Below are 144179 nucleotides of genomic sequence, written 5' to 3' on the forward strand. Positions count from 1 at the left end.
TTTAATGGTTAATCTGTTTAAAAACTATAGAAGCTTAATTGTGACATACGAAAGTCCTTATTTAGGGTAGATTTCTAATTTGATTGCTGTCTGCCCTGCTGTGTAAATAGTCTCTTGGGTGTGGAATTTTAAGAGTATGCGTTCTCCTTTACATTTCACTGTATAACAATTCCTCTTTATCCAGTCTCTCCATCCTCGAAGCAAGCCAAGAGCAGACAATAGATACATACTAATGGAGCTGTGTACTTACCATCTGTAAGAGCAGCTGCTCTCCTGCATCTGTACAATATGTTGGAACTGAGAGCTTCACTAATCTGCATAATAAGGAGAAGGCTTATCCCACTCTAGCTAATAATCACGAGCAATCGATGCACTTCATTCCCTCACTGTAGAACACAACAAAGTTTCAATATGTTTACCATATTCTCCAGATATACAGAGGTCAGGTGAGTGGATTGTTCATTCTTCCAGGAGCTAAAAATCATTTTCACCGTCTCTTTTGTAATACAAACAAAAAACATAGTTTTACAGTTGTATTTTATAATTTAAACCCAAAAGACAAAGTTCCAACAAACAGATTATAATATCACCTCTTACAATCAGAGATGCTTTTTTGACTATCCAAAATAGTGAAAGTGTCAGTACTTTAAAAAGTGCTTCCTTTGCAGTCAAAATGTCAAATTTCAGTTGTCATGTGATTTAAAAAAAATTTTTTTTTTTTTTTTTTGCCCATTGGCTACAGTTTTAAACAAAAGACAATACTGGTCAATTTCTTGTAGTGTTAATTCATCACACAAAACACTTGTAGAACATTGTACAAATGCCCCTTTTCTAGCTATCATGCATAAGTGGGCCTTAATATATACAGCCATTTTTAAACTGAAGGTTCTGTCAATGAGCATGACTCCCATGTAGGCAGAACTAACAATATATTACACTGAGGAGCAACAGAATGAGATGGAAAATAGGCAGACAGTAGAGTGATGAGCAGCATTTATTTTCATTTCATTTATGATACCAGGATGATATGTATTTCTCATTTCTACCAATATTCTGTAGGCAGCAATAGTGGTAGTTGCAAAAACAATGAGGACAATTCTATAAAAAAGTGAAGTTGAAGTGGCAAAATATCTATATTCTTGCTACAAAAAGCACTTAAAATAAAAGCTATTCACAATCCCTTCAGAATCAGTTGCACTTGTATATGCTTTCTCGAATTAATGACAATTTAGCTTAGAGAACACATAACAAAAATATGATTTTAAAGCAAAATTGAAGGAGATGACATTTACAATGTTGAATTAGCATACAGTCATTGTATACATAGCTTATATCTATCTTATTTCTAGCTTTAGCAATATTTACATAATGCAGCACTGATCAGTGGAATGCAAGGAAATAGGTCATTAATGCAGGATAATGGGGACCAAGTATTGTAGGATAAATTGTTTCCAAAAGTAAATAAAGTAGCTTGCTCAGCAATAGTTTCTACTTTTAATCATTATTTTGCCAGCTTAAACCCTCACCTTCTAGTGTGGGATGGAAGTAACTTTATTAAGGAGAGGAATTCCTTCCAGCTAAAATCAATATTTCTGAATGGATACAGCAGTGCAAGACTAAGGTCCTGACAACTCTGGGAAATTACATTAGTCAGTGTTTCAGAAAAGTCTTATGCTGTGTCAAGGAAAATAGAAATAGACCTCCTCTTCCCACCCGTCTCGCTGACCTGCCCATACAGCGGTGCAATTAAATAGAGAGCAATGCACCAGATGAGATTTCTGAACCATTTCTACTTCTTCATGTTAAAGCTTTATGCTCCTGCATGTCAGAAACAATATACTCTATTTAAAATAATTACTAAAGAGATTCTGGGACCAGACTACCTGACCTCATTGGATACCTCAAGGAAGAGTACACCTAAGGCAGGGAAATGTCTGGTACTGGCAAAAAGTATCTGCCTGGATTTTCATTCAACATTCTTTCTCACAATATAAAAATTTCTAACCTGCTATATGACAAAGGAGAGAGAGAATGTGAAAAGTATAGGGAATGGGGACAAAAAGTGAAGCTTTCCATCCTCTTATCCACTTGTCTCACTGCTGTATATCTGGCGAATATGATAAACATTGAAACTTTGTGTTCTAAAGTGAGGGAATGAAGTGCATCAATTGCTTGTGATTCCTTCTGCTTTCCATCCTCTTATTCACCTCACTCATTTTGTTGCCACTTGTCTTCTATAAGCAATGGTTTTCAAGCTTGTCCATACTGGCACCTGTTCAAACTCCAACCTTCTCCTGGGAAGCTCCACTGTCCTGTTTCAGCAAAATAGGACAGGAACTGGCTCTGACCCTCTGACACCCATTGAAAATCCCACGCTGTTAGATGTCAAACTGAGAACCCTTCAACTGTATTATAAATTACAATTAGTTCAGGGAACATGTACTGTAGTATTTTGGTGCTACTTAGTATAGATAATAAATCATAAAATAATAACAAGAAGAATTGTTTCTGAACTCTGTGGACTGTCTCTTGCAGTCTTTCATAGTCTCAACTTACTTTAAATAAATGGCAAATGTTTTCTTCTGCAAATGGGTTAGCAGGACACATGTATGGGGTTCTTTTCATTAACAATGTAAAGAAACATAAGAACTAAGAAAGAGAGAGTGGGTGAACTCAAAGCAGGTGGGACATGTACTTCTAACAGTACTTAAACAAGTGGTTGAATATAAAATTACTGTGATTAGTTGAAATACAGTCTGTTTGAGGGAAAACGTTGAGGTTTCAATATTTACTTCATTGAACTGGGAAAGAGAACTTTTTTTTTTTTTTATGAGAACACATGAATGAGACCCCAGAATAGGCTGTAGTTTGGTAATGGCACTCACCTAGGCTAGACACAGACATTCAAAAAGCCTGAGCCTGAATTGGTTCAATCTTTGCAGGTTAGTCTAACTTGCCTAGGTTAAATCGATTTACAAGTGCACAGACATTTTCTCTGGACTTAGGAAATGCAGGCACATGCCTGCAGTGGCTCAGGGTAGAAGCTTGTGGGTGACAGAGCAGCCCTCCTTTCCCTTCCACAGTTCTGAGCTGAGGTGGGCATGGCTAGGTCCCAGCAGGATGCTCTGATAAGGAAGGATGTAAACCCCCACCCTGCCTGCACGGTCCCAGACTTTTCCCTGCTCACGGGGCAGGAGTGTTGCTAGCCCCCAGCTAGCACTCTGAGGCAAAGGGGGTTGTGCAGTGCATGCATCTATTGATGATACTGAGCTTTTCCATCTCCCTCTCCCTGCTTCTTCATACTGTCTGCAAACCTGACAGGTGAGGGAGCCAGCAGGGAGCTGATAACACAGCGTTTAGCAGCCCATCAAGAAAACAAAAGCCTCTTTCATTAGTTTAAGCTGTTCTTAAACAGCTTTTTCCTAGGAAGGAAAGGAGAGACATTACCAGCTGACCTGTTGATTAGCTCCAAAAAGCCCTAAGTGGACACTGTTCTGTCTGCCTCTGTCCTGTCCCAGTGAAATTGGAGACGCATACACAGACACTTCTCAGCATTAGCTAGCATACTACATGCCTAGGGTCTGTGCTATGGGAGGGGAGGGGGATCCCTGCTTGAGCAGCAAGTGGCAAGGGAGGGGTAAGGCAGGGGGAAGCCAGGCAGACCCTGCTGTGCCTGCAGTCTCCGCCAGAGCTCTGGCTAGGGAGCAGAGGGGTGGGGCCAGCCCTGCTCTCTGAAGCAGAGAGCATAGCCCAGCCCAGCCCAGGGCTGCAAAGCATCTAGGATGCTGGGGGTATCTGATTTAACTTCAACCAGGAAGGGGTCTGGGACATAAACAGGTTTGATTCAAATCAGTTAAGTCTGATACTACATTCAGCCAGGTTCATCTTAAATTAGTTTCAGCCATTTTGTAGCTGGTTTATGTGTACTACACTTACGTTCTGTTATAAGTTTAAACCAGTTTCTGATCACTTAAACTGGTTTATGTGTAATGTCTGTCCCTAGCCCTAGTATGCGAAGACTCAGCTTTACTGGTTCTAGAAAGCACATCTATCTCCTGCTGTCCAAGAATTATGCAAAACCTACATGTGTAAAGTCCTAGATATACAAAAGAACTGGCAGAGCTTTTTAATTCCAATTACATTTTTGTTTAGTAAAACAGGAGGCTTCTAGTATACTGGGATAAGTCCCAGATCAGCAAAGGGCAGAAAAATAGAATGAAGTAATGTTGTCTAAGAAAATATTAGGAGAGTAATTTTGATACATCATTGCCTCCCACCACAATACTTGTTGCAGACAGTCAATGGGTACATCTACATGTTCATTAATATGCCCTAGTTACTCTGCTTTAAGTTTAGTACTTGGTTAACAAAGTACTAATTCAATGCGTAGTAACTCATGTTACTGTGCAGTAGCTCCGGTGCATTTTTTTTTTTAGTGATGCTTACTACATAGTAGCATAATAACACTGCACAGTAGCATATTAGCACGGTTTTTGACCGGCACACTACTGCGCAGTATTATTAGGCTACTGCACAGTAAGTGTCTTGCGTAAATGTGCCCAGTAAGTGGCAGCTTAAGACCCCAGTGAGATCATGGTTGAGTTTCCAAGTGGCTGTTTCAGGAAGTTCAATAAATTGGCAAATAAACTGGGCAACCATTGTGCTTCCAATCTTATTCTGCCTAGCATAGCACTAAGCTATTGTTTTTCCAGAAGCTTCTGCAAATTATAGTACCTTAAGCGCCAATGAAATGAAAGCTCTTGTTGGAGTTCTTGTTTGATAATTTCTTTTCCTTGAACTGGATCTAGACAGAAGGGGCAATGAGTACCTAGAGCTTATGTCTATTACTGGAGTATATTTTAATAGATCAGCAATCAAGCAGGAAATTATTGATAAGCCGTGCAATCATTACAAAAAGCATGATGTCTATGGTAGTCCATGACATTGACACCTCCAGTGACAAGGCTTATATACTTTGGAATAAGTAAAACTACAAGCTACTACTGCAATTCCAATAGTATTTTGACTGCACAGTGTAAAAGCCATATAATGGTTGTGGTGTAGATATTAGGGGTGTATGAAGCAGGCCTTATTTGACTTGGATTTGGATTTGGCCTGAATCAGGGACAGTGATTCAATTAGTTGATTCAGATCTCTGTCCCTGATTTGATTCAGCCGAATCTGAAGTTTCGATGCTGATTCAGAGAATCGGTGATTCGGACAAAGGCACAGCTTTAAAAGGTTTTTTTATACATACCTCAAGGTACTAGCGCAGCTTGTGAATGCTGGGGTGCATGGACTGTTCCATGTGCTTGATGGCAAATCTGGAAGTGGAATGGAAGTACTTCCGGTCCACTTCTAGGTACACCAGGGAGCACGCTGGGTGCTCCTCCTGGGCCATCCTAGCTCAGTGATTGGCCATGGGGGTTCCCTGGGTGCCCTCCCCAGACTCAGGAGGCACCAGTCACTGAGCCAGGCGGTATGCGGGGGGCTCCCCTACACACTCCTCAGTGGACTCGGAAGTGGACCAGAAGTGCTTCTGGTCCACTTCCAGGTCTACTGCCCAGCATGTGGGGGAGCCCCCCACACTCCTGTGAGACACTCCATGTGCCCCAGCATCACAGAATTCACGAGCCACCTGCTACCTAGAGGTATGTAGAAAAAACATGTAAAGCTGTGTCTATGTCCAAATCTCTGAATCTTTTGGAATCTTTCCAAATCTATTCAGAGGGTTCCAATTCAATTTGGAGAGATTATAGGGTCCTCTGATTCGATTCCATGGCTGAATCTCTGAATCGGGCCAAATTGCCTCCAAATTGAATCAGGGACCGAAGCTTCACACAGCCCTAGTAGATGTTCCATATGAAGCAAACTGGGATACTATCCAATGTACCTTAGCAATAAAACTGACAAAATTGCCTAACTCAATTAGAGGTCTAAGCTCCACTGAAATCAGTGGGACTTAGATTCTGAAGTCATTTGGGTACCTTAGAAAATTTTACTAGTCAGCTATAGATTGAACATTGGTCTACATATTTCTGATGTGGGCATGATATCTCTCAGCTTGCTTTTAAATCATGCTCATCACTTCATGGTTTTATAAAGTTGCAAAATCATTATGTTTTAGAAAAGCTCATGACAAGGATCATAATAATCGGACACAATAGCAATCCTTTCCTTGGCTGTCTAGTAAATGATGAAACCCTGATCATGTCATTATATAGAACAGTAATTCTCAGACAGGGTGCACAACCTGGGATTCCCTGAGGTCATTTTAAGGGTGCCATGGAATGCCACACAATATTAGCACTGTTAGGTGTGTGCAACGGGGCAGTAAGCCTGCCTTGCCACAAAACCCCAAAGGAACAAAAGAGAAAGAGCAACTTACCAGAGCAAGCCCAGGCAGGGAGAGGAGGTGTGGCAAACCTGGGCAGGGAAGGAACCGTGCAGAAGACACAAAGGGTAATTAGCCCAGTCAGCTCTGGAAGGCAGTGAATGAGATGCTGCCGTGGCGAATGCAGCTGATTGGCACTGGGAATTAAAAGGACACTGGCCATGCAGTCAGCGTCGGTCTGGAAAGTAATCTTGCATGAAGAGGACCCTGGAGGAACGCGGAAGAGTCCTGAAGATTCACTTACCTGGGGAGACAGGGAGATGAGGCAGCTTGTCCCAGTTAGTGTGTCTGATTCCGGTGGGTGCGGGCAGCTGTTCCAGGGACCTGGAAGAGAGAAGAGATGGAGGTGTGCATTTATGTGAGTTTGGGGCATTGTCCTCAGATGACCCAAACCTGAAGGATAAGGGCTGGGGTGAACTGTGGGACAGTCAGCTTGGGATGCAGGTGGGGAAGAATGGGGCAAGTGACCAGGAGCAAGGAGTGAGGCACCTAGAGCATGGTCAAGACAACCCAAGGGCTGAAGCTCCCATAGCAGAGAATGGATGCAAGTAAACTCATAAGATCTGGTGTGGAGAGGGCAGGGGATGGGGATGGTGGAGCCCTGCGAAGAGAAGCCAACCTTCAAAGTCGCAAAGCTAACATCAGCCTTGTCTCATAGGACTATATTCATCTTTAGTTCCTCCCTTTTTACATCAGTCTCGTGGCAGGCAAGTTCAAGCAGACTATCCACTCCAATGTGAGAGATGACAGCTTGCTTTGAGAGGACACCGCTAATCTTCTACAGTGTACAAATACATGCACATGATTTACAAGATTTCAAATAGGAATCCATAGTACCAAAAACATTCTGACTTCCTGTGGTATTTCTGAATTCTTTGCAGCAGGAGAATTGCTCTATTATTTTTCTGTAGTCAAGAACTGTGTGAAAGCTAAGAATTGTCTTTTACTGAGAACTACCTTGGGTCTAATGAGTAGTGAGTGCCTTGAGTGTCACAAGGTTGAGAATTACTGATGTAGATGCATGCAAGAATTAAAGAATTTAAATATGTTAAAAAAGAACTTTCAAGTAAGGAACTGCCTGACAAAGGAGTGGCAATGAACTTAATAAGTTGATAGGAAGATACATATTCTCAGTGTCAGTAAGTTTAATGTACTAGCTATATCTGCAAAATGCTTTTCTTTTCCAGTGTGCATCCCTTCTGTCTGTGTGCAAGTATTGGCTTAGGTTAAACAGGCTTCCTTTCAGAGACTTAGACATCTTTATGCTATATCTGTTAAATCAGAGACATAGAGATGTATTTCATTATTATCCTTTGCCAACTCTTGTGAATTTATTATGAACCTCATAAAATGTGGCATCTTCTTAAAGCCCCAATGCTAGAATCATGTTATTAGCTGAAAGTATTCAAAAAAAAATTTCTAGGTTTCATGGGAGCTTTTTGAAAATGTGAACCTTAAATGTTCCAAAGGACCAAAACCTTTTTATTTTTGAAGCTCATAATTTTTAAGGCAATATAATTCATTTTGTGCACCTGAATCCTAAAGTTTCAGTCAAATTGGGTTGGAAATACGGTACAGGTGACAATGCAATCCACTGTATCATGCAATAGAGAAGTTTTGTGTGTATGTGTACACACTCAGAGAAAAGGAAAGAAATAAAATAGAACCATATAGCACAAAAGCGAGTGTGTGTGAAGAAGAGGTGTAACTTCAAGTTCTAGGTTCCAAAGGACAGGAATGCCTTTTGAGTATTATTCCCCTTGTTCCTGATTTTTGTCAGGGACGATGCCCTTTTCAGAATAGATTTTTGGGCAACAACTAAATTATGTTATTAATGTATATTGAAGAATTTGCAATGTAGTTTTTTTTCTGTCCTGATACCATTTAACACATTGTTGCCTGTCATTCAATTGCTATTCATACTGCAAATAAACTCTAGTGATTTTTTTCCCCCCATTTCACAATGTTTTCACTTTGGAGGTGTAGAGAGTAGAGGGAAACTTGGGAGAAAACACAAATAATCCAGAAGGTTTTAAATATAGCATCAGGTATGCCTGTTCCTCCTCTTCATTAAAGCCACCCAGGCTTTGGTTTTTTTTGGACTTTTCCCATTGGAGCTAACGTTTCCTTTCTAAATGTCATTTAAGCAATGACATCCCCAGGTGCCCACCCTCTTTTTGTCAATTGACAAATGTGCAGCAGATGGTGCAAATGGCCTAGCATGTATTTTCAGGATCAATGTAAGGAGAAAAAACCATATACACACCCCTGTACCTTGCTGCTGACTCTTTACTGTTGCACCTGGTGGCACTAATGGATGCTTAATGAGACTGACATTATCTGAAACATGAAAATAATGTAGATTGAAATTCAGAGGAAATTGAAACAAGGTGTATAACCCATTACTTGCCTTACTGGTGTGTTCTGTGTCACATCAGGGCCCGCCTTCCTTTTTAGCAGAAACTGAGTGAAAATTGGATGTTTTAGTCCATATTATTCTTGTATTTTTAGCTAGACCCAGTGACTAAGATGTGAATTTAAGATATTATCAGATTCTCTAGAAAGGCATTTAGTTGAGCACAGATATTGTCATTCCCAGTGGCTGCACATATGGCACCTGGGAGCCATTTACTCTTTGTTGGTTCTTTTGAGTTTGTCCACTGGCAGAGGAGACCAGAAAAGGTAGACCTGACCTTTATTCCTGCATACTGTAGCACCATTTTTTTTCAGGGTGCAGCACTACAGATGCACTTTTTCATATAAACATTTTCCTTATGGAACATTTGGTTACAGTCATTAGAAATGCTATCATCTGGAAGTACTTGGGTTCTAATCAGGGGTGCATCTGTCAGGGTAAAATTTCAATTGGCTCTGGTACAGCCAAGTTTTCCTCTCAGGTGAGACAATATTTAGAGTTTGATGCCTAGGAACTAGCTACTAGTAGTGTATTGAAACACATCCTTCTTCAGTAGACATCAGGATGCTCAAGAGCTGTTTTTTCATTTATGATTATTGTTATATCACTGTATCCAGTTGGTAGGTCAGATTGACACTTTGTTCATTTTTTAATTTCCATTTCTATTTTTGCTTCATAGATTTTTAAGGCAGAAACATACCACTGGATGTGGGGTTGGCAATGTTTTCTGGCAGTAGGGCAGAATGATCTAGCTGTGCGGAGTGACAAGAGGGCATTAGGACCCACTGCTACTCCTTGCTGCTCTGCTCAGCTGCAGCCTGATACAGTGAAAACCCTCCTTCACTGGAGTCTGTGTTGCTGACTGTGGTGTGGCATGAACAGAGTTCCCCTCTCCTGGAGCCCCAGGCAGCTGACTATGGCATGGCACCAAGAGGGGCCCCCACCACCTGAAGGTAGTAGCGTAACTAGGGCAGAAGGATTAGGGCAGCCACCCTGAGTGTTGACACGGGGCCCTGGGATGGAAAAAAACAGCTGCCTGGTGGGCCATTAAGTATGCATATTTCAGTTGCTTTTCTGTATGTGACATTGGAAAATTGAAAATTAATCAATCTAAAACAGCATGCATTTTTATAAAGAACTTTTCATGTATTGATAAGTCTGGAGAAATGAGTGTTGGGTCTGGAGTCTGAAAGTTCTAATCCTGTTTCTTTCTTGGTGTGTGTGTGTGTGTGTGTGTGTGTGTGTGTGTGTGTGTGTGTGTGTGTGTGTGTGTAAATAAGGTAGGTTTAAACTATTTGGCTCATGAACTAATAGCAGTATTTACTGAGGTTTGTTTTGTAGCCAGCACTGAACCCTGCGCTGTTGTAATTACATTGCTAGTTAGTTTAAAGCTAGCTTAACTTAGGAAAGGTGCACAAGCTGCAGTTGCACCTTTGACTGCAGTTTAGAGGCTCTGTCTGTGACTTCAGGCACTCTGCTGTTCTTTCTTTCAGGTACAGATGTTCAAAAAGCCTGAGGAGGAATCGATCTAACCTACACAGATTTCTGTAAGTGGCAAAGGTTAGATTGGTAGTAAACAGAACACACATTCACTCTTGGGATGAGGGAGGAGGTTGCACACAGGCTGCCTACAATGGCCAAGGCCAGCAGGTTGGGGGCATTCCTGTATGCTTCCCAGCAGGATCCATGGGCTTCCCAGGCTGCCGGAAACTGCCAAGCACAGCCGAGTAGCTGGGGCACCCCTGATTAGCTGCCGCGCACAGGTGAGCACTCCCACAACTCTCTGCCCCTTGCCCCCACACCCTTCCTCACCCTAGTACTCCAGGACCCTGTAGCGGCAGGCCAAAAAAGCCTTGCAACACTCTAGGTTCCCTGGGACCTGTGTGTAGTGGCTAAACTGCAGAGGTCACAGGGTTGCCTCCATGCAGGCACAATCCTGATGTTCTGCCCCCTCACCACCCCAGCCCACCAGAGGCAAGCTACCTACACCAGTACCTGCTTGGGGGAGGGGCCCATGCTGGCATCCAGGTGGTAGGGTGTCCGGCTCTTGCCACTGAGATGTGGTGTTCTGGAGCCAGGCTTGGGGTCCGTGGGACTGTGCTTGTGTGTGGAAGCATGGGGTTCCCTGGCTGGGTGTGTGGCCAGCAGGGGCGATGTGTAGGGGGTGCATGCAGGTGCACGTGCACCCCCTGAGCATGGTGGTGCACCCCCTACAAAAAAAGTGCCACTGACACCACTGGCAGTGTCTGTGGGTGGTCCGTGATCCCTGCTGGCCACTGCCGCCAGTGGCTGCAGGTGGTTGCCGACCTTTGGTTGGTGCTCGCCACCACCACCTCGTTGCCAACAGTGCTGGTGGTGTCTGTGGGAGGTCCCCCACTTACCGCTGCTACACTCCCACCACTCCTGCTACTGCCACCATGCTCCCACTGCCACTGTGCCACCCCAGCCACTGGGGGCATGAGTCATTCATGGTGGCCAGGGTCAGGCTCTATGGGGCTGCATCTGAGCTTGGGAATTCTCCTGGGCTCAGTGTCAGGGGTGTATGTACATCGTGGGGTGCTTCATGACTGGGTCCAGGGGCACAGCCTAGGAACACAGGTGCTCAGGTCCTGGGTCTTTTGCAGAGGACATAGAGCCTCCCTTCTCCCTCCCCCCTGCCTACTACTTGCCTGTGGCTGACATGGTCAGAGGTAAGAGGTGGGACTAGGGAGAGTGTCTGTGCTGGCTCCACTCTGGGAGAGCTCAGGGGTGGGGCTCAGTCAGAGCTTGGGGGCAGGGAGCTCAGCTAGAGCAACCAAGTGCAGACTGAGTGCTGGTGCACCTCCCTGCAAGTGAGGGCGGGGGGGGGAGGTTAAGAGGGCTGCAAAGGAGCCTGGGATGCTGGACAACAGTGATGTGACTTGAATTAATAGGGGATCTGATACAGAACTTTGATTCACTGGGCTAACCTAAATCCATTAGATTTGCGGGCACATCAAACCAGGTCTACACATAGGCTAGATTCTGCCATTATTAGACCGGTCTGTGTGTGCCAAACTGTATGGTTACAGGTTTAGATCAATTTCCCATCCCTTAGACCAGTTTGTGCAGTGTCTGCACCTAGTCTCAGTTTCTCCAGCTGTGAAATAAGAATGATAATCCTTCTACCTCATAGAAATATTGTAAGGACTAATTAATAGCTGTACAGTGCTCTGAATTTATAAAGTACTCTTATATACCAAGTGGTATGTTTAATACTGGCTTGTACAAATACTTCTGTTATCATGGAAACTTTTATTCTTTTGCACAAGTGGCACATTTCCTGTAAGTGCACATGAGAACTACTATGAAATTATGGATGGTGACAGTAAAAGAAAATACAATGTTCTAATAAAGAAAATGCAATCCCTTATTAAAAAAGAGAAACCCCCACAGTGGATACTTGAGATTAATCTATCTGGATTTAGCTTTAATTTCTACAATAGTCCATATTGTACATAGATTTTAATTTTGCTTTTCAGTACAAATTGGAGACTAGCACAAGAGCTGTAACTGATTATACTCATACCTATATTTGAATACAGTACAAAGCTGTTTTCCAAACTATAGGAGTTTCAATGTTCAAACCTTTAGTTTCCTACATAAGCATCCATACACCAGATTGGGCAGTCAATGGGAATGAGTTGTACTTCACAAAAACATGGAAGTGAAGTTTAGGGATAAGCTACCTATCCCCTGCCTATTACAGATCCAGGCAGAAAAATAGATCCAGATATGAGCCACAGATGGATGGCTCCCAACCTTATAGGCATCTCCAGTACAAAGCCTATTTAGTTGGGCTTTGTATAGAAGAAAGGATTTGGTCTTTCAATACTCTTTTAAAATGTAATGGATCAACCAAGAACAATCACATACCAATTACACATGATATGTTTAGCATTAGGCATGTAGCAACTGGTAAATCTCTTTGGATATTTAGCACAATCTGACTGGAAAATAATAGCTTTGAATTATGGCTGTTTTCTTGAACCTTTAAAGCCATTTAGTTTGTCATTTATTAGTGTATTATGGTAGCTTGTTCCTGTTTGGAAAAAGTGCAACAGGTGAACATATTTTAGCTTTACAATGAGTAGTGTGTGGTTATTCTCAGGAGGATCCAGCTTGAATGCAAGTCACTGGCTTGAAGCCAGCAAGAACTGTACTTAATAGACAAGGCAGAATTCTTGGTCTAAGAAATGTAAAACCAACAAAAAATGAGAGATCTCTTTGCCCTTAACTTAGGAAAAAGCACTCTCCCCTTAGCCCTGCAAAAGTGGGTCAAGATTTAAATATGCCTGCAGATGGGAATTAATATGTTACATATTAAAATGTATTAGGGCCCACCATCTATAAACATAATGTCACAACCCAAGGGTGTGATTTTTGTTTTGTGTGCGCTTTCGCACCACTGAATTATTTTCCCGCCAATTTGTAGCTTTCTTTGCAGTGTGCATTTCTTCTTTGCAGCTAAGAAATGCACGTTGCAAGGAGTTCCCGCCATTTGTATTCTAATTTGAGCCCCATTATTGGCTTGCGTTAAATTATTCATGCGTGGCGGTTAGTGATTGGCTTGCTAGCCATATAAAAGGCTTGAGTGGTTTCCGCCCAAGTTGGAGGACTCCACGAACACCAGGAGGAGGAGACTTCACGTCTTGTGAAGATCTCTAAGCGCTGTGGAGCCTATTGGACCCAGCGTATTCAAAGAAGGCAACAGGAGTCTGATCAGCTTCTAGCCTCTCCCTATCACCGAGCGCAATCCTCGACGTATCCCTCTTCCCTGAGCGCAAAAAGGATCCACGGAGCCTCGACAACTCCGTGGGAGTGATCCGAGTACTGTCGGAGTCCTCAAACGAGGATTTAAGCGGAGCTTTGCCTGAGAAACTGTCCAGCCTACACCGCGACCACCTTCGGTGTAAGTAAACAATCTTGAATCAACCATTACGCGTCCGTGCCTAATTCTAGCATGTCACCTGCTTTCTCCGACCCAGCGTGCCCGGGCTGCTGGCCACAGCCTGCGTGGCGCAAAAAAGGGCCCGGATCGCTCCTGGCCCGCGCACATAATAGGTCAAATTCTGTTCCTGTTTACATCACTTCAACCCCACTGATATAAATGAGGCTTCCATTACTGTAGCATGAGAGCAAAAGCAATTCATATGCTTCAGTTTAACTGAAAACAGATTTTGCTCCAATAAACCTATTAAATATACTTTGTTCTCATTCTACTACTGTATGCTGATAAAAGGTGTTGTCACACAGCAGGTGGCTATATTGAGGTGAACTGTAATTAGCTCATATCAAAGGAGAGGCCTAGATAATGAGCTCTATAATTAGTGAATCGCATCAACTCTGTGAGTATCTATCAGAAAGTAGTTGATCACCTACGAGGTCCTTGGTGGTGAATTCAGTCAATACACTATTCATGACTCTAGCAAGTGCTTACACTGTTAAACCAATAGGAATGTTGTGGACGATTTCCCATTGCTACCACAACAGAACAGCTAGAATCCACGAACCTTTTTGTCACCAAGGAACAAAGTACTGATTTGCAGAAGAGGCTGAGCCTGGAAAAGGGTTACTGACAGTGGTTCATAATAGTCCTATCTAGTTATGACTGCAGTTTCTTCAGAGGGTGTAACATGGGTGTCTTTTTGCTTCTTTATTATCACTGGGTTTAATTTTGTATAGCATATATTTATGAATAAAAAATAGAACAACTTTTCATCTACCTTTAAAAGCTATGCTGAAAGTATTTCATTGTGGTTTTCAAAGTAGCTATAAAACATAGGAAGGGCTTAGGGGGAAAGGACTGTTCTCCCACAGTAAATCAAAAGTGAACAGACAAAGGTCGAAATACCAAAAGCCACAAGAACATTAACACTTAGGATATAAAGATTTCCTAAGAAACTAATGCTTGCTCTTTCTCTAGATAAAGTAGGCACCTTATCTTTGTGAGTTTACAAAATGGAGCCAAACTATACAAGTAACCACTTTAGCTAAACCAAGGCCTGGATCTTTTAGCTGTCTACAGTCATTAAAGCTCTCAGAAAGTCTCCCAGGAGCCAATATGCTTGCTTAAGTATATGCTGTAAAAGGTCCCTGAGATTTACAAGGAACTGCTCCATGCTAAACTAGGCACCATCTGATAAACAAGCAATTTTAGCTTCAGGCTAAATGATGCTCTTTGAGGCTTTGATTTACAATGCTGCAGATGATATATTTGTAGTTTTAGGAGAGATTCTGTTGTGGACCTGCTGTGATTACTCATCCATGAACCAAAGTTAGGGCTCAGATCTTCAACTAGGAGGTCAGAAAATTGCCAGTAGAGCATGAAATGTTTGATAAGGTTTATTTAAATGCTAAATATATAAAAAACTTAAATTAAGCAAACAGTTGTGAACAATTCTTAAGCTTTCTAGGGACCAAGTTTTTCTGTTAGCTTGATTTGAGATGTATTTTAAGTAAAAAAAGATATGAAAATAAGCCCTAAATTGACTTTATAGGCTAATTTGACTTTCATTGGTTTAGATTTTGAAAACCTGCGCATGCTTAGGTTGTTATTACTGACATCTGAAAACGGGAACTACTAACTTATAGAATTACTCAGATCTTATAATACCACTCCCCAAAAATCTGACAATCAGCTTGGAAGTAAAAAAAGCAAATTAGACTGCATGCACTGAAGAAACTTCGACTAGAAACTCTGACAGCCTTAAAACAATATTAATACAGAGTCCAGTGCTCCAGGATTGCTTTGCTTTTTAAAATTCTTTTATGCAGTTCAAGACCTGGAGGCAAAATCCTGCACAATGGTGATAGCCTCCTGCAAGGTGGCGAGTGATCCTATTATAAAAGTCAAGGATTTTCTATATATATATATATATATATATATATATATATATTTGTGGCTTCCTTATTAGCAGCACATGATTAATGGATTACATCATGTGATTAAAACTTATGCCTACCAATCTTTTTTTTTCCAGATCATGCCTTATTTATAGTAGTATGATTAGATATGCAAATTTTTTGACCAGGAAAAATCAATATGCCTCAATTTCTGGTTTCAAATACAGCTCTTTGGATCCTTTTATTTCTCTTTGAAACACATGCCAGCCAAGCAAGCTGACTTTTTCATTGCTAGAGCTGTTTGGGAAATGTCTTTACCATGGAGCATGCAGAAAGAAACTTAATCTTTTCATTTGTATCCAAATTTCAAGCAGTTTTTCAGGCTTTGCTGAACACTCGAAAGAAATCGTTATCTATTTATTTTGTAGTTTAAAAATGTTTTTGGCTTTTGAAAACTCAGTTTTTTCAATGAAATCTCCAACAACTTTTGAAAAGATTGAAGTTTTCATACAAAAATCTTAAAATTCCTTGACAATGTTTTAATCTATTTTTTACCTTGTTACGTTTAAATAGTTAGCTTATTAAAGACTCCATTCTTTACAGTGTTTTCCCCCTTTAACTCCTATGGGCTTTTGTCAGGCTGGTCAATTGAGGTTTACCCAGGGTTTAACCAACTTCAGGGTTCAGCTTATGAATTCAGCATATCCATTTTCATGGCAGGTAAATATTTTAGAGGAATGAGCATATAACTGGCAATAAGCTTATTCTGTGTTCTAAATCTGACTTTATAGTGAATCACAATATACTAGGCAGGTCTCTTAATCCCTGTTCTTCAACTACCTTCTGAAAAATGGGAACGAGAAGTATTTAGCTCATTGGTTATTGTATTAATGACATATTTTCAGTGTGCTGACAATTGGCCAGAAACTTTGTTGGAGCGTTCAATGGAATGATGCTAATTTATACCAGCCAATGTTTGCAAAGTGTTAATTATTGTTATAGCAGCCATGCTGATAGCAACTACAGTGTTTTACAGCCTTAACTACAATTATAAACCTCTCTTTTTGCATATGTTGTGTACCTCATATTCTACAGGATCAAATTAATATAATTATGCTTTCCTTGGACTGTCTGTGCAGCTAATTCCTAGCATGTGAAATTAAGACCAACTTATATGTCTAAATGCCACATTCTGGGCATCAGCTCTTAAAGCAATATACTAAGCTAGAATTTACCACATAGTTATTAAATGCAATCTATATATATATATATATATATATATAAAAAATAAATATATATATACACACAATTAAGTTGTTGCTGCGCTCTTTTATAGATATTATAATTCATTTGATCATATATACAGTATTAGCCTGATAATGCAAACCTCTCATGGGAGAATTACATTTCAAGAAGCTCTCTATTAACGTTCTAAGAGCTGCAGCATAATGATTTTTAATGGAATCAAATAAGACATTGTATACTAGCACCAATTCTGAGGCATTCCCAGTGTCAAGGACCCAAAAGATCTATTCCTTTTTTGCTGCTCTTGTGTAATTCCTGTTAATGTGAACAAATACTTTGGCTGAGAAGGGTGTCTATATATGCCTAATATGGTAACAGGTTTTAATTAACAATGTCTTGCATCACTTAAAAGGAACTTGCCCTTTGAAAAACCCTTTGAACTTGCCCTTTGAAGAAATGCATTAGAGTAACATATACATTCTGGGAGGGTTATTCACTGCTGGTTCTTGTTTTTGTCTCAAGCCATGACATGAAATAATACAATATGTTTAAATGATAGCAATGCCAGGCTCAAGTTTGCCAAAGGTGGATGGGCATACAATGTATTTACATTTTTTTTTGTGAAAAAAAACCGGAACACTCTTTTAACGGAGTTCCCCTTCCCCTGTATCCACAAAAGTACTTATTTTGGCAAATAGGTGGTGGAAAGTGTCTGAAAATGGATATCCGCTACCCCATCTGCAGATGACAGTAAGAAAAAAAAATCTATTTAAGAGAACTCAGCATGAGAACCTTCAAAACATGAATATCTTTCATATGCCACTTAAAACCAGTTTCAGGATGGTAAATTATTGCGTTTGCTTAGTACCTATTTCTGATTCCAGTATAACTTTTTACTGCAGTTTACATAGTGAAATTCTGGACAGAGATGTTGTTTTTAAAGTAACCGAGACCTGACCTTTGCAGAAGAAAGGAGATTTTTTTTCTCCAAAATCTTACATGCCTGTGCTCCTAGTCTGAGTGCTAAATGGTCCAAGAAGGGTGGTGCGAGGGTCTTTGTTAAGGGCTGGTTGCTCGGCTAGAGCTTTTAAAAGTGCTTAGAAGCCAGAATCAGAAGCCTTGTAATTCTGGTTTTGTCATATTTGGACCACAACAAAGCCTTAGCTAAGCTGCTGTGACACCATCCACTCTTTGATGTAGATGCAGAAACAATAATACATTTGTGCTATGGTATAGTTAAATGCAAACGCCTCATCTTGAATAAAACTCTTAGCCAACAAGAACTTTTGTCCCAGATCTCCCTCAGGGCTGTTCCTGCACTGATGTCAATGGAAAGATCTGCAGGCAGGTATGAGGTAATGCCATTTCTACACATTTAGGTCTGCCCAGGGTCTTTAGCAGAAGCCCAGAGTCCTGAGCCATTTCTTTTCTGCCACATGGGAGGTAGGAGGAATGTGATGAAGGGATCCAAGCTGTTGGAGATAGGGAGGTATACTTCATTACCATGCCACATAGAGCTCTGTGCCTTCTCCTCAGAGCCTATGGATCCTTTTTAACCCACTCAAGTGATGCTGTCATTTAAACCTCAAATCGTTGCACTTAAAGGCCAGGTACAGACATTACACTTTTACTGGTATAGATTCATAGATGTTAGGGTTGGAAGGGACCTCAACAGATCATCTTTCCTAGGCAGAAAAGAGTGCTGAGGTCAGATGACCCCAGCCAGATGCCTATCCAGCCTTCTCTTAAAGACCCCCAAGGTAGGGGAGAGCACCACCTCCCTTGGAAGCCTAATCCAAATTCTGGCCACCCTTACTGTGAAGAAGTTTTTCCTGATGTCCAGCCTAAATCTACTGTCTCAGTTTGTGACCATTGTTCCTTGTTACCCCAAGAGGCGCCCTGGTGAACAAAGCATCTCGGGTTCCTTGCTGCGGCCCCCTAATGAATTTGTAGGTGGTCACAAGATCACCTCTCAGCCTTCTCTTGTGGAGGCTGAAGAGATCCAGGTCCCTTAGTCTCTCCTCTTAGGGCTTGGCTTGCAAACCCTTAACCATATGAGTGGGCCTCCTCTGGACCCTCTCAAGGTTCTCCACATCCTTCTTTAAAGTATGGTGCCCAAAACTGGACACGGTACTCCAACTGCGGTCTGACCAATGCCACAGAGAGAGGAAGGATCACCTCCTTGGATCTATTTTTCATGCATCTGCTGATGCATGATAAAGTGTGGTTAGCTTTGCTGATATTTTGTCACAGTGACGACTTATGTTCATCTTGGAGTCCAGTATGACTCTGAGATCTTTTTCCACTTCTGTGCTGCTGAGAGGATTATTTCCCAGCCAGTAGGTGTGCTGGATATTTTTGTGCCCTAGGTGCAGCACTCTGCACTTGTCCTTGTTGAACTGCATCGTATTGTGTTCTGCTCATGTTTTCAACCTGTCTAGGTCCGCCTGCAATTGTTCCCTACCCTCTGGTGTGTTCACTTCACCCCACAATTTAGTATCATCTGCAAACTTTGACAAAGTACACTTCACGCCCAGATCCAAGTCACTGATGAAGACACTGAAGAGTACAGGTCCAAGAACTGAACCCTGCGGTACCCCACTACCCACATCCTTCCAGGTCAATACTGACCTGTCCACTACCACTCTCTCTAGGTGTGACTGCTAAGCCAATTTCCCACCCACTGGACTGTGTAATCATCTAAATCACAGCCTCTTCATTTATTTATGAGAATGAGATGAGATACTGTATCAAAGGCATTCCTAAAATCCAAGTAAATGACATCTACCTCTACTCCTGCATCTAAGTGTTTTGTGGCCTGGTCATAAAAAGAAACCAGATTAGTCAGGCATGATCTACCTGCTATAAATCCATGCTGGTTGCCCTGCTGCATTATTTTTCCTGCTGGATTCTCACCAATATGATTCTTAATAATTTTTTCAAAGACTTTTCCAAGGATAGAGGTGAGACTGACTGGCCTATAATTACTCAGATCCTCCTTCCTCCCCTTCTTGAAAATAGGGACCACACTGGCCCTTTCCAATCCTCTGGGACCTGACCCAAGTGCCATGAGTGCTCAAACAGCTGTGTCCCTGGTTCTGCTATGACACCAGCCAATTCCTTCAGTACTCTTTAAGTCAGCTCATCTGGGCCTGCTGACTTAAACACATCTAGTCCATCCAAGTGACTCTGTACCAAGTCAGCATCAGCAGTTGGTAGGCTGGTGTCCCTCTGATGTCCATCTAAGAATGCATTAGGAGAATTGTACATGTGATTAGAAACTGTTCTATACCCATAACAGAATAGAAATTTGGCATACCTAGATTGGCTTAAAAATGGCAAAACCTGGTCTAAAATTTACTTCCCATGCCACCAAAGGGTGAATGTGTAGTCTGTTCATATACTACACCACTTACAAAAAACCCTCATGTAACTTAGATTAATTCTACCTCAGGCTTTTTGCTTGGCTAAGTACAGATGAAAAGTACTTTCCATCTGTACAATATCAGATGGAAAGTGGCCCCCCCTCCCAACATCAGCTTGGCAGTTTCATCATAATGGAAAAATCTCTTCCAGATCCCAAAGTCTGGTGATCAGCCTAACCCCTAGCACCTGATTAGATAAAGGTCAGCAAAGGCAGGTCTGGAACATGGCCAATCTGGCAGCTCACCAGCTGAAAGCTAAAGAGCTCCAAATGATCACTCCCAACAGTAAAAGCAAATAGAAGCCAAACTACCTCTTGACCTGCTCTAGCATGAGAAAGCCAATCAGCTGGCTTATTATGGCTCTGCTGTCCAAAGGCAAGGAAAGAAGGCAAGTCAGGTTTTGTTACCTGATTGCTGTCACAACCCAGTTAATCAGTGCCCATGCCACTAGCAAGAGATACCATTCAAGTAGTCAACTAAGGGTTAAAAGAAATCCTTGCCAGAAACTCCTGAAACAAAATCCTGGTGGAGAGCTGTATATAATTTATGCCCACGTCACAACCAAGAAATGAAACTTAAGACTGGTCAGGGTGAAAGGGGATAGCCCTGCCATAAATCCCTGCAACTGGTCAAGAAACAAGCGTAAGCCCCTCATTATAACCTCATACGTAACAGGCAAAAAAACCTAACCCACTACCTTGTAACCTGATAGCAACCTGAAAGCACAAAAAACTGCTGCTTGCCAGAAAATTAAAGATTCCACATAATGGTTCATCATTGGCTATCTCCGTCAGAAACCTTTGTCTATAAATAGTTTAGCAGTTTCCGCCTAAGGCGGAGAACCCCGGAGAAATCTCTGAGGAGAGACCTGAGTCCATCACCAGAGTAACTTGGCAGTCTGATCAGCTGTCAATGACTCCCCGTCATCGTAAATCTTGACGTATCAAAGCCCTGCAGGCATGATAGCACGTTTTCGGCGCTACGTCCATCATTGCTTGGCTGTAACCCGTACGTTTGACTATAACCGAAGCAACTGTAACAGGAACAAAGGCTCAGCCTGCGTCACACGTCACTATCTGGGCGACGTAAGTAAACAATCTCCTGTAACCAACACACATTTCTGTGCCTGGTTAATTTCACCCCATCCATTAATCACCCACCTGTTGAGGCAAAAGTTTACTGCTCCGGTGGGATTCAGAAAGTAGCTGCCAGCTGGCTGCTCTGATTCTCGACAATTGCCACATGGAAGAGTCAGTCTCCTGACTCAGAGAAAGGACAAGAAAGAAGCAGTACCATCATCCATCCACAGATCTGGCAGAGAGAGGAAATCAACAGTATCTTGTTTGTTCCCTTGTCACCTTCCATCACATCTTAAGAGTGGTGTCCCCATTGCCTCTGCCTCCCCACAAAGTTACATCCTCGCTAGTCAAGTGAAAATGAATTGTTTTACACAGCACACATGTTGGAAACTTAATAAAGCCAATTTAAAAAAAGAAAACGAGCAGAAGAGAGTTGAGCATATACAAACAAGCATGACAGGATAGGGCAGGAGGAGCAAATAAGGTACAAAGACCTGAACAGAAAGCAGGAAACAGGGATGTCTTCAGGATAATCCTCTTACAAAAAGGGCCACCTGCTGCACTACAACCCCTCATCAAGCTAGCGTGATATACGTTGAAGGAAGAAGAACACTTACCCAGGCAAACAGGGTTTATAAGCCACAGAGAACTTCCTTCCCAAAGATGTGGAGTTAGTCGACCAATACAGGCTCTCACAAGATGTCATCATGTGTCATTTTATATAGAATATTTTTTAATTGAAAACTGCTGATTTTTCGATGCTCCAGGACAGTACTTCTCAATAAGGGTGCTTGGAGATCATTTCAAGGGTGCCACAGGAAATGTGAGAAGATAGGCAGATAAGGGCAAGCTCAGGGTTTTGCTGCTTCACTGTTCTCCTGTTCCCACTGCCTGGGCTTTCTGCAAGAAGATAAGCACTGTCATAATTAATTTTTTAAATGGGGTGCCTCTCAATTCATAAACATTATGAAGGGATACCTTAAATCTAAAAAGGTTGAAAACCACTGCTATAGGAGCATAGCATGCTTGTGTGTGACTTTAAGTTTCTGTTTCTGTTTAGATTTTCCAGCTCCTGTTATGTCTGTATACTAAGCAATGGATCCCTGGATGCTCTGAGTAAAAGCTTTTATTTTTATCCTTGGTGAACAGGAAGGCTTAAAACATATGTATTAGCATTGTAAAAGAGTATGTGCAGCTGTTACACTTAGTGCCTAACTTTACATATGTTTGGGGAGTTTAGATCAGGCAAAAAATGGGCAGCCCAAGCTAACTTAGTTCACTTAAGGAGGTGCATTACGTAGATAGGACTAGCCCATGCCCAATCTAACACAAGGAGCACAACCCTGGGGCTGGGAAAGCCCAGTTGCTCACCCAAGTCCCAGGGTTGTGTTTTTTCTCCCTTGATTCCCTACCCTGACTGGGCTATCTTTAGCCCTCTGATACCCCACCCCCTGGATAGACAATGCCTTCCCTCTGTGGATCCACCAACCCCACCCATGGACACACTAGCCTCCCCCTGATTTTGCCTACCCCTCCCCCCCACCCCTACTTAGATAGCGTGGCTGGTGCAACTCCCAGCACCAGTGCACATGTGCACAAGCGGGGATCTGATCTATGATCACACAACTCTGAGTAAGCCATGGGATTGCAGATCGAGTTCTGCAAATGTGTGCATATGCCTAAAAAAATTCACATTTGTGTCAGTGATGGAGAGCTTCAGCTGTTTAATTAATATCTTTCCTTGCCTCAGACTACTCACAACCATCCAAAAGCACTCCCTCCTCCCCAAGAGGCCTAGTCTATTATTTTAATTATTTGTACAAACCTTTTTCTATATTGGTCCTCTGCACCTAAAAGTGTGGCCTACTCACACTGACTGGTCCTGGCTCTGTGCTCTTTCCTCAGAGTTAACTAGAGGAATCCTCTTTCTTTTCTGCTCTGACTCAGCTTTTCCTGGCATGTTCCTGAACCCATGGAGCCTTAACCCTAAATTCCTGTGCTATCTTGCCCCTGGTATCCAGCTGTAGCAGGCCAGTTCACAAGACTGCTGAATTTGAAGCCTCATGAATATGATTATACCTCAAATCTGAATTTTCCCAAATTCTGAATGCTAGGACCCTTTCACATCCTATGGAAGGCCCCTCATCTTGCAAAATAAAAATAAATTGGTAAATCTCCATTCCAATTGCAGGAGATAGAATCTAGGCAGCTCACGAGAAATGTGAAAATATGCAAAATAAACAGATTGTTTCTGACAGTAACAACCCTGCAAATGTATAAAGCATCATCAAATTGCAACATACAAGTATTAAGCTTTGAGAACAGCAAAATTCACACTGACACATTCTCAGAGTTTGAATTCATTATCTCACATACTCAGCTGGTAGATTGCGGTGTAGCATCTTCTCAAAGGTGGCCTCAAAAGATATGTTCTTTTATTAGTGCAATTTCATTTGGCTCAAGTTCTCCAAATTCTTTGTGTAGAGGACTACATGCAAGAAACTTGATCTACACATGCCTTTTCCCTTATGGCTTAATAGCCAGACTGGTAACTTTGCTCAGTGGAAATACCTATTTCTATATCTTTCAAAACTCAAAACTTTTTTTTAGAGACCAGATATCTTGAGCAAGTGCCAGCAGATATTATCTCATTTACAAAAAAACCCCAAAACTTAAAACCAATGAAATTAATAGATTTGAAAGACATAGCTCTTACACAGTGCCCATAATAAGCACGCTATTCTTGCCAAGAACAAGAAAATGTGTATTTTTTCACAGCACAAATATCTTAACTGTAGGCAATCTAAACATGTTTACTAGATAATAACAAGTTTTTTTTTTTTATCAGAACACATACTTATCAAATGATACTAGACTTTTGTTAAGGTTGCTTAATTGCTGTGTCTTGTGAATAACTATTGCTTACATATTTTTTTAGGTAAAGTATTGTCAATTTATTGTAAAAGGGTATATACATACTAATAATATATATATTAATTTTTGAAATGTGGTGCCTCTCACTTCACAAACATTATGAAGGGGGTACCTTGAGTCTAAAAAGGTTGAAAACCACTGCTGCAGGAGTGGTTTTCAAATATGAGAGAGAGAGAGAGAGAGAGAGAGAGAGAGAGAGAGAGAGAGTGAGAGCAAGCTTTCTGGAAAAGAAACATAAAAATATGTAAGCCCATACATATTTGTGTATTTTATATATATATAATACACACACATGGGCTTACATATTTTTATGTTTTTTTTCCAAAAGGAGTTAGTGTTATGTTATTGTTATTGTTTGAGATTTCTGTTGAACTTCTGTTGAATAGTGTTATTGTTTGAGATTTCTGTTGAAATAATATTTGTTTAAGATCAGTTAAGGATGCATTGTTGTGGTGAAATATGTACTTGATAAATGGTATTTGTGTATTATAGAAACAATGTAAGATTTATGATGTACTTAAATGTTCATTTCCTTGCTTTTAAGTACTCAGGTTTTGTAAATGAGAAGATAGTTTATAATAGCATACTTAACAAACTTAAGTGTTTTTTTAAAAGATCTTCATTTAGCATATTCTTTGGCTTTTATTTTTTATGTATATTTACATATTTTTCTTCTTTCATACAAGTACATTAAAATGTAGTTTTCAATAAATATGATGGTGACAGATTATTGAAGCAAATAAATATTCAGTGCAGCCAAAGTGAATAAATGGATGGAAACCAATACTAATACCCTAATATCACTGTATCTTTACAATTGCTGTGAAAATAATTAGTCAAGAGAAAGTACTGTCTACAATTATTGCATCAGTCATAGCTTTGTGAGGATATTGGAATGCATCATCTGGTAGATTGCACTGAGTGCAAGCAATAGGCTTTGGCCTGGTCATTGAAACAATCAATGACAGAATCCTCCCAGAATACCATATTTACTTGCATACCACACACATCTTTCCCCCTTAAATCAATTCTCCAAAATTGGGGTGCCTATTAAGCAGGGGAGATGTTTTTTCTTTACTGGAATAGAAATAGGGTGGAATAGAGTAAGCAAACACTGATTTAGGACTGAAAAAATGTCTGCCACCTCTCCCTGGGGCTGCAAACAGCAGGAAGTTCAGCTTACAAATACTAGTGAGACAGCCATTTTTTGGCTGAAGAGTTACTGAGCTGTTACTGAGAGTGAGCAAGCTGCTGCATGCAGTCTGTAGTATGCTGATGAATCATATGGCATAGAAATGAGCTCCTGAATTTACATAAAGATATAAAGCATTGATTCTCAAACAGGGTACTGTAAGATCATTTGAAGGGTGCTACAAGTTGCGAGGAGATAAGCCAAGTGTGAGGAGCTAAGCAGATAAGCACAGATTTGTCCCTCCCTGGTCAGGGTTGCCAACTGTAAATTTAGGGAAGATCAGTAAAAATGTAGGCTAAAACCTCCTGTCCATAAAGTCCATAAAAGAAAACGTGACCCATCCATAAAAACTCTAAGCCATTGGAACTGATTGAAGAAGCTCTGAAAACTCATCAGACAGAACTTAGATTCAGTGTTGAAGGATAGGCACAGCACAGCACCACCACCTGGTTCTGAGCAGGAGCATAGAACCCTGAAGGAATCTTTCTCTCAGTGCTTTGTAGACCCCTCCCCACCAACCATGTGCTTTTCCTGGTACATCCAGTCAGCTGCTTATAATACGGCTTGGTTGAAGGTAGGTTTCTTTGGAAGTTCATGCTGGGACATGGGAAACAGGGCCTGAGTGGGGAGGGGTGAAAGTGGATGCATGGTACAGGATGCAGTCAGTGGTATCAGAATGTGGGGGAGGATGGGTGTGTAGGTGACCCCTGGCAGAAGCAGTACAGTGTAAAACTTACTACTGCAGTCAAACAGGGCTTGACTGCAACCCACAAACATTTTTTTCTTACTAGAAGCTTTTTATTGAATGTCGCTGGTAGGTGTCATAAGGCTTGAGTCCTTTCTTGCCTGGCACTCTACCTCCTTGCGATGTCAGGGTGAAATCTTAAGAATGGTAGTACCTGTGTGTCCTGTGAGTTGTTTTCATTTTCCTGCCATGTTTTGATGGTCTTGCTGGGAGACAATACCAGCAGGTGCCTCATGAGATCTTGCTCCGTTGGCTTTTTCATGGGGGTCCTTTACCCCACCCTTACCATATCCAGGGCCTGAATGGATGTTGTTGTCCTGGAGTTCTCTCTTTACAGGTGATCACCTGTGCCTCCCAGTCAGGGAGAGAGATGCTCTTCAGCCATCGGCTCTTCCTTAGCTGTTCTCTATCTCAGCCTAACATCTTCATGACTAATCTCATCACAGCATAGCATCAACAGTGTTCTTTAAACACTAACTTTGGAACTTTCAGTTAATTTTCCTGTGTGCAGCCTCTGCTGGGATACACTAGAGGATAATGAGTTCTTATCCCAAACTGAACTCTAGGGCTAGCCAGTGTCTTGCTGTGCCCTTCAATTTTGATAGGACCTGCACTTGGGCCCACATTTCCTTTTTGGCTGCTGATCCTCAGCCTTGATGCCATCTGGGGCTTCATGCCCCGCCTTGACTTTATGGCCTTGACCCTTTGAAGGAATTGCTCCCTGCTAGCCAGCTCACTTCCTGACCCGGGTCCACTGGGGTTTCACTGTCTGGGCTTGCGTTGCCTCCCAGCTGTTGTCCCCACTCCTCCCTGAGAGGTACCTCCAAGTTCCAATGTTGCCAGCTCTGGCTGTGCTCTGGGCTCCTCCATGGCTCCCCACTGGGCTTCTCTGACTTCACGTCTGGGTCATTCTTTGCCAGGGCACAGAGCATTCAGATCTATGGGTGAGCTGCACATGACGTCCTGGCCTGGCCCTTCTCCAAAGGGTCTGTTCCCCACCGTCAGCAGCCCACTCTGGCTGCATGCCAGCTGGCTGCTCTCACCCCACTCTTCTGGGGTGTATATCCGGCCCTGCCCCTCTGGCAAGCCACACCAAGCCTCCACTCCCTGGGTCTCTTTTTCTTGTGGTATTTTCTTACCACTTCATAGCTGTTCTCTCCCTGAGGCACACTGTATCGCTCTCCTTCCAGCCCACTCTCCTCCAAGGCTCCACCCCCTCCTCTGCCCAATCCACAAGCTCAGGCTGCTATGGAACTGCTGTGCTGGAGCCTGTTGTGCCCTTGACTTTACTTCTGCTGGGTGAGGGGAAAATGGGGAAAACCCCCATTTACTTCTCTTCCCCCTTCACATTGAACAACCCAACCTTTTTTACTTTTTACTATGATGAACGTTAAAACCCTAAAATTTAACTCAGCCATTCTAACTGGGTCCTTACAGCAGGGCAGGACATGGTAGAAGAGTTACATTTACATTATGTAAAACATGTATCAATAAAAACATGTGCCAGGAAAAAAATTGGGTTGTCAGTAAAAAGTTTGCAGACCAGTAGGGGAAAAAAAACATTTCTGGGTTGGCAACCCTGACTTAGATATTCCTCTTCTCCCACTGCCTGGCCCTTCTGCAAGCAGGTAAGCACTGTAATTAACAAGTAGTGTTTGAAATGGGGTGCTGCTCAATTTACAAAAGTTATTGAGGGGTGCACTGAGCCTAAAAAGGCTGAGAACTAGGGCTGTGAGAAACAGCACCATTTTGTTTTGACTTCTGTTTCACCATTTCAATGGGACAGTGTTTCATTTCAAGTTTCATTTTGTTTCAAAGCACTGTTCCATTTCATTTCGTCAAAACTGTTTTGCTGTTTCGACATTTCGCCCATAGGCTATAATGAGGAAGCACAAAACTGCCTATAATTTTGTCATTTTTTGGCATATTTGGATGAAAACAGTAGGGATGTTAGCCCCTTCTGAGGGCATGAAGTCTGCCAAGTTTCAAGGAGATAAGTGCAGGGGTTTCTGGGAAACTGTACCTCAAGCTGCTGACAAGCGAAACTCATGATGTGACTGTATGTGTGTTAAGGCATGCCCTCACTGGCGCCTCTACACGACATGGTAGTGTGCCCCAATGAGGTCTCCTCCTCCCCTAAGCCTCATTCCGGTCCACCACTTTAAATAACAGATAAAATAATAACTTAGTGAGCAGTAGCACAGGCAGCATCTCAGGCAGCCAGACTGTGACTGAGCCTTTCTTTCCTCCCCTGCAGGAGCTTCTTCTCCAGCATGCATGTTAAGGCGTGCCCTCATTGTGTCCCTTCCTCCTCCCCCTCCCTCCCCTTACTTTCTGTTTCCCTGCAGGCAAGCCGAGCTCAGCTTTGAAACGCAAAATGTTTCAAAACTTTTGAAACATTTTGACTGCCCTCATTTCGTTCAGAGGCTGTTTTGAAGCCCTTCATTTCATTTAGATTTCACTGTTTCAAGCTGAAAATGAGTTGTAACAGTGTCAAAACAAAACAGCCGGATAAATTTCACACAGCCCTATTGAGAACCACTAATTTACAGTAAAGAACTGACAGTCTTACTACTGTTGCAAGGATCTGCAACCTAGCCTTGTTGCTGTCCTGTCATGCCAGGAAAACCTGATTCCTCACCCACACTGTCTCCTGGAATGCCACATTTCCTGGACACTTCTGTCTTCCATAAACAAGATGCATGTTTTATCTGGGAGGTGTGTGGTATGCAAGAAAAAATGATGCTTATCTTTTGGATTCTTCTCTACTTCATTACCTTCATAGATAGAGATAAGTGTAGAATCCTTCAAATAACTGCAATTTAAAAAAATATATATTTGTCCATTCCTTGTCCTGAAAAACTGTCATGCACACTTGAATGTCAACATTTTAAAGTCTTTTAATTAGAAAAGCATTTACTGAAGATGTTCTGAATAAAATAAATGTTTCCGACTCCCAGTTTAGTTCCTTTGTCCTGAATAAAGGAGATGGGAGTAGTACAAAATGCCTCTAACTGTTCCCAACGCAGCTTGAGGAGAACTTCCCTGCTGCAGGCATGCAGACACAGATGGTACACATGTTCTGTTCTTACTATGGTCTCAGGGCAATATAACGAAAAAGAAAAACTTCCAGTTGTCTTTCACTTTCCCAGGTCAGCAGCTACTGTAGCAGCTATTGTGAATCCAGGCCAGTGAGCTCAAAGACAGTTAAAAAATGAGAGGTGATTAAAAACACTGCTAGCTATCAGGTTGGATTATTTGTAAGAGAGACTTCAGAAGAATAGCAAACTCCTTCTGTTACCTAAAGGCAAGCACATAAAGGAAAATGAAGTTGCTAAACTGGTAATTGTCCCTGACAACATAATAGTCTGGGTTTGTGGGTCTCTCTCATTCTCTCTCACAAGTCTTACCAAAGCAAATTAAACAGTTGTTAGCTGTGTGAGACTAAGATATCCTTTCCCTGAACACAGGACAACTGCTACCATTAACCTTGCAATCTAAGCATAGGTCTCTATCTCTTTTTTTTCTCAACAAACCAGCCAGCTATCCCCATCTTCAGTTGTGAAAGGAGGAAACATAAGAGACTTATGCAGTTATTCCTTTTCCTTTCAGTTCCAGTTCTAAGACCCAGTATGGCAAGCTCTGCCCAGGCTTAGATAAAGCTTCAGTAATCTCAATATAAAAAAATGTGTTTATATCTAGTTATTAAACAGTCATTTGATCTCTTTGCCCTGGGTGGCTGGATTAGGGCTGAAATAAGAAAAGCAGTTCAGACAAAATAAAATCTCCCTTTTATCCCCCATACTCTCCTTCACAACAATGCCAGCAATTAATGAACACAAGCCGAACAACAACTTTTGAGGGATTTGAAACAGTTTAGTCAATTTTTAATATGTGTTAATTTTAGTAAGCCTCTGCACTTCGTAGTTATAACCAGGACAGGGAGTGCCAAAATATTGCAGGAAAATTTACTTTTAAGAAACTTCTGATGAGAGGGGTCAGTGCTGGGATGCACAAAATGCAGATGTGTTTCCAAATCACTTATTCCTAGTGCAGCAGGTATTTTATAGTTTGAGTTATGATTGCTTTGTTTAAACAATAAAAACACAGCTAAAAATGTTTTATATTTGCCCCATTCAGTCTTCAGAAGCAGACACCTCTGTTGTCTTAGATCCTTTCTAAGCCAAAGGCAGGATCAGCACCAATATTATTTCTTATTGTGTGAAATAATGTAGTCATATGTACTCATTATTATGTAGTCACACAAAGATACTACCTTAAATGGGACATATTGTTTGGCTCATTGTTTTATTATTAATTAGCAACATCTCTACTTTTGATAGTTATATTAAAGAATGCTTTTCTAATTTTGTGAGCTAATCTTTAATCTTCTCCATCGTATAGTCAGAAAATAAATTAGTGTTTCAAAAAAGAGAGAGACCAAGAGAACAAGCTTCAGATACCCAACCTTGCCAGTTTTTGTGGAGAAAGGAGCAGGGATTGATTATACTTTTGTGTCCTTTGAAATTCAGTGGAATCTAGCAGATTTTTTCTTTTAGCATATTCAAGGGGTTCATATTTTGTTCACAGTAATGGGGCAATTTTCATGTGTAAATATAATAGAACTATTTTCCAGTGAAATGTTTGTTGGAAATCTTTTATCCATGAACTCCTATGGATTTTACTATGGATTAATAATAGGCAGATGGACCTTCCATAGCTCACTGAGGGGAGGGAGGCTCCTGGAACGAGAGCCAGCCTAGGGAAAACCAAACAGCTAGAAAAAAGCTTTAGGACACCAACAAAAATCAAGACGGCACAACTGTTTTCATGCTTTCTTTGACCACTTGGATTGTAATAATTGTTTTTTTGAACCAGTCATTGAGAGCAGGTGGACCTCATTGCCCTAATTATAAAAGCTGAGGTAGTGATTAAGGTAAGGCTATAAGTGCATGTGTGTAGGTACACACACTTCTTTTAAAGGGTTTTCCTTTATTAGACCTTGATCTCTACAGAGCCCAGTCCTGAAAACTTGTTTCAGGTAAAACTTTTTTAGGGTTTTTGACCTGCTCTGTGTAAGCATTTCCACTCTATCAGTAGATAGAGTACCTAACAAAAAGCTTTTCTTTCTGGTAGTGGTGAAAAGGGTTTTTTTTGTATGTTTGTTTGTTTGGGGGGTTCATCTGTTATGGTTCAAGCAAATCTCTTGGAAGCAACTGTAGTAGTAGAAGGTACCAGGTCTCTTTTCTTGATACTTTTCCTATTTTCCGTTGTGAACAGAAGACCTAGTAATGCAGCCTTTAACACTGGCTGATAGTACTAAATACTGTGTTCTAAGTGGATTAGTATATTAAATTCAAGCTTTGCTACAAAGGGTGTGAAAGGGTATTGAAACAATTCAGAACTTCTACTACACTTGGCTATGGGTACAATTAAGTAGCTTTTACTATATTGCATCTTTTGGGGTTGGTGTTACAGCATAGGCAAGCAAGATATCTTACACAGTATATTTTGTATGAGACTTTAAAATTCAGTAAACAAAATGCACAAAATGAGTCTCAGAATCAGTGATTGCAGCTTATTTAAGCAGTGATTATTATGAAAGATGCACGTTTCCAATCTCAAGGCCACATAGAAAGGCTGGATTCTCACTTCATTAACACCTGTTTTCTATCAGTCTAACTTCATTGACCTCTTTGGATTTACTGGTGAGACTAAAATAAAAATCTATTGTGAAGCCTCTTTTATGTTGCACGCATACCTCGGATCCAACAATCAATGGCCGGCCACTGTGATGTAGCTGCACTAGTGCCAACTCAGGGTAGACCAAGGAAGATGGAACTTGCATTGGTGGAACTTAGTATGGTCTCAGTAGTAGTTGAGCTCCACTGGCATATACTGCTGAACACCTGGGGTCTTGTAGCGAAGTCAACTCATTGGTACCTTATTTACTCAAATCCAAGTTGAGGTTTTTTTCCCATTTAAGATGGGGGAGGGAGGGCTTGGGGGTAGAACTGTAGTTGCTGCTCTGCTTTCCCCCACCCCCATTTTCACCATTTCCCCTCTAGGTTCACTCTGCCAGAGTTCTGGTTCTAGTCCAGCCCTCAATACAGAACAGGTGGTTGCTACTGCTACAGCCCCAGCCTGGCCAGGTAGTAACAGTGGCAGTGCCAGCAGCTCCTGGGGCCAGAGAAACCATGCGCCCCCTGCCACAGGCTGGCATGGAGCCAGAACCCTCCCAGAGCTGGAGGATAAGTAGCAGGGAGGTGGGCAGAGACTGGGGGGAGCAGGTTCCAGGGGATGACTAGTTTTCTTTAAATCAGGAGAAACTCTGAATGTAGATACAGCTTAAATCTTGTTATGGTCTGTGTAATAGAATACCTCATAAAAGGCAACTCCAAGTGTTTCCTATATAGGTAAAAAGCATTTCTATTCTGATCTCGTGTGGCTTGTCTATTTTGAATGTTAAGCCATTTTAATATTTCTGTTTTTTCTCAATTTGGAAAAGATTCAGAGAGCTTCAATGATTTGGGGAATCCCCACCTGCTGCAGCAGGCAGCTGGAGCTGGACTCAGAGCAGGTAAGTAGGAGGCAGGGGAGAGGAGGGGGAGGAGATCATGGGAGGGTCCCCCTGCCCCCCCCCCAGCTCCTGGGCCAGAGCTGGGGTGGGCAGGGAAGCCATGGGGGGGGCCTGGGGGAGCAGGAGTGGTTAGGGGGCTCATGGCAGAGCCTCTCACACGGAGTGGGGCAGTGGGGATTGGCCCCCTGCTGGGTAGCAGCCAGTGAGTGGGGCTTTTTTCCCCCCCAAAGTGCCGGGAGCTGGGGCAGCCATTGCCAGAGCTGGGAGAGCTGGTGGGGGATGGGGCCTGTGTGATTCAGAGATTCAGCAGCAACTGAATCTCCAAATCAGATTCGGCCAAATCGATTCGGGACAGTGATTCGAATCACCAAATCGAAGCACTGTCCCCCAAATCAGCTGAATCTGAATCCAAAGCAAATGCTAGCCACTTCACACAGGCCTAGTATTCATTTACAAAAAATAAAAGCCATCTAAAAGCACAATTTGCTGAAACAACTTGGCTTCTTTCATTCTCATTTTAAGAACAAATTGTTCTTGTGATCAGTGGGGAGAAAGATGGTAGGGCAAAAGTTAGAGGGAAAGAAACAAGAAATGAAGGAGGGAAAAACTGGACTGAAATGGTAAATGAAGCAGCTGAGGGGCCATGGCAAGAAATGAGGAAATAAGTAAAGAGATTCTCAGAAAACAATTTCCATGAAGCCAAACCCAAAGAAAAAGATAAAAGAAACAGAATGCAAATTAGTAAAATAGCACTAATAAATGGGGATCGGAAAACTGGGATCTGGGAAAGTGATTAACACTGAGTGTATGAAGTCAGTGGGAGCTGCTTGCGTCTGTCTGAAGATGGGTTATAATACCAAGGATGTGAAGAATGTGTAAAATACCAAAAGGTTAACAAAGTTCAGAGAAATTTTTATCTTTTCTCTTTATAAGTATATACATCAAAAGGAATTGATCTATATTTTGTAGTATGTTTAAAAGAGCTCTGACTTCTCCCAAACTGGTCATAATAAGATCCAGGTTTGAGAAATTGTGTTTCAAGTTTGCTGTTGCTGGAGGGAACTGAAGTTCTGCTGTGTAATTTAACAGCTACAAAATGGGGTTTCTAAACCTTTCCTGTGTATCCTTACCATGTATGGCACTGGAGCCAGTACTGTGGTATCACTCCTCATAAGTCAAAATGTACTTCTGTCTGTTGTAATAGTGAACAACCAAGAATAAGTGTGTGACTTGCCTATTGAAGGGGAATGGCTTTATGCAGGGCTGAAAGTGGCCCTCTGCTTTAACTTTTTGGTTTTGCTTTGCTTCTATTTTAGACAGCTATGTACAGATATTCAGGGAGGTTAGATCAAGTTAAAAATGGTGACTATCTAACAAGTCAGGATGGGGAAGGGCTTGGAAGGATCAATTGAACAAGAGGCTCTGGTAGTGGGATAAGGGAGTCCACAGGGGAGGTTTGGGGAGAAGGCAGGGTCCACAGGATGGATCAGAGGGATCAGGGAGGCCTAACAGGGTCTATGGCAGGGTGGGAAGGTTTGCCAGGATCAGGGGGGCTTGCAGGGTCTGAAGGGGGGGCTTGGAGGGATGGGAGGGCTCTTTCCCCCACCTGCCCCAGACCAGGAGCTATTATTTAGCCTCCTGACCCCCTCTCACCCCCTGGTAAACAACTCCCACCCCAGCAAGCCACTCCCTCCATCCCTCCCACTCCAACTTACTTTCTCAGCTCCCAGCATCAGGGAATGCCTGTGAAACCAACACTGGGAGCGCTTGAGGGATGGGGAGTTTGCCAAGCTTGGGGTTGGGGGCTAGCTGGTCTGCACGGGTGGGGGCGGGTCAGTGGGGGGGAAATAACCTTGTGTTAGGGGGCAGGTAGGAAAAGTATAGCCTCAGGGCTGGGGCCAGCCTTGGGGCTGTGCTGGAAACTGTACAGAAGTTCAGTTAGATCAGGTCCAGCAAGACCAGTCTAAGTTAGACTACCTCAGAGGCAGGGTTAACTTGGATCAGGTCAGCCATTTTTAGAACAATCTAACTGTCCTAAACTTTGCTACAGTTCACATTTAGATCAACCTAGCTAAGGATCTAAGGGTGCAAACAGAAGTACAGCTCCCAGATGTTCTGCAAAGCATTCTGAGTTAGTGTTACCCTAGACCAAACAGAAGTTCACTGTTGGTTCCAGGGGGGTGGGGAATCTAGCTGTGGGCTGGGAGGTGCCCATTGCAAGGGCCATGGCTTGCCAGTGCTTGCTGTTTTCAGAATGTGAGGGAGGGAAGGCAGTGGAGGGAGATCATTCTTGGGTCTCCCCAACTGGTGCTGAAGGGTGGGGTGGGTGAATTGAAGTCCCCTCACCTCAAGGGGGCTCCAGTACATCCCCACCATCCGGGATTGGGGCTGACAACCCCCCAGATTGAACTCCCTCTACTGCCTTTTCCCCCCTTCTGTTCTGAAAACAGCGACAGGCTGGGAGTTTTGCACACATTACAAAAGATGCTACATTTTGAAATGTCTTTATCTGATACCTCATGCAATGAGAGGTAAGATTTTTCACCCAATCAACCATTTTTTAAGCTGTCTGCAGCTGTGCACTTGTGTTTGATCACAGCTGTAGACTGCTTTCTATGGCCAGATCAGAAAAAAATTGTTACTTCTTCTGCCTGCACCTTAAGTGCAAGGTCCGTAACTGGTCAAAGTAAGTTATCTGTGACCTTGTCTAACAAAATCTAACCTCCCTGAATGTCTATATGCAATTGAAGAGTAGAATTACTTGATTACTGATGTATCAAAAATACAGATGAGTTAATAAGATATTAACTGAGAAATAAAATCCTCTTAAATCAAAGTATTAACACTTAATGAACCTGTGTGTGTGTGTGTGTGTGTGTGTGTAATGCAAGAGTTCTGAAAAAGCTCCGTGGCACTTATTTTCAGGAAGAATACCGTAAAAAGTATATTATTGTGTTGATTTTGATTATTTTTCAGCTTGTTTTTAATCAGTAGCTACTTGATTCTGGCAGTAGCTAGTTGACTTGAAAAGAGGAAAAGAAGCTGAATTTTCTGAAAGAATAAGGGAAAAAAAATTGTAAAGACTCTTCAGGGTGTAATTGTAATTAGGCAGCACTTGATTTCCAGATCACTCAGTCTGAAGCCAGTAGAGGGAATTATGCAGCTGATCTGCTCTGACCAGCTCTTTTTGGCCGTTGGGAAAAGTGCATAAGAAAAATGTTCTAGGAAGCTTTAATGAGAGCAAGATTTAGGATCAAATGCTAGACTCCTTATTCTATCAGGAAGTGTTAGAAGCACAGGTTCAAGCCCTTAATCAGAATTTGCACTCTAGGTCCCACAAGGAATCTAGCAGATCTAGGAAATAACTAGGCCTCATAAGATTCAAGTTAATTTAAAAAACAAAACAAAACAACCCCTTCCCCCCAGTATTGGTGTCACCAACTAGGGTATAGCAAAGACGGCCATCTTGAGTATTAATTTAGGGCTTAATTCTGCAGCCCGCACTCATGAATATGATATCATTAATTATTTGTCTAAGTGATTTATAGATGGATATGAGGCTGAGGCCCAAGCTCCAAAATGCTTACAATTTACAATAAATGGAATTATTCACTTTTGGCCCCTAATCAGGTTAAGAGAACTGACCATCATCTATCCTATTGCAGGTACTTTTATTTAAAATAGTTTCAGTTCTCTGTAAAAATAACATTAGAAGAACTATAGTTTTGACAGAATGAGGATGGACTAATCGGGCATTTTTACATGTGCTCCTGATGTGGCTCTGGGTGCTCTTAATTAGTGAGCCATGCTAATTAAAAGTGCCTGTGTGTCATGTGTATCAGAAAGACAGCATGTCCCCATGCTGAGAAAGTGGCGGAGTGGTGGTTGAGCTAAAGCCCACTGAACGTGTTTTATTTCAAAGCGCACTGCCATCATTCTCTCAGCGGGAGATGCGCTGAGCCTCTGATACGTGTGATGTGAAAGGCTGCCAGAATAAATGTATGTGCTCCAGCAGACTCGATTAATCAAGTCTGCTTTGATGCACTGGATTTCTAGCACATGGCTCCCTGCATGTATGTAAGTGCTCATAGACATTTATTTTTATTTTGGAGTAAAATTCTTTCAGAGTAAATGTGCTTAAGTTTAGGGATGATGCCATAGGCTGACAGGGATGGATCTAGGGGAGGTGTAGTGGTGCAGCTGCTTTGATTCCTCATCCATCCAAAGTTTAAAACCAACTGACAGTGGCAGCAACATTTCTATTCAGACAGCAAAGATAAGAGTTCCTTGACTTCATAGGTCATTGTAACCTACCTGATTCCTTCTAAACTCCTCATTCCATAAGTGTTAATAACCTTCTTGCCTCTGACGTTGCACTAACCAAGCTGTTCTTGTTTCTGCAATTCTGCTCTTAGCTGCTCCTTTTAATATAGCTCCTATTTCCACAGCCCTGCAGACTGTTTTTAACTCTAGCTAAAAAATCAACTTGGGTATGGAAACATTAACTCAGGGGAACATCAGTTTGCATGTGGAAATAACTTTGTGAAGCATTGTTTTATGGAAGCATTCTTATATGAATCTGAAAGAAATGTACATTTAATTCTAGTGACAGCAGGACTAGAGAAACAATGTCTTTTGATTATTTTTGCGTAGCTTGGTGTGGTTTTTATACCTGATATATGCTGTAATAAATGAATGCATGTTCCAATGCATGTTTGAATTTTATTTAAATTCAAATATAACAATAAGTTATATTTGTTTTTTATTTTCCCTTAAATGGAATAATATAGCCCTAGGTTCCTACTACATTAGTAAACCTTCTAGTTTCTTTTTACCTGAAGAAAAATGTGTGTTGTACTTATATGTAGTGATGCACCTCATTATCTTCACCCTGCTTTTCAAAATCCTAAATCCTCCTACGTGTGCTGATACATTTTTATCAAGGAAATATTTAAGCTAATGGAACTTAAAATATGTGACTAACAAATAAACAGCGATCAAGACTTAAGCCATAGGACTGTGCGAAGCTTCGGGTGCTGATTCGGTTCAGAGGAGATTCGGCCCGATTCAACAGCTGAATCTCTGAATCCAAATCAAACTGGGAGACCAATAAAAAGGTCCAAATCAATTCATGGACTCTGAATCTATTCGGAAAAAGATTCAGAGATTCAACAATTTTTAGGCAGTCCCTGCTCGCTGCCGCAGGGAGCTGGACCTGGACTTTGTGCCGGTAAGTAGAAAGCAGGGGGGGCAGGCTGAAAGAGGGGGAAGGGGACCATGGGGGGACCCCCACCAGGCCCTATCCCCTGCCTGCTCCCCCAGCCCCCCTGAGTGCCCTCTGGCCCCAACATCTCTGCTTTTTTTTTTTTTAAAGAGCCCCTCACTAGCCAGCTGCTGCAGTGGCCACTGGGCCTTCTAGGGGCTTATGGCAGAGCCCTGCCAGCATGCAGCACAGGGCAGTGGGGATTGCCCTTCAGCCTGGCAGCAGCTAGTGAGTGCAGGGCTGGGATGCTGGGGCCAGGTGGGCCATTGACGGGGCTGGGAGAGCAGGTGAGGGATTGGGCCTGTTTGATTCAGAGATTTGGCAGTGGCCGAATCTCCAAATCAATTTCGGCCGGATCAATTCAGGACAGTGATTCGAATCACCGAATGGAATTGCTGTCCCCCAAATCGGCTGAATCCAAATCCAAAGTGAAAACTAGCCACTTTGCGCAGACTGTCTTCACTATGTTACGCGTGAAAACACTTTTTTTCTGTGATCAAAGACGTATTACCAGTGTTTGAAAACTGCAAGCCATTTACATGTCTGTCAGTTCAACATTGTTGAACTGTAATGTAGACATCTCAATTTCCTATTTCTATTAATGAATTGATTAGTTCAAACAAAATGTATGTTACAATCTTTCAAATAACTTTAAAATTAGGAATGTGCAGTAATGAACCGACAGGGCCTCTTGCATGGGTTGCTTTGTTAGAGAATAATGGGCAGAGTTTGTTTTGCTGTTATAAAAGAATGGCTACAAATAGTTCTTGACAGGTAAATTCAGTGTTGCTCTGCTTGTCTCCACTGAGTTTCTGTAAAAAAGAATTGGTCTATCTGACTGATCTTACTATGATTCTCTCTTCTCCCTGCCCCCCTCCCCCCAATCAATATAATAAAGTAATTCTTTCATACCAGTCCTTTCTGCTCTCAGAAGAGCTTAGCAAAGTCAGAAAATGTGTGTTCTTCAATTATTTCAGGTTTGTTTGCATTCAATCCTTTCACAGGGACACATGTAAATGTGCTTTTTAATAAGGGTATCTCCCTATGAAATAAGCTAAATAAATTTTACATTTAAGGTAAGAACTAGTTATGGAGAAAATTGTTTCATTCTGTTGCATTCTGACATCTCTTTCTATGCAAAACCTGCTTCAGCCCTACAGTGGGGTAAGAGGTTACTGCTATAGGATGCATAATTCATCTTTTGGCTTTCTATCTTCTCTTCTGTTTCTGGAATACTACGTAGATTAGACAAAATTATTCTTTGCTCCTATTAATACTGTTTGCTTGCAAGGAAGAAAACCTAACATGCAACATACCATATTTAGAGTAAAATTCTATTCTTGGCTCTGCATGACAGATCTTGACTCTACTAATATCCTAGAGTCCTATACACTGAATAATAGAGCTGAGATCCGCTCTGTGAAGCTTAGAGCAAAATTTTTCTCTCATACTGTAATGATGCATCAAAAAAGAGGGGGAAAAAACAGAATAGATATAGGCTTAGACAATTTGTTGTAGGTTGCTGGTAAGATCATGTTTAATAAACTTAACTTTAATAAATTTATTAGCTGTTAGCAGTGATCAGTTTGTTACATATATTAAATACTGTTTTCCAAACCAAAAGCCATTTTTCCTGGCTGATGATGAGGGTGCTGCTCATTCATACTGATGTGTGGCCATTCAGGCTTATGGATCAGACTGAGGTTACTGTTTTCTGTGTGTCAAAGTAGAAAAGAATTTCATACCTTTCTGAGTAACTCAGCTGCAAGTAAAGACTAATGCAGCTTGAGACAGCCAATTAAAGCATGTCTTTGCAAAATAGACATTTTGCTTCTAAGGAGTGTATGTGTCTGATTTGGAAAGTTTTTCTCTTATGGATCTGGTGTATTTTGGTAATTTGATTTGGCTATTGTGATATGGCTTGCAAAAGATTTAACTATAGCTTAAAAATAAATACTAAGTCAGTGGCAGAAGTGAGATTTGCTGACTGTTTCAGCATTGCAGTAAAGCAAGCAAAAACCTCTTCAGTCAGTGCATAGGATCCGATCTAAAGTACATTGAACTCTATGGATGTCTTCCTTGTGACTACATTGATGTTTACATTGCAACTTTAACAAGAGAAGTGGAGGATTGTCATTAGAGATCCTAACATTTTATAGTTTAGAGACCTTGTGTATTTGAATTGGTGTTCCTCTCAAGTCATTCCTTACCCCTCCTAATGTGATGGACACTAGTATGGAAAACCATGCCATGGTTGAATCACTGAGTTGCGCACAGGTTTTCTTGATACAGTGTGGTAAACTTTGCTTTGCAAAGCATTCACAAATGATCCCTACTTTTTTCAAAACTTGTAGTATTCCAACATCACAAGTAAGCAAAGAGCATCCTAAAGCTGATCACTAGTGCATTCTGTTCCAAATTAGATGGACTAATTCCATTAACCAAATCATGTGTAAATTATCTGTGTAAATGCTTGAATTCTAAATGATTTGGGGTGCCAATGGGTGTACGCTTCATTTTTTATTGGTGGTTTTTGTTGTTTTTTTTTTGGTTTGTTAGGAATTTTTAAAAAGGAACTTTATGGATTAGTCTGAAAACAAAAAAAAATTAGAAGTTGTGCGGGTGGAGGAGAACCTTGTTTCATATTACACAAAATTAATGTTGTAAAAATAAGACTTATCTGCCATCTGTGACTGATTAAGGGGTTAGCGCTAAATTGTATGCAAGTTCACGTACATGCATGAGCACGTGTACATTTAAAAAAAAATCCACCCTTCATTTTAATAAACCTGTGAAATATAACAGGAAAGGTGTCTTTATCTCAGTGGTGGGAGGACAGAATAAAAATCGTGACTAGGCAATAAATAGGAGTGATTCTGCAAATAGCTATAAAATGGACAGAGGCTGAATGATTGTATGGGCTAAGTACAGACAATCAAAAAGATTGAATTGATTCAATCTTTGCAGGTTAGTCTAAGCTGCATAGATTGAGACAAAAAGCAAGTGAGCAGACACTCACTTTTGATTCCAGAAATACAGTCTCATGCTTTTAGTGGCCCAGGTCAGAAACTGGAGGTGGGGCATTTGAGCATGCCTCCTTGTTCAACTAGAGTAGACAGCCTGGGCCAAGGCTAGCCACTCACCCTAAAAGGGAGGTGGGGGGGGGGAGGGTTTGTAGGGGAGATGCAAAGTATCCTGGGATGCTAGGGGACTGAGAGTTGACTTGAATCTGGACGGGATCTGGGACAGAAGTTAACCTAAATCAGTTAAGTCTGTTATTACATCCATCCAGGTTTATCTTAAACCAGTTTCAGCTAATTTTGAAAGTGGTTTATGTGCAGTGAACTGAACTGTTACAAATCTGAACTAGTTTCTGATCACTTGTATCGGTTTATTATGTAACTTCTGTCCCTACCCATGGAGGGGTACTGGCTGCAGCTTCCATGACCTGAGGGTTCAAAGATGCTTGGTGTTCTGGGGACAGTGAAAGAGAATTAATATCTCTTACTCGGAGACCCCAGGACTATGACACTGACTCTAGAGCTACATAATACATTTAAGTAAGTGTCATAGATTGGGGTATTCAGCCTGCGGTACAGGTGATACAAATAGCATGGACAGTCTTTTTTATGTGGCACATGACCCACTGGGGAGGGAGAAGAGCAGCAGTTGGGCCAGGGAAGAGGATTGGAATGACACTTGGGAACGGTGCAGAGCTAATTTGTGGTACAACTGCCAAAAATTTGGGCCTCACTGTCATGGACAACAAACCAAGCTAGGCCTTCTTTTCTAAACACCTGTTGTTTACCAGTACTATTGCAATGAGAGAACACGGTTGCAAACTTCTTTTGCATTATGACTGCCATTTCGGCTGACACGAAGATTAGTCTCAGAAATTCATATGTTTGTGTCCAGCGTGGTTTTGTCCATAATGGGTGAATCTACATGTGAAAGTAATGCAACACAAACTCTGAAGCAGTTCATGCTGGACTAAACTGCTCCCAGGTGTAGAGTCTGAATGTGCACCTGAAACAGCAGTAATTTGAGCTGGGGTAGAGAAGGCCCCCAGCTGGTTGGGCTGACTGAGTGCAATTGCAACATGGTTACCATCTACATGTGTGGGGGTTTTTTTTTGTTTGTTTGTTTGTTTTCTTAGTGCAGTAAAGTACTCTGCCCAAAAATAATACTATCCCTGACAGTACTATCCTACAGTGGAGTTAATTAGTTTACTGAGCCCTAAGACTGGTGCACATGTAGACAGATGCTTTATTGTGGGGCTAATTGGTCTACTCTGCAGTAAAGCACACACATAGATGCACCCAGTAACAGTAAAAAATGGAGTGGCTGAAAGTAAAGTATCTGGAAACAAATCAAATGTGTTGATGCATATTGCAACTATTTGTCTTGGCCCTAGGGTGCTAAAGCCTGGGTAACTTGTGCAGTATTTCATCAGGCTAGGATTGCTTTTGCATGGTTACTATCTTGCATTCTTGTTTCAATATGACAACATAGAACATAGCTGGTGCTGTGCCATATGGTAAATATATGTTGCAATAATAATGGTCTTTGCACTGGTTTCTCACAGTACCCAACTAGTTCATATAACATTTATTCCATGTTGCTGTTGCCAGGCAAAGTTTTGAAGCTATGGAGTTGTCAGGTTCCCACTAATTTTTTTTCCTTACTCATTTTGTGCTCAGGATTCCATGAGTTGAACAGCAGATATCCCATTAAACTGTAGCAGATAACTCAAACCAAATCTCTGTGGTAAATCTGCTTTTCAGCACCTGGTGCATTTCCTCTAATGAAGCCTTTTTCTCTCCATGATATGAATCCATTAGACACTGAGAAGCTTGAGCATGTAAAATATTTTGTTTATCTGGTGCTTCTCAAAGGTACTGTCTGTCATCATAGATGTCTGTAGTAAATATAGCAACAGTATTGCTGAAAGAGGGCATAATGTTATAGCCGATTAGATTTATGGCCAGCATAAATGGCAAAGCTTCTAATAACCATAATTCCACACTTCAATCATAATACCAGTATTAAAGTCTGGTTTTTCCAAGTATTTTGTGTTTCCAAAAATATCTTAATTGTGGCTTCTGTTTCTGCTTGCAGTACTGTATCTATAGTTTGAAAGAAAAATGAGCCCATTAAGTAAAGAGAAAATATATAAAGGGGTGGGGGTGGTGGGAAGAAAGACAGACAAGTTGCTGGCTTTATATGTACCAAATAGGAAGTCAGAAGTTATTCTGATAGACCCATAAGAAGTGTATGGAGGAAGTCATATCGGCTCCAGGATGGGATGGAGAGAGCGAGTCCATATGTTTGTGAGCATACATGGCTGTAAGTGTTTACATTTAAAAGGTCTCTGAATGTCTGCCTCTTAGATAATGAACCAAAGCTGCAGTGCACAGTTGACTGCTAAAATGGTAGAAAGGGAAGGTAATAGCAGCACTCATTAAAATGATTACATTTAAGAACATATAACCTTTTAGAAGCCCTTTAAGGAGCTATCCTTCTGGAGCAGTGCATTGGTGTTTGGTTATGGGCCATCCAGCAATGAAACTCAAATCTCTGGTGTGTATCAGATGCTGGATATTAACAGAGACTTAATAGATTACCAACCTGAGTAAATAATTGTGTGTGTTTTTTAAGGTGTGTGGCATGTGAAGCTCTGTAGCCTGTGAAGCTGCACAGATAGCTTTTAAATCCTTTAGTATTGCAGTAGGATTTGTTATAACTTCTGTAAGCTTACTAAAAGGCTGCATAGTTTCCATGGATGGCAGTTTGCTTATGCCTACAAAACTTCCAACTAAACCTTGTATAAAATAGCTATTGGTCAACTGTAGAGGCATTGTCATCTTAAATTCAAATGGTTTCACTGTATATGGATTTTTTGGCATTGGCATTTTTAATTCAGAATTCAGTAAAATCCATTCAGAGAATTTTTTAATATTTGCCATAGAAACCTAACCTGAGCAGATTTTAAGTTTCAGGGCCCTTGTCATTACTGCAAGCACTCCTATAGAATTAGATTATAATGAGGTTAACTAGATAAGCATGCCATTCATGAGCTGTAATGTGCCTGTTCACATGAACACTGAGTTTTGACTAGAGGGTGGTAAATTTCAAATTATTAATGCTGATCTGGTGTTGATCAGTTGAGAACTCTAAAGACTGAATACTTATCTGAATCTCTTATGGAGTGTCAACTATCTGTTTTTTCAATTTTTCTTTCCTACAACGTGTGTTCCAAGTGGAGACCCTTTGCCCTTTCTCAGCTCTGGTTGTAAATCTGTCTTTATTCCAGAACAGATGCTTTTACCCCCAGCTTGTAATTAGGCCCTAGATCTCTTTCACGTGATAGCCTCACAGTGTATGTTACCTCTCCATAGTCTTTCCTGGACTCATGACCGCTACTCATCCCAAAGCAAACTGTGACTTTACATTTATCAAAAGATTGTGGTGTAGGGCTTAACAGACCCTGTTCTGGCGAGTATTCTGTGTTGTAATACTTCATTACTGTTTGATGTGAAGGCCACAAACGGGGTAAGAAGTCAATATAGCTGGACCTAACTTGCATTGTTTCTAAATAAAAAACTAGAAATCTGTCAGGGTCCATGATGGGACCATTAAAATGCAGTAGTTCAGAGTTGGGTTTGCATTTCTGAAAAAAGAGGAGTATCCAATGGAAGACTCTGAAAGTTCCTGAGTAGATAAGCAAGGTGTCTAGAAGGAACATGGTAGAGAAGGTTAGTGGTCACTTTAAAGAATTTGAGGGGGTTTAAGGTTTAGACAAAGAGGATTAAGAGTCAAGACAGCATGCTTCCATTATTAACTCAGAACGTCCTGTGACATACCAGGTGAATCATTTAGCCTTACTCTGCCTCACCACCTTCTCTTAAAATAGGAATGTTATCCGTGTACCAGAGGGGTAGTACGAGGCTGATTGACATAAATATATAATCTCGATTCTGAAAATGTAAATGTATTATTTCTGCTCCAGATTCCTAACTGTATTCTTCTATTATTCTGGCATAAAATAACACTACTTCCTTAAATTAAGATACTTATAAAACTTTCAGACTGTCTCAATGGCATCACTATGTCCAATGCTGTAGCATAGATTCAGTCCAAATGGGGACCATTATGATCACTGAGACTGACCCCTTACATATCACAGGCCATTGAATTTCACTCAGTAATTCGTGCACAGAGCCCAATCATTTGATTGAACGAGGGCATATCTTCTAGAAAGACTTCCAATCCTTGTTTAAAAATTAGTCTGAACCTTTTTTTGTTTCAACTTCTAGCCATTGAATTTCATTAAGCTTTTATTTTTTTTGATGGATTAGAAAGCTGTCTTCTAATAGATGTCTGCTTAAAAAATATCAGATATACTCTTAACTTTCTCTTTAATAAACAAATTAGACTGAGCTTTTTAAAACCTCTTGTTCAAAATCATGTTTCCCAGAATATAATAATTCTTGCAGCTCTTCTCTAAATCCTGTTTTCTTTATCAATATGGAACATGGTATTGATGCTGATGTCTTTGAATAAAATGCCACCTACACAGGTAATATCCTCCCCCCTCCTGATCAGTATTCCTTCTTTACACCCCTTTTCACCACAACCTCATGTTGGAAGCTCATGTTCAAATAGTAATCTCCCAGTGCTCCTCAAGATACTCTCCACCTTTTTGTTTTCTAGTGATAAGTCCCAGGTCCGTGTGTATACAAGATGTTGACTCTGCAGAAGCTTGTTACTACTGCTAGTAGGGGGTTGCATGGGAAGTCAGCAGCTTCCCTGAGCCCCCCTTCCCAGCAGTAGCGCTGCATGGCACAAAGTGTGACGTGACACTACTGCACAGTAGTAACAAGATACTGTGCAGTCAGCATCACCTAAAAGTCATTTGCACTGTAGTATTGCCAGTAACTTTGGTTTTTGCAGTCATTTAGGCTAGGGACAGACATTACACACAGACCTGTTTAAGTGATCAGAAATTGGTTTAAACCGGTAATAGAACAGGTACACATAATGTTCAGTTTACATAAACCAGTTTGAAAATGGCTGAAATCAGTTTGGGAGAAACATGGCTGAATGAGTTCCATCAGAAATTCAACAATCACCACCCCTCCATCCAACTTTCTCTAGAATACTCTAGCACCAGCATCTCCTTTTTAGACATGATGATCAGTATCCAGAATGATAAAATACAGACCACGTTATACAAGAAACTCACAGACCAACATACATATCTGCACAGAACCAGCAATCGCCCCAAACACACCAAAAAAGCTGTGATATACAGCCAAGCCCTCAGATACCACCACATTTGTACTGAAAAGAACACCCAGTATTGCTACCTCACCAATCTTAAAAAGGCTCTCACCCAACAAGGACACTCCTCCAGAGAGAGAGATCACATGTTTGAAAGAGCCACCCGGATACCACTTGAAGAACTGCTGCAGTACAGACCCCCCCGCCCCCAATCACACACGGCTGGTTATGTCATATCACCCCTCCCTTGAACCTGTACGAAAAATCCTCAAACAACTGCAACCCATCCTAGCCTTCAAACAAGCACCAAACCTCGCCAGCCTCATCACCAGAAGCAAACTTCCTCAAGCCCAGAACACACCAAAAGGATCCAGACCGTGCCATGACAAGAAATGCAAAACCTGCCAACACATCTCCACCACCCCCACTATTACTACACCCCACAGCAGAGCCATCAGCATCCCAGGATCTTACAGCTGCACCTCCAGAAATGTAATATATCTCATCCAATGCACCAAATGCCCTGATGGAAAATACGTAGGAGAGACCAAACAACAACTGCGCACCAGAATGAACGCACACCGGAAATCTATCAAAGACAGAAATACCCAATTACCGGTGGGGGCACATTTCTCATGGGAGGGCCACTCTCTCTCCAATCTCTCAGTCTTGATCCTCAAGGGAAACTTACACAACACCTCCCAGGGACGAGGAGGCTATGAACTCCATTTCATCAACTTTCTGGATACTAGATATCATGGACTAAATATAGACATTGGATTTGTGACGCATTATAATCTGCCTGACCACTGACTTCCCCAGCCCAGCCTCTGGCTTCTTTACTTTTCATTCCATCCAGGAAGAGCACACACCAACTGCTGAAACTTCCTTAGCCTGACGAAGGGTTTTTGAACCCGAAAGCTTGCTTAGTAACTATTCTCCAACTATTTGGGTTGGTCTAATAAAAGATATCAAATTCACCCAAGGAACCTTGTCTGTATCAGACTTAACTGATTTGGGTTAAACCAGTTTATGCAATGTCTGTCCCAGACCTTTGCTGGTTTAAATCAAATCGGACTCCCCCAGCATCCTGGCATGCTCTCTGGGCTGGGTGGAGCTCTCTGCTCCACAGCAGAGCTGGCCCTTCCCCTCTGCTCCCTGGCCAGAGCTCTGGCAGAGACTTGTACGCACAGCAGGGTCTGCTGACTTCCCCTCCCACCACCATCTCAGAACTCGCTGCTTAAGCAGGGATCCCTTCCTCCTCTCTGCCACAGCGCTGACCATAGCCAGCATGTGGTATGTTAGCTAATGCTGTGTGAGGCTCTGGCAGAGACTGAAGATGGTGCCCCTGTCCTACTCCCCACTCACTGCTCAAGCAGGAAATCGCCCCCTCCATCTCCCATAGCCTGGGCCCCAGTCCCATGGAGCCTAGGCATGTGGTATGCTAGCTAATGTCAAGAGATCTGTTCATGTCTCTCTCTCTTTCCAATTTAAGTAGGACAGGTAGACAAAACAGTGACTGCCTAGGGCTGTTTGGAACTAATCAACAGGTCAGCCAGCAAGCTGTTTAAGAAGTTTGAAGTAATGGAGAGAGGCCATTGTTTTGCTAATTGGGTGTTAAAGACTGTGATCATTATCAGCCCCCAGCTGGCTTGCTTGTCTGCCTGTCAATTTGCTATAGACAGTATGATGAAGCAGGGAGGGAGATTGAAAAGCTCTGTATCATCAACAGATGCGTGCATTGCACCCCTGCCACCCCCCATGCTTGCCTCAGAATGCTAGTCTGGGGCTGGGGCTGGCAACACTCCCACCCCCTGAGCAGTCAGCGGGGCAAAGCCTGGGACCATGCAGGCAGACCTCCCTAATGAGAGTCCTGCCAGGGCCTGGCCATGCCCCCCTCAGCTCAGCTCCCAGCAGAAGGGAAGGGAGGGATGCTCTAGTGCCTGCCCCCCACCCAGCTTCTAGCCTAAGCCACTGCAGGCATGTGCCTGAATTTCCTTGTGCAGCCTCATAAGGCTGGGGTGGGGAAAGGGAGTTTCTCCCCTCCCCCCCCCCGAGTTGCCCTGGCCTTGCAGTGTGCCACAACCCAGCGGTTGGTGGTGGTGGTGGGGGGGGGATTGTGGAGAAAGGGGGTATTCCTGGCTGGGCTGTGGACACCACTGCTTGGCTGGGTTGGGGGGAGGGGCTGCAGGGGAAGGGCTCTGGGGTCTGTGTCCCTGCAGCAGTCCCAGCTAGGGCAGCACTGCACTACAGCTGCTGGCTGCAGCTGCCAAGAGCCTGGGGAGGGTAGACTTCCTCATCTTCCCCCCAGCCCCCTCACCCCCCCCCCCTGCCCCCGGAGACCCCAGCAAGCAAGCTGGGGGAGGAGCCTTGCAGTGGGGGGGCTCTGCTCCCATCCTTCTCTTCTCCCCTTCCCCCAGCTGCTGCTGACAGTTGTAAGCTGGCAGGGAGATGAGGCTGGGGAGAGGGGCTGTTCCAGCAGCCTCCTGGGATGCATGCAGGAGTGCCTCCAGCAGCTAGTGCAGGCAGGTTGTGAACCTCCACCACTGAAAAGTGAATGTTTGTTTGGTTGGCTCCCAATCTAATTTACAGTACTTTGAGTAAAGTGCATTAAAGTAGAGCACTTCTGCCAGGGCCTTTTTGAATGTCTGTGCTTAACTCATGTTATCAGATCTATTTGTTAGGCAGTTTAATCCATTTAATATGTGCTGCATTAAAGTTGTGTAGAACTATATTATTTCAAAATAGAATGTCTTGTGGTACTGAATCAAGTGCATTACAGAAGTCTATTATCAACAAATCTTGTAATATCATCAAAGGATATTATGTGTGTGGTGAGACCTGTTTTTATGAAATGAGGATGATTAGCATTAACTATATTTCCATGTATGTATTGATTAAAACAACTATATGTGACACCTATTTTGGCAGGCTAAGTCTATTACCCAGGGGTTTTTTTTCCATTTACCTTTCTTAAATATTGCTACAATATTGAATTCCCGTCAGTTTCCTGAAGGGTGAGGGCTATAGTGAGGTGGGGGAGTATGTGAGGGGAAGAGAGATACCATTAAGCATGGATAGGAAGGGTGCTGAAAGCTGGGGGGGGGATGATTTTGCCCTGATTCAGGGGCTTATAAGAAGTTCTGGGCAGCTGCTTCCATGCCATGGTCTGCCTGCCCCTGTTGGAGGGTGAGAGTAGGGGTATAGTCACTGCCAGAGCAGTAGCCCACTGATTCCACAACCCCCTTTACAAAATCCTGATTTTGCCTATATTGGGAAGGATTTTTAGAAACCAGTCAGCTGAGCAGGGAGCTACCAGAATGAGCAGAAGTGAAATGCCGAGGAGAGGAGTAGGGAAGGAAAGGTACTCCAGTGCTTAAACAGCTCTCCCTACTGCATGTGACTGACTGGGCAAGAGAAAAGCATCCCCCCCATTTGAGATCTTTGCTTGTAAACCATCTCTTGGAGTTAGGCAGGTAAGCCAAGCCAGTTTCTTGGATAGCTCTTATTCTTTCTCTTTCCCTCACCCTAGCTGTTCAATACCTCTGTCAAGCTCCTTCATTTCTTTTCCCTGTGCCTCCCTACACAGCAACCTTTCTGTAGAGAGTGGTTTGCCTACAGCTTTGCTAGGTTGGTAGGTAACAGGTGTAACCCAGTTGTACTGGAGTGTGTACTCCCCTCCAATAGAAGGGGATGGTCAGCAAGGGTGCACGTGCTGGAGATGGAAACTGCAGCTTGCTCACAGTATCCCGTCCTTCAGTGTCTCTATAGAGAAAAACCAGGACACAGTAGCTTAACTATATACATGGTTTATTCAGGTGCAGAATAAAAGCACAAGGGTTAGAATAACTGGGTAGGTGATAAATATTTACATATAATGTATTCAAGTCAGCAAATAACAGAACAGGTAAGTATAGCATTCCCCAAGACCCACAGGAGAAACTTCAGTCACGGATCCTCAGAGGGTAAGTCTGTCCCAACAATCGATGAGCAAGCACCCCAAAATATAAAGCACAACAAACAGTCAATAAACACTCCACAATATGAGATGCAGCAAGCAATTAATAAACACTCCAAAATATATGGCAATCCTGAATACCCACCTCCTTTACAGGAGTCTCTCTTTATCCTAAACCCCCTCTGATGGGGCTATCCACTGCATCCCTCCCTGGTGGGGAAACCCCTAGCCCAAGAACTCATGCTTCCTGGTGAGTAGGGGGTCCAACATAGGGGGCCCAGTGTTTCATCCCCAGCTAGGCAAATGGTTCCTGCCAGAGCTCTGTGTCAGTCCCCTCATGGGATGCGTGGTTCATTCACACTCCTGGAAGGCTCAGCCTTCTCAGCAGGTTGCGAATCTGGGCTGCTTCATGCGTGCCCAGGGTCAAGGCTCCAGTGGACCCTTGCACCCAGCAGCAGGGAGTAGAGCCTGAACCACCCCCTACAAGGGCCCTTGGCCCTTCAATGATTCACCATGCAGCGATGTCTGCACCGATGCTGGCCTCATGCCAGGGTTGGAGACACGAGCCACCTCAAGCAGCTCCCATGGTCCTGGTCCCTCTCGGACCCTCCGTGAAGCGACGCCTGCACCAGCTCGCCGACCTCTCTTGCAGTGAGGGGTTGGGGACAGCCACCTGCCGCACCCACCTGACAGCAGAGTCTTTGGGCTCTTTAGGGCAACTGGAAGCACCCCCTGGGTAACTCTTCCCCAGCTCATCTTCAGCCCCAGCTGCTGCTTTCTTCTCTGTCCCTCATTGTGCTGTGCACACAGCTCCTTATATACCCTTTCAGGGCTCCACCCCAAGATTGAAGACTGGCCAATCAGGAGGAGGTGGAACTCAGTCTTCAGTTAGGTCCCCTCCTTGCCTTACCCTGATGTAGGGGCAGGGTGGACTCTCACCTGCTGGTCTCTGACTGGTGGGTTTGCCCCACCAATTGCTTGGCAATTCTCTAAGCCCGAGGAACCAGGCTAAGTTAGGCAAGCCCGCCACGCGGGTGTTAGGCATGCTTTTAGCATGCCTATGCCACTGGGTGCTCTTGGCAAGCTAGCACTCTGCCTCAGATTTTTGAGAATCCTGCTTTGGGGACTGCAGATCTTCAGCTTGAGTTTAGGCTACAAGCAGCTCATTAGCTACAGGCACAGTAGCAGCTTTCAAATTTTGACTAGTAAAAATGTATACACCTCTAGGATCAAGCACCAGTTGAGTGATTTGCTCTGTAAATCTCCATGATACTTAAGTGGTGCATGTAGACCCTTAAAGAGGCAGAAGCATTAGTACCTTTAACATTTTGGGCCAGTGTGTCTTAGTAGGTGATAGGAGCTTTTAACCTTTTGCTACATTGGGCTCTTAGTGTCCAGTGTGGCTTTCACAGATGCATATTTTTTACCTTTTAGTTCCATTCTGTATATTTATTTTTGCATTTCTTCTGTTCAACTACATGTCAGTTACATGGAAATCACTAGCATATAATTTATGCCATGTGTTCACTAGATTTAGTACTTTGTAAAGGAAATAATCCTCAGTATGAACAAAAATTCAGGACTACATGCAGTAATAGACATACTTGAGAGATTCCTGATGCACTATAAAGCTTTTTAACCTTTAAGAAATACTCTTCTCAGTTTGTTTGCCTCATGGCTTCTGAATAACAGTCTTCTTTAGTTGATTGCTTTTTAAGAATTTTTGCTGTGACATCCAAATGACATTCTACTGCACATATTTGTAATCTTGAGATATGAAATGTGTTTCTATAAGAAAATAAAATTGGGCTTTTTGAAATCTATAACCCTTAAGAGAAAATTAGAAAGAAAGAAATTGAGTCATAGTCTGCATAGGTACTACCTGTAGCTGTACATCAAATGGAAAATAGCACAATTATTCCTTTGTCATTTCATGTGTGGAACACTGATTTAAGTCATGGTGGGGAGGGAGGGGAAGATTCTGAGAATAATGCCTGAATTTGCACCCCAGGGTCAAATCCATGCCTGGTGTAACTTGAGTCAAGTTACACGACTGGATTTGAGCAAACAGTTCTCTGACCTCATTCAGACAAAATTCCCTTCAGTCACATCTACTAGAATCTTTTGCTGACATAGCAACTTTGGTTATGTGTGTAACTTTGGACATATATTTATGCTAGCAAAGCTACTAGTGTATCCCAGAATAAATGAGCTTTTGTTTGTATGGCTGAGTTTACTTGCAGAACTGGGTATAAGCTACCCCAGGAAAAGCACTCTGCCATTTATAAACCAGCAGGAAGTAGGGCAGGATACAACCTCAGAGACTATCTAGTACAGCGTGTCATGATCTTGTAGGTAACAACCTACTTCATCAGATGCTATGAGCCCTACCTTGACTAACGCAGCTAACTGCCTCTCTTGTTATACACTGACAGATTTTAAGTATAGTGAGTGGCTTTGAAATTGGACTTTGAGGTAGATGCCCAGCTCTAGCTCTAGTAGCTTTAAGGTAAGCTGTTAGGAGCTGAAGATTGACCTTTCAAATGGTTTAAAATTACTGCTAGAAGCAAACCCATTATAAAAACATAATTTGCACCTTTCTGGGCAAAACTTAGTGTTAGACTAGATGAAGGTTTTTGCAGCTACAAAATACTATATTTATTTCTAAAATGCTTTTTATGTTAAGGACCAAAAAAAGGAATTGTTCTCATTCCTAGTATCTACTTTCTCCTATTGGGTATTTTTCCCGATCCTTCCCATTGGGTCAGTTACTAGTCTGTACATCTGTAACTTCCATGCAAAGATTTGAAAACATCCATGCCTTAACAGGGCTACTGTTTTCCCAATCTGTTACTTCCAGTAGCTCACCCAAAGGCTCTTAGAATGTGTCAAGGGCCATACGGCAGCACAGAGAACAAAATGTATTCTCTATCGTCTGATTGCTCTTCTTGAGGCACGACTGGGCTCTTTACGTCCATGATTATTAATTACTGTCAGACCAACATTTTCAATGATTAATTGACCTCTGAGTTAAAACAATAAAGTCTATTTAATAAGCACAACACAAAATGAAAAGGAATGCTGTTTTTGTGGTGTTGTCTATATTTTTGAGTGATCTTCTCCACTGATATGACCTAGCTAAACCTAGTGGGAAAGCACCTTACGCACACTAGCAATTTTGGCAGCTATAAAACCAAAACAACTTGGCTTCCTTGTTGCTGAGCATGTTGTTTAGGCCAATTAACTACTACTTTAAAGAGGTCTCCACTCCAGTCACAACAGGCACCTTGCTTCCACTACTAATTAAAGCCTGAACCTACTGGCCTTTTTTTTTTTTTTTTTTTTTTAACTTAAGAAGCCAGTTTCACTAGTGCTGGTGTAAGGAAATATAAATTATTGCCTTGATAACTGGGTTCCCTGCACCCTAGGGAAGAAGGATAGAATCTGGCTCTTGAAGGGGAATGAATTGTTGTCACTTCCCATCTTCATGGTGGGGGGGGAAGAGAGTTGTTGTGTTTTTTTTGGTTTGTTTTTTTTTTGTGGGGGGGTTGTGGGGTGTTTTTGTTTGTTTGTTTTCCAAACAAGGTATTTTGGGTTGGATCACCTGAACTGACATGGTCCTCAAATCCTATGTCCGTCTTCAAGTTCCTGGGCCCCATTCACTTGTTGAACATTGTTAGACTTCTCTCCCTTGAGTAAGGGAGGTTGGCCTTCTTGGAGGTACTTGGGCATGGAAGTTCACCATAAGGTGTTACTGACATTTTTAAAGCTATGACACCTACATTTTGACTGGTTGGCATTTTCCAAGCTGCTGAAGCAATGGCAATGAGCTGCCAGTAACACAAAGCTGAACTATCAAAGCTCCCGAAATGAGATTTAAAAAATTATTTATTTATGTATTTATTTATTTTTAAACCAAACAGGGACCCAGCTGTTTTTAGTGGTGGGACTTGATCTCTTGGACTTCCTCAGAGCATGTTTAATATCTGGTGGTCTCCCTTCAGCTCTCCTGAAACAGGAGCTCATAGGTGGCACTAGAGCCCACAATAGCCACCCCACTTCTCTTTGTAGTCAGCATGTCACTCCTTTCTAATTTACAGAGGTCCTCACTTAACTGTCTTCCAAAAACCCATTCCTTACACACCAAGCCAGGGGTGGGCAATTATTCTGGAGAGAGGGCCACTTAATGAGTTTTGGCAAGCCATCAAGGGCCATATAACAGGTAGCCGGGGCAGATGTATATTATTTTTTCTATAGTTTTTAGGGGCCCTGCAGGACAGATAGAATGGCCTGGCAGGCTGCATCCAGCCTGCAGACCACATTTTGCCCACCCCTGCACCAAACTGTTTGTTCGTTCATTTGTTTCCCCCATGCCCTATATACTGTATGCAGAATCTGGGCACTGAACACTGGACTTAAAATTCACTGGATAGTGACTTGCTTATGAATGGGGTAGTGCAATGCTGAGCAAATTGCTGTGTAAGTAGTTCTAAAGTTCTTCCCCTATCCTTATCCCTGCCTTGGCCCCTCTTTTCCCATCCTCCTCCAAAAGAGTTCATTTTTCAATTTTTTTCTTTTCTTTCTACTATCAGAAAGCTTGTGTTGCTTGAGGGATTATGACCTCCTTTACCTCTGCCACAAGCACACAGCTTAAATGCCTATCACATATGTAATATTTTTATTTTTTCATAGGAATCTTTCTAACTCCATCCTGATTTTTCTTCTCCCCACCCTCTGCCCCTGTACCAGAACCATGTTCCAGGGATAGCCATGATGCCCCTTCAGTGGCCTTGTAGTTTCTGCCTCACTTACTCCCCAGGGTACTGTTCCTTTTCTTCTCACCAGCCATGCCTCAATGGAATTATTTTTCTGTTGAAGAGAGGCTGCCCCACAGTCCCGAAGTGAGCCCTAGCCTGCCTTGGCCAGTGAGTCCTTCCTATACTCAACTGACCCCAGTCCTGTCTTTCAATGTCCTACGCAGGGCCCCAGGACATCAGTCACCTTAAGGTCTATTTGTGTATTCTTCTTTTCCTACAGTCATGCCCATGCCTCGCAGGTGTTATTCTAGATCAGGGTTGGGCAATTTGGCTGAAGGACCACTTAATGAGTTTTGGTGAACTGTTGAGGACTGCAAAGGTAGCTCTGCCCCTTAACAGGTGCCCTTAACTTCTGACCTTTGCCAGTGGAAGCCCCTCGCCATTCCCCTGGAAGTACTCCTTTTGGGAGGGGAGGGATTGCCATCTTGAAACCAGAAAGAAACCAAGTCCTATACTAAAGTCAAACATCTACTATAACATATCTTGATTTTAATTAAAAAATTATTCTTGCCAAGATTTGTATTTGCATAGTCTATATAGAGATGCTTGCATAATAGCTCAAAAATAGTCTTATTCTTGTATTGTGTGTTGGACGGCGTGTGGGAGAGTTGTGAGGGGTGTAGCAGTGTATGTGGTGCGGTGTAGGGTATGTTGCAGGGTGTCAGTACATATGGGGGGGTTGTAGGGGACAGGGTGTAGGTGTGTGGAGCTTGTGAGGTATTAGGGAGACCCCCCCACCCCACCTCACAGGCACTGTTGACTGGTGGCATGAAGCTCCAGCAGCACATGGAGGCAAGAAGTGGAGCCAGGCTGGCCTGCCTGTATTGCTGGACCACCTCTACTGCTGCCAGCAGTGGGGGCTGTGCACTAAGGGGGGAAAGTGTGTGTGGGGGTCCCCCCACCTTCCCTCACAGCCCACACCCTGTCCACCCAAGCTCCGCACTTCCACCACCCCCTTGGGTGCAGGCTCAAGCTCGGGCTCCGCACACCCACCAGACCCAGCCTCGTACTCAGTCCCAGCTGCAGGTCCCTTCCTCCCCCCAACACAGACCCCTACCACTTTCCTACCTGCTTCCCAGAGCAAATGCTGCAGCACAGGTGGGAGGAGGAGCCACTGGAGGCTGGGAAGGTTGAGTAGATCCCCTAGTGGCTGCAGCAGTGGCAGTAGCCGCCCCACCCAGAAGCTGTGCATGCTGGCTGGGTTAGGCCCTTCCATGCAGAAGGGTGGGAGCAAGGCATGCAAGCTGGGTGGGGCACAATTAATTGGTGAGCACCTGCAGGGCAGATGAAATTGTCTGGTGGGCTGGATCTGGCCTACAAGCAGTATTTTGCTTGCCCCTAGTCTAGATCCATCAGCCTGTACAGGATCTAGCCCTCTTGGCTTTAGTCCATTGTTTACTCTTCCTATAGACTACCAGCCTACACCCACTTCTTCTGGTCCAGCTTCTGAGTCTCATTCTTGTCTGACCCCGGGCCCATCTCACTTTACTTGGGCCTTTGGCTGGATCCTGTCCCTTCCTCTGTTGGGGATCAGGTCCTGACCCTCTCACCTGAAGCCTGCTCCTGACAGGGCTGAAATTCTGGAATGCCTCCCAGATACCTCTGTATAGTGGGTGGGAAGGGGGTATATGATTGGGAGGGCAGTGATATTTCCTGTGCCCTGCCCCTCATTCCTGCCCCTCCAGCCCTGCTGGTGCCCCTCACTTAGCCAATCACATTGCCCGCCACTCCCAACCCCAAGCAGACCCAAGCTGCTAGTGCCTAGGAAAGAAGAGGAAGAGCACTAACCTAGACATTTGCTCGCATTTTAAAAACTCACCTGGACATGAGGACAGGGGGCCAAAAAAAGAGAACATGTCTAGGAAAACCCAGACATATGGTAACGCTACCCCTGTGTGTCCTCCTGTCTTCCCCTCCAGCCACTACCCAGTCCTCTTCTACTTAATCAGAACATAAGTGCAAACCTGCAGGCTATGTAACAAAAACAAAACAAACAACCCCCCTCCCCCCGATTCACTGAGTCACTAACTTCCTCACGGCTATAAGTCATGTTTAGCTCTATACCTGCAGCACCTGGGACAGACTGGGTGCCTGTCAGCACCTTTCTGCAGCCATCCTGCCCAGGAGGTCTTCTCCCTGCTGGGCCAGAGTGCTTGGTTTGGCTTAGGCACTGGGTTTATATGCCTTGAAGCCCTACCCTTCTTCCTGTCAGGTGGCTCCCCAGCCACACACACAAGCCAGCCTCAGCTCCTCCCACTGCAGACCCACTCAGCCATCTTGGACTGCTGCCTTCTCTTAAAGTAACAGGAGCCCTCTGGCTTCCTGTTACAACCCTCTTCAGCCTCTTTTTAACTCTTCCACTTTCTCTTCTTTCTTAAAATACCTTTTTTGTATGAGAAAAATAGAAGATACAGAATATTTATCCACAGCATATTCTGATTTTTCCCTGTCCCATTTCTTCTGCCCCTTTCTCAGTCTCTTCAAACTGGAATGTAAATCTAGTAATTCTTAAGGGCATGGCCACACAAACAAGTCCCTTTATATGCAGGTCACTTTAGCACATCAGCTGCTCTGGGGCAGTCGTCTATGTACATGTCCTTATCCCATGGCAAGTGAGGAGTAAACTAACACAGATTAGCTTTCATTGAGTACAAGGCAAAAGTGTTTATATGGGCACTTACTGCAGGGCAGTTAATGCACTCTTAATCTCTGTCCTTTTTTTTACCTCTAAATTGTTTGTGAGCCTCAGTCTACTCCCAAATCTAACTTCAAAATCCAGGAAGGTTGAAACAGGGCAAAACTAGTTTCCTTGTTCCTGGTTCAAAAATTGTTGCTTCTTTTCATGATGTTACTTCCGTTAAAGGAAAATTTCTGTTAAATTTCAGTAATTTAATCTTGGCTAATATTTACTTGTTTCTATCTTAAGTACAAACTGCTCATTGCTGTATGATATTCAAGAGTGAAGAGATTAGCTTATAGAAAAGTTGGCCTTTTTGTTTCATTGGTGAAAGAAACTATTATCTATAGAAAACAGCTTATGAGCCAGTTTATAAACCATTTTTGTTGGGGTTTTGATATTACCATAAAGTCTAGTAGGGGTGTCTGAAACAGGCTGCATTCAATTTGGATTTGGCCTGAATCGGGGACAGTGGTTTGATTAGTTGATTCAGATCACTGTCCCAACTCGATTTGGCCGAATCCAAGTCTGAAGATTTCAATGCTGATTCAGAGAATCAGCAATTCAGCCATAGACACAGCGTTAAATGTTTTTCTACATACCTCAAGGTACCAAGCATGGCTCATGAACACTGCGATGGTGGGGCAGATGGAGCATCCCACGGCAGCGCAGTGGGGGGGCCCACGTGCTTAGTGGTGAACCCGTAAGTGGACTGGTAGTAACTCCAGTCCATGTCCAGGTCTGCTCCCGAGTGCACGGAGGACTCCCTCCCCTGCACCTCCCCAGCTCGGTGATTGGCCACTGTGGGCCCCCTGCGCACTCCCCAGCGGACCTGAAAGTGGACCAGAAATGCTTCTGGTCCACTTCTGGGTCTGCGGCTAAGCACGCTGGGGACTTCCCCCGTGTTCCTGTTGGATGCTTCATCCGCTCCACCATCTCATCATTCATGAGCCACCCTGGTACCTTGAGGTACATAGAAAAAACATGTAAAGCTGTGTCTATGTGTGAGCTGTGTCCAAATCATCAAATCTCTCTGAATCGATTCGGAGAGTACTGATTTTGATTTGGAGAGATTAAAGAGTCTCTTGATTCAATTCAGATCCAGAGATTCAGTTGCCAAATTGGGCCAAATCTCCGCCGAATCGAGATTGGCGACCGGAGCTTCGAACAGCCCTACTGTCTAGCCATAAACTGGAAATGTATTGTGCTTAAGTGACATACAATTGCAGAACAAATCCATCTTAGATATTTTGAATATAGTTAGAGATGAATTGAGGCAAATTCAGTACAGACTTAAAGACTCTGGTCTGTTCCCATAAAAGGCCTTAAATGGAACCCCAAATGTGATCCCTTTGCAACTTTTGTGGGTAAAATCCTCACCATATAAAAGAGTTTTACCATAGACTTCAGTGGAATCTGGATTTCCTGCAGCATCTTTAATTATGGTATAAAGATCACAACTAATATGTACAACCATCCTTCTTGACAAAAAGTCTGAAGCATACAGTTCTCAGTCTACCGAAGCCACATGGCTTGTCTATAATACAAAACAAATAGTAGCCCATTGCAGTAACTGTGCAGTAACAAGCTTTAGTCTAATAAGCCAAATCAAGTTCCATTCACATCAGTAGAACACTGGGGTCACCTTGGGCTACACTGCATGGTTCTGCCACAGAGCTGTGAGTGTGGTTGTGTTCTGGCAGCAGAAACTCTTTCTGTCTGCAGATTAACACTTCTTGGAGTGAAAGAAGGTTTCTACTGCTGTCTGGAAAACAGCTGAAAGCATGAAAAGACACCCATGCTTTCTACTGGCAGGTATCATTCTATCAGCATCTGTGCTTTCTCAGGCTGCACCTTGCACCACGCCTGGCACAGCTGTTTAAGTGAAGCCATGTAAGTCTGGAGATATTGTGCGAATGTGCTTGAATTATGGTGGCTGCTGTCTGCTGGCAAAAGGCCTAAGGAAAGGAACTCCAATATCTTTTTCCTTCTCTTTTTGGGAGTATCAGTAAATGTTTGTGGGTGATAAAATCTGCTGTTGAATTAACAATATTCAAATCTGCTGTTGAATTAATGAGATAACAATAAAAAGCAGAGCCCTTCTATAGTGAATTACAGCAGAAATTGTTTGTTAGCTCACTGTCTATAAACTTTTGGGGCAATTGTAATACATTGTAGATGACACTGCTTGTCAATAAAATTGACTAAAGCATGTTGACTCAAATCCACAATTAGACCAGAATTGGCATCACTAATATATGTTAATGATAGGATGGAAACCTAATTTTGCAAAACAATAATGATTTGTAATAGTCTACAAATGAAGGTTTTAAAGTGTTATAATTGGCCTATTAACATTCTTATCTTAGTGCCTGACACAAGCTAGCTCAACCCTTTCTTAGACCACAGAGAACAGTTTTGATATTCCTAAATCTAAAAGGTTCATAGGGATATGTCCTGTACTGGTACCAGAGAATGGACTTTCAACACCAAATCTGCAATTATGACTTGCTATGCTAAACCTTGTAACTTTGTAAAGAAGATTAAAATGGATGTTTCTGTTTCAAGCACATCAGAGAAATACATTGGGTATTATATTTAAGAAGATCCACAAACCACAAGAAAACTTCTTGCACTATGTGGCAGTAACTTCCAAAGTTCCTGTACTGCAAATTAATTTTATACATGATGTTCAAAGCCATTAAACATTTATGTTTAAATAAAAGATATATTGACTTAAACATAAAAATGAGGACTACAATCAGCAGGATCTGAGAAGCTATGGTTGTTTTTGCACAAGCTACACTTCTGGGTTATGTTTTCTTTTCAATGAACCCTAAAATCCCATATTTGGAAACTTGTATAAAAATATTGTGGAAACTTGGAAGTTTAGCATGTGGATAGGTTCTATCTGGAGCTCTTGGCATATTGGAGAATTGTGGTGAATACTGTAGCTAGATCATTTTAGCAAAAACATCAGCAGCAAAATGACTAACAATAGTGGCACTTAGTTTTGTTATATTGAAATGTGCTGATATAGATCTAGTACATCTATGATCCAAAAACCATCATAGACCTGGCTAAAACCAATGGGTGCACTAAGCACCTTTATTTCAGATTCAGTGGAATAATAAAATCCTTTGATGTAGTGAGGCAGCTGGAAGCTGGTACTGGGACACCCAAGCAGAAATGAGCTATGGTTGAAAGGGGTTCCTTGATCCCAAACATGGGGATGATGGGAATTTCCAAGCTGTGTAGAAATCTAGAGAAACATTTGTGAGGTTGGGCTTTATAGGAAGCAGGGAGTGAGAGCTTTTTGAATGAAGAATCCACTGAAGAGCTAGACTTAGAAATATCTAAGTGCTGTTTTTCTGTATTCATAGAAACAGAACTTTGACTTGCAAGGCCACAAATCTTGGCTAAGCACTCAGGCTAAAGGGGCAACAATCTTGTGGGTTTAATTTTGATAGTTAACACTCTTTTCGGAGGGAAGGAAATTTTACACTGCCTCTCATAATTATTTTTCTGGATTCTTGCACTCTGTTTAAAATTGTCTTCAATTTTTGTTTAAAATTGTTAAAGCAAGAAAGCCTAAGTTAGCTAGGAAAAATTTGGTTCAAAATTGTGGCAAATTTAGTGACTGCAGAGAATACCAGGCTTTGATTACAGCCAACACATATAGGTCCATCTGTGCCTTTCAGTTGGGGAAATTGGAAAGCAAAAATTCTTCTAAAACAGGAAAATAATTACTTTTTTATTGTGTACATTTTCATTGTGGTCATCTTCACTGTTAAACCTATCATCAGGAAAATGAAACTGTTATTAGTTCATCATATCAGACTGGAAACAGTGGATATTACAATGAGTGAGCTTCAACCCCCCCCCCCCACCCTCCCGATGCCATATTGTATGCATCAGTTTTATATTTAAGATATTTTGCAGTCATACATTCATGACAAACATTTGTTTATAATAGCATTCACTAAAATTAAATGTTAGGGTGCAAGTCAGCTTTCCCTTTAAGATTTCCTATGTGAAAAGGACAATGGTAATTGTCTGTTTGAAATGGTTCTCACCCATTTTAGACCCAAAGCACCCATTTTTGACTACATAAAAACAACAGCAATTTTTCTGTTGCAAAGATCTCAGACTGCAACAGATCACAATGGTTAAGGGATTTTTTGTTTTGTTTGTTTTTAATACTATGGAATCCTAATTGATCCAGAGTGCACTCATGGAATCAGTGTGGTTCCATGTCCAGAATCCTTGTGGTTCCAGTGGTTTATTGTCTACTGGAATAGCCCAGTGGTACAGCTACCTTGGTACATTGTTTTGTCTCAGTGGGCAATGCCAGGTATTTAATCAAAGATTTTAACCATCGGTTTCAGCTGATTATATAGTACTATTGGGGATTTTTTTCCGAGCTTGACATCCATTTGCAAAACTTTTGTCATCTGCACTGCAGTGTTCTCAAACTTTTTTTCCAGTTTATGACAACACTAGCACTTTACATTGATGCTGCACCTTCCAACAGTAGACAGGGAATATTTGAGAATTCTTTGTTTCTTGCATATCTCTAAGTTTGCAAAAGGCAAAACAGTTTTAAAAGGAGGGAAATACTAGGTTATGGGGAAAACCCATTCAAAGAGCATTAAACACTTTTGTCAGTAAAGAGTGATATTACTAAAGGGGAGGACAGATAATTTAATAACCAGTACATACAACTAATGAGAAAAGGTAAGAATTCAAGTAGAAAGAGTGCTGCTTTGGGATTTGCTTAAAAATCTGGCTGTTCTTCCATAGAATATTTTGAAAAGAGGTTCTGTTTAATGGCAATTCCAGATGCATATTTACTCTCTCTCTTTCTTTTTCTACCCTAATTTTACAGACAATAGTATCTTTGCTTTTAAATGTTTAGGTTCTTCTCTGTGCCTTTTTAATACATCTACTCAGTCTTTTGGGATGTCAGAATTGGTTGCTCTAGAGAAGAAAAAAACACTAAGCTTGGGATCACACCACTAGTTTCAACAGAGAAACATAATTATTACTGTATATCAGACAAATGGTCAATCTAGTCCAATATCCTGTCTCCAGCTTCAAAACAAGGCGTAAGAAACCCCTTGCTTAGCAAAAGTGGAGAATCCACTGTTTGTAAGTGCTCTTCTTAAAAAAAAAAAAAAAGTTGACGTAAACCTTTCAACACAACATTTCTTTTAAAGCTCTTTCTAATTCCTTTTCAGTGCTATACCTGTAACTTTGGCAGCTTTCTGTTGTGAGAGTGCTCCAAACTTTGCCCCAGCACAATAAAGGAGAATGTGAATAAAATTTATTAGAGCTAGAGCAAGATTAGATAATGGGGACTGTGACTATGCCTACATGTCAGTTTTACTGTTATAATCTACAGCAAGGGTAGGCAATTATTTTGGGCAGAGGTTTTGGCAAGCCATTGAGGGCCACATGACAGGCAGCCAGGGGCAGATAAAAAATTTAGAAAAGTAATATTTAGGGGCCCTGCAGGCCAGATACAATAGCCTGCCAGGCCACATCCAGCCCTCAGGCTGCATTTTGCCTGCCCCTGGTCTACAGTATACCAGAACATATTCTGCTGCTCTGGAGCAGTGTAGGCATGTCTGTATGGTGCTGTGGGTAGGTGAAACAGCCCACATACGGATGTGGCTACACTCCTCTTCTCTTCCTGGTTTAGGACACACCTCATCTGTAGGGCTCATCTGCTGAACACTGTTTACAAAGGATTTTGATACTTCAAACTTTAGTTTACTATGGAATGAAACCCAAGAATTACAAAAATTCCCATGAAAGGAAGCTCTGGAGCTTTAGACTCTGGGAACTCAGGCTGTAAAACACCTGTGAGCCTTGGCTCCCAGCCACCCAGCATAGCTGCTCAAGAGCAGGGCAGGATAGTTGGCAGGAAACCTGGTATAGTTCTGTGGAACTGCAACAAAATCATGAATACTTTTCAATTTAGACAAATGTTCAAAATTCTGTTGTTGGGGGATTGAGGGAAGGGGTGTAGAAGGGTTTGGTTTTTTTCCCACCTAAATTTTTCCGAGCAGTTCTAATTAAAATTCTTCATAAGCTTCCATGATTGTGGAACTCGCTCTAGTATACATGACTGTAAGTAGGAACCTTTCTGTATTGAGAGAAATAAACAGAACACTTCCTCCTTTTACCATAATTGTCCTGTTGTAATGGTCAAATATACCAACTTTGAACCTGCTCTTGGAAAAAAGAAAAGTAGGGTGTATATACTTCTCTAGAAAAGTCACCTTCAGCTCAATAGCGAGAACCCTGTGACACACCTGTAGTCATACCAAGCTCATATTTTGAAGGTAAACTGTTCTCATAGTATATGAAAATGCAGACATAGTATGGTGAGGATGTGAATTTTCTCTCAAACAAAACAGCAGCTGTGTCTAGGAAGCAGGTCCTGCCTTTGAAGATATGACTGACACTGTGAATAGCAAGCAAAAACTGGACAAGAGATGATGGGAAACCTTGTACCAACTTTCTATAGCAAGGCTTCTTAGAAAGGAGGAAGAATGGCTAAGGAGAGCAGTGGCACAGAGACAGTAGATGTTCTTTTAGAACAGTGGTTCTCAAACTTTTTTTTTTTTTTTGCGAACCACTTGAAAATTGCTGAGGGTCTCAGTGGACCGCTTAATAAACTTTTGTTTGTTTAACAAACCAAAGCATGCAACTCCATATTTTAATATCAGTAGTCTTACCTTTCTAATGCGATGGATGTGCCTGGTTTGTTTGGTTTTTTTTAGCAAAGTTCTGGCAAGTTGGGTGTAACGTTTGTCAGCGTTAGCCTTGGGTCACCTTTCTGCAGGCCACCTGAATGAAGCTCATGGACCAGTGGTGGTCTGCGGACCACAGTTTGGGAACCTCTGCTTTAGAACAAAGCAAACTGATAGCAGCTTCTGTGTATGGCTCTGGTGTGCTGGTGCTATGCTTCACGTGAGAATCAGTTGGAATCTACTGACAGGGGCCTTGACTGGGACTGGACCAAGCTCTGAGAGGTACATGCACAGTGCCTTTGTCCCATGCAGTTGACTAGCATGGGATTGTGTTGCAGAGGGAGAGAGAGAGAAAATGGCTGAAGATTCAGGGATCTGTTATGATAAAGGAGAAAGTCCTGGTGTTAACTTACCCTGTGTCAGTACTCATCAAATACAGCCAAGACCCATAATCCACTTTCTGAGCTCACCCAATATATAGATTAGAGAGGGAGATTCTGAATTGGTCTGGTTTTGACTACGTTGATTTTTTTTTTTTTTTAACTGATAAAATTAACTGTGCTGCCTCTGCTAAAGCAAGAGAAGGTATTTCTCTTCTGGCAAATGATTGGGAGTCTGGGGGACACTACCAGAAAGAGGAGCTGCAACTTAACAACATGATCCATGTTTGGAATACAATCGTTGCTGTTAGCTATTGATATTGTAGTGGCCCCCAAAACTCCAAATTGGGATTGGGCCCAAGAAGATGCACTGTATTTTCTCACAAACACCCCCAAATGCAAAACACCCCCAAATAAGACATGCACCATGTTTTTGGGAAGGCAGAATGAAGAACAACTTTTCCAGAGTTATGGCTCCATAGACCAGGGATGGAGCCTAATAAAAAAAGTGACAGTTGAACTTCAATGTCAACAAGAGCAGGGTGATGCATGCGAGGAAAAATAACCACAATTATGTGTACACAGTGCTGGGTTCTGAGCTAGCTGTTAGGACTCGGAAAGAGATCTTGGAGTCGTCATAGTTTTCTAAAAACAAGGAAGAAACAAAAAAATTTCTTCATACCCATTTTAGGGAGTAGTATTTATTATAAAATGCCTGCATTGCTCTTGTGGATTCATATTGTGAAGCATATTTTCACCTTGCATAATGGGGATCAACTGAGAGTTTGGGCTGATATGGGGGATTGATTAAGAATTAGGCTGATGCCTAATTCTGATGAAACTATATGCTTCCATATGGAGAAAAGTATGCACAAGCTGTCGAAGTTACATTTCTGTTCCAAGGGAGATATTAAGATTGTTCAGAGAGCTAAACATTAGGTTACTTAAGTCTAACTGAACATGACAAAGGGCTAATACAGAGGCTTGGAGGCTGTACCCTTTCACCTGAGTCTTTTTCAGCAGTATGAGATGTATCCTGGCCCATAAGGGATATTGCAGTATTTCCCTGGAGAGTAAAAGAGGTTTTAGGGGAAACATGATAGTCTGGTTTTTGAGTAGGTTCAATTGCAGCTTCTTGAACTCTACTGATATCACCGCAGGAAACCTCAAATTAACAATTGACGTTGTTAGTGTTGGTTTCTTGAAGATGCAGCAACACTAGTAGCACACAAACAGGATACATTGATGATAGACTTTTACTATCATCCCTCAAACCAATATAGCATAAAAGTAATGTCTTTAACCAATAACTGAAAACCACACTTGTTTTAATAAGTACTAAAAATTGTCCTAGTGCACAGTGTAAAGACCTTGTGATGGAATTATTTTTGGCTGCAGAAGTTGGTATTATTGGTAGAAGAAATGTGATCAAGGAGCTAACAAAAGAACAAGACAGTAGAAAAGGCAGGCTTTCATTTCTTTTTTCACCTCCTCTCTTTTGCATTCTCTCCTACCTGGTACTGTTGGAGAGACTAGAACAGGGAGAGTGGAGAGAGCCATTACTGTGATTAAATATAGAATCATCTTTCAGCATTTCCGCTCATTATCTGTCCACTGGAACTCAAAGAAGCCTATATCTAGAGAGTACTCAGAGCGATAGTCTGAAATGGAGAAACCTCTCAAGCCTTCCTGCCGAGCAGCTCTCTTCAGTTTACTATGTTAGCTGCGGCAGCTTTTTATTGTCGTTATTATCTCTCCCTTTTTACCTGTGTACAGTATACAAGTATGTGATATAGAGTAGCCTGAGGAAAACCTGAGGGACAAATTCTGTCTTCTGATGCACTGCTAATACCCAGTCAATAGAAGCCCTAAGTGTTTTGCTTCAAAATAAAAGTATTTGCCTTATAAATCAATATGCTGCATTTGGAGTATTAAAAAAAAAAACAAAACCAAAAAAACCTTCAAAAAGTGCAACAACCTGGAGCACTTCTTAACAAAAACCTTGTTGTCTGTGGTGCTAAGTTAAGCAAGTGTAGGGGTAATGGCAAAGTGGTAAAGGCCAGGTTCAGCATTTTGGTCTGGCCTGTTTTCTTCACTCATCAGTTAAGTGTACAGTGATGGAACTACCTTCTAGAAATCTTCTGCAAGATTTGTTGTTGCTTTCAGTGAGTGTAGGACTTGGCTGTAAGAGAGTGAGAACAGTAAATGACAGTCCTGATGATAAGACTGGTGTTTTTTGAACGATGAATAACTATTGCACAACTTGAAAACATTACATTTATGTATTAGATGGATATCCTGCCTTATCCAAAAGGCTCAGAGCAGCTTACAATAAACAACCCCCCCACAGATGAGGTTCTTTTTAGACTTTTATAAAATAAAAAGAATAAAGGCCAGTGTCTGTTCTCCCACGCTCTACAGAAATGGACATGCCACCTGTTTTTTTTAGATGTGTGCTTGTCTGGTTTGAGGGATGATACATACCTGAAGCATAGCCAGATAAGCACTTGTCAGGGCTGAACAAATAATGTAATATATGCCATAAGCATTCATTTGCACTTTTATATTGCATTTGACTCTGCTTAGCTGCTTCTGTTTGTAGTCTAGTAAAACATCCTTAAAATATGTTAATTGTTACAAAATAACAATCTATTTGGAAAGCTAATCTTGATTTCTTAACTGTAATTTATACGAGTTTTGCCTAGACCTAGACTGTAATTTTGGCTATATTCTGCTTTTATTAAAGCCTACTCTGTTCTGTATATCAGTCTAATTGTTTCAGTAATTGGTATGACTTTTTTTTTTGTTAACCAATTTGGTTACAGGCATGTAAACCCTAAACTGTGTACATATATAATAGTGCCACAGACTGGTACAAGTTCTCTAGCTTCCCAAACTGGAATAGTCATAATTTTGCAAGTATTGCTGTACTGATAGAACTGCATCCATGTTAGGAGGGCTGCAGCTTTGTCTTGTAAGTTGAAGAGGCCAAGATTTCTTGGGTAAATAATATCTGCCATAAGAGTAGAATGCACCAATATTACCCATAACTGTTATCTAGCCTTGCTTGGAACTATTAATGTCTTAATTTAAGGACTTCTGGAAGTTACACAAGAACTCTTGGAAATTTAGGTCCTTTTCAGGTTAATATTCTCTCCAGAGGGAAAAATTCTGATGCTTTTAAACCTTGTAGTGAATTTCTCTTTGAAATACTTTATCATTGTATTTTTGTTTGCAAAACATTTGTTTCCCCCAGTTCTATAGCAGTCTCTCTTCTATCTTAGTCCACCCTTCTTCATGCATTATAGGAGGGTTCCCCCCCCCCACTTTTTTCCCCTCGTCTGCCTTTAACTTGATCTTTTGATCTATTCCCTGTAAACTCTTTAATTCTGTAGTTCTGTTGCTATTCTGCTGTATGTTTTTGTTTGGGTCTTTAAACTGCTGCTTTGTCTCCCTTCTTTTATATCCCATTTTCTTCTGATTCCTGATGGTTACACAATGTGAATGCACAGAAGTGCATCAAGCTTCGATTGTGCTCTCTGGTCCAGATTTATTTATGAATTTGCTAGCAACGTGTAGTTAAGGGTATGCTTTGTTTATTCCTTCATGCAGGTGATGGCTGTTGCTGCTTTGGTTTAGAGCCACAGGAGTAAATGAGGCTTTGAGTGAATAACTAAACGTCACCCTGAATAGAGCAGTTCTCATGTACCTCATCTGCAAAAAATTCAAAATAATGGAAACACTACATAATAGCAATAAGCAGGGTGACTGAGCCAGTGCAAGACTTCGGCACCAAAAATCCAAGGGCAGCAAAGAAATAAAACTATGCCTGTCCCATAAAGGTACAAATAAAATGCTATACTACATATACAAAGCACCTTGGTCAGTATGTTCAAATAAAATAAATAGGGGGAAATGATGCATTAACAAAATTTCACCACAGTCAAGCTTTCTGAAAAGTAAAATCTGCATTCTAATGGCATTAACACCTCTTTGGTTGTATATTTTAATGTTAGTGTCTTAAAACTGGACTAACATCTGTTCAGGATAGACAATAGCATGAAATGCATAGTTGCATTGAGCTGTCTCTGTACTTTCTAATGCAGGCTTTTGCCCTTCCCCTTCCTACAGAGTAGGCATGTATACCCTGTTTGGCTGAAAGAAAAAAAGAAAAAAAAATCACAAACGCTTCCAGAAACATGAATGAAGGAGTTCAAAATCAGATTGAGGCTGTTCAGTCCATTGGATGGGAATATGACTGGCTCCTACCAAGAATGGTGGATTTGCATGAGATACTGATTTCTGAACAGCCTGATGCAGTCACTTCTGGAAACTACTAGTTTTGCATGTTCTGAAAGGAAGAGTTGGTTGTGTGGTGGGGTGGGAAATCTCGCTGTCTTTCCATATTAATAAAAGAAAACTATTTCAATGTTCATGTGTTGAAATTACTTGTTCTCCCCATCACTTAACACTGTCCCCTACATGTTTCAAAGCAGCTCCAATGTATTAGTAACAATGCTTCTTTTTTAAATTCAGTGAGAAATATTCAACTAAAAAAAATGTGGTTCCTTTTAAAAATGTACTCCAATCATTTATCTTATGATACCAAAGCCATGAAAGGACCATTACAAAAAAGAGAGGTGAAAACTTGTACAGCTGTTATGTCCTGAGTTATACCATACAAGGCATAAAACTGGACTCTCTCTCAAACATACTCTCTGAATTGGATGGGGAGGGGATTCTCTCATGGGTTCCCTGTTCAGCAGGAATCCAAAGATCTGATTCATGTTGTTGATACTGGAGTAATGGTAAAGAAGTTTTCCTTTGGGATTCTGTAAGAGGGGAGAAAAGACTATACACAGAAATATGGCCTGAATCTTAAATAAGCCACTGCTATTTAAATAAACTATTCTGTTTCTTTCTTCCTTGACCACCTGTAATGATTACAGTTACTTCACCAGAAAAAAATTTACCTTCCAATGGAGATGTGCTACATGTATCATCTTCCAGCATTTTACTTTCTACTTTGTTCTAAACTGGAAAGAAGAGAAAACCTTTATTTTTAAAAGATACTGAGATGTGTCCTCACTTGCATATGCCTCAGGAGTTTCCAACTCATAGCTCAGGGGTCATCTTTGGCTTGTGGCCAAAATGAGACCAAAAGGAAATATTGTTAGAAATAAGGTTGGTTGGTTGGTTAGTTTTACTGACTGACTCCTGTTTTCAAGAGAGGTTTGGAAATAAAAAAATAAAAGCAAGGCAGCCTCTCAGTTGCTGCTCCTGTAAGAGGGTTGGAAATAAGAAAGCAAAAGGCTAAACCCATTAATGTTTTGCAAGAAGGGTTGGGGACAAGGAACAGTCAGGCGGTGTAGCAACTGCTTTGAGAAGAGGGAGTAAGCTCCCAAATGAGTGCTTAAGAAAGAGGATCTGCAGAAAGAAAGTTGGTAGTACCAGTTGTGACTTAGTGTTTTAAGGAGGCGCTCTGATATGATCAACTTTTGGTTTTATAATCTCTACACCCATGTGAAAGAGAGGGGCCTAATTTAATTTGATATGAAGTTATGTCTTAGGAAATAGTGGTCTGGCATGTGGCTGCCAGCGCTTACTTGGGATTCTTTTTTCCTTTGAAAAAGGAGACTGATAAGAGAGTAGGTATAGATTATTTTATTAAATATTTTGCACCACAGTACAAAATCAACCAATTTTATTTTGACACGGAACTCTTTCTTTTGTCTCCTAGTTTAGTACTAGACATTCTGATTTGCTTATCAGCAGGGATCCTGGTTTTCTCGGATTTAAAAAAAATGGCAGAATCTCTGACAAAAAAAAATGCAAATTCTCTGATAAAACCCCCCAAACCTGCAAATAAAATGAAACGCCCCTATATATATGCAAGCTCTGCAGTGCCCTGGCACTGTGCCCCATTGCCTGCCTCAGGTCAGCGAGGGTCACAACCCTACGCTGCTGCCCTTGCTGCTACTGAGCGGGCAGGGAGCACTTCACCAGGGTGACATGGGGCTCTCATCAGCAATGAACTTCACACCTCACTCTGCCCTGCCATGCTGGGTCCCACCCACTGAGTGGGGGAGGGCAGCAGGTTGGGGAGCCTGAGCCCGCAGCTGACAGCCCACCCCTGCTCCTGCCCCAGCACACAGATCTTGGGGCACAGGTCCCCCCGCCTCCCCTGGGAGTGCATGCAGCAGTGGGGAGTCAGCCCCCACTCCAGATAAGCCACCTGTGGCCCCATCCCACTACCAGCTGACCAACTGGGGCCTTGCCTGGCCCCGGGCCCCAAGCAGTGCTCAGCTGGGCAGCAGTCTCAGCCCCAGCCCTGCCCAGCTCACTCGCTCCCTCCCTCCCTTTGGGGGCCTCACTCCTTCCCCTCCCCCCCCCAACTTACCTGCAGGAGCTGCTCTCCAGGCTGCCTGGTGGCCATGTGCATATACATTCACATGGTGACCCCTGTCTGACTGTCCTCCTTCTGTTCCCCCCAGCCCCTTGCAGGCTGGAACTCAGCCAGCCTACAGAGAGCTCTTTGCAAAACTGCAAAATACATGCATTTCTCCATTAAAATTAAAAATCCATGTTTTTCTTGAGTAAAAGGGGAGATCTGTGGGTTTTTGGCATTTTTCTGTGGGAAAAGGAAAACCCAGGTATTTGCTTATCAATGTCAGTTTAGGACTGATCCAGAGCTTGGAAACTTGTTAGCACACTAATTGTCTTTGCCTTGTTTACTTTTTTAAAATTGGGAGTCTTTAACATTATGAGCCATTAAGTAGGGGGTCATATAGATTCAAAGGATAATTCAATGGCTGAAATATTGAGCCTGGTCAGCTATATAAGAAACATTTAAGTTATAAATCAGTTCTAGGTATTTGAGACAGTATCTTCTCAGGAAACCACTTTTAAAGGAAAATTAAACCTTTCGATGTTTTAAACACATGTTTCAAGTATTTATAAATTTCTCTTTCTTGGGAAAGCTACTGTTGCCAAGAAATAACTGCAAATACATATTTGGCAAAAATGTTTTTTCCCCTGCTGTTCATAATGAAATATGAAAAAACCAGTATTTACTGGCTCTGTTTTTATGCTTACCTTTTATTTTAATTTTTTTATTTTCTGCTTCTCTCTCTTCTCCCTCTCTACCAAAAATTATATAGATAATTTGATGCCGCAGATAAAGTAGGTTTTTAGGACTAGGTGAACCGGATCATATCCTCTAATTTTTTTTCCCCTTGATGACACTTACCAAAGAAATACAGTGATTAAATAAGTAAAAGTAATTGGAGCTAAGCACTATCCTTAGAACCTCCCTGTAGCTCCTTGGACCTCATTGGTATGCTCAGATCCCTCAATGGGGTATGATTGATGATGGAGAAAATATGAATGGCAGTTGTATGACGCTTCTAAATATTATCCAGCTAAACTTTAGGTCACATGATATAACTTGGTCTGTTAAAACTGGTATTGCAAGGAGCATCTTGAGCTTCATCATAAATGTAATTAAATGTTAAATGTTCAGTAGAGAACTATGGTAGTCACTGTTTAAAAAAATGCTATTAGTTAACCCATACCACATGATTACCTTGGTTTTGTTTATAAGTGAATAGAAGAACTGATGGTACTTTAAAAGTGTTATTTTGTGACAATTTGGCAAAATGTTGTCTTAATTTCAAGAAGAATGATGGCAAAATGTCTTGTCTTGTTCAAGTAATAAGAGCATGGGTATGTAGTATTTTGGTAAAGGACAGAGATGGGCTCAGGACAGGAAAGTTAAATGCAGGTTTATGAGGTATTCCACTTAGGAACATTTGGATCCAGGGATTTGGTTCCAGCTCAGTTGTGGAAATATGTGAATCAGTTTAAGGTTGGTGTTATGCTGGTGTTAAGTCACTGGCCTCTTATTCTCCTGATGGCTCTATTCTGTGTACAAATTTTAAATCAAATCTTTGTGCAATATGTCAATATTTGCCATTTCTGTAGAAAAGTGTTTCTAGCATGCCATGCTAATTATGAACTGCTGTGCCATTCTACAAAGTAGCATTGTCATGGCACTGCTTGAGCAAGATGCCAAGTATTGCAACTGTTCAGTTCACACTTGAATAATACTAAATGCCAGAAGTATATCCAGGATTTTACCAAGGGAAGTGTAGTAGCAGTGACCAGTGCTGCAACGTTGGCTGCACATTCTGATTCCAGTTCTCCCTCCACCCCTTGCCCCCTTACTGTAACAGGCAAACCACACCACAAGAGCAGCAGCAGTCAGGGACTTTAAGACCCTAAAGCAGGTAATAAAAAAAAAAAATCTCCCCCACCCCCACTTCCCCTTCCTCTCCCCATCTCTCCCATCTGCCACTGCCAGTCCCCATGGGCTCAGCAAACAGAGCTCTAGAGCTGCTTCTGCCTGCTCCACCTGGCTCAACACAGAAGAGTGGTGGTTGGGAGGTGGCTGCTCCCAGGAAGGGAGGAAGAACTCACTGCTGCTGAGTCCAATTGGAGCAGGCAGGAGCAGCTCTGGGCCCTGCTTCTTCTCCCATGTCGGAGGTGGCAACAGCAGGCAGGAGAGGACAAGGTAAGGGAAGGAGAAGGGATGTGCCTCACAGCATGTAGAGGAAGGGAGGGGAGGAATTCTTATCTGACTGGGGGACTTTTAAGTCCCCATCTGCCGCTTCTGTGGTATGATCAAAAAGAGGGGTGCAGCCAACCCACTACACACCCTTTGGGTCCACCTCTGCTGAATGTCATAGCTCTTACTGTTTTGTTTAGGACTTTGGATCTGACATGGAACCTATGTGAGCATTCTTTGTGATTGGTTACACTGACTTGTCTACTTGAGTAGCAGGTATCTTCCATCCAATTATGTAGCTCCATATTTCCCTACAGCTAGAATATTGCTTAACAAGGGCATAACTTGCAAAGTCAGAGATTTATCTGGACTTGTTCTTTGTGTTTGTAAATCTTGTAAAGTAAGTTTCAGTCCTAAACATTTGATGGAAACTAGCTGGTACCTAATTTTAGTCACTTTCACTGATGATTTGAGACAGCTTGGTTGTCTAATTTATCCATCTGAATCATAGCATCTGAGTACCTCTAAAGTTAAATAATAGAAGTAAAACTAATAAGAAAAAACTTCTTTACAAGTCAAGTACTGAGGGTTTGGAACAGGCTGTCCTCAGAGGTTGCACAGTCACCCACCCTGGCGATCTTCAAAAAGCACTCATCTTGCTGGGGTCATCTGATCCCAGCAGTCTTTCCTGCCGAAGTGCAGGGGGGCTGGACCTGATGATCTGAAAGGTCCCTTCCAGCCTCTAACAACTATGAAACTATGTAATATTTCTCTTTTTTTCTTTCTTCCCAGATTGTGGGAAAATAACTTTTTCACACATGTATACACTAAACAAATAATTAAGCCAGTGAAGACCTGAGCAAATGAGAGTCAAATTAGCAAGAATGCTTTTGGTTTTTGTTGTGAATGCAGTTATGCTTGTGATTATGCTTAACTTCTGCAAGTGAGTTCCATGGTTGAAAACTAGCTCCAATGAAAGTGTTGTCTGTTGCTTCTATTATTTGCTGACTTTAAAGTTTTACTGAAATGTAGTAATAGTACAGTTATTCATTCTCCAGAAAAATTTCAGGATACAAACTTTGACATACAGACTTGTTGTGTCACTAAACATAATTATTCATATAGAGGGGTCACTGTCTTCTAAAAAGGTGACACTGAGGTCTTTGGTAACCCAAATTTTGGGCATCCTTGAGAATTTTAATAAGCAGTGCCCCAGGCAATCACATCTATAGATACTATGCCATAAAGCTTTGTTACTGAGGTGGTTTTTTGGTGTCAGAAACATAGGAGAGAATGGGTGAAATGTAAGAGTGCTGAGAGAAACTAATACAGTTGATGATAGTTGGTCTAACAGTAGTGAGGCCAGGAAGAACCCTCCCCCCAAGAACTTTCCTCCCCACTTCCCACCGGCACTGGGGCTGTTAGTATGGTTGCATAAAAGGGATATAGAGAAAGTGTTTGTACTTGATCTGACATTGCAATAGATAAATGACGTGTGATGACTTCATTTGCTAAGCTGCTCCACATCCTATTTGTGTTAATTACAGTATAATTTGATCAAATGAGGGTTTGCTTTGCTGACTGATTTAGATCATTCTGCAGATAGAAATCTGGTGGATTTATTTCTGCTGTTAATTTTAACTAAGTATTCAGAATTCTTTCCTACTTTGAATCCTGTTTATTCCTCTTCTGCTAGGGTTATGGTGTGTTTATTATAATTTACTATATGAGATTGCTTCAGAATGGTAAGATTAGGGTTTGAAAACAAAACATAACTAAGAGCAAATGGTCATTTTAACAAGTTTTTACTTGTTTTCTTCCAAGTTCAGACTGCCTCTGTGTAATGGAAACCATTTATTGCCAATGGAAATGCTGACAGTTGGTGGAGGTGGAGCAGTTTTCATGATTATCTGTGCTTCAATCTGCCCTTTGGAAAATGTCCCAAACTTACTGGGTCAAAATCCTCTTTGTTATATTTGTGCAACACTAGTGAAAGCAACAGGGGTTTTCAGTGAATGTCTAAGGCAGGAACTGGATGCACTCATTGGGCACGTCCAGATGAGTGTACATGTGCTTCTTGCCCCATCTCAAACCCCTTTGAGACAGGGCAAGAGGCACGTGTGAGAATGAAAAAATATTCCCTGCACTGCAAACTTGCAGCGCAGGCAGAAAATTAGACCCCGGGATATCCAGGGTTCTAAAAAACACCCATGCCCTGAGGCATTTGGAGGCTGGCTCCCCCAAGGAGATGCTCTGGCTGCCAAATATCTCTATGGTTGGCACCTTGCCCTGGTGCTGAAGCAGCTGCTTCAGCACCAGGGCTCCAGTGCCTGTAAATAAGGGTTCAGGGGGGCTGAAGGACAGGGGAGGGGAGCCACCCCGTTGGCTCCACCCACACCACCAGCCCTGCCCTATCCGGCTCCTCCCTCCACCTGCCTCCTGACACCCCCGATCCCTTTTCTGCCCTGCCCCCCCACCCCAGCATCCCAACACTTTAAAACGAAAAAACCCTAAACCCAGCACTTACCAGCAGTTCCAGCTGCCATCTGGCTCGCTGGGGCCCCACCCACACAGGAGGGGGCAGAGGGACAGCCCCAGCAGCCCCAGTCTGTGCCCTCCTGCCCCCCACTGCCCTGTGCTCCTTGGGGGAGTGCTGCCAGGAGGCCCAGAGCTCCTCCAGCCCTTGCTTCTCAGGTAAATTGAGGCTTTTTTCTTTTTTTTCCCCTTTTTTTCCCTTTTTAAAGTGACAGTGCCTGTGGTAGGGAGGCAGCCATGGGGACCTGGGGGTGCAAGTGAGGGATGGGGTTGGGCAGGGCAGCCATTGGGGGGGGCCTGAGGGAGCGGGGTGTGGGGCAGCCATTGGGGGGGCTACAGTGGCTGGTGGGGGATGGGGCCAGGTGGGACAGCAATCAGGGGGCTGGGGTGGGACATGTGGGCCTTGCCGGGGGGGGGTAGCCTCTGTGGGGGCCATTTGGGCCCTTTGGGGAGCCATAACCCCTGTGTGGGGGCCATAGCTCCTGTGGGAGGGAAGCAAAATATATATTCATGTTTCATGAATTCATGAACCCATGTATTTAGAGTTCATTTTATTATCATGATAGAGATACTGGTAGGCTTCCATGTTGCTTTAACACTGTAGATATATCAATAAAACATTGCCCAACTGATTGCTGTCTCTGTCTCACTCTCTTTATAGTGGTCTTTTGTTTTACTTGTGCAGGAACATGGATTTTGGGGTATTTTACAGAGTGACTTTGGGATTTTTTTTTTTATCAGGGATTTTTCAGTTTTTCAATAGGGAACACCAGAATTCCTGCTAGGGAAGCCAGTGGCAGCACCCTGCCTGCTCAGAGCTGGCACCTTGGACCCATCTGGCTGTGGCTGACTTCCTGGACAAATGGGGCCAGGAGGACGTGCTTTGACAGTTCAAAGCAGGCCACCACACCTGGAACATCTTCCAGGTGATAGCTGCCCAGATGGCCATGCAGGGGGCACACATGGCAGGAGTGCAGCACAAAGGCCAACTCTGCAGCCACAGCCCACTGGCAGCTGGCCCAGAGGGGCAGATGCCTCTATTGGCTGTGCAGTCCCCATCCAGGTCTGGCAGGTGCACAGCAGGTCACAGCCCGGCAGCAGCCCCCACTGCCAGACTGCTGCAGTGGGTAAAGGGTGCAGGAAACTCTCAGGGCTGCTTCAGCAGTCCAGCTGGCACAAGGGGTAGTGTCCCCAAGTACCAATTGGCTGGGCCCCAGAAGCTCCTGAGAGTGAGTAGCCCTGACCTGTTTGCCAGGGCAGCTTTTTATACTGCTGGGGCCAGGACAGGGTAGCTTTTTATACTTCTGGGGACAGCACAGGTGCTGGCCCTGGGCTCTTGCTCCTCCTGGCTGCAGATACAGGAGGAGCCAGGCAGGGTTATTTTGCCCCAAGTGGAACAATTTGCTCCACAACAAAGTGCATGTCCAAGCACATACGCTGAGGCAAAAAGCCCCAGCTCAAATTTGCACCACTTCTATTTGAGCTGCTGCAAGCGCATGTGCTTGCATGTGTGGACGAACTCATTGTGTGGATAGTATGATCTGTGAGCAAACTGCTTAATGTTTTCCCAGTATTGTTTTCATGGCATTTTATTCCTTTTTCTCCCTTTTAGTAAATAAGGCTATGACTTTCAAATCTAACGGCTTAAAATTAGGCTCCTAAATCCATATTCAGGCCTCTAAATAGGAGTGTCCAGATCTTCACAAGACACTCAAAGTTTGATATGAAGAGCCTAAATAAGGAATTAAGAGCCTTAGAAGCATAACTTTAAGCACCCAGATTTGACACTGGTGAATATAATAGATTTAGGCAAAAAATGCCATCGTCTGATGATGTTGATAGTAGTTCAGTCCCTTTTATGCACCAGTGTGCTGCAGAACAAACTGTTTATATGCAAAGAATTAGAGCATTGTGCCATTCTTATGTTTCTCATATTAAGACTGTAAATATCAGATCATAAATTTTGTGTTTAATTTGTTCTAAATCTTAAAGTTATTTCACATGTATGTATGGAAACGGGTTCAACTAATTGTTGTAGGTGTGGAATAGGTTCTTTATTTTCTTGGATTTAAATCTGGTACTTGAATAATTCAAATATAACGTTTCCAACCCACTAAAGCTAATGCTTTGATTCTGGTTAACATAAAATGTCACATCCTGTTCCCTCACCCCTGTCGGGGCCGAGGGTGGTCTAAAGCTATGGCCAGTAGCCCGGACCGTCAGGTGGGTATTTTCCACGATGGAATAGAGTTAGGCACGGAAGCGTATTGGTTGTATAAAGAAAGCTTTACTTACACTGCCAATGGTCACAGTGCAGGAAGAAAACTCGCTTGAATTACAGTTGCACACAAACACACAGGGGTGAGATCTCTCTTTGAACCGAACTGAGATGAGTCGTCGGTGTACGACTCCACGAGCGCTCAACACGGGGGTACGTCAATATTTCCACGATGACGGGGAGTGGTTAGAGTCTGATCAGGTCCTTAAGTTCTCCTCCAAGACGCACGCGGAGTTTGCTAGGCTCCACAGCACGCTTAGAGTTCCCCACGAGATGGTTGAGGGGTCCTCCAACTTGGGCGGAAACTGCTCTAACCTTTTATATGGCTAGCAAACCAATCGCTAGCCGCCAGGTAGGAATAATTTAGAATTGACCAATAGTGGGACACAAATTTGCATACGTGTGGCGGGAACTCTTTTGCACCGGGATTTTCTCTCTGCAGTTGAGAAATCCACCATGCAAAGAAAGCTCCATGTGGCGGGAAAATTCCAATGTGCCGAGGCACTAAAAATCATTGGGTTATGACAACCCCCTTCCCTTTTTGTGCCGTCTCCCCAACACAACAATCAGAAGTCCATGCCAGTCTGTAGGATGACCCCATAATAACATTCCTTGAGCCAGTTTAGTTATCCTTTCTGCAGTCCTAGTGCAAAGGGACTGTTGATTGGGAGGCAGAGGCAAATACTGGTCATCATGAGATGTGCTCTATATCATTAGCAGGTAAGCACTCCCTTATGGGCTCTAATTACTTGGCACAAGTTAATGGAACCTTCAGGCTGCTCAAATTTGTTTCAGTGCTGGGACAGAAAATGGGAGAGCTGCAGCTAACCTATTTCCCCTCACCTACTCGCCCCAAACACACAAGTGCGGACATGTTGTTTCAATTAATTAAATTTCTCTTTTGTGCTCTTTGAAGGTAAATTTGTGACTATTTATACCAATATTGTGACTGAAAGGGGAAAAGCTGGCCTGAGGGATGATTACAAACAAGAATTTCCAGCTTCAGAAAAGATTTGTGTCCCATCTGGTTACAGAGAATGCCCACTCCACTTTGTCAAACTGCACGTGGCTAATTGTGCCATGCTGTATCATAATAAAAGTATTCCATTGTGACTCTTGACAAATACACATCTTAAGGCATATTCTCTCTCTTTTTGTAGTTCACTTAAGACAAATGCTACTGTTATTAAATGGGTGCCATGAATATAACCTTAAATGCCTAATATACTCATGAAGATATCTCCTATTAATAACACCTAGCATACTTGCTTAATAGGCCTGTGTGAAGCAGCTAGTATTCGCTTCCGATTCGGCTGATTCAGGGGACAGTGATTTGATTCGGTGATTCGAATCACTATTCTGATTCGATTCGGACGAATCTGATTTGGAGATTTGGCTGCTGCTGAATCTCTGAATCAGCCAGGCCCATCCCCCACCCCACAGGTGGGCTGCCCCACCCGCTCCAGCTCCTGGCACTTGTTTAAAAAAAAAAAAAAGCCCTGGTGCTCACTGGGTGCTGTTGAGAGGGGCGCAATCCCTGCTGCCTCCCACTGTCCCATGCTGCATGGGGGGCTATACATAAGTCCCCCAGCCCCCCTCACTCCCCCAGCCCCCCACCCCCACAGGTGCCCCACCTGGGCCAGCTCTGGCCCTTTTAAGGAAAAAAAAATGAAAAACACCCCAGACTCACTGTTCCTGCGGGGGGGGGGGGGGGGCAATCCCTGCTGCCCCGCGCCATGTGAGAGGTGCACCAGGAGCGGTGAGTCCCAGGGCTTTTCTCTGTTTATTTTTTCTTCAAGAGCCAGTCCCTCATCCCCCTTCTCCCGCTCCTAATACTTACCAGCTTGGAGTCAGCTGCAGCTTCTTGCTGCAGCCACTGGGGACTGCCCGAATCATCGAAGGTCTCCAAATCTTTTCTGAAGATTCAGAGAGCTTTGAATTGATTTGGACCTTTAACTTGGTCCCCTGATTCAATTTGGATTCAGAGATTCAGCCACCGAATTGGGCTGCATCTCCTCTGAATCGAATCACCACACAAAGCTTCACACAGCCCTATTCCTTAATCCTATCCAAGTTATCAAATACATTTTATAGGTGGAGATTTTGGGACCAGTGTACTTATGACTTCTTTGAGGTTTCATAGCTTCTCAGTGGCAGACCTGAGACTGAATCTGTAGGTCTTCTGACTCTCACTCTTCTCTTGCACATGGACAACATTGCCTCTAATGAAATTTATAGTTAGTGAACAATTATATAAATTTAGTCTCATCCCAAATGGATATTATTTAGTAATAATCTAAGCATTTACTGGTGAAATTTCTTTCCATGTGCTCTGCCAGCAAAATGTTACTTGCTTTCTTTTTATTGTCTTCCCCCCACCCTCCAGGCAAGTAGGTTAGGTCCAGAAACTCTTCTTAGTTTCATAGTTGGTAGGGTTGGAAGGGACCTGAGCAGATCATCAAGTCCAACCCCCTGCCATGGCAGGAAAGAGCACTAGGGTCAAATGACCCTGGCAAGGTGTTCATCTAGCCTTCTCTTTAAAGACCCCCAGGGTAGGAGCCAGCACCACTTCACTTGGAAGTTGGTTCCAGATCCTAACCGCCCTGACAGTGAAGTAGCAACTCCTGATGTCTGGCCTGAATCAACCCTCTGCCAGCTTGTGACCATTATTTCTAGTCACTCCTGGTAGCACTCGGGGGGGCTGGGGAATAGGGACTCCCCCAATGCCTGCTGGTCCCCCTGACTACTTTGTAAATGGCCACTAGATCCCCCGCTTCAGCCTTCTCTTGTGAAGGCTGAACAGGTTAAGGTCCCTTAGCCTCTCCTTGTAGGGCCTGCCCTGCTGGCCCCTGATCATGTGGGTGGCCGTCCTCTGGACCCTCTCCATGTTGTCCACATCCCTTCTGAAGTGCGGCGCCCAGAACTGGATGCAGTACTCCAATTGCGGTCTGACCAGTGTTGCATAGAGGGGAAGGATCACCTCCTTGGGCCTGCTTGAGATGCATCTAATGGATGCATGACAAGATATGGTTGGCCTTCCTGACCATGTCCCCACATTGTCAGCCCATGTTCATTTTGGCATCAATAATGACTCCAAGATCCTTTTCTGTCTCTGCACTGATGAGAAGGGACTTCCCCAGCCTGTAGATATGCTGCTGGTTCTTCCCCACCAGGTGCAGTACCTTGCACTTCCCAGTGTTGAAACCCATCCTGTTCTCTTCTTCCCACCCCTGTAACCTGTCCAGGTCCAATTGCAGCCTATTCCTCCCTTCTAGCGTGCCCACCTCCCCCCACATCTTAGTGTCGTCTGCAGATTTGAACAGGGTACTTTTTACCCCCTCGTCCAAGTCACTGGTGAAGATGTTGAACAGTGCAGGCCAGAGGACAGAGCCCTGCAGAACCCCACTGCCCACATCCCTCCAGGTCGAATAAGACCCGTCCACCACCACTCTCTGGGTGCGGCCCTCCAGCCAGTTAGTGACCCATCTGACTGTGTAGGTGTCAACGCCACAGTCCTCTAGTTGTTTAATGAGAATGGGGTGAGACACGGTGTCGAAGGCCTTCCTAAAGCCAGAAACACTACATCCACTGCTACCCCTACATCTAAGGATTTTGTGACCTGGTCATAGAAGGCCACCAGGTTGGTCTGACAGAACCTGCCTCTAATGAACCCATGTTGGTTGCCCCTAAACATAATCTCCCCTGCTGGCCCCTTGCAGACATGCGCCAGGATAATTCTCTCAAAAACCTCGATCCTGGGGAAGCTAAGACTGACTGGCCTATAGTTTCCTGGGTCCTCCTTCCTCCCTTTTTTAAAAATGGGAACCAGATTGGCCCTTTTCCAGTCATCTGGCACCATGCCAGAGCACCATGAGTGCTCATAAAGCCATGCCGGGGTCCCACAATGACCTCTGCTAATTCCCTTGGCACTCTGGGGTGGAGATCTTCAGGATCAGCTGATTTAAATGCATCCAGTCACTCCAGAAGTTCCCTGACTACTAGGTCCTCACTGACCCTAGGCCTGGATGTGCCTCCCCTGGGACGTATGAGGGTCTCGGGGGGGGGGGGAGGGTGACCCAGTCCCTGCTCAGAAAAATGGGGGCAAAGAAATTATTAAATAGGTTAGCTTTGTTGTCTGGTGTGATGACCAGATTTCCAAGCGTGTCCTGCAGAGGCCCCATGTTACCCGGTACCTTCTTTTTACCCCACATGTATTTAAAAAAGGACTTCTTGTTGTCCTTGATCTGGGTAGCTAGTCCCAGTTCCATCTTCGCCTTGGCCTTCTGACCGCCCCCCTACAGCCCCAAGCAACCGAGGTATAGTCCTCCCTGGTGATGGCCCCTCCCTTCCATTGGGTGTACACCTCCTTTTTGGCTAGGAGACATTCCCATATGCTTTTGGTGAGCCATGGGGGCTTTTGCACCCTCTTGCCCCCTTTGATCCGTGTTGGGATTACCTCCCTTTGGGCTTGGAGGATCGTCTCCTTAAGGAATGACCACTCTTCTTGGACACCTGACTCCTCTCCCCTCCGGGACCTCAGTGCCTCCCCGACTATTCTCCTTACTTTATTGAAATCCACCCTCCTGAAGTCCAGGGCTGATGTCTTGCTGCAGGCCTTTGTCACCTTGCGCTGAATGGTGAATTCCAGCAGGCAATGATCACTGTCGCCTAGGTGGTCGAGCACCCGCAGACCCCTCACCGGGTCATTGCCCATGGCCAGGACCAGATCCAAAAGGCATCTCCTCTGGTGGGGCTGTGCACCTCCTGGGTTAGATGGAGGTCCTGTATCTTGGCTAGGAACCTACATGAGTGGTCAGACCTGGCTGACTCCTCTTCCCAGCAGATGTCTGGAAAGTTCAGGTCACCCATGATGACCACGTACCTTGACCTAACTACCTCCATGAGCTGACTTAAGAATTCCTGGTCTAGCTTTTCCCCTTTGGGTGGTCTGTAGTAGACCCCCACTGTTAAGTCCCTTTCCTCTCGACTTCCTTGTATTCTAACCCAGAGCACTTCAGTGTGCCCCGCCTCTGACCCCGTGGTACTCATTGAGGATGTGCATTTCTCCCTGACGTAGAGTGCCACCCCCCCCACCTTTTCTCCCTGTCCTATCCCTCCTGTACAGCCTATAACCCTTGATATTCGCTGCCCAGTCATGTGTTGGGTCCCACCACATTTCGGTGAGCCCCACTATGTCTGGGTTGGTGTCAGCTAGCAGGAGGATAAGTTCCTTCTGCTTGTTCCCCATACTAAGAGCATTTGTGTAGAGGCATTTGAGGCCTCCTGAAGATGTGTGCACTGGCCCCCTAATCTCAGTACTACCCGGGCCCCTGTTGCTTACCTGGGTATTTGTTCTGATCATTGCCGGTCTAGGCTGGGCTGTTCTTGTGGGTGACGCTTGGTTCTAGTGGTCCAATGCTTCCTCTGCCCTCGTCTTCCCCTTCCCCCGATGAGCCTAGTTTAAAGCCTGCCAGAGGAGCTCCGCCAACCTGGAAGAGAGCACATGCTTACTTTTGGGGGAAAGGTCTGTCCAGACTGTCCTTCTGAACCTGGCCATGGATTTGTATGGGGTATCCTTCTGTGTCATTTTATTAAGAACAGTCTAGGTTTACATCATACAGTGAACTAGATTTTCAAGTTCCAATACATACCAATCATGTTGATGTGTCCAACAATGCTTATAGTCCAGATTCAAATCTGGTGAATGTTGGAATTGCTAAGCATGCATTAGCAGTAAGATGTGTGTGCTCTGTGAACGGGAATAGACTTCATGGGCATCAAACCATTTTTGAAGTTATGGACAAAGTTACTTGTAGATGGGAGATCTAGATTTGGTTTACCTTTGTCTCTTCCTTCCCCGATGCTTTTTACAGAAAAGTAAGAAAAGCTGCTTCTGTTCCATGTACAAGCTTTCCTGAAACCAAGTCTCAATTTTTATCTATCATTTTCTCTCATATATCATGCCCTAGAATGGGGGTGGGCAAAATCTGGCCCATCTGCCCTGCATCTACCACCAGGGGCAGCACCCATGCAGGCAGCTGGAATGGGACCTCAGCTGGGAGGGAGACAGGCAGGTGAGGGCAGAGAGACTGCGGGGTCTTGGGGCAGTGACAGGACAGGACTGTGGCAGGGGCAGAGTCATGATCTGCTACCTGCATACCCTTGCAACAAGCACAGGTTCCATAGGCAGGGATGTGCTTGGAGTAGATCACGGTTATGCGCCAGCCCCAGAGAAGCCCCCCACCCAACTGTGTACCCTGCCCACATGGCTTGCAGCTGGTCCAAATAAAGACCCTGGGATCATGGGGTCATGACAGCATGAGGTGAAGGCCAGGGCAGAGCCCCAGTTCTGCAGCCCCGCACTGTCATGGCCCCATGATCCCAGGGTCTCTATAGAGACCAGCTAGGAGTTGCACAGACAGGGGCTGCTGGGAAATGGATCTACCATTTTGCCTACCCCTGCCCTAGAATAAGACATACCTTGTTTTTTTTCTTTTTAAAGGCAGAATGAATAACAAAGATCTTTCCTTTTAGTAATTAAGAGTGGCAGCAGTTAGGGAGCTGAACCTGCTCATTATTCTGCTCCCAGAAGATCACGTGAAGATTTAAGTTCACTTTTGCCTGGCAGAAGCTTAAATAGGACAAACTGCTATTACTATATACCCTCACTTAGGGCGTGGCTAGACATACATGTACGTTTGGTTCCCCAGGGACAAGTAGCAGTGGTGCAACTTGCAACACCCATGCCACGTGCACTTTGGCACATGGCAAGTTACCCCAGGTGTAGTAGGGGAGGCTGGGGCCAGCACTGTGTTGGCCCCAGCAGCCTTACCTGGAATCCCAAGGGCCTTCCAAGGTTGCAGCCATGGCGATCCTGCCAGGCAGAGCCTGGCTAGCAGCTGCAGTGCTGCTCCGGGTGGCCTGGCTCCGCTTTTCGGCAGCACATACTGCCCGAGCAGGCGCTGCACTGCTTTTTTTATTCTGCAGGATTTTTTCTGACCCCTGGATATCCAGCACAGTGCATGCTTGGGCAGCATGCCCTTGCAGCACAGAGAACAACAGACTGTGTAGTATGTGGTGCTGCAAACATGTTTGCAGTACCACATACCGCACAACCACACTCATCTGGATATGACCTTATGGGCTAAGTACAGATGGTCAAAAAGCCCAAGGCTGAATCAATTCAATCTTCACAGGTAGTCTAAACTACGTAGATCGAACCATTGAGCAAGTTAACAGACAGTCACTTTTGATTCTGGAAATGTAGCCATATGCCTGCAGTGGCCCAGGCCAGAAGCCAGGGGGTGCTGGAGAATGCTTCCCTGCTTTGCTGGAGCAGACAGCTTGGGTCAAGGCTAGCTTGCTGACCCTGAGAGGGGATGGATTGTAAGGCAGACAGGCAGGTGAGGCCAGGCAGACCCAGGGCTCTGGCCCTGTGCTGTCATCACCCCATGACCCCAGTCCCCAACATCCTGCAATGCTGGGGGACTGTGAGTTAACTTGAATCTGGAGGGAGCCTGGGACCAATGTTCAATAAATGGATTTAACCTAAATCAGTTAAGTCTGTGACTACATATATCCAGGCTTATCTTGAACCAGTTTCAAGCATTTTGAAAGTAGTTTATATGCACTGAACTTCTGTTGTGTTACAGATTTGAACTGGTTTCCAATCACCTATACCAGTTTGTATGTAATTTCTGTCCCTAGCCATAGTGCACACCCCAATTTTCAGTAGTTGGTGTCACAACCAAATTAAGTAGTGCCCATGTCACAAACAAGTAAAACCATTCAAAACAGGTTTTTTTTGCACTAGGTTAACTAAGGGTTAATAATAATGATAGTAACCGCTTTTTTGCTGCGCATGTCAAAAAGAAATTTATTGCTGCGCCACTAACATGAAATAGAACTTAGCCTTCTGTGCTGTACATAAATCATTATAACTGGTCAGAGAAAACAGGGAGTAACCCTGTGAGATAACACCCTAGCGAAGACCGCTAGATAATTGGCGATTCTAATTAAATTTATGACGTGGCGAAAAGCAATTGGCTATTACACAAATAAAACCCGTCTTCACTTCCGTGAAGAACGGGAGACCTCCTCACACACACCTGAAAAAACCTCTGAATGTATACGTAAGAATAACTGACAAATTGATCGCTTGTCAGTCTCCCCGTCTCGACCTTATCAGACGTAAATCAACGACCTGCTGGCCTGACTTTTTTCTCCGTTTATCTGCCCGATCAATGAACTCTTATGCAGACCGGCATACGACCTACGAACCTTAAGCTGTAACTAACCAAGTATCTCTGACCTCCGCTATTCACCACCTTGACGGCGTGAGTAAATAATCTTGCTTTGCAACCGATAAGCGTCCACCTAATTAATTCCACTCCAAGTGTCACAAGTACCCGCCTGGCGGCCTTCTAAGGCCCCAGACCCTTATCTGCCCGGGTGGGAGTCAGGGAGAGCTGCTGGCCGACTGCCTTGGGTCCTGACATGGCGTCACGAACAGGATTAAGGGGAAATGTGATGGAGTGGGAATTAATTAAGAACTGCCCCTGGTGTAGTGGGGGGTGCCGTGTAGATAATGCGGATGAATTATGGGCCCACATCGCTTATTACCAAGCGAGCAGAGCGGAGACAGAGTGCGTCAGCGGCTACTTCTCGCTGAGAGGAGAGGAGGGAGTTGGAAAGGAGTGGGGAAGCTCCGAGTGGGACAAAGAAAAGATGATTAACGTAGTGTCACTCCTACTGCGTGAAAATGCAAACTTAAAAACCCAGTTAGCTACAGTCAGCAAAGCTGCTGCGGAGATGGCAGCGTGCCAAAACCCTCCGTTGCCACCAGAAAATGGCACCGAGAAAAATATGAGCTGCCCGGAGGACCTGAAAAAGAAGGGCGGAGCCACAGAAAAACAGGTGGGACTCCACCCAGCAAGCCTGCCCCCTGAGATGACGTCGCTCCCAACAGCCCCACCTCCGTCCCACAGGGAGGGGGCAACGAGCGAGAATCCGATCCTCCCACCAGGCACAGTAACAACTACAGCTGCCGCTCATCCTGTAACAATAACCAAGCAAGTAACCATACAGAGGGTGCAACCACCACCACCACCACCCTTGACGTCATCGAAGCATGCATGAAGATTTATGGAGAAGAGGATACCATCAACCTTCGCCTTCTCCTCAACCTGCTCATTACTCAACCAGCAAAAAATCTTTTAAGTCAACTTCCATGACTACAAACCCTTATGAAGTCAGTAGCTGCAAACCCAGCCGGCATATCAAGCCACCTTACTGCATATCCAGTCGAATACCAAGGGCCAAGACATTCCCAATTCAACTCACGAAAGGAATCAAGACTGCCACCCCAGAGGACACCAGAGGAAAAAGCCATGTTTGGGTTCCTCCTAAACCACTTCACGTTTACCAAACAATGGCTACACGTCCTAGAAGATGCGGGACAACGACAACTGGCACATATACTAGGCTACCAACCTCGACTGATCCCGCCAACTGGTCTGGGCCCCGGAGGCACCCATGCCTAATAGCACATTCCGGATAACACTGCAGCCTGCCCCAACAAGCAACTACTCAAAGGGGGCATTGATGAACTATTCCAACTACTACGACATTATGCTCATAGATATACAAAAAACAATTTTATTATTTTTAGTTTTCTTTGTTTGTTTGTCTGTTCGTTTGTTTTGTTCCCTTGTAGGCCCAGCGGTGACGAAGAAGCAATCTGTGACTGCCCGATCGCGGGAATCACCGAGCACCAACCTACAGCACACTCGAGTCGATGCCACAATGGCCACCTGCTCATATGTCACAAGCAGGGTCGTCGCTCTATTCCTGCTGTTACCAACAGGTTCCTCGGCAAATGGAGCTAACTTCGAAACCTCCAACTCGGTCCTGAACCTTTTGTCATTTTAGGCCAAAGACATAACTAACAACTCATTTTATGGGTTTTTTTGTCCTATTAATGATCTTATACATACTTGTTTGTTTTGTTTTAAAACCTGTTCGAGACTTTACGCAGTGAAGCCAAGTCATAATATTTTGAATAAAAAGCTCTGAATTATTGAAAAAGAACAGCACTGATAGTCTGAAGGTTTGGGGGATGTCGCAGAAAGGTCGGGTGTGGACAAAAGCATTAATTAAGGGAACGTGAAGAAAGAGATAAAAGAGATGATAATGGAAGGGGGCAAGTAATCAAGGTTCTAAAGGAACCTATACATTCAAAAAAGAAGAAAAAAAACGATTTGGGAAGAGAGGTGACAGTAGAAGAAATAAAGAAAGGCCGCTAATGACGGTACGAAAAATTAGTGTTTTCAAAACTACAATTTAACTCAAGTATAATAAGCCACAATTATAAAAACCCTCCGTATAGGGGGCATTAATCTAATACCGCACTCTCAGTTACCTTAAAAAAACGAATTAGAAAAGATTATATAAAGTCAAGAATAACAGTTTACTGCGTTTAAGTTAATTCAAGTGTCGACATCTTTGATTATCTTGTGTTTACTATTAATCATAATAGCCATTATTATATTTGTGTGTTTTGGTTGTTGGATTTTACAGTATCTCAAAACGAAATTAACCACGCTTTTTGCTTTTGTATACACCCGCTTGCCAAACACTAACAATAATAAACAAAATAGTCTGTATATAAACATGATATGACTTGCTGTACCATGGGCAAGGGGGCATGTCACAACCAAATTAAGTAGTGCCCATGTCACAAACAAGTAAAACCATTCAAAACAGTTTTTTTCTGCACTAGGTTAACTAAGGGTTAACAATAATGATAGTAACCGCTTTTTTGCTGCGCATGTCAAAAAGAAATTTATTGCTGCGCCACTAACATGAAATAGAACTTAGCCTTCTGTGCTGTACATAAATCATTATAACTGGTCAGAGAAAACAGGGAGTAACCCTGTGAGATAACACCCTAGCGAAGACCGCTAGATAATTGGCGATTCTAATTAAATTTATGACGTGGCGAAAAGCAATTGGCTATTACACAAATAAAACCCGTCTTCACTTCCGTGAAGAACGGGAGACCTCCTCACACACACCTGAAAAAACCTCTGAACGTACGCGTGAGAATAACTGACAAATTGATCGCTTGTCAGTCTCCCCTGTCTCGACCTTATCAGACGTAAATCAACGACCTGCCGGCCCGACTTTTTTCTCCATTTATCTGCCCGATCAACGAACTCTTATGCAGACCGACATACGACCTACGAACCTTAAGCTGTAACTAACCAAGTATCTCTGACCTCTGCTATTCACCACCTTGACGGCGTGAGTAAATAATCTTGCTTTGCAACCGATAAGCGTCCACCTAATTAATTCCACTCCAAGCATCACAAGTACCCGCCTGGCGACCTTCTAAGGCCCCAGACCCTTATCTGCCCGGGTGGGAGTTAGGAAGAGCTACTGGCTGGCTGCCCTGGGTCCCGACAGTTGGTGTAGCAGGTTTACCTTTCAGAGTTTGGGTTGAGTCCCAGGCTTGAGATTCTGCTGTTTTGATTGGTGGAGCCCATCCACCGATCAGGAGGCAGCAAGAGAAATAAAGTCACGCCCTTTTCCACAAGGGGAGGGGGAAAAGAACTCACCCAGACCTGATTGAAGACTGCAACACTCAGGTCCAGAAGACTTTGGGGCGGAGCCCTGGAGCATATAAAAGGAGTTGAGTGCCCAGCATGAGGGAGATGTGTCGGGGACAGAGAAGAGAGAAGGGTGGGGCTTAGAAGAGCTGAGGAGAGCTGCTCATCAGGGCAAAGTAGTAGCCCAGAAGCACCCCTGAAGACTTCTATCAGCAGAGAGCTGCAGACAGCTCCAGCAGTTAGGTTCTCAGTGCACAGCACGGCACACGGCGTCTGGAACCTGGGAGCTGCGTGAGGTGGCTCGGGTCTGCAACTTTTGGCATGCGGCCAGAGACACGATACCCAGGTTGGTGCTCAGAACAGGATCTTTGGAGCCGCTTGGGTGGCTCAGGTCCCCAATCTCTGCACGAGGTCAGGAGTTCAGTGCAGGACGTGCTGCATGGAGGGTAAGGGACCCTGGGAGCTGCTTGAGGTGACTTGGGTCTACAGCAGCTGGCATGGGACAGCAGCTCAATACAGATGACATTGCCCAGAGGGGGTGGGAGCAGACCAAGCCCTGGTGCTGCACAAAGCTGTCCGGGCCTCCAACCCCTAGCACAAGGCGAAGTGCCCACTACACACAGTGGTCCATATGACCCTAAGCCAGGCTGGCAGAGACAGGTGGCAGGAAAGCCTGGCGGGGAACAGAGCTTGACCTGGAGAATGGGAGGCAACCCTCCAGGACTGTGGACTAGTAAATTACCCTGGAGAGAGGGTCCTTACAGGCGAGGGATCCCCCAGGGTTGTGAAGGGGCACCACGTGGGCCACTCCTGAGTGATAGCAGGGCAGGGGGGGCTTAGGAGTCTTTAGGGTCTCCCTCTCCTTTTATTTCCCCCCCACCTCCTTTCCTGTAGTGGTACCTTGGGAGTGGGGCACCTGCCCTGGAAGGCACCCAGGTAGTCTTAGGATTGCTTGTTATATTTGTAGACTGTGCCTTTATAGTTTATGTGAATATTAATATACAAACTATTACTTCAACTTAGAGTTAAAAGGTTGCCCGATCAATATCCTTTGTTCTGGGTTGTTCTATTGTTCATCTGTATTTTTGAATAATTAGTGTGTGTGTGTAAAATATGGTATATGGTGTGTGTGTGTGTGTGTGTGTGTGTGTGTGTGTGTGTGTGTGTATGTATCCTTATCCTTTAATGGTTTTGTTGTATTTGTATATAGTTAAGTAATTTATTGACTGGGCCTGATTCTATAGGAGATGGAGGTGGCCACTGGGCTGTTGTGTACCTCTGCAGCATGCTGCCCTGCCAATGATTCCCTCAGTTGGAGAGGGGAATACAAACCCGTGTACACCCAGGCTATGCTGTTTTTTGGAAAAAGGTGTGCCTTGTATGTGAAGACATAGTTTATATATGTGGATGCTAGCTACCATCCTACTATGGTTCAGCTAGAGCAACTGAGTATTGCTCAGGCAAATAAACACAAAGCACAGAGCTTATAAAATCAATGTGCATTTAGGGCACCTTGCAGGATCTTCTAATTACTTTCAGACTTTTATTCTGGAATAGTAACTCAAAGAAAATATCCTCTCCTTTTTACTCTTTTTGTTGGTGCACAGTGATTCTCTTGTGAAATTCCTCTTTGGGATTGGAGGAATTGCACAAGGATCTGACAGCTGTGGATGAAGAAAAAATAGCATGGTGTTCTATATTTAGCAAACAGTAATGCAAACTGCAGGAAAATATAGAGGTGGCAAAGGAAATGTGTGTAATGGGTAGGCATATAAAAGCAGCAAACAAATAACTGGAATAGGCAGAGAATTTTCTTGAATTTCCCTGTTGATGTTAGCATGTCAGGACCCTTAATTTTATTCCCAACATCAAAATGATCCTATTAAATAAAATAAAGAAAAACATTGCAGTAGATTGAGTTAATCCTTGTGTAGTCTTTAGTAGTCAGAAATTTAATTTACTTTAATTTTCTTCTTCCTTCATTGGGTAGAAAAAGCCTGTTCTGCTCATTGGAGAATAGACTAGATTGATCTAATAAGTTCTTTCCATCTAATCTGTAAAAGTTGGTGCATATATTTCTACTATGTATACAGAGAAAGACATTTAGTGAATTGCTTTAGGGTCGTATATGTTAAAACTAAACCAGTAGCTATTGTCATAGGTTTTTTTTATAGTTTATAGTTTCATAGTTGGTAGGGTCAGAAGGGACCTGAGCAGATCATCAAGTCCGACCCCCTGCCAGGGGCAGGAAAGAATACTGGGCTAGGTGTCTATCTAGCCTCCTCTTAAAGACCCCCAGGGTAGGAGCCAGCACCACTTCACTTGGAAGTTTGGTTCCAGATCCCAGCCACGCTGACTGTGAAGTAGTACCTCCTGATACCTAGCCTGAATCTACTTGCTGTCAATTTATGCCTGTTATTCCCAGTAGTGCTCAGGGGGGAACAGGGACTCTCCCATTGCCTGTTGGTCTCCCTTGGCCACCAGATCCCCTCAGCCTTCTTTTGCGGAGGCTGAACAGGTTCAGGTCTCATAGCCTCTCCTCGTAAGGCCTGCCCTACTGCCCCCTGATCATGCAAGTGGCCCTCCTCTGGACCTTCTTGATGCTGTCCACATCCCTCCTGAAGTGTGGTACCCAGAACTGGATGCAGTACTCCAACTGTGGCCTGACTAAAGTCATGCAGAGGGGGAGGATCATCTCCTTGGGCCTGCTTATGATGTATCTGTGGATGCAAGACAAGGTATGGTTAGCCTTCCTGACTGCGTCCCCACATTGGCGACCCACGTTCATCTTGGAGTCCATAATGACTCCAAGATCCTTTTCTGCCTCTGTGCTGATGAGAAGAGAGTTCCACAGCTTGTAGGTGTGCTGCTGGTTCTTTCTCCCTAGGTCAGTATTGAATCCCATCTTATTCTCATCCGCCCACCCCTGAAACCTGTCCAGATCCAATTGCAGCCTGTCCCTCCATTCTAGCTTGCCCACTTCTCCACACATCTTAGTGTCATCTGCAAATTTGAACAAGGTGCTTTTCATCCCCCCGTCCAAGTCCATGATGAAGATGTTGAACAGTGAGGGCCCCATGACTGAGCCCTGGAGGAGCCCACTGCCCACATCCCTCCAGGTTGAAAAAGACCTGTCCACCACCACTCTCTGGGTGCAGCCCTACAGCCAATTGGTGACCCATCTGACTGTGTAGGCATCAACACCACAATCTCCTAATTATTTAACGAGCGTGGGGTGAGAGACGGTGTCAAAGGCCTGCTGATTTGAACACATCCAGTCCCACCAGAAGTTCCCTGACTAGGTCCTCTCTGACCCTGGACCTGGCTGTACCTCCCTTGGGACCATCAGGGATCCCAGTGGGGGGGATGACCTGGTCCCTGCTCAGAAAACTGGATGCAGAGAAGTTATTAAATAGGTTAGCTTTGTCATTTGGTGAGACCACCAGATTTCCAAGCGTGTCCTGCAGAGGACCCACATTACCCAGAACCTTCTTTTTACCCCCTATGTATTTAAAAAAGGATTTCTTGTTATCCTTGATCTGGGTTGCTAGTCCCAGTTCCATCTCCACCATGGCCTTCCTAACAGCCCCCTTACAATCCCATGCAACGGAGGTATAGTCCTCCCTGGTTATGGCCCTTCCCTCTATTGGGTATACGCCTCCTTTCTAGCTTTGAGATGTTCCTGGATGCTTTTGGTGAGCCATGTGGGCTTTTGAGCACTCTTGCCCCCTTTGATCCGTGTTAGGATTGCCACCCTTTGGGCTTAGAGAATAGTCTCCTTCAGGAATGACCACTCTTCTTGGTCTCCCAACTCCCCACCCCTCCAGGACCTCAGTGCCTCCCTGACGAGTCTCCTTAGCTCAATGAAATCCACCCTCCTGAAGTCCAGGGCTGATGCCTTGCTGCAGGACTTTGCCACCATGCACTGGATGGTGAATTGCAGCAGGCAATGGTCGCTATCGCCCAGGTGATTGAGCACCCACAGTCCCCTCACCAGGTTGTCGCTTGTGGCCAGGACCAGGTCTAACAAGGCATTTCCCCTGGTGGGATTATGCACCTCCTGGGTTAGATGGAGGTCCTGTAACATGGCTAGGAACCTACGTGACCAGTCAGACCTGGCTGACTGCTCTTCCCAGCAAATGTCCGGATAGTTTATGTCACCCATGATGACCACATCCTTTGACTTAACTGCCTCCATGAGCTGACTTGAGAATTCCCTGTCTAGCTCTTTTCCCTACTTGGGTGGTCTGTAGTAGACCCCCACCATTAAGCCCCTTTCCCCCCAACCCACTTGTATTCTGTTCCAGAGCACTTCAGTCTGCCCCTCCTCTGACCCAGTGCTGCTCATTGAGTATGTGAATCATTCTTTGACATAGAGCGCCACACCCCCACCTTTCCTCCCTGTTTTATCCCTCCTGTGCAGCCTATAGCCCTTGATGTTCACTGCCCAGTCGTGTGTTGGATCCCACCACGTTTTGGTGAGCCCCACTATGTCTGGGTTTGTGCTAGCTAGCAGGAGGGCCAGTTCCTCCTACTTGTTCCCCATACTATGAGCATTAGTGTATAGGCATTTAAGGCCTCCTGAAGGTGTATGCACCGCCCCTTTAATCTGAGGACTATCCGGGTCTCTTACCTGGGTATTTCTTGTGCTCATCATCAGTCTTGGTTGGGCTTTTCTTGTGGGCGACACTTGGTTTGGCGTTCTGAGGCTCCCCCTGACCTCATCCTTCCCTTCCCCCAGTGAGCCTAGTTTAAAGCCTGCTGGAGGAGATCAGTCAACCTGAAAGAGAACACATGCTTACCTTTGGGGGAGAGGTGAAGCCCATCCCACCTGAGCATGTCTCTCATCTTGAAGTACGGGTCATGGTCCAAGAAGCTGAAGCCCACCTCAAAACACCATTCCTGAAGGCGCAAGTTGACCTCTCTGATGCAGGTGTCATGGCGTCGTCCACGTCCGCTCACTGGAAGGACAGATGAGAGACCACCTGTCTCCTTCAGCTTGCCCTCCAGAGCATGGTAGTCCTTCATCAGATGATCTGGGTTTCTCGATGAATAGATAGCATCTTTCCTATTCATAGTCTTATCACTCAGTTGCATCACAACTGAAGTTGATATTTTGAAAATTTGTAGGTCTAATCATTGAAAAAATACCTGTCCAAATGTAAGTCAGTATAGTGAAGTCTTTCTGTGAATCTAGGATACTTTTGAGACACAGAACATTTCCAGAACCAGTGCAGCTCAGCGAGGCCAACTTTAGACTACATTTTGTGCCCATTATTGGCTATTTTCTGCTGAAATGATAACCCATCAATATCCAATCTATGTGCTAATCTGTTGTGGCTGGATAATGAAAGAAAACGTCTTGTATACCATTTCACTAGGGTTGAGATTTAATGGAATGAAGGGAAGAGTTTCTTAATGTTAGATAAGTTAAGGACGTATGTGGAAGGGTCACTTTGCAAGGCTTACTATTCTCTACAAGAACTGTTGAGAATCTTGACAGGAGTGTAATGAAATAGAAATGGACACACAGGGTAAGGTTTTAAATTGGTTCAGTGATAATGAAAATGTATCTCATCAGCATTGATGGATTTTTGTGTAACAATGCCCAAAGTCAATGTTGAGAAATGAATGATAGTCCAAAGAAATATAAGAGCCTTTATGAGCAGGACCTGGTTTAAATAACAATTTTGCATTTTTCATGAAAACCATGAAATTAAGTGATTTTTTTTTCATTTAAAAAAATGTGATTGGAGTTACCTAGCAAGTAGCCATATTCATGGCAGTTCATTGCAGCAGCTGCAGCAGCAGTGATGCATTGCTGGGCAGGGCCAGGTGAGCAGTGGGAGGGAAGTGCATGGCACTGCCCCAGCAAGACTCCTGTGTGCAGAGTGGAGCCAGGGTCAGAGAAAGCAGCAGGTGAGGCTGAGGGGCAGCAGCCCCCCACCCCCGCCATATGCAAGTGGAGGTGGGGGCAGTGGTAGGCAAGGCTGAGAGGCAGCAGCCCCCATGTGTGAGTGATGTCACCAGTGCTCCAGCCTCACCTCTGTCCGCCTTGCATAGTTTTATAGTTGCTAGGGTCGGAAGGGACTTAAGTAGATCATCAAGTCTGCCCCCTGCCATGGGCAGGAAAGAATGCTGGGGTCAAACAACCCCGGCTAGGTGATTATCCAGCCTCCTTTTGAAGACCCCCACAATAGGAGTGAGCACTACTTCCCTTGGAAGTTCGTTCCAGATCCCAGCTGCCCTGACTGTGAAGTAGCGCCTCCTGATATCTAGCCCGAATCTACTCTCAGTCAACTTATGGCTGTTATTCATTGTTACTCCCAGTAGTGCTTGGGGAATAGGAATTCTCCCATAGCCTGCTGGTCCCCCTTGGCCTGTTTGTAGACGGCCACCAGATACCCTCTCAGCCTTCTCCTGTGGAGGCTGAACAGGTTCAGGTCCTGTAGCCTCTGCTTATAGGGCCTGCCTTGCTGCCCCTGATCATGCAAGTGGCCCTCCTCTGTCTACGCTATCCACGTCCCTTCTGAAGTGCGGCGCCCAGAACTGGATGCAGTACTCCAACTACGGCCTGACCAATATCATATAGAGGGGGAGGATCACCTCCTTGGACCTGCTTGTGATGCATCTGTGAATGCATGACAAGGTGCGGTTAGCCTTCCTGACCATGTCCTCACATTGGCAGCCCATGTTCATTTTGGAATCAATAATGACTCCAAGATCCTTTTCTGCCTCTGTGCTGGTAAGAAGGGAGTTCCCCAGCCTGTAGCTTTGCTGCTGGTTCTTCCCCACCAGGTGCAATGCCTTGCACTTGTATTGAAACCCATCATGCTCTCATCTGCCCATGCCTGTAACCTGTCCAGATCTAGTTGTAGCCTGTTCCTCTCCTCCAGCATGCCCACTTCTCCCCACATCTTAGTGTCATCCATGAACTTGAACGGGTGCTTTTCATCCCCTCATCCAAGTCACTGATGAAGATGTTGAACAGTGCAGGCCTGAGGACCGAGCCCTGGGGGAGCCCACTATCCACATCCCTCCAGGTCGAAAAAGACCCATCCACCACCACCCCATGGGTGCAGCCCTCCAGCCAATTTGCGACCCATTGATGCCACCGTTGCCTTATTTCTTAATGCGAATGGAGTGAGAGACAGGTCTTCCTAAAGTCCAGAAAGACTACATCCGCCGCATCACCTGCATCCAAGGATTTTGTGACCTAGTCGTAGATGGCCACCAGGTTGGTCTGACAGGACCTGCCTCGAATGAACCCGTGTTGGTTCCCCCTAAGCGTGATTCCCCCCCCCCCCCCCGCTGGTCCCTCGCAGATATGCTCCTTGATAATTTTCTCAAAGAGCTTCCCTAGGACTGAGATAAGGCTAACGGGCCTGTAGTTTCCTGGGTCCTCCTTCCTCCCTTTTTTGAAAATGGGGACCACATTGGCCCTTTTCCAGTCCTCTGGCACCTTGCCAGAGCACCATGAGTGCTTGTAAAGCTGTGCCAGGGGTCCCGCAATTACTTCTGGCAATCAATGACCCACAACCCTTTATTCCGCCACCCCCCCCGATGCTCCTGATTCCTGCTCCCAGCCTGGCACTGGGGGGACCAGGCTCAGCCACCCAGATGGCCCTAAATTTGCCCCCTCAGCCAATCATGGAGTTTGAGGGGACTGCCATGAAAATGGCGGCCTCCACCACAATCAGGCCATGATATCTGTGAGCTGGGCTTACAATTTAAAACAGGCCATATTTATGAGATAATGTCACATTTCAGCTAGAAAGAAACATGTGCTACTCGCTCTAGTGACAAATCTTCTGAATCCTAGTACATATGTCTGGAAAAGATCTTGACAGTTATCGTAGTCCATCCCACCATCCTAAGGCAGGATCAGCTATATGTAAAACATTCCTAACAAATATTTGCCTAACTTGCTGTTTACTATGATGGTGATTCTAGTATCCTTAGCTAATTTAATCCGAAGTTGAAGTATTCTTTTAGTTGGAAAACTGTTTGGTTATTTTTTTTTATGCCTAAATTTTAAGATTCTTGCCCTATCCCCAGTGGACACAAACAACTTAAGCTTCTTCTTTGCAGCAACCTTTTGCATATTTGAAGACTGTTATCCTGTCTCCCATCGAGTCTTCTCTTTTCCCACTTCTTTCAGTCTTTCCTTATTGACAGTGTTTTTTTTCTAGATCTCTGGACTGTCTCCAGTTGGCCCATATCTTAAAAGCATGGTGCTCAAGCTGGATACAGTGTTTCAGCTGAGGCCTTAACAGTGCTGAGGAACAATTACTTTGTTTATGTATCTCAGTGTGATAATTTTTTTCTTTTCTTTTTCTGAGAGAACTTGCTATTTGATCCACTGTCTGCTGGTTAGTCTCTATTTTGCATTTACCTAAGTGTAGTACTTTGCACTTGCCCTTTAGTTGTATTTTAATTGATAGCTCAAAATAATTCCTAGAAGTTTTATAAAACACTTTTTTTTTCTGTCAGCCTATCCTTAGCATCTAACAAAGTAGGTTGTTGCCTGTGAAAACTTATGCCTTTCTTTATCCATATAGTTTCTAAGGTGCCCCCCTGCTCTACCTTCTACCTGACTTTGAACTAACATGACCAACCACCTCTGGAAGCTTATAAATAACTTTGATTTTAATGGAAAGACTGGCAAGGACTCCAACTCTTTCTCAGGAACTTATTGAAATTGTATAAAATAATGCTCGTTCATTTCTTGGATAGAAATTAAATTCTTTGCTTCTTTCTTGTTTGAGAGTTAACAATTGCCAAGTCATCAAGAAGAATGGCTTTCCTCGACACATCTTAAAGAAAGGAGCAAGACATTTGCCCTTGATCAAGAAGCTTCAAAAGTCATTTGAAGGACAGTTCAGGCGTACGGGGTTTCAGGTGTTGGCGTGGGTAGATGTTGCTGATCATAACAAAGCTGAAATTTGTATTTGAATTGATTCTGACAGATACAAGGTTTAAAAGATTATTTATTTATTTATTTATTTTGAAAGAAATGTTCTCATTTGGCTTGCTGAATGACATGCAGACCTGTTTGTGGTAAATTTTTATTAGAAGAACTCACATCTTCAAATCATAGAAAAATAAGGATAGAGGGTTTTAAGAAGCCGTTTAGTCTAAGCCCCTGTTCAAGGCATTTCTGTCTAAATGACCATTCCAGACAAATGTTTGTCTAAGCTTCACTTAAATGCTTCCAAGGGTAGATATTTAACAGCCTCTCTTGTTAACCCATTCCAGTATTTAGCCGTCCTCCAAGTAAGAAAGTTCTTCATATTTTTTTAGCCTAAATCTCTGTTGCAGTTGACAACTTCTTATCCTGTCCCCTCTAAACACAAAACAATTAATCAGCATTCCCTTCTATAATTATCCTTTTTGTATTTGCAGATTGTTATCAAATTTTCCTTCTGCCACTATGCATCTTTCTTGAAGTATGGTGTCCAGAATTGGACATAGTACTCTAGGTGAGGTCTCACCAGTGATAAAGTCGATTAATCACTTTTAGTGCCTTGCATACATGACTCCTGTTAATCCATCCAACCATGCTATTAGCAGTTTTTGCAAGAATACTAGAACAGTACATTGTTGACACATTTGGTTTGGAATCTACTACAAATTCCAGATCCTTTTCTGCAGTGCTGCAGCCTCTCAGTCATTCCCTAGTTTCAGTTTGTCTGTTTTGCTGTTTCTTTTGATTTATAGTACTTAATATTTATCCTTATTGAACTTCATCCTATTGATTTTTTTTTTTCCCCAAACCATTTTTCCAGGTTATCAAGGTCACTTAGGATTTTAATTCTGTCCTCTAAAATGCCTGATAACTCACCCAATTTGGGGGGTCATCTGAAAATTAGTAAGTGTGCAATTCCATTCTCAAAGTCATAATGAAGATATTAAACAGTACCTGACTTGGAATAGATCTCTAGGAATACTGCTTGAGACCTCCACCCAGTCAGAAATTGAGCCATTGCTGACCTAAACTGCATTTATAGGCTTGCTTATAAAAAGTGTCAGAACCATACTAATATCAAGGAATATCTGATCCACTTCTTTTCCCCTTTGTCCACAAGATCCATGACCTTCTTATAGGCCTGTGGACAGACCTTTTTCATTTGTGAATATGAACAAATCCCCACTGCACTTGGTTAAAAGAGCATTCTACATCTTCAAACATGCATATCTGCTACAAAAAAACGTGTACTAGAGAATCTTGTCATATTAATTCATGTGTACTCTCTAGTACACACACTAGATCACATACAGTTGTTACCAATATGGGCATTAAGCAAAGCTAACCATTTGCACAATGTATCCATCGCTGGCAATCTGTGATGCAATCACTGGTGATATTTTTCTGTAACACCACATTTACCCAAATCTAAGACCACCCCCCAATAACTAGATACTATAAATAGAAAATGTGTAAGTTTGTTATAATTTGCCATCTATACAACCTAATTATATGAGGGACATTTTGAATGGTCACCCCCACCTCTACTGAGGGTAAAGCAGCAGTGGAGGAGGTAGTAGGGAAGTCAAGTGGCCTGCTGCCTGCCTGCTCTCCATACCTTTCCCCAGCTGCCATTTACTCTCCAGCTATGATCTTTGACAGGGCTTTAGCCCCACTCTATCCACACTCCACCCCAGAGCACACAGCATGTGGTTGCTCCGGCCGCAACCCAGCCATGCAGCAGCTGTTGCAGTGGAAGCAGCTCTGGCTGGGCTCTGGAGTCTGATCCAGAGCTGAAGCTGTTGTTGCTGCTGCCAGGCCAGGTTGGGGGCCAGAGTCAGAGCCACCACAGTCACCCACCTCTTTCCCTCCACCTTTTTTCTCTATTGGGGAAACATGTCCCTAGTCTTGGATTTTAGTAAATACGTTAAAGAGCACATGGCAAGGATGTTTGAGGAGATGCTTTTGGGGGCCTGGAGGACTTGGGAAAGGTCTCTCCACCCAAGCCTCCTTCTGAAATATCAGTGAGAGAAGACAATTAGTCATTACTCTGTTTTTAAATTCCATTCCTATTATCCCTGTCTCTCAATAGAATTAACACTGCTCACTTACCTAAAAGGATCAGCCATTACTGCTCATTGGGACCTGTGGAATTCTGTTACTTCTCATACATGTGTGAGCAGAGTAGACTAATTAGCTGTGTATAAAGCATCACTGTCTACACATGCAACATTATTAGGCCATAGCAAACTAATTTACACTGCAGTACTGGCATGGACATTACTATCTTATGCCCGGCTAATTTACTGCAATTAAATGCATGTGTAAATGTTGAATGCCAGCATAAATTGCACTTGGTCAGTCCAGCCAGCTGGGGGCCAGGCTCCTACCTGCTGCCTAGACACACAGCTCCACATTTTCAGCACCCTTATGCCCCAGCTAGCCCCTCTACCACCTGGAGCGCAGGACTAACACCCCCATGCCCTCTGTTAGCCCAGGCCTACTCTGCCCCATCTCAAATTCCTGCTGTCCCGGGTGCAAATGTAAATGCTGTGCCTGGGAGTAGTTTACTCTGTCTCAAACTGCTCCAGAGTTCATTGCTTTGCATTAATTGCATGTGTAGAGGCACCCACACTCTCCTTGTTTCCTACCCTTTGTCCACACTGCTAAAGTAGAGCAATTCTGGGAAAGGAAGTGGAAAGGGAAGGAAAGAGATTGAGCAGATGGTGTTCATTAGAAGATAGGGAAAGCAGAGGACAGAAAAGCTGTTCTCTTGAGGCCTGAGAGCAGCTGAGGCAGTAGCTGTCAACCCTAAACTCTGCAAACACATGCCCAGGATGACTCATGTGCCCTCTTTCTTTTTTACCCCTGCATGTTTGCTACAATCTTTGTTTTATACTGGGGTTCATTAGCAACCTGTTTTGTGCTACTGTCAGTGCCAGGATTTGGGAAGCCAGGCCTGGGGGTAAATCAGGGATTAAAATTGCTATATTCAGGTACAACCCAGAGTCAGAGAGGTTAACCAGAATTTAGGGACAAGGAAAGTAAAAAATAGCAAAGCACAAAAGCAAGCCGAGTCAGGAAACCAGGAGTTCAAAAAGGGGAGAGAAGTCCACACATGAGCCAAGTCAGGAAAGCAGACAGTTACCAGAAGCACAGTCTTGAGATGACAAGAATCGTGATACCAGACACTCTGGTACTTTTCCTGATACTCTTCCTCTCCCTTTCCCTGATCTTATATAGGAGTGGGAGGTCTGGCAGTAGGAGCCAGTCATTCAGATAACTGGGAATGGATGGAGTCTTAGGCATTGTTGAAGCCTTTAGGAGGTCCCTTCCAGCCACTGAGAATAGCAGCAAAGTGGCATTTTGGGGTATGTAGAAGTGCTGGTCAAGTCCATGGGTTCAAGGCTTCAGGCCTGATAGCTATGATCAGTTTTACCAGATACAGAATCTGGCACTTTCCTTCTACAGGTGTGCATTTGTATATCGTTTTAGATTTCAGTACAGTTAATCAATGTGATTTTTTTTAAATGTGATTTTGTTTTTCCTTTGGAACAACACATAGCCAAAAATGGTTATTTTTAATTGTCTGAATTTTGTTTGCTAGTTGGCCAATTGGAGTTGCATGGCAAGTTTCAGTTTTCTAGTTAAACAATAGTGGTGTGATTTAAAGGGTATTTTCATTCTTGTTTTCAGAGAGGGATTCTGGGTTTGTTGAACTTTTTAAAGGTCTTTGCTAAAACCTATTGCCATATTTACTTGAATATAAGATGAGGTTTTCCCCCAATCAACATGAAGAAATGAGCTCCTCATTTTATATTTGCATACAAGAACATCTCATTAAATACACTGTTTATCATTAAACTACTGCCAAAAGCAGCATGTGCTCAGTAATGGAAACCAGCTATGAAGTTGATTAAATGCAATCAACACTGAATGCAACTACAAAACACTTGGTCCATATTGGGCAAACATGCTGATGGAAAGCTACCACAAGGACAGGTTAGTCCAGTCCATCTGAATAAGATACATGGTAGTGCCCATTGTGCACAATCCCTCTCAGCACCAACTCCTTTTCAAGCTGTGGTGAGCCACAACACTGAATACATTTTTTATTTTCTCTTCACTCCCAAAGCTAAGCAGTGCCTTTCTTTCCCATTTACAATTATTCCTGTTTCTTCACCACCTTTAAATGCCTGGCAAACATCACCAAATGGTGCTCCAAACAGTTCACTCCAAATCCATCTGTCGCCTCCTTTCTCAGCCTTTCATAAGTGATTAGGGTGGCCCCACCTTCCATGAGGTGGAGCCAGGTCAGGTAGCTGTTTCCCTCATCTGCATATACTTTTTGAAGGATCTCAGGACTATTTCCCAGTTTCAGTCATGTGGCTAAATTAGCACATGGGTCCTTTGGACATATTGAACAGTGCTGAGCTGTGGGGTCACCATGGCTTGAAATGCTGTTGACTCTACTGGGACCCAGCCCAGTAACCTATATGGTAAATCATGAGCCTTTTGCCTTTGGATTAATATCATGCAGAATTTGTACTATGTACAAGTAAGTACACAAGAACTGCTTAGAAGTTCATTTATGGAGTACCTGTACTAAAACTTGCAGCATTTTCAAAAAAGGTAAAATGCATCAGTTCTGGATGAATTAAGTCTCTGGGTACCTGTAGTTATTGCCTATATGTAAATTAATACAGGTATGTTTGTTTCAAGGTCAGAGTTTTCAAAGTTGTGCCTCACTTTCATGTACTCAGGGAGAGCAGGGTCTGATGGTAAGAGGGTGGATGGGGCCACAGGGGGTTGAAAGGGGGTGTCAGTGGGCAAGGGGGCAACCAGATTTTTTTTTTCTGCTGTAGCAAAGGAGGGGTGGAGGGGGACAAATTCAAGGCAAACTTACAATATTTAGTTTCTATACCTGGAAAACTAGAACATTTTTTTTTAATTTTCCATATATAGAATCTAATTACTGGGAGGACATCTTATATTCAGGTTCATTTTCTATTCAAGTAAATATGGTACTTTATTTACTGACAGTATATTATATATGATATAAATAATAAAAACCATGGTTCCTATTCCCCTGCATCCTAACCTGTTACCAGTCTTGGGGCTTCTTGAGTCCTGACATTTCTGTTGTATTACTGTGTTTTATTAAAGACATTTTAGTTCACCCTATATAGTACTTATACTAACAAGAAGGTTCACTACACTGGAAGGGGAGCAATCCCCCTGGACACTCAATCCTGACATTTCTGCTGTAGTGGTGGTGGTTTAGTACATTAGCCTGACCTCTTTACTTTTACACAGAGGCAAAATTAGAATCCTATTTAAGTATTTAAAGTGTACTTGTGTAAAAAGCATTTCACAGTGTACAATCTTTTTTGAATGCTTCACATTTATCTTTAAATGCAATAAAGACAAACAGAGCAAGAAATAACAGCAGCTGTAGTGGAATAAGTGCTACAGGAATGGATATTACTTTTTTTTAAAAGGCAGGGGGTGTAGCAGCTGGGAAATGAGGGTCAGTGGCCTGGTCTAGTACTTTCCAACAAAGAAATTCTTCATGCATCAAAGCCCGGAGACCAGCTGCTGGAAAATTCTTGACTTGGCTATGTAATTTGACTAGGGGTAATGCTAAGCAAACGAATATGGCGCAATTCTGTGGGCCACACTCCAGACAAGTTAATCCTAGGAAAGGAATAGCCATCTTACTCATGAGAAATACTGAGTGTACAATTTTCTATGCTGCTGAAGATTATAACTGGCTGATGAGGTTGCAAATGCTTCTATTCCTTCTCTGTGCTACTTTTCTCCTCCCCAGTCCTGCACAGGACTGTCAATGATACTACTATTTAACAATAATGGTAATTAACCAGTGGCACAACTTCAGGGAAGTCAAGGAATGTAGTACATTCATGATCAACTGAAGATTTCTAATCAGGATTGTGAACGTATGTCTAAAATGTGTTCTAGTGCCATCAGAAGTGTAGGGCTTCCAGCAGGAATTTCTGGGTGGAATTCTTCAGTCTTTTCTGCCAAAGTTCAAAATAGATGATCATAATGGTTGGTTCTGGATATATGATCTAAGAAGCAGAGAGAGAGAGAGAGAGAAGAGATATCACTATATTATATTTCTTCTTCTTCAAAATTGATTTCACTTAATGACTAAACCATTTCTTGTCTGGTGACAAAATTATTTAGATTTTATATTCCTCATTCTTGACTTCAGGAATATTGGAGCTGAAAAGGGCAAAATAAAAAGAATGAAAATTTTATATAATTAAAAAAAAAAATTAACCCTTACCAATGACTATTAATTTGCAGTTTGTTTAATAAGTGTAATCACCTTGCAGATGTCTGTAAAAATGCAGTGGAATATGCTCTTAAGTCTCCCTGAAAATTATTCTCTTGTTCTCTCATTTCAGTTAAGCTGAACAAACCCTGTGCCAGCCATTTGTTTCTCATTAAATCTTGTTTTCCTACCTATTGAATTAGAATAGGAAGATGGATATATGCATCTTCTTGACTTCTATGAGCATACAGCACTACAGATGCATTATTACTTAAATGCATGGGAAATCACAGGACCTCCCTCTAAGCAGTTCAGATATCAAAACTGTATAGCTATACCAATAATCCTTACTTTGCTAGTACACATACTCATTCAAGCTTTACTTAATGTTATGCTTTAATTATAAAATGCACAAATGTCTATAAATTCAATTAATGTTTCCTAGAATGTAATTAACCTATGTTAGTTTGTTTGGTGTATTATTTGTACATGGATCATAAATATCTTGCAATGTTAAGGTCGCAGATCAAAATCAAGATGCCTAAAGATACCTGAAGAAAAACAAACTGCAAAACCTTTTATACTTGATTTAGTTAGTGATTAGTAGGCACTTCATTTCCTCATAGTTAAAGAAGGTATTTTGCCCAGCATTCATACATTTGTTCATAGGATTATAATGCTTGTAAGTTTTTTAAATCTCAAGGGGCAAAAATTTATTCAGACATTGTGTTAAAAAAATTGTTAGTTAAGAAATAAAAAACTGAAAGTCCTCAGATATGTAAGAAAAAAATATTTATGATGTTTACGATGGTTATCCCTAGATAAGAAAGCCTGACACATCATTGCCTCACTTTCGTTCTTGAATATGGTAAGTATTCTTTCTCTTAGCTTCCTATCTTTATATTCCATGTGTTCATATTATAAGAATAAGAAAAGATGAAAGTTTGATGAATGTCTTAAATCAATTTAGACTCAATATCTAGGATGTTAGAAATGGGTTGCCAAAACACGCTAGTTGGAATAGCTTGGGTAACCGGAGGAAAATTAGTATCTTTTACAGTGGGACTACGTAAAGATTTTTAGATCTTTTTGTTTCCACTCTTGCTACATAAATGAGGAAATAGCACTAATTCAAATATTTGATTTAACCATATGCACCCAAGGATGGTCTGGACTGACACTCAAGAGTTGCTAAATATTGGTTGAGGGAAGGCGCTTGAGTGTCAGTGATCCTGCTCCTCTGGAGAATGGATTTGTAGGATATCTGTGAGTATATGCAGTGGCCCCTTTCAGTTCATATTTCTGAGGTGCATGTGCTGTACCTGTGGCTCACGTGTAATTTGTTCAGGTTGCTAGAATCTTTTTAAATAATAGTATCTTTTCCTCACCTTCCCACTCTATCAATGGAAAGAGGCAAGACTGCTGGAGAATGAAATGGTATTATATAGTATTTCTGTGTCTTCCACTGTGGAATAAAGTGGGAAGATTTCACTACCCTACAAATATCCAGGTTACAAATGAATCTTGTGTGGGTTTGATCCTGCTGAGGTTTGCCAACATATGAAATAAAAGGGAGAATTCTTTCCTTTTTGTCTATTGCTCATGCACGAGTGCTGCCTGAATGTCCTGATGTGCCCCCATGATTTTTGTGATCCATTAGCTAAGACAAGACCTGTCAAAACATAAAAATTAACATTAAAGCAATCTATACATGTTTAAAAAAAATCCTAGAATCGAGTCCCTGTTTTCAAGTACTTTCATCTTGAACTCCTCCTTTCAAACACATTACTATCCTTTACTAACTCTACAGCTGAGAGCTCTGAAAATATCATTAAGAAAATGATACCTTTAAAACAGAAAAATAGAACATTTTCACATTACTCTTAACAATGATTCAGTGTTACAAAGCTATGAAAATAGCTCAGTGGCTTGACTGCCACCTACTGTTCACTGTTTTTCAAACCATAACTATTTTAGTTTCTGCAGCAAATAAGGATGATTGGTCAAATGTTAAGGAAAAACTATTTTATCACACATACATTATTGAACTGGAGAGAAACTATAACTGGATTTCCAAATACTAAATGGCCACAGCAGTCAATAATGTATGTTTTGAATGCTGTGAATGCTGAGGACTTTCAAAAGAGATATTTAGCACTTCCTCCACTGTCGGCAAAGTTTGAGAAGCTTCATACTTCAATTCCACAAAACCAAAACTTGTACATTAAAAGAAAAGTAACTGATTTTGAAAACCTTTGAACTTTAAAACTGCAAATATAAATCCTTGTAATCCTCATTGGAAGTAATTTTCTGTCATTTTGCTGCTGTCCCTTTCAATGAATATTTGTTTCAGCAACATGCTACAAGAAAGTTATAGGAGAAAATTACAGTATCTGGCCACACACAATCTCTAGTCATTTCACTCCAAATAGGATCCATCCTGCAAAATATAGAGTGCTTTCTGTACCTAGTGGTTTCTGTGCAAATTCACACCAGGCAGGAAGTAGTTCAGATGCAATATCACCATAATGTAGAATCTTAAGAACTAGCACTGAATTTTAGATTTCTGTTGTGACTAAACGGCGTAAGACCATTTATTAGCAATAAACATTTCATAGTCCTGTCTTATTACTTTTGCATGCTATTCAGAGCTGTTGCTTACATTGGGTCTTTAAAGGCACCCTAGGTTTGATATTAGATTTTTCCTACTGTCTCATGTCTTCTTACTTTTCTCAGGGATAGATACCGCACAGAATAGAATACTGTAAACACACACAGCATGCAAAAATGCGAAGCAAACTGCTTGTATAATTTCCTGTTAACATGGGAAATAGTTATGTACAAAAGAAAAATAGTTTACTGGAAGGGTAGCCTAATGTTTTAATGTACTCGCTCTAAAGTATGTAAAGGCTTTTTTTTTCCTGTTGTACTTTTATAGAAGTAATGAGTGTTTCAGTTAAGGTTGGGAAAATTTTCATATTGCATCTTTTTCACATTTTAATACTTCTAAGAAAAATTTGTAAGTGTCCAATAGAATTAAATCCACCCATTTGCTGTGCTATCTTTTGTTAACCTTCATTGATGTAAACATAAGGTAAACAAGTTTTTGTATTTGCCTTGCTTTGGTTGAACATGTTGATGGAAAACAAACCCTTAAAACGTTTTTGTAAATAGTAGACTTAAACCAGAAGCAGTATAAGTCATTTCTAAACATTTTAGTACTGTATATTCCTTGAACAATTGCAAACGGTATTTGTAATCTGAATGGGAAGGGCTCCTAATAGTAGTGCTTGCATCATGTGACTCAAATGTGACTAAAATGACCAGTCAGGGTGCAAATAATCTACAGGAAAAATATAGTGAAACACTTAAAAATTATTCATAGATTAAAATTGGTTCACACAAATTTACTTACAGAGAAATATCAGCAGTCAAATATATTTGTGAAAAACAAACAAACAAAAAAACCAATTCCTCATTTAGGAGTTATTTCAGGAACAGAAAAACGAGCTAAATCCATCAGATCTGTTATTTGCAAAGATGATCTCAACCAGTTGTTATATTCAAAAAGTTGTCAAAAATGTTCATCTTGTAGATTACAACTTTCCATGTTTTGAAGTCTACCTGAAGATAGATGTTCTTTTTAAAGCTTCAATAAAATCTCCTTCTGCAGAAATAACAACACTCCCCAGTTTTAAGTCTCTGCCAATTTTTTTGCCCTCTTTACCTGCTGCACTCCTTCCCTGTCTGAGAGAGAGAGGGAAGGTAATAAGAGAAATAACTGAACTTTATAATGTCAACTTTGGCCAATAAATAACCCTAGCTGAGAAATGGCTTCTTAGATAAATTTGAAATGGAGGGATATAAGCAATGACAGACACTAAAAAATAGTTTGGTAGCCATGCTTTTAAAAAATGTAAAAATGTACTGTGCACAGTATAAGCATGCAACACGGCAGTTAATCAAATTTACCCTATGTTTTTGTAACATGTGAAAGCTGAACAGGACTGAAGCAAATACAGATGAGCAAATGTTAACAAATAATTGTTGGCAGTATTGAGCTGTTGATTGTTTTACAGCACCCAAAGGTGTACTAGGCCCCTTACAATATAGATAAATGAAAGCATGTCGTCCTTGATGCAAAGTGCTCATAGTTTTTAATTTCACACCTGATACAATGTAAAGACCACAATAGAATAGTAGAGGCTAGAAATGAGAAATAAAAGGCAAGGGTCACAGTAAAATAATTCGTGACTATTCAGGGAAATCACATGCATAGTATGGTTGAACAACTGTGGAAGGGTTAGTCTGTAAAATAAAACGCCTTAGTTGACTATTTCTAGAGGTTTTTAAAGAAGCAAGCTGGGTCAGAAAAGACATTCCATACTAGGGGCAAGTGGAGTCAAGTGGAAGCTAAGGCTGAAGGAACCAGCCTATTACGTATTGTTTAACTCAGTAATAAATTGGATAAAGTTTTTCCTGGTACAATTTAGGCCTGACCACATTACTCATGAATGGCAAAGACATGAGCTAGTTACACATTTCATTCCAAGGCAGTGCCAACGATTCATTTGAATTTAAAAAACCAAAAGATGGTCTAATGCTAGAGCTGATACATACCTGACAACTGTAGTCTTATTTACATTGACTCTGACAGAACTCATCACACTATCTAAGGAGACATTAATAGCGTGTTAATTAAACTACTAAATGCCACTGAACCTTAAAAATACAGCTTGCTGTTTTCTGCCCAGTAGTATATTCTTTAACAATAGAAAAAATTCGTTTTACTTAAAATATTGGCAATCTATCCAAAAGAATAAAATAAAGATGACCTTTTGATTAGATGTCTGTTCATTGGTTTAAATTCGCCTTTTTGTGAACAGTCTTGAAGTCTGTTAGAATACAAGCATATATAATAACATGAGCTAAACAATTTTTTATTTCTTTGTGTCATTATGGAAAGATTGAAGCATGCTTCACCTAAGTGTAGTGATGCAAAAAAAATAATAGTATCTGGGCTGGATGTGCAAAAGCAGAGGAAAACAAGAGCTTCATATTAAAGTGCCTTCTAGGTAGCTGACATGACGCATCTAGTCAGACGTAAATAATGACAGACGGAAACTATCATGAGGTCTGTGAAGCATCAACATGCTGCCATCATTTTCGTTCTAACCTTGCCTTGCTAGCAGCTCTCAGACTTACAGGCTGAGAGATCATTTAAAAAGCAAATCCTAATGATGCTGCCCACTGTAACAACAGCCAGTGAGATTGGCATCAATTTAGCTCAGTTTAGAAACTCAGAATAGCAGCCACTGTTGACTCATAAACTCTCAAGATTCTCCTCTTCTTTCCTTTCTCTTCCCTCCCCCCCCCCCTTATCCCCCCAACTATTTATGTGTCTCGATTTGAAAATGATTCACCTGTATGTGGAAGGAAGAGATAACAGTCGGTCTCTGTTGTTCTCTTGCCTATCACTATGTAAGATCTTCTGTCTTTTACTGGACTGGTTTATTAAGTAGAAAATGCCTGGGTGATGTTTTGTTTTTCTTTGTATACATTTGATGTACATTATGTATGCATAGGACAACAGTGAGTAAATAACATCCCTGTGTCCCTGTTGCTTAAACCTAACACAGTTATGGTTCAGATAAACACATCTGTATATGGCTGCCATAATCAATGTGGACTGGCAGAGCAATTTTGCAGATGCAACTCAGGAAAAAAAACAAAAAAAAAAACAGTTAGCTGTCTTGTCCGGATTCAATAGAATCTATTCACCAACACTGTCTGCAGTAAAGCAGTAACACATTTTATTTGTTAAGCCAGTGACTTCATTGCAAACCACTGGGAACTGGAACTGATGTGCAATAACATAATGGCATTATCACTTTGCAAATCAGCGTGTGGCTTTGCTTGGGTGCTAGCAGGGCACAAGGGCTCTGAGAGAGACAGATGACAACATGAAGGGAAAAAAAACAAGTAGCTCAGACTGCTTGCTTTTGATTGTAAACATTATTTTCATATAAAACAATGAATTTCCTTCTGTTTGGTAAACCTGACCCTAGGCTGTATACCTGTATTTTCATTGTTTGTGTATTGAAAAAAAAATGGAAATCTATTTATGCTTCACAGATCTTTCTAACACTTTAAGCACAAAACAAGCATCTTTTCTCAGGTTAAGATGATGGGGGTTTTCTTCCAAAGTGTTTCAGAAGATTTTTTTTCTCTCTCTCTCCTTGTTTCACAGTGTTCTAAATACTAATGCAGAACTGGTGAGTCTCAAAGTAAATAGATGGCACTTAATTCTGTTGGTGATATCAGGTACTGTATAGGTTGATTTCCCCAGGCGTAAGTGAAAAATGTACTATTTGGTCTTAAATTTAGACTTAATAAATAGCTAATTTAGGATCTTGTTCTATATGCAAAGATATAATCACAAGGCATTCATTTTTAAAAGGTTTCATTTATTCTTGTGAGCTTAATTATTGCAAGGAAACTGTGAGCAATTTGTTTTTTTACCAGTGTCTGATTTCTGAGAATGGTTATTAAATATTAAATGGATGCATAATTCAGGCAATTAAGAAAGTAATCACACAAAGTAATGTAATGGAAGTTAATTATTACTGCATAAGCAAATAGTTCATTAATGCTAGTAGTTGCTATGGCTGCATTCTTAATACATGCAGAACTGAAGCATGAATCCTCTGTGTATTCAAAGAGGTAGTAGGAAGTATGGTACTGCAGAAAGAGCGCTCTTAATGAAAAGCATGGGCAAATAAGGTCATAGTGACCCCTGGCTTGTCTAAATAAGGGGGGGGGGGGGATCATCATTGCTTAAGAGAATTTTATCAAAACTGTGGCTGCTTTAGATGCTTATAATCTCTTCTGTTTGTAATACAAACCATGGCTTAAATCAAGGAAGAACTTGGGGAATTCAGCTTGTTAAAAAAAATCACCAATCCTGCTTCCCCTGTTAAAATCCTACCCTGTGGTGTTCCTCTTGTTAAAAGGCTTTAAAATCATTATATGTAACTTAAAAGGATTGTACAATTTTTCAATACAAAAGCATAAAAGCTGGCAACCACCCTTGTTAGATTTTGTTCTTCAACTAGTGCTGCAAAATTTGACATTTCTTGCTAACATTATTTCCCTAAAGCATAACACTCATAAAGACTATTTTTAAGTCAGGAGACACACAAGCAGCTTTTTCCTCACACTGCATTGTGATGCCGTAATATTAACTGTAGATCCATATCATTTGGAAAGAGATGGAGGTAGCTGTGATCTGGAGATGAACAGTTCTAAGATTTTGCTTGTCACTTGGAATGTCATGGAGACTGGGCAGTAAGTGTTAGGGGTTTTGTGGCTTTTGAGGACATGTTATGTGTCCATATTTAAATTCAGTTTTATTCTGGGGACAATTAAGATGCAAACAGACATTGCTCTTGTGCCACAAATTTTTTTATGGTGGCACAAGTTGTAAGTAGACAGACATCTTAGCCCCTTGTCATGCTCCAAGTGCCCAAAAAATGTTGCCATGACCATAGGTAGTCAGTTTGATGAATGGGAGGATGTCTGTTTACTTATTGTGTCTCATGGGAATTTCCCTGCAGGCTGCTGAACTCTAACTCAGGGCACATGTCTACAAGTGGGGGAACTTGCATGGGGTTTCCCCCACTTTCAGATGCAGGCCACAGGAATTCTGTGCAGGGGTTTCCCAAAGAATGCTCATCTCACTATCAGGGCATGGCACTGAGGGCAGTTGTCCTGCAGGATTGGACCCCTGAAGGCCCAAGAGAGGCAGTGACTCAGCTCTGCAGGAAAATGGCCCTGGTGATGTCTGTAGATGCCAATGAAGTGAGCCAGCTGTGCTGGGGCACATCCTACCTATGCCAAAGTATCTTGGGCTGTGGGATTATGTTTTAAGTGTGGGGAGTATGGCCACATGGCAAGGGAATGCTCAGGGCCTGAGAGTCCTGACTTGGTTTTCCAAAGGCTGAAGTCCCTGTGGAAGTTGAGAAACAAGGAGGGTGTTACCAAATTTGCCCATTACTTTGGGGTGTGCTCATTTATTAGGGATAGTTTCTAGGGTCTTGGTGATTCTGTCAATGTGCTGCTTGTGTTACTATACGGAGCTGTATCTCTCCCTTCTGCAAGCCCTCACCCCCAATGGAGCTATCTTGCAGGACTCAGTTTCAATGGGACTGGGTTCCTCCAGTCACCAAATCAGTCATACACACAAATTAACGTGACACGCCTGACCTGGCCGGGTTGATCAGCATGGACAGGCTGACACCCTCATATGCCAAGAATCAGTTCATAAGAGCAACAATAAAATGCAGTCAGACACAAGCACACAGGTGAACAGAATCCCTCTGAATCCGGCTGGGTGTCCAGCTGACACCCTCATGGGCCAGCATTCAGTTCATAAGGGCACGTCTGAGTCAAACTGGGTCAATCAGCCTGTACAAGCTGATCCCCTTATGTGTTTCAAACTCAACACGTCCCAATCTTTGGCCACAATATTTTTGGGCTTCACAGGGATCTTTAGCTTAGGTAAAAGAAGCGTTGCTGCAGAGCACAGGAGGAAAGAGAAGCAGAGAAGGAAAAATATACCCAATTACTACCAGTTTGACTATCATAGTTATTTATTGCTAAGCATATGAAATATATAATGGTACTAGTAGTAATAGATATGCAAAAGAAAAACAAACACAAACAATTACAGTACTACCCTGGTTTCACTAAGTATTTGGGGAAACTTAGCTCAAACTTAACTGATACAGTTCAGGTTCAGAAGTTTATGCCTAGAGAGAAAAGAGAGAGAGAGTGCTGGGATCTCACCAGTCTGAGGCACTCAGGCTGCAGAGCGGACAGACACAGTCCTTGAAGGGAGATGATCTGTTCTTCCAGCATCCCAAGAACAACAGGGGATGGTGTCAGCACAGGAGTTGTCTTCTTCTTTCTTCTTCTTTCCTTCCTTCTTCTTCTTCTTTCCTCCTTCTTCTTGAAGCGCACACACTTTTTACAGATTTTTATACCCTCAGTCCAGCTGCTTCAAAGCATCCTTAATTGTATAAATCATTGTCTTTTCTCTTGACAAGGGGTTATCTGGTTTGGAACATCTCAAGAAACTGATTGATAATCAGGAAACACTTAAGATTAGGGAGTAACCAAATACTTGGGAGTCAGCTTGAGATTCCTATGGATGGCAGATATACTGATGGGATATCTCATGGTTTCTTCAGAAACAATAGATAGCTTGCAGCATCAGGATTTTGGATTTTTACTTGTTGTGAACAAGCCTCAGCTTAGCATGACTTTTCCAGATTTTACTATAGTCTTTTAACAGACTTAAAGCAATTATTGGGGTGCTCATAACCTTTTGTGGAGAGGACTCCCACCAGTCGTCTCGGGGAAAAGTATGACAACACCTGTGATAAGGGTTCATCACAACGTCCAGCCCATTGGAAACCTAAACCATTGTTCAGATGTTGCCCATACCCCCTCTTACTCGGTCTCTTGCCTCAGCATTCCCTAACCCAGCAACCGAGTTTTAGTCAATCAAGTTTAAATAGGCCTCCCACAGTGGGACCGGGGAATGTACGGCCCGAGATGCCTATTAAACTTAGAGGTGTGTGTGCGTGTCTGGGGGGGAAAAGTCCTTAGTAAATCCAGATTAAAACTGGTCTGATTAATGCTGAGCTGGGTGTGTGTGAACATGGGTTGATTAACATTTGGAGGATAGATTCCGCATCATGCAGCGCTCTCCTGCTTCTCTGGTCCCAGAATTCACTACAGTCTCTGCTTCAGGCTTTCTGTTCTCCATCTCTCATGTAAATGAATGGTCATCTGGTTCCATCTTGGATGTAAATGAGACCTAGGGCAGTTGGTTCACTCTTGTCACCCTTATCTTGAGGGTCTTAGGTGTGTCTCTCACTGCATCTTAATCAGTTTCATTTAGGTAGAGGAGGGGAGGGAGTGGGGGTGAGTCCTTTGTGAGTCAGACAGACTGCATCCTGTGCCAGGGTTGCCCAAGTACACACAGCTGAGATGTAACAAGGGGACAGGATGAGGGAGTCAGTTCTGCCCTGGGTCTCGTCAGACTCCTGAGCCATATCCATGTGTGTGATACCTGAAGGATTAATAGGCCCCCAGGCCAAAGTTCCTGTAAAGTTCAATGGGCATCTCTGAACTGCAGTGTTGGACAATAGGTCCCAAGTTTCCATTTTGTTTGAGTCACTGTATAAAACTCATTTCAACCATTTACCATTGTTTCCCTTGTCTGGGTTGGGCTTATGTGGCCTTAGTTAAAGTCAATACCATATCATGGATATGTTAAAATTAGAATTCGATTTCCTGCATCTGTGGCGGGGACTGATAAAGAGGTGGTGACCATTGCCTTGGTGTGCCCCGACCCAGGGTGGAAGCCAGAGGCTCCCCTTATTATAGGCACTAACTCCCGCATTTTCCAGGTACTGGCCCAGTACTGTAAACAGCAGTCAGGCCCAAGCTATAGGAAACAACTAAAGATGCATGCTCTGTGTTCCAAGGCCTATGCCAGATGTGAACAGAAGAGCATGGAGGGGAGGGTCCCCCGTTTTAGGGGAATTATGTTTTGTGGGGAAAAGGCCCCAAAAGACAGAGAGGCCTACCTGTTGCCTGCAGTTGGGCTGAAGGGTCTCCATAAGCTGAGGCCATGGTAGTTGAAGCTCTCCCCTGTGAGAAGGGATCTCAGGTATTGGAGGTACCTGATGGATTGTTTACTCCTGAGGGGCTGGTCCAAGAGCATGTCACTATCATGGTGGTAAACCCCTCGATGCAAGAAGTGGTGTTTCACCCTGGCCAGAAGTTAGCCACTGTTAGTTGAAGCTACTACCTCTGCTTCCCTAACTGGTCTGGGTCCACCCCAATAGATCCCAAGCGGTTTTATTTTGGGGATTCCCCTGCACTCAAGGCTTGGAAGGAACAGCTGTGGGAGAAGCTGCAACACCAGACTGGGGCTTTCTCTCTCCATGAGTGGGATGTGGGAAAGGCTGAGGGCAGGGAACACCAAATTTACCTCAGTGATCCCTGACAGTTTCAGGAATGGTCTTGCTGCATCCCACTGGATGAAATGGGAGAGGTCTGGTGCCACCTGCAAGAACTGCTCAACCATGGGATAATTACTGAGTTGAAGAACTCATATACTTCGCCCATTGTCATTGTAAGGAAGAAGAACAGAAAATTCGCATGTGCATTAACTATAGGGTGTTAAATGTCCAGACAATTGTTGATTAGTATACGGTCCCGCTTGGCTGGAGACCTAACAAACTGCAACCAACTGAGGAACAAACAAAATTATGATGCCCGAGTAAGGGAGCAGAGACTGAGCCCCAGAGACTGGGAGACTCAGGACCGGGAGGTTACTCAGGAATTTAGGCCTGACCGGGAGACATAAGATTACAGATCACTGGAAGCCAAGGCTCATTTACTTGTCAGAAGGATGGGGAATTTACCTGTGTATGAAGTGGCCCCTGAGACTGGGCCTGGGCAGCCCAGAGTACTGCACCATAACCTACTCCTTCCTATCAGTGAATTAGTTGGCACAGGGTCCCATCAGCCAAGCTCCACCACAGACCCCTTCAGTCTGAGAGATGGGCTAGGCCCAGGACAGAACAAGCTCTTTCTCCTGCTCCAGTGAATGAAGAAGACTCTGACTTGGACAGTGATGGGTGGTACCCCTCAGTTCCATTCCAGCCTGCTGCTGACCATCTCTGGAGGGGATGCTTGGGCTGGAAGAGTGGGAGAGGCTCCAGAACCCCACAATGGCCTGACAGAAGAACCACGACCACTGTAATCTCCCAGGACTGCAAGCCGTGCTGCCAGACTGTCCACCTCCAGGGTTGAAAGCCCAGATAGCAGCGATGAAGGGAATGCCCTTGAGTCCCCATAGGGCTCGGAACCTGAGCCCACTCCTCGAGCCCAGCATGAAAGGAGGCCAGTTAAATGCCTCACCTATGATGGCCCTGGCTTGCAAAGCGAGGTGCCCATCTCTGCCCCCTGGACTCAATAACTGCAGGGGGCCAGCTCTTCAGCAGGACAGTGAAGGGTTCTGCAAGGGAGAGTATAGCAGGCTTACCTTCTGACAGGTGAAGCTCACCCACCAATCTGGAGGCAGCACAAGGGGAAGCAATGCCTCATCCTTTTCTGAAGGAAGGAGGCAAGGAGCAGCTGGACCTGATTCGGAACTGCACCAACCAGGTCCAGAGAACTTCAAGGGTGAAGTCCCTGAAGAGTATAAAAGGGGAGTGTGCTCAGCAGGCTGAGGAGATGCGGCGAGGGACTCAAAAAGAGTGGAGCCAAGAAAAGCAGGGGAGCTCTCCCCCAGTGGGCAGTAGGCCCAAGGCTCCACTGGAGGAGCAGCCTTGAGAGTGATGTGAGACTGCTCGGGCTGTTGACAATGCACAGGGATGGTGGAGTGAGACCTGGCCCTGGGAGTGGTATGAGACCACTCGGGCCGATCATGGTGTGTGGTTCAGTGCATGGAGCCCAGGTTTTGGGAGCCGCAAGCAGTGACTCGAGCCTGCAATCCTGGCAGGGCCAGTGGGCCACACAGTGCATGGAGCAGCTCATGGGGCAAGGGCCTTGGGGGACACAGTGAGGCAGTTCATGCCCCATCTCCTGGCAAGTGGCCAGGTCCCACGGTGCACAGGGTGGCACATGGGCCCAAGCCTTGGGAGCCAGGGAGCAGCGGAGGCTGCTTGGGTTAGCCACCCAGAGTAAGGACAAACAGCTGGAGCCTGAAGGGCCCGGACTGTGCTAAAAGAGCCCTTGGTGCTGAAGCCAGGGCATGGGGAAATAGTAGTGCTGCAGCATTAGGCCCAGCACCCAGAAGCCAGCAGCAGTGGTGCAGCAGCTAAGAGGAGCTCAGCTCTCGGTGCCTAGAGCAGCGCACAGGGTAGGGAGGAGCCCAGCAGCACGGGAGAGGTCTGGAGAGGTGCTCAAGCAGAGAAGACCCCATCGAGCTGCGCCCTGACCACCGCCACCTGAGGGAGTGTGAGTCATTGGGCCCTTGGGTCCCACAGGAGAAAGACATTTGTGGCGGGCAACCCTAGAGAAGGGGCTGGGTGAGCAGCCCCCTGCCTAGTCAAGGCCCTAAGGGGAGGGGCCCCTGGTGCTTTCTGCCCCCCCCCCCGCCCAAGACTCCATTGGAAGGAGGACTATCTCTTGCCATGGGTCAGGGACTATATTAAGATTGTTCATGTTTGAGCCTTATATTTTGTAATGAAATGTTGCATTGTGATGATGCTACTGAAATTTGTTTTATTGGGATGAGTAAATAGTGTTATTTAGGGTTTGACCTCAATTATTGGTTAATGTTCACTGTGTAAATATACATATATGATTTTTAGTTTTATGTTTTTATATATATATATATTATAACTCAATAAATTGTATATAGTTAAGAACTTTGGGCTTGGGCTAACTTTATAGAGGAAAGAGGGATCTGCTAGAAATTCTGGCATCCCTCTCACAGCACCCCCTCCTGACTACCCATTCCATCTGACTGAGAATAGGGTACGCCCTTGGATGTACCCGGGTTACACCATAATAAGAATTGCTTGCTTTGTCAAGATTCATTTTTCTGTTAACAGATCCCACAGATTTGTTTCCAGGTTCTCACTTCTCTGCAGATCTAAATATTTAATTTTTTGCCTTGTATCAAAGAATTTTGGGTTTTTTTGCAACAGGATGCTCTATGAACTTGGGATTTGGGTGTTAAGTGACATTAAACATGCATGATGCTCACCACCTATGTGTCTCTTAGTTTTTATAAATGATCTATGCCAGCCATATTAGAGAAAATGAGTCTACCTGAAGATGAACACAGGAGACAATACAGATCTGCGAGTGGTGGTGCCCACATTGATTTTATTGCAAGGACCATGTACTCCTGCCTTTTGGATGACAGCTCTTGCCACTGGACAGTTCAGCCCTTAGAACCTTCTATTCATAGGGTATGCCCCCCAACTCACCTGCCACACCTTGGTCTTGACCAAGGAACCTCCCTTGTTCTTACATTTGTGTCTACTCCCATGGTGGTGTTTCTTGGGGCTCCTTCTCCCCTTTACACCTCATCCACAGTCCGATCAGATCTTACAACAGTCCAAACTATCATCCTGCACATGGGAGGATCACTGGAATGTAATGTAATGGACAACCAGCTCAATCAGCCATGCCAAGCTAGGCCGTCCAGCTAAAGGATCCCCTGGGTCCTCTTTGATCAATAAACAAGGTCATTCCTTGTGCCCGGGGTCAGCATACACATCAAGTTCATTTTAATGTAAATCAAAGGTCCTGTCAACATAAATCCAGAAAGGCCCCTTTTAATGTAAAGCAAAAATCCAAGGCATATACTTCATCCACAACACAGTCCTTTGGTCCTGGAAGCCTCCAACTGGTGGACCAATCTGGTCCACCTCTGATTCAACTTTTTGAGTTAGTCATTTGTTTAACTTTTACTGTGATTAACTTTTACTTGGGGTGTGGGTATCCCCAAGTCCTCCTGGACAACTCACATTCACCTCCTTGGTGCTCCAGCTGATGCACCAACACCTTCTGGGGCTTCTCTGTGGCAAGCTCCTCCTATCTCCATGGCAAGCTCCTCTCACTCTCCCACAGAGTCAGGGCTCCTAGGGCTGAGGCTCCTTGTGATAGGGCTCCATTCCCGGGCCTGTCTAACGTAGGTCTGACCCTCTGTCTCTGGGCTACCCACCCACCTATCTCACCTGCCATGGCTTGATGGAACAATAATTATGGTGTCACTCAGGTGAGAGGCTGGCCATTTACTACCCCAATGCTAGGGGTCACTATCCACTACTCCAAACTTGCCCTACATGGTGGCACATGCCTTGCAGATAGTATATAAATGTTGACCTGCATCCTAAGGCATTGGGTCAGCTCACTTCCTGTTGCTGTGCCTCTTGGCATGGGGTCTGCCCCATGTTGCTGCGCTCCCCTGGCACTGTGGTCTGATCACCTCCTGTTGCTGTGCACCCCCCCCCCCCGGGTGATGAGGTCTGATCATCCCCTGTCATTGCACCCCTGCTGGTGCTGAGGCTTTGCACAGTAGTGTGCCCCAATGAGGCCTCCTCCTCCCCAGATAGCCTCAGCTGAGTCTACCAGATGAAACAACAACATAAATATGAGCCCCTGGGGTATACCATAATAAAAGTCATACAAGCCACACTCTGGCTCCTTAAAAATCCCAAACTGCTCCTCGCCTATTGAGCACCCACCAGCTCTGGGTACCTTGTAGGCTCCTGGAGCCTCATTAGCCCCAGCAACAGTCTGTCCAGCAGCCACAACATTCCTGGGTCTTTCTGCCATGCAGGAACTTTCTTCCCCTGGCTGCTTATCAGAGACCTCCTCCTGCCAGTCTCGGCCCTGGGGTTTATATGTGCCCAGAGGCTATCACCTTCCTGTCAGCTGACCAGCTTGGGTGCTTGGGCTATTAACCCTTACACTCCTGGTGCTTGTTGTTCCTGTAGACTCAGATCTTAAAAGGGCAACCCTGCCTCCTAGTAACAGGGCTAGGGTTCCCTGTTACACTCCTCCAAGCCTCCAGTCTAGTGAGCAGGTTTCTCCCCACTCACTTCACTCCTGCCAGAGCTCTGCTGCAGCCAGGCTCCGTGTGTTGTTGCCTGGGCCCCTGGAGCTTTTCTTCCCTGTTGGCACAGGGCATGCTCCTATGACATCTGCCCCAGCACACCAGCTAATCCACAGCCAGCACAAACTCACAAACTGGGGCTATAGCTGCGGCTGTGGCTCAGTCAGCACTGGCCCTGCAGGTAAGTGTCTGTGCCTTGGTGACTTTGCTGGCACACACATGGTCCCTGCTTGCCACCAGGGCTGCCTCTCAGGGCATCAACACTCCTGTCACACACCCCAAGATGCTCCCTGCTGTGACAAGGTCCAATTGATTATTTTATTTTAAAGCCATGAAACCAATAGGCCTTTTGACCATTTAATCGTAACTATTGCCAGAGTAATAAAAGAAAAAGTTTAAAAATAATTGAGCAAAGTCTGCTTACCTTATTGCAGAATTCCCTAACTAAAGTGAAGAAAAGTCTTACAGAATCAGTAAAAATCCCAGGAAAGATGGAAAAATCAATTGAAGTAAATGAGAACAGTTTCATTCTTAGTGGAGTTGTAATGAGGTAGTTCATTGGTGAACCTTTCTGATTACAAGAATGCATAGATACCACTGCTCCTTTTCATGTCAGTTTCCTTCTCAGTTGGGACCAAGCTCCTACCACAATTAAATACTGCAATAAATGTAGCACCATAGCATCATATCCCTGTTAAATTACAAATGCCATGCTAGCTATATTAGCGGCATAAAAATTATCACCATGTTGGTGTTAGGTAAAGGGAAATGTGGCTTTGACCAGAAAATCTGCTTTGATTTATTCTGTTTTAAGAATGTTTGCCCTAAAATGATTTGCTAACGTCCAATGGTTGGTCATATAAAAACAAATTTTTATCGGTCTCCTGTTAAACCATATTGGGTGTTCCATTAACAGTATGCAGTAGGTTTGGGTGTCCTCTGCATTACACTAATTGTTTAAGCATTCCAAGTTATTTCAGTCAGAGGGGTAATGGAAATTGGAAAAAAGTAGGGCACCAACACAATTTTCTACTTCTCAAGAAGCAATTATAAATAGATGAAAAGTCATAAAAATATTACACATGGGAACTGATCTTCACTATAACTGAAATGGATGTTATGGCAGTAGAATGAAGAGCAAAATAGATTTAGAGTTGACGAACTGCAGCAGGCAGAGCCAAAGTACTCCAGGTATTTGGAGACAATTTTCAAAAAGACATTAGCGAAACACAGTACGTTTTCATCAGGAAAGTGACTTTTACATCAAACCAAAACTCTGGAGATCTTTTAGAATGATATGAGGAGAATCTGAAAGGTGTTTTAAAATAACATCATGGGGCATCTATACACATGCAGCAAGGCTGCTCTGACACTCTGTAATTACAGTGCTTCGGAGCAGAGTTGATTAATTGAGTCTGTTGCAGCATAGTAATTACTGAACTCCAGCAGACTCCAGTGTCATGTTTATCAGCAACCCACACTGAAAAGTGGCTGTAGGGGCACTTTAACTGAAGCTCATTCGATGAGCTTTAGTTAAAGTGCTCCCACTGCCACTTTTCAGCATGGGGACACTGATACACGTGATGTTCTAGGCACTTTAATTAGAGCGGCAGTTGGAGCTATTCTACTTAAAGCATGCCCCCAACTCCCAGAGCACTTGTATAAATGTCCATGGTGTTTGTGAAATGTATGAGACAGAACATACCAGACCATGAAGTCATCAAGTTTATCCACAAAGCAGATGTGAAAGCTTCACCTCAATCTGGCAAATGTATGTTAACCCTGGCCTGCAAAAACTGTTTGTGGTATGAGGTTAGGATTTAGGTCTATTTGATTGTCCACCTAATCCATAGTCTAAATAGATACTAATATCAAATGCACCAACTGATGCCAACTGTGGTGTTGTAGGTTGTAGCCATGTTGGTCTAAGGACATAGGCAGAAAAGGTTCTTTGGGTAAAGCTGATCTATTTTATTAGACCAACTCAAATAGTTGGAAAAATTCTTCTTAGCAAACTTTTGAGCACAAACACCCTTCATCAGGCTGAGGAAGTGTCTGCAGATGGTCTGTTCTCTTCCTGGATAGCGTGGTTAAGCAGCCAGAGGCCAGTATGTACGCAAGAAAGCCAGTCAGTTAAAATGTAAATTGAGGTGGTCAATAGGTGAGAGATGAGGGGGAGGGGAGTGAGAAGGAGGAATGAAAGTGGCTATAGTCAAAGGATGAGACACAGGAGTAGGGGGGGAGGGGAAGGGAATGAGAATATCTGGTAAAAAGTGGAGGGTTTACCTGGGGAGTCGGATGTCAGGTAGGTTATAAAATCCATTGTCCATGATTTTTTGTATCCAGTAGATTGATGAAGTGAAGTTCGTGGGTTCAAAGGCTCATCTGTGGAAGGTATTTTGTACATTCCATGGTGGTGGCGTGTGATAGAAAGACTCTCATCCCAGCACGTCGTCAAAGTGATTTTTACATAAAATATTGAACAGCCATCAAATGGGGTCCAGTTGCAGTTATGAATCCTATTTACTGCTGACCTGGTCTAACTGATTCAGAGCAAGGACTTTTCCTCTATCTCCCACATCCTAGGCAGGTGCCATAATTGTAAGGATGTACAGTCATTCTTTCAGTCTTTTTTGTTGGAGCTGTGCCACTTCGCATAAATTTTCTTTGAGCTAGAGAGCATTGGACGGAGAAGTCATTTGAAAGTATGTCTCCTACAGTCTGAATGAGTGTCTTGAACACTAGGTTATTGACCATTTTGCACACTCTCATTTCAGAACTCCCTTCTGGACCTGAGAACCCTTTTCAATGAAAGGTTCATTAGAAAAAGTACATTTCCATGAAAAGCTTGTGCTTTGAGCTTGTGCATTTTCTGACATAAAAATGCTTGGTTGAAAAATTCCTACTGGTAAGCTAGAAATGACAGACTTGCTAATCCATTTCCAGTCCTCCTAGCCAGTCAATTCCCTCTCAGCTCTGCTCCTGTCAACATAGTAAAAGGGAGGGGATTTTTTTTCTGTTTAATAAACACTTAAGTTACACCTTTGTTTCTCTCACAAACTCCTGCAGCTTATAGATGTGCTTTCTATTTAAAATCTTATTTTAGAATGCAGATCTATAAGCTGCAGAGACTGGGGAGGAAAACAAAAGTCTCACTTAAGGGTTTATTTAAAAAACAAACAAACCAAACCCTCCATTTTACCATGTTGACAGAAGCAGGACTGAGTGGGAACTGACTGAATTGTCTTTCCATGAGCACAGCAGTTTCATAGGGTTTGTTTGTTTGTTTGCTTTGAAATCTTTTTGGTTTTTATTATTAGTCCATTATTCGGTATTTATGCGGTCCCTATGGTGCTTTCCCAAAATATAAGGAATTTGGAAAACTACCCATTCAAGTCAAAAATTATCTTCACAAGTCAATGCAGCAAAGAATAAGAGGGGCAGGAGTGACGAGTCTAGTTACACAGGCTGAGCAAAGTACATATGGTACAAGTTCTGAATCGTTTACAATTCCTTAATTAAATTACTACTATTAAAGCTTTCATATCAAATCATAATGCCCTCTCCTTACTTCCTTGTTCTCTCCCTCCTCAAAAAAGGCTGCTCTTGCTTCCTATATTTAATGGTGTGCCCGCCTCTGCTCTACCAGGCATTCTCATGCGGCCTTAGCCCGGACTATCAATCTTGCCTGTCCCAGGCTTGCGAGTGGACCCCAAAGGCTACTCCGGTTGATGTCCGGGGGTCCTCTTAATTTGCCTGCCATGACTTCGAATGGAACCTCAGTAGAGGGGTTCCCCTTCAAGGCAGCCTCCAGGGTCGTCACGCCTCTCGGCGGGCACTCACGGGGCTCCGACCTCCCCTACACCCCAGCCACTCGCCACCTTGGGTCGCAGGTCTTCTGGCCCTTTGGCATCCCTGGTTCCACTCAGCTTCTTCCCCAGCCTCCCGTGGCCCTCCAGCCACGAGTCCCAGTGTCCCCGTGTCACGGCTCGAGCGTGAAGGCTTTACGGCCCTTGGACCTAGATCCGACTAACCTGTATCCCTAGTGCCCTATTCCAACCACCCTGTGACTTAGCGTGCGATCCCCACCACCGTGACTGCCAAAGCGATGCGACCAGTGGACCTGGAGGCCACAAAGGAATAAAGAGTACCCTTAACCTATGGGCCCCGTGTTTTCCTTCTGCCTAGGTGCCCCAGCCCCCGTTGCTTGCCCTACTCGGGTATGGCGTCCCAGCCGATTCTTCTTGAGGTGTTGTCGGCCCATCTGCTGTTTAACTGTCCCTGCTTGGGGTCTTCTGCTGCACCCCGCAGCTATCCCCATTGACCCTGCCCTTGTTACCTCCTCTCTGGGGCTTCCCTGCCAGCTTGCCAGCCGGTGCCTTCGCCAGCTCTGCAACCGGCTTTGCTGCCTCTGCCTCCATCGGCCTCGCTGCCGGTGCTGCTGCCGGCTCTGCTGCCAGCTTCTCTGCCAGTGCTGCTACTGATGCCTCTGCCGGCTCCGCTGCCAGTGCCGCTGCCGGCTTCACTGTTGGTGCCTCCAGAGGCTCCGCCCCCACTATCTGGGGCTGCCCGAAGCAGCGGCTGCGGCCCTTGGGTTGTGGGCTTCCCCGTCGAGCCTCCGCTCACCAGCCGCCTTCCTGTGCCTCCAGGGCCACCTTTTGTTTCTGCTGGGTGGTGTCTCCAGCTGATGTCACCCGGCCCCAGCTGAATATGAATGCAGCTGTTGAGCCACGTGGGCGGTTTCTCACTCCTTTCAGCCCCTGCAGATGGTAAGTTGGGGCTGCCTTCTATTTTGGGTTGGGGTTCTCCTGCAACTCCGGCACCCCTGGGACAAATGGATATACTGATTGTTTAATTCACTATATTCTGTATTCCCCTCCCCATTCAAACTTCTGCATAGCATTCTTCTTCCTTCATTTTATAAATGTAACCTGCCCTTGCAAGTACTTCAGACAATGGACTGTCTTCTTATACAAGTCATTTTCCAATGGTCCACTGAATTTTTCCCTACTGGAAAGTTTCCTACTGGGACTTTGGGTAAAGGCAGGCTCAGTTATCTACCTCTGTCCACCACTGGGTTCTTCTGGCAGCTGCTACTACACCATAAAATTTCCAGTGAATTAGAAGGTGGTGCAGCTGCAGGAGTTCTAAACAGCTTGGTGTCTCAGTTTAGACATTGATTATCCCTGCCTTAACCATCGAGTGTCGTTGCTCTTGCTTCCTATATTTAATGTATGTACTGATTGTTTAATTTGCTATATTCTGTATTCCCATCCCTGTTTACACTTCTGCATAATGTTCTTCTTCCTTCTTTCATAAATGTCATCTGCCCTTGCAAGTACTTCAGACGATGGACTGTCTTCTTATACAAGTCATTTTCCAATGGTCCACTGAATTTTTCCATACTGGAAAACATATGTATGAACCCCAGAAGAAGGCAGGGAATCTATGGCTCATTCATGGAGCATATGTGCTCTGGTTTGAATGTCACAGTGGTTATGAAGATGCCACTCCCTCTTCAACTTACCCACTTTTTACTCTACTTCCTATTGCTAAGAGCCAATATTCCCAGGGTTGCCAACTATCTGTAAATGGACAACCAGTAAAAGAAAAAAAGGCTAAAAACTTCTCTTTCTCTCTCTCTCTCTCTCTCTCTCAAGAACTCATAGAAAGTTAAGCAACTGGGAGCTTGATATGAAACTCTGGCTTTGAACAAAGCTGGATGTCAGATGGAGCAGAACAGTACCACCTGCAGTCTGAGCAGGAGTCCAGTATCTTACATGGAGCATTCTCTCAGGGGTTTGTAGCCCCCACAGTTTCCTCCACACCTTGCATTGTCCCACCCTTAGTCATGTGCTGCTGCTGCTGTTGTGTCCCACTGCCAGTTTGTAACATTGCTGGGTCACAGGTAGGTAGGTAGTAGTCCTTCCTTGGGGGTCTGTGCCAGGACAAGAGGGCAGGTCAGAAGAGGTAAAGCTAGGGAACAGTGTGTGGTTGGGGGTATGAGGGTGTGGAGGCAAGTAGGGGACCCCTGGGATGGAGGAAGCATGGTGTAAAACTATTGCTGCAATCATCAAGCAGTGTTGCCAACCAAACACTTTTCTTTTTATTAATAATCTGCAAACTTTTTTTCCCTGACAACCAAAGTTTTTGTTATTATTGTTGGTGTTAAATAGTCAAATTTGAACCTGGCTCTTCTCCAGGGCCTGACACAAGAATTACATTTATTTTTATGTAAAACATATGTTAGTAAAAAAGTTTGGTTGTCAGTAAAAAGTTTGCAGATTGTTGGTAAAAAAAAATTTCTTGGGTTGGCAATCTTCCAAACCCACAAAACAGCTCATGGAAAGACACTTTCAATTATTTTAGAGGACAGAAGTTTAGGGGATGGCACGTCTTAAATGCTACTTTGATAGAATTGGGAGGAATGGACACCTACTGCAGCCATACCTCAGGCTGTCATGCCACTAACTTCCACAAGGGACTTTGGGCAGGCTCAGTTAGCCAGCTCTGTCCACCACTGGGTGCTGCTGGCAGCTGCTACTGCACCATAAAATTTCCAGTGAATTAGAAAGTGGTGCAGCTGCAGGAGTCCTAAACAGCTTGCTGTCTCAGTTTATACATTGATTATCCCTGCCTTAACCATCAAGTGTCATTCTAGTCAATGGAATTACAAGAGGGAGTTTGAGAGAGCACAAAAACAAAACAGAACACAAAAGCACAAACAATACTAAACAAAGAGAAGATAGTAGCAATAAATGCAGAGTTGCTATTAAGTGAATATGATTTGGATATCTACAGATTTCTGTTGTTTGGTAAGTGTAAATTGATGGGGGAGAATATTTTGTGTATTTTCTACCCAGCTTACAAGCTTCATTACTCTGTTGCTTTGTAGTTTACTCCAGAAGCAGTACATCTTGAACTGACTACAACTGGTGTAGTGTTTAAAGGGAAAATAAAGAATGACCAAAACAATCAAAAGGAAATTTCTATTATAATTTTTTACTGCCAGCAGTGTATTCAGTGCTATACAATAAATAAACAAAAATTACCATTTCAAACTTTGAAGGGCTTATGATCTAAAAATTAGAAACATAAAAGGCAAACAACAGGTTGAAATCCAGAGGTGAAGGTAATTTATGGCTTTTTTGTTTTGTTTTTTCCCCCATAACTAACACGCACACACTTTTATATGATGATTTTTGCCTATAAGGATTTATAGTAAAAAATTTAACTTGTTCACTAATTTTAAATTTTAAGTTATGTATTGCAAGGAATGAAAGGTGAATGATATTATTTCAGCAGCATATTTCACTTCTTGAGTATAGAATAATTGAGGTATTATGGAAACATCTTTGTAGTATCAATAAAAATAAAGGTACAGAAGAGCTTTTAAAGGATCTGTTTCCCAGGGTTTTTATGATAAATGTGGAAAATGACGGTAATGTAGATATGCATATACATTCTTCCATTTTGAAATATTCTTTCTATCACATAGCTTAATCATAAAATCAGTCAGATGTGTGAAACGGGACATATTCAGTTTGGATTCTGATTCAGCCCAAATCGGGGACAGTGATTCGATCTGTTGATTCTTGCTTCTGTAGGATGCTCCATCTGCCCCAGAATCTCAGCATTCACCAGCCACCTGGTACCCTGAGGTATGTAGAAAAAGCATTTAAAGCTGTGTCTGTGTCCAAATTGCTGAATCTTTCTGAATCTCTCCTAATCAATTTGGAGGGTTCCAATTTGATTTGGAATTTCAGCCACTGAATCAGGCCAGATCTCTGCCGAATTGAATCAGGGATAAAAGCTTCACACAGCTGTATGAGATAGCTCATGAGGTTCCTTCATAAGAGGAAATACTCATCACTATACAACTTGTGTGGTAATGTGCAAAAGGGCCGACTGTACAGAATGTAGTTGAGTTGCATTAAAAATCCATCATCAGCCACATTTGGGGTAATGTATAATAAGGTAGATCTTGCATATTAAGATATAGCAGCTGGGTCAAATGATGTGCAATAGCTAGAGAACCTCAAAAAAGGAGAAGGAATAGCTACAAGTCCTGCATTAAACTGGGCACATCTACATATGCTATTAATTTGACTGAATAAACCCTGGTGCAGTTCACACTGGCATTTACTGCTCCAAGGTGCTGCATTTACACATGTGCCTGGGACCATAGCACATTGAGCTGGGTTGGAGCAGCTTTAGCTGGCAGGGAATTCAGGGGATCAGCCCCAGGTTGCTCCAACCCAGCTCAACATGCTGCAGAGGGGCTGGCTAGGGCACAAAGGTGCTTCAGTGAGAGGCTAGCTGGCAGGCAGCCCATACACTGAAGAACTTGCATGTCCCAGCCAGCCCCATAAACATCTACACATGCATTGAGGCAGAGTAAATAATGCCACCACAGGATAGTACTTGTGTTGACAAGTACTATCTTGCAATGGTGTTTATTAGTTTACTGCAGTGTAATAGGTGTGTAGGCACTGAGACTTTATTTTGGAGCCAACTGGGCAACCCCGCAGTAAACATCTTGTATAGATGTGTCTGCTGAGCAGTAACTTCAAAGGTGAGATTCCAAAGGCTGGGGAAGAGGGGAAAAAAATTCTGACCATTTAATGGAAAAAGAGACTTCCAATCCACCTACTATACGTATCTTCTACAAAGCAATGGATTTGCTTTTTGTGGACATAATATTTGTGTACCAAATGCAAAATGTTCATGTTTTTGGTACCTACTCCTAGAATCCAGGCAGATAATATGACACCTTTCTGTCAAGAGAGTACTATAACAATAACTTACTTCAGCATTACACATGTATAGGGTAAAGACTAGGGAATACTTGGAGTAATTCTAGATTTGGGAAGAGCATGATGGCTGATTTGGACGGAATGTAGAAATGGAAAATAGAGGGAATTTTTTGTAAGTTGTTACAAACTACATAGTTTGTCACTAGGCTGATGCTTGTCTTCTATTTCTTATTGTAGAATTGCATATTTTTATTAACTAATTGAATTCTTCATAAAAGCAGGGAAAGCAAAAACTCATGCAGTAGGCAGGGTAGAGATGCACTAGACATGGGGCAAGCGAAGTATGGTCTGCAGGCCAGATCTGGCCCACCAGCCCATTCTATCCAGCCCACAGGGCCCCTAAAAATCTTAGAAAATTAATATGCATCAGCTCCTGGCTGCCTGTCAAAGAAGATGACAGAAGCCAGGGGCAGTAGGTCCCAAGGGAAGCCAGCAGGACTCAGCAGGCCAGAAGCAGGATCCATCCAGCCTGGCCCCACCCACTCCAGCTGGAAATCTCGTGCTTAGTGGAGCCTTCTGGCCTGGGCTTCTGGAGCTGTTCCTGCCTCCCTGTGCCCAAGAGGGGAATTCAGATAAGAATGCGGGAGGGTGGGGCAAGGGGGCCATGGGCAATCGCCCCAGTCCCCTTGAGGCTGGACTGGGCTGGCTCCTGCTGAGTCCTGCAGTCCAGCCATGCAGCCAGGAGCCATATGATGCTGGAGCAGCTGGCAGGAAAGTGGGGAAATGGCAACTACAGGTGAGGGCTGGGGGACTGGGAGTGAGTGGGTGTGTGGGAACACAGGGACAGTTGGGCAGGAATGCAAGGCCACACCAGCATCCCAGGGCCCACACCGGTAGGTGCCACAGTGGGGCTGCAGGAGCATGAGGTCTGGCACCAGCTCTGCTGGAAGGGGAGCAGGGGGTCCCACACTCCAGCTGCCCCACTTTGCGCCCCACCAACATGGGCCCCAGGACACCAGTTTGGCCCTGCGCTCCCACCCAGCTGTCCCTGTGCTCCCACGTGCCTGCTGGCTCTCACTCACCCCCCACCTGTAGCTGCCATTTCCCTGCTTTCCTGCTGGCTGCCGGCCACTCCAGGTACTGGGGCCAGGAGTGGAAGGGGTGTATGTGTGTGTGTGTGTATGTTTGTAGGGAAAGTCCCACATGTACAACCCACCATACACATGCACCTACACCCCCTCTTGCACTGCCATACACACAGACCCCCATACTCACACCTCCTCACACCCCCAAGCCATCCTCCCACCCACACCCCACATATCTACACACACACCCACATGCTCCCTCACCCCACACCATCCCCCACACCCCACAATATACAAGAGTAAGACTTCATTTTAAGCTATTATGCAATCACCTCTATGTATATTACATAAACACATGTAAATTGGGACAAAAATCTTTTTTGAAATCAAATTAATGAATGTTGTAGATGCTTGCTTTTTAGAATATAATTTGATATTTTTCTGGTTCTGAGATGGCAAAACCCCTTTCTGAAAGGAGTATTTGTGGGGGCAATGGGAGGGACTTCAGGTAGCAAAGGTCAGGGGGTAGGACTTTAGTCACAAGTTGGTGACCGGGGGGGCACCTGTCAAAGGGCGGGTTACCCATGTGTCCCTTCCTCCCGCTCCTTGGCCAGCCCTGCTCTACTCCCATCCCCCTTGCCGCTTTGGGTCTGACCCTGTTCCCCCGCCCTCCTCCCCACCACTTTGGTCCAGCCCCACTTTCTCCCCCTCCGCTTAGGTCTGGGCCAGCTGCAGCCCTCCCCTCCCTGCCAGTGTGGTCCGGCCCTGCTGCCCCCCTCCCCCATGCCACTTCGGGTCTGACCCCACTTCCCCCGCCGCCGCTTTGGGTTCAGTTCTGTTTTTCCCACCTCCCCCCACCGCTTTGGTCTGGCCCCCCTCCCTTTCTCCTTTCCTGCCATTTTGGGCCTGCACAGCCTGGGCCACCCAACCAATTGCTGCCCGGCCTCTTGGCAGCACATGAGCAGTTGGCCAGAAGCATTACGGACAGACAGATGCACAGACACACAGACTAAGCATTTTATTATATTAGAATTGCTTATAAACACAAAATGTATGTATGTATGTATGTTACATAGTGTTGCTTTAACACATGCTATTTACATTCATAGAACTGGAAGTTGGCTTTCCTTTCTGAATATAACAACTTCAAAGCTTGAGTAAGGAAGGCTGGAGACAGGAATGCACCTTCTATAGCCACATTTTTTATAAACCATGCTAGAAGTGACAACACTTTGAGGGTCACTTTGAGGGTCATTTCCAAGGCCAGTTTAGAGATCCTAGTGTATATGTAATATGTAAAACAAGAAAAAAATAATATGGTTGATTATAAATGTTCCAGTTTCAGTGTCTGAGGTCACCCAAAAATCAATTAGTGTCATATCAGTGTCAGACAGAAATAATATTACTGTATTTACCCAAATCCAAGAAAACCCTGAATTTAAATGATGCCCCCCCCCCCCCAATAATTAGATTCTATACATGGAAAATTTATAATTTTATCATTTTCTATGTATGGAGGATCATCTCTAATTATTGGAGGATCATCTCAAATTTGTCCCCTGCACTATTGCAGGTAGTGGGAGGAACAGACAATCAGGGGGGCAGGTGGTAGGGGAACAGGAAGTGGGAAGAAGGGGCGGTACCTGGTAGAGCAGGTGGTGGAGGGAGTACTGGGAGACAGCCAGTAAGAGGGCAGGTGGTATGGAGATGGTGAGGAGAGCAGGAAGCTTTCCTTCTTTACTCCCACCCTCCATTTAGTCCACCTTGTGCCTTCTCCCCCACTCAGTCTTGGGCCCTCTTGCCCTCCACACTTCTACTGCCCGCCCCCCCCTGCAGCCTTGGGTCCCCATCCTCCCTTCCACTCCCTCTCCCCCCTCCTTTACCTTTGCTTCGGCACTGGCAGGTTCCCTTCGTGCTGCAGCCTGGGGCACAGAGCATAGCCCTAGCCCAGCCCCAAAGCAGAGGTGTGGAGCTGGTACTGCTTCTACAGGGTGGGGCTAGGGCCATGCTCTGTTCCAGGCTTCAGTGAGGACAGAGACTGTTGGTGCCAGAGCAAAGGAAGGGGCAGAAGCAGCGTGGCTGGAGACAGGAGGCAGCAGAGGGCTGAGAGGGAGAAGCAGAGGTGGGCAGCAGAGGTGGCGGGGGACAGGTGGCAGCTGAGGCTCTGGTCCAAACCCAGGGTTGGGCCTAAAGCTAGAGCCACAGCAGCTACCTGCCTTCCACCACCTCATATTCAATTCCATGTTAAATAGGGAAAAAATCCTTGTGTTGGAATTGAGTAAATACAGAATTAAACAAAAGCTGGCTACAAGTTTTACTTGCTTTTGTGCAGCCAGTTTACAATCAATACCAGTTTCTTGGAGCCAAATATGTACGTATCACAGCAAAATTATCTTCGTGGCTCCAGTTTTCCTACTGAAGATAGAATAATAAATAACATGACCATGGTATATTTAGTATGGAAGTGCCATTCCTAGGCACTCTAGTGCAGCAGCTGACAAAGTAGACTCTAGGACATGAAAACTTACATCTTTATGAATGAGTTAAAGTGCCATTCTCTCGTATCATCTGTCTGACTTCAGACTAACACAGCTAACTAAAAGTTTTACTACTGGTAAAGTGAATGGTATGTAACAGTATTTCATCCATATATATGTTTATCCTTGTGCTAGGTTAAAAAAAAGTCACTTTCAGTATTATTTTTCTCCCTTAAAATATGGTATAGCTTCCACAACTTCTTTGTTTAGAAGTCACCTGCAGAACTACAGTGCCTTTCACCAAAGACCCTCCTGAGCTTTTACTAATATTTATTAATTTAATTTCTCCATTCACTTGTAAAGCTAGTCTATTGTCGAATATTTTGTTTCAGTAGAAATTTTGGATGACTGCTATAGTTAGGCCCTTTTTTAGAAATAAGAAAACTGACTTACTGAAAGTTCCCAAAAGGAAGGTCCCAAAGGAAGTCTTAGGGTGACTTAGGGAAAAAAACCTCTCTGTTCTTGGCTAGGCAACAAAACCATTTTTTTGGCACTTACATCGGGTTTATTGTTTTTATTGCCATAGTGCTCACCAAGCAGTGTGTGTGTAGGGAATAAAATGTCCATTTTATTTGAGCTCGATGTGGAATCGAGATGAAATTTGCTATTACTTTTTATTGTAATATGGAAAAAATATTGCAAAATTTTCTGGCTGCATGAACTGAAATAGCCAAACCAACATTTTGGATACTTTGATGATATTGCTTTACAGGAGATGTGGCATTGAACAACCAAGGGAAAGACAGGGCAATTATATCAAACAAGACCTAAGAACCCCTACAATGAATTATCTGCAATGGGAAATCATGTGTCCTTGACAGAAAGAGTGAAGCTAAATTAGGAGAAAAGCTGTGGAAAGTGCCTTAGGATCTGTGCCGGAAGAAGAGATGGGCTAGAATATAAGCACCCACAATCTAGTGCTCTTGTTTTAAAAAGTTTCAGCAAGGTAGTAGGAATACTGATGATCTTAGAACCCAATTGTGGATCTGCCATGGCTGAGGATGTTCTGACCCCTTTGTTTTTTCTGACTTTCAATAAGCTACCATGGCTCTCATCTTCAAAATGTCATGTTATAAGACTGAGATGTTTCTTTCCTCAGTGTTATTGCATGATCGCCTCAATTACTTACTTGACTTTGAGTGAAGGAGTAGAATTTCAAGCTCTGTCTCACAGGTTGGTAGAAATTTCAATTAAAGATCTAACCAGGCTCTCTGGCCACTTTGGGCTTGATCCAGAGCCTAATTCAATCTACTGAAAGGTTCCCATTTGAATTCACTGTGTTTTAAATGAGTCATTGTATTTAAAAATATATACTGTAGGACTCAACAAGTTGATATACAGTATGCTAGAAGCTTAGAATCTATAACCAAATCTCAGAATGTACTTGGTTTTTTTTTAAGATAATCGATATGAATTTAGGTAGATGCTACTACGTAAGGAATAGAAATAATTATAAAGGCTTACAAAGATAATGAGTAAGCACTACAGCAAATGCTGTCTGGGACATTCCTGGGCAGGAGAGAGCTTGGCGCCATTTTTATAGTTATGCCTGTTAAGATTTAATAGATGAAAAGTTTCATTAGTGAGCTGTGTTGCAGTTAACTTCAAGGAGGTTCCAGCTTACTGTATCCAGTATTCATTAACAGAAAATTGTTTAAATTTACTTTTAGCTAATAATTTATTAGCTTTTGCACTTTTGTTAATGAATGGTAAGGGTGACAATTTAATAAAAACAAACAAACAAACAAACAAATATGTTAACATAATTTTCTTGTTACTCTATAAAATACAGGGTCAATCTGTATTTCTTTTTTCTTCCTCAATAAAGACACTAGCTGCTGACAAACCAAGGCTGAATTGACCTGAGAGGTGGGGTTTACACAAGAATGTAGCTCCAGAAAATCAGTATTTCCCCCATAGTAATATCTAAATTAAGGATCAGTATGGAAGGAACCTTGTATTCTTTACTCTGAAGAAAGATTCTGCTTGCCTCGCTTGAGCAAATGACACCTTCATCTCAGGAATAGAGTGAGTGTGATTTAGATGCTGATTAGTGATCACTTTGAGGTTCACTTAAGCAAGTGTCCAACTGTAAAAGGAGCTGGCTACACTTACCTCCAACTCATTAGAGGAGGGAACACCTTTCAGAAGTGAGTTGTCATAAACTGCTTGGCTGGATATAGGAACATTCCTCCATTTCATCTTTTCACTTTTGGTTTATTTTTAATTCAAACACAGAATATAAAGAAGAGTGGGGTTGGTGTATGTGCACACAGCCTTACCAGAAGTAGTAGGCTCACAGGTTCATTGATTCAAGAGATTGGGACCAACCTTTCCAGTAAATCTATGTGATTATGAAAAGAAGTAACTCTTCTAGCATGCAACAGTCATCAATATATCAGTACACGCTTTCCATCACGATCAAAAAAATTCTGATTTTAGAGACAGCTGCATAATTATCATAGTAGTCAATGTACCTGCACCTGGGAGAGAAGACTTGCACCAAAATCTCTTACCACTATTCCTTGCATGTGTGGAATATATTGGGCATAGTCCCTCCTGATTTTTCTATATCCAAAACATTGGAAAAAAACTAAGAGTTATCTCCAGAGACTCCATCTTGGTATTTTTGCTACACCCAGTAAGTGCTGGAACAAAAATGTTAATATTTAATCAACACAGTGTAAATATTCATGCAGTGCAGACATAATCAGTAGAGCTTGTGGTTACACTCTTCACAGCAAAGTTGTGGTGCCTTGATTTTTAAGGTGCTGCAAAGTAATCTGAGATGCGATGCTGATAGGACCACAAGGTGAGAAGAGCAGCAACAAAACTGGTAGTAGGTAGTAGTTTGGCTGTTAAAGGTGGTTAAACCCCTGGAAGGGCATTCCAGATTTCATGACACAAGCATCTCCTTTCTGATGCATGTAAAGAGGAGCTGGCAAATCAAGAGTTAAGATTTCTGCTATATTGTGAAATAGCAGATTTAGGCATTTCTTACTTGCAGTATATGTGAATTGCATGTATAGTAACTGGTGTATGATGCGTAACTTGTTTTTGACTTGCTCCAATAATTTCTAAATGAATGAACAGAAATAAAGAAGGTATTTATACTATTATATGCTAAATTAACCTATCTGCAGGGTACTAAATATCTATCTTTGGAGATGCAGCATAACAACTAAGCATTTTTACCACTAAAGTGGTATTAAGAAGTATTTTGTATTTTATTACCAAGGTGTAAAATTACTAATCAAGAAGAAAAAGGCTAGGAGAAAATAAGAGAATGAAAACCATTCAAACAGTGTTTTCCATTGCAAGATTTGTCAAAAATTCCTGAATGGGAACAGTAAGTGAGAGTTCAACAATAAATGAAGTCATCAATAAGAGTTCTTTTTGCAGGCCTATACCAGTTCATTGAAACTAATTGGGAGAGGTTTCTCAGATATAGGGTAGAATATCTGGCTGAAGCCAGAGAGAGAGTATGGAAGAGAGACTCCAGAATGGAAACAGATTCATCTGAAATGTTAGAGGTGCAGGTAGTTGGCTTCACTGAGCAGGCCTCTCCCATCTCTCCTTTAGAAAATAATCTGCTTTCTATTAAATAATTCACTCTTCATTGGATCAGGTAGATGAGGAAAGAGACTGATTCTCTAGCCAGCTAATTAGAGTACTCATCTGGTACATGGAGCACTCAAGTTCAAGGCAAAGATGCTCCAAATCAATGCTCCAAAGATTTGCCGAATTAATTATAGCAGGGCTGTTCAACTATGGGCCACATGTGGCCTGTGAGGTGTTAATGTATGGCCCCCTTGGCTCTCACTGATTCACTACCTCCTCTCCCCCCACCCTGTCACTCCAGCTGCAGTAGCAGTTGGAATCTCCAGGCTCCCCCTTCCTCCTCCAGCTGCTGATTCCTGCCTTTTGCCCCAGGAGGTAGGGTAGTATGACAGCACAGGAAGCTGAGGGTGAGTCCAGGGTTACATGTGTATGGGGAGGGGTGGGGGGATCAGGACAAGGTGTTTTGGTGGGAGGAGAAAGGCGGGATTGTGCCTTCACAATGTAGCAATTGGTGCTGAGGGAAGGGAAGGTTCCTAATGCAGCGATGAGGAAGGATGCCCTTGCAGGCACATAGTTCAACAGTGGATGGGAGGAGTATCCTCATGTGTCCCATGTAGCCTGCAGTCCCCTCTGCTGTAGCCCCTGGGGACTTAGAAGTTGGACAGCCCTGAGCTATATTAAATAGAAAAACTGTAATAGGAGAGGCAAAGTGGGTGCATCTTTCCCACAGTTTCATTTAACGCCTTGATGGCACACTGCTAAATGTAAAAGCACAAGTAGTTCAGGTCCCTATTCCATCTACCATTGTCCTGCATCCCAGTTGAATGTTTTCATGGTTGGACTGTCCTGTGAGGGTGTCCATCCTCCCTACTCCCTACCCCCCCCCCCCAAATACTCAAAAGTGGCTCGTCTTATTCATAGGCAGACAAGGTTCCTTGGGTGAATTTGATATCTTTTATTGTTTGGAATGGGGAGATTTTTTTCTTTAAATGTATGGTTTTCTGCCCTGTTCCCAGATGATCTCTCTTGCCAAGTTTAAGTTCTAAGAGAAGCCCTTAGGCATCTGTTATTGTTGCACCAGTTACTATTTTCTATAAGAAGTTTCCATTTCTATAGAAATGAAAACTATAACATCAAAATTCTGAGATGTGGAAAATATGTGAACTATAGCCAAATAGCATGATCAGCATGAGAGGGGTATATTAGGGCTGTGCGAAACAACACTAGTCCATTTTGACTTGAGTTTCAAGGTTTGGATGGAACAGCTGTTTTGACTCAAAATGAAATTTGAAACAAAATGCAGTGAGGCTGTTTCAATGCTGTTTCAATGTTTCATCCATTGGCTATAATGGGGAAACTCAAAACAGCCTCCCTCATGTGGCAGGCAGATCAGGGCCCAATCCTGAGAGGGCTGCTGGGGCTGTGCCAGTCCTCCCAGGGGCTGAGGGCTCCCTATCTGCCTGCCAGATGAGGGTGGGAAGTTGGTGCTGCCGCCTAGGACTGGGGAAGGGAACTAAGCCTGATTGCTCAGTTCCCCTTCCCAGCACTAGATCGGCTGGGGAAAGGAACTCAGCTCAGCTGGGCTAAGTTCCCAACCCCAGCTCCAGAATCATGCTGTGGTTGGGAACTCAGCTCAGTTGGGCTGAGTTGTTTCCCTAGCGCGATGGTCATGCTGTGGTTGGGAACTCAGCCCAGCCGGGTAGGTTGAGAACTCAGCCCAGCTGGGCAGAGTTTATTTCCCCAGCGCAATTATACATACACATACTGCAAAGCACCCCAAACCTACCTTTTTTACAGGGTAATTAGTAACTCACAGCCTAAGCTTTCTTCCCAAGTTAGGCTCTTCCAAAGATTCTTCTTGAAGGGCCACTCCATCCTTGACATTAGTTGCCTGTGGAACAGACACACTCTCAAACCCAACTTATATTCCTAGATTGAAAGTGTCCCCTATAACTTTATACTGACTTAATATGAATATCATCCTATCCCAGAAAGAATCCCTACATATGAGCATAGAACCAGCCAATAGATAACATGACCCTATTTTAGCTAAAGTGTCTTTCTTCTTTAGGTAGCATTAAGACATCTAGCAGTTAGGACAAGGAGCTGCTGTTCAGAATCTGAACATGAAATGGCAATTATGTCTAAATGTGCCTTGGTTTTTGAAAATTCTGTAGGCATTAAGCTGAGATCATCAATTTCATTTCATTTGTAGCCTAAGTACTATTGAAACCACAGTTTGAGGTGAGTGGGAGTGCATTAAGCCATAGTACATAGGCCAGCCTTCCAACATTGCTCATTTCCCACCTGCACACAAAATTAATCATTGCATTTGAGAGACTATAATCCTAAAAAGAATACTTCCAAATGGCCTGAAAGGAATGCCATGGAACATTTATTAGTAAATCACTACAACAGAGACTCCTCCAACTTGCTTTGATTTAGTGACAACTTGTGGTTAAAAGCTTTAGGCAAGGCCACACACATGCAAACAGTGACTGGTGATTTGGATAATTAGTAGAAATGGCACAGCCCTGTCTCTTTACAAGGAGATTAGTGATGATATGCAATTAAAAATGAGCTATAAAGGTAAAATCATGTAGATAGAAGGAATACAGTAGACAAGGCTGAGTAAAACAAAATAACAATTATCAAAACAAAACAAAGACCAAATAAAAAGGAAAATATTTTTTCCTAATTTTTTAATAAGAAATAATTTTTAAGGGTGTGCTGGGAGAATCCTCAAACTAATCTTTGTTTATTATGTTTGGTGTGAAACAGAAATTACTCAACTAAGCAGAAGTTGGCCCTTTGTGACTTAGAATCTTAGACATTTTTATTAGCTGTTAAGGTACATAGAGGCAGGGATCTTGATGATAAGGGAAATACCAAAAGAAAAGAGATAAACAGAGTAGATTAAAGAATGTTAATATTTACACTCATAGGGTGCGCCCACACATGTAGTCACATGCACTTGCAACATCTCAAATAAGAGCAGTATAAATTTGTGCCACGGATTTTTGCCTCAGCACACGTGCCTGGACATGCACTTTGGTGTGGGGCAAGCTGGGGCCCAAGTGTCCAGGGTCAGCCTACTGACATTTTAATGCCAGTCTGCTGGAGGACGTGGGCTTCAGAGAGGCCTTACCTCTGGAAAAAAAGTTCTGGCTGGCCTGGTGGGAGCAACAGGTAGCTTTTCTCTCAGCTCAGAGATGGTGGGACTTGGAGAAGGTACACATCCGACTTTTTGCTGCAGCTATACTCTGGTGCATACCCAGCAGAGGGAGGCGGTCCAGGAGCAGCTCAAGTGGGAAGTGCTAGAGCTGGAGAGGTGCCTGGCCACTGACCCAACCAACCTGTCTCTCTGTGGAGAGTGTCAGGAAGGCAGGAAGAGCTTTGCCTCTGGATGACTGCTGTACCTGTGGCACATTTGTCCACTTGCACATTCAGCTCCTTTGGGAGATGGACCATGGCTCCTGCTTCTTCTACACCCTGGAGAGGAGGCAGGGGGCCAAGAAATACTTTGCCTGCCTCCTGGCAGGTGATGGCACCCCCGGTGATGGATCCAGGTGAGATGTGCCAATGCACGCAAGTCTTCTATGAAGAGCTCTTCTCCCTGGATCTGACCAATGCTGAAGCCTGTCAGACCCTGTGGGAGGGACTCCTGCAGGTCAGTGTGGGTGACCAAGACTGGCTGGATGCTCCTCTCACCCTGGCTGAGTTCTCGGCTGCCCTCCATCTGATGCCTGGCAACAAGGCGCTGGGCATTGATGGGCTGACTGGGGAGTTCTATCAAGCCACAGTCTGGGCTGAATCCAAAGGAAGTGGGGAGCTCCCCTCGTTGTGCCAGAGGGCCATGTTGACCCTCCTGCTGAAGAAGGGGGATCCCCGAGACCTGAGGAATTAGCATCCCAGGTCCCTCTTCTGCATGGACTACAAGGTGGCAGTGAAGGCCATCTCACTGTGCCTGTGGTCCATGCTGACAGATGTGATCCATCCCAACCAGATGTACACGGTGCCCAGATTTCCATCTTTGACAACCTGCACCTGGTTCAGGACCTCCTGGAGCTAGTGCACTGGGAAAGCCTGTCTTTCACCCTCCTGTCCCTGGACCAGGAGAAGGTGTTCTACAGGGTGGATCACAAATACCTCATAGGCACGCTGTGGCCCTTAGGCTTTGGGCCCTGCCTCGTGTGGGCTCTCCAGGTGTTGTATGCCTCTGCAGAGAATTTGGTCAAGCTCAACTGGACTCTGAGGCAACCCATCCCATTCAGGTGAGAACTGTCAGGTTAGCTGTGCACCTTGACCATGGAGCCCTTCCTTGCCCTCCTGAGGAGGCAGGTGGTGGGGTTTGTACTCTGAGAGCTGATGGTGTGGCTGGTCCTGTCACCATATGCCGATGATGTGATCCTCATGGTCCAAGACCCAGGAGACCTGGCATGGGTGGAGGCCTGCCAGGCATTGTAGTCAACAGCCTCCTCTGCCTGGGTCAAGTAGGTCAGGAACTTTGGCCTGATGGCGGGAGGCAGGTGGGCTCATTCCACCCCACGCTCTGAGGGATCCACTGGAGTGTGGGATTGCTGTTCTACATGGGGGTCTACTTGTCCCCCATGGACCCCTCCCCACTGGAAAACTGGTGCTAGCTGGAGGCAAGGGTGGTGGAGCAACTCCAGGCATGGGCAGGACTGCTGCGGTGTCTCTCCCTGCGTGGGAGAGTGCTGGTGTTGAACCAGCCGGTCCTGTCCATGCTCTGGCACCACTTCCACACCCTGCCAGTGTCCCCTGAGATCCTGGCCAGGCTCCAGAAATGAGTACTGGAATTTTTCTGGCTGGGATGGCACTGGGTCACTGTAGATGTCCTGAACTTCCCCTTCCAGGAGGGCAGCCAGGGCCTGGTTTGTCTGCACAGCCAGGTCCTGACATTCCGCCTTTAGGCCCTGCAGTGACTGCTATATTGTGTCAGTAGCCACACGGCATGGGGCCACTTGAGGTGCACCTTCCTCTGCCACTTCTGGGGGCTCTGGTATGACTGGCAGCTCCTTGCCTTCAGGGCTTCTCCCTGCAGGATCTATGAGGGCTGCCAGAATTCTACCAGGACCTCCTCTGGGCCTGGAGGCTGGTCTCTGCTTCCAGGTCCCCTGGAACACTTGCCCAGGGTGCCAACCTGCTTATTGCTCCCCTCTCTGGAATGCTCAGCTGGAGGTACCGACAGTGGAGGTGCCCCAGTTGTGAGAGAGACTGGTCTTAGGTGGTGTCACCTGGATCAGAGACCTACTGGACTACAATAGGCAGGTATGGATGGACCCTGATGTGCTGGTCTGGCGCATGGGTTTACCCATGATGTGTACGACCTGCCGCCTAGTCCAGGAGGTGAAATCTACCTTACCTCCCAATGCCCTTGCCTTTGTTGACCAGGTCCTGCATGATGGCAATCCCCACCCCCCATGTCCTCCCGCCCACCGGAGTTTGTCATGGGGCCAGTGCCTCACCCAGCCTCACAGCCCTCCCCACTCCACCACCTGAGCTTGCTGAAGATCACCAAACTGGTCTGCTTCTCCACCGTCCATCACTGCCATCTCCTACATGCTGATGTGCTGCATGATCCAAAATGCCACCCTTGCATCCCACCCAGACACCAAGTGGCATGACCTGCTCAGCAAGGGTGTAGGTGGAGTGACCCTGTGGCTCATGGCTCAGCCTGTGCTCCACCCTCATCCCATGAGCTATTGGGTGCCTCAGCTGGTGGCTCCTCCATGGAGCCGTAACCACAGGTGTGTATATGGAGAGCTTTACCAATAACCCAATCTCCTACCCCTTCTGCGAGCAGAGGGAAACCCTGGTGTACGATGCTTGAGTGAACCAGGCTGCAGCCCCTCCACCTCCTCCTGAGGTTCTGGATGAATTTTACCCCTCCACCACCTTTTTATTTTTGGACACCCCATCTGCAGCCCCGCCAAGTCCCGGGACCTCCTGGTCAACCTCCTCCTGGCCCTGGCCAAGTGAGCCCTGTACTTGACCAGGAAGGAGGCTCTGTCTAGGAAGGTGTCCAGGGACTGTGGGGCCACATTCCTCTCACTGGTCTGCACACATTTCTGGGCAGAGCATCACTGGGCTCCTTAGACATCTTTGAGGACCGGTGAGTGTGGCCCGGAGGGCTCTGCTTGGTGTCCCCCTAAGGAGCTCTCATTTTCACATTTTGACCCTTTGACCCTCACACCACTCCTGTCCTGTTTTATGCCTTTACTGTCCCAAGAGTTTTGTTGTGTCATTCATCCATTGCCCCCATACAGTAGGGGCTACTTGTTAACTAGGTGGGCCTTAGGCTCCATGGTACTTGGATGACAAAAATAGACAGAAGCTTCTGGTGCCCAGCCAATTGGTACCTGGTATCACATTAGCCCTTGTACCAGCTGGACTGCTGAAGCAGCCCTAACCAAGAGTTCCCTGCACCCTCTACCCACTGCAGCATCTGGCAGTGAGGGCTGCTTCCTGGGCTGTGACCTGCTGTGTCCCCAAGGCTGCACACCTACCAAACCTGGATGGGGACTGCACAGCTGTAGCAGAGGCATCTGCACCTCTGGGCCAGCTGCCAGTGGGCTGTGGCTGCACAGTTGGTCTTTATACAGCACTGCTGCCATGTGCACTGCTACCCTGCCATCTGGGCAGCTATCAACTAGATGTTCTCAATGTGGTGGCCTACTTTGAACTGCCAAAGCATGTCCTTCTGGCCCCAAGTGGCTATGAGGTCAACCACCTCCAACTGGGTTCTGGGTGCCAGCCCTGAGCAGGCTCGTCTGTCTGGGTCCTGCCACTTGCCTCGCTAGCAGGAATTCTGGTGTTCCCTATTTAAAAAACCGCAGTCTCTGACAAAAAAAATCCCAAATTCACTCTTTGAATACCCCAAAATCCATGTTCTTCCACAGTTAAAATGAGAGAGAGAGAGATCAGTTGGACCATGTTTTATTGATATATTTACAAATTTAAAAAAGCAAATTGGAAGTTTATCAGTTAGGCCTGTGTGAAGCTTTGGTTGCTGATTTGATTCAGAGGAGATTCAGCCTGACCCAACAGCCAAATCTCCAAATCTGAATCAAATCAGGAGACCCATTAATCTCTCTGAATCAAATTGGAAGCCTCCAATTCAATTTGGAGAGATTCAGTGATTAGAGACACTAGTAGTAGGGGTGTGTAAAGCGGGCAGTATTTGATTTGGATTTGGCCTGATTCAGGTGACAGTGATTTGATTCACTGATTCAGATCACTGTCCTGATTTGATTCAGCCGAATCTGAATCTTAAGATTCGATTCTGATTTGG

General features: G+C 43.5%; 1 long non-coding RNA gene across 3 annotated transcripts; it reads left to right on the top strand.

The window, feature by feature from the left end:
• Positions 1–9681: 9681 nt before the first annotated feature.
• On the top strand, positions 9682–69442 carry LOC109281370 (uncharacterized). 3 transcript variants are annotated; one of them, XR_009462091.1, is made up of 5 exons: positions 9682–9763; positions 10304–10357; positions 32803–32874; positions 68626–68855; positions 69145–69442. It is a non-coding gene; the product is annotated as an uncharacterized LOC109281370 (long non-coding RNA). The 3 variants fall into 3 exon arrangements; XR_002087987.2 differs by lacking the exon at positions 9682–9763 and adding an exon at positions 9783–9861; XR_009462090.1 differs by lacking the exons at positions 9682–9763; positions 10304–10357 and adding an exon at positions 31258–31335.
• The last annotated feature ends 74737 nt before the right edge of the window (positions 69443–144179 follow it).

Source organism: Alligator mississippiensis, chromosome 4, assembly GCF_030867095.1.
Source record: "Alligator mississippiensis isolate rAllMis1 chromosome 4, rAllMis1, whole genome shotgun sequence".
Lineage (NCBI taxonomy): Eukaryota > Metazoa > Chordata > Crocodylia > Alligatoridae > Alligator > Alligator mississippiensis.